At 39.6% G+C, this 103736-nt stretch overlaps 6 protein-coding genes and 1 pseudogene across 14 annotated transcripts; 3 read left to right on the top strand and 4 right to left on the bottom strand.

The window, feature by feature from the left end:
• The first annotated feature begins 9505 nt into the window (after positions 1-9505).
• On the top strand, positions 9506-11077 carry LOC122651048 (F-box/LRR-repeat protein At1g67190-like). The gene has a single exon (XM_043844416.1). It carries the CDS (start codon positions 9675-9677, stop codon positions 10932-10934), a length of 1260 nt encoding a protein of 419 aa, XP_043700351.1. The 5' UTR covers positions 9506-9674; the 3' UTR covers positions 10935-11077.
• Positions 11078-38672: 27595 nt separating this feature from the next.
• LOC122658611 (transcription factor TGA9-like) lies at positions 38673-45085 on the top strand. Of its 4 annotated transcripts, none has more exons than XM_043853663.1 (12): positions 38673-38990; positions 39796-39884; positions 40211-40287; positions 40490-40714; positions 41682-41726; positions 41876-41935; positions 42103-42180; positions 42322-42382; positions 42475-42746; positions 42842-43114; positions 44158-44300; positions 44799-45076. In XM_043853663.1, the coding sequence occupies exons 3-12, from the start codon at positions 40246-40248 to the stop codon at positions 44872-44874; spliced, it is 1275 nt and encodes a 424-aa protein (XP_043709598.1). In that variant the 5' UTR covers positions 38673-38990; positions 39796-39884; positions 40211-40245; the 3' UTR covers positions 44875-45076. The 4 variants fall into 4 exon arrangements, with proteins under 4 accessions (XP_043709598.1, XP_043709589.1, XP_043709574.1 ...); XM_043853654.1 differs by lacking the exon at positions 38673-38990 and adding an exon at positions 39350-39617 and having other exon boundaries at positions 44783-45085; XM_043853639.1 differs by lacking the exon at positions 38673-38990 and adding an exon at positions 39351-39617 and having other exon boundaries at positions 44799-45078.
• Positions 45086-48833: 3748 nt separating this feature from the next.
• LOC122651623 (uncharacterized protein YnbD-like) lies at positions 48834-54290 on the bottom strand. The gene is made up of 3 exons (XM_043845093.1): positions 54286-54290; positions 53181-53732; positions 48834-49165 (listed from the first exon to the last, which is right to left on the bottom strand). Exons 2-3 carry the CDS (start codon positions 53716-53718, stop codon positions 48924-48926), a joined length of 780 nt encoding a protein of 259 aa, XP_043701028.1. The 5' UTR covers positions 53719-53732; positions 54286-54290; the 3' UTR covers positions 48834-48923.
• Positions 54291-55139: 849 nt separating this feature from the next.
• LOC122639253 lies at positions 55140-57470 on the bottom strand (annotated as a pseudogene).
• Positions 57471-67854: 10384 nt separating this feature from the next.
• LOC122661267 lies at positions 67855-79735 on the bottom strand. Of its 6 annotated transcripts, none has more exons than XM_043856631.1 (16): positions 79561-79735; positions 78352-78815; positions 77763-78012; positions 76943-77220; positions 74781-74951; positions 73810-74592; positions 73613-73710; positions 73250-73312; positions 73062-73150; positions 72893-72958; positions 71959-72615; positions 70978-71052; positions 70727-70797; positions 70583-70640; positions 69141-69393; positions 67855-68867 (listed from the first exon to the last, which is right to left on the bottom strand). In XM_043856631.1, exons 2-16 carry the CDS (start codon positions 78759-78761, stop codon positions 68131-68133), a joined length of 4059 nt encoding a protein of 1352 aa, XP_043712566.1. In that variant the 5' UTR covers positions 78762-78815; positions 79561-79735; the 3' UTR covers positions 67855-68130. The 6 variants fall into 6 exon arrangements, with proteins under 6 accessions (XP_043712566.1, XP_043712558.1, XP_043712575.1 ...); XM_043856623.1 differs by having other exon boundaries at positions 78352-78856; XM_043856640.1 differs by having other exon boundaries at positions 73613-73707; positions 78352-78869.
• A 7535-nt stretch (positions 79736-87270) lies between these two features.
• Positions 87271-94976, top strand: LOC122667790 (ACT domain-containing protein ACR12-like). Its single transcript, XM_043864221.1, has 10 exons — positions 87271-87507; positions 87891-87951; positions 89563-89685; positions 90363-90457; positions 91274-91358; positions 91444-91503; positions 93384-93439; positions 93546-93651; positions 93731-93799; positions 94690-94976. The coding sequence occupies exons 1-10, from the start codon at positions 87347-87349 to the stop codon at positions 94750-94752; spliced, it is 879 nt and encodes a 292-aa protein (XP_043720156.1). The 5' UTR covers positions 87271-87346; the 3' UTR covers positions 94753-94976.
• A 2437-nt stretch (positions 94977-97413) lies between these two features.
• Positions 97414-100378, bottom strand: LOC122639347 (protein ABSCISIC ACID-INSENSITIVE 5-like). The gene is made up of 5 exons (XM_043832209.1): positions 100333-100378; positions 99291-100250; positions 97749-97820; positions 97617-97646; positions 97414-97521 (listed from the first exon to the last, which is right to left on the bottom strand). The coding sequence occupies exons 2-5, from the start codon at positions 100236-100238 to the stop codon at positions 97414-97416; spliced, it is 1158 nt and encodes a 385-aa protein (XP_043688144.1). The 5' UTR covers positions 100239-100250; positions 100333-100378.
• Between the last annotated feature and the right edge of the window lie 3358 nt (positions 100379-103736).

Raw genomic sequence — 103736 nt, forward strand, 5'->3', positions numbered from 1 at the left:
CTGCTGCTGATGTTCCCCTAGCCCAAAATGCGGCCCCAGCTTGGGCCGATGCCTCCAAGTTGTTCGAGAAATTTCAGAAGCACCGCCCCCCGACCTTCTATAAGATGCCTCATGACTCCTTATTTCCGGCGACTTGGATCAGGGACCTTGAGAGGATCTTTGAGGTTCTACAATGCAATGACCTAGACAAGATAAGGTGTGCCGTGTTCCAACTCCGAGGCGACGCCGATGCTTGGTGGCGTTCGTCCAAGGAGAACTTTTGGGCCAAATACCCTAATGCTACTTGGGCACAATTTACTGAGGCCTTCTTTGAGAACTACTTCCCTCGGAACTTTCGTGACAAGAAGGAGATGGAGTTCTCGACCTTAAGTCAAGGACCCAAGTCTGTCCTTGATTACCAACATGCGTTCGAGGATCTCTTCTATTTTGCCCCGGAGCACATGAAGGCCGAGGATGTCAAAGCAAGAAAGTTCGAGAGAGGTTTGAGGCACAGTATTAGCACTTCGATGGTGCTACACAAGTACCCCACTTATGCTGAAGTGGTGCAAGCCGCTAAGGTCATCGAAGACCAGCAGAGGGAGAATTACAGGGCTGTACAAGCTGGCAAAAGGCCCATGAGTCCTTCCGGTTTTAAGGGTCCCGGTAAGTTTCAGAGGGGATCCTACTCTACCACCTCTCCGACTCAGTACCGCAAACTTGATGCAGCCCAGGCACCCAAGACAGCTGCAGCCCCTCATTATGGCACTCAGACTCTTACGTGCTATAACTGCAACGAGGTCGGGCATATGATTAGAGACTGCCCCCGTGCCCGTCAGGGCAACTCTTGGCCAACTGTGTCTTCTAAGGCACCTCAAGCAAAGATAACCGTTCGCCCTCCCCTTCCTCCTACAGCCAACAAGACTCAAGGGCGTGTGTACTCAGTCACCAATGAGGAAGCCTATGCGGATCCAGGTGTCATCACAGGTATGATTTCTGTTTGTTCCCAACCAGCGTATGTGTTGTTTGATTCGGGGGCGACGCATTCGTTTGTCTCCCCCTCTTTTGCTAAGAAGTTACCGATCAAACCAAAGCCAATGGCCCAGAATCTGATGGTTAGTACACCAACGGGTAGTAAGATTGAACTCAACACGGTTTATGCTCCTTGCCCAGTACGTGTATGTGATCGCGGGTTAACGGCAAGTTTGATAGTGTTGGATATGAAGGATTTCGACGTGATCTTGGGTATGGATTGGCTGTCCGCTCAGGGTGCCAATCTAATATGCGTAGAGAGGAAGATCCTGTTCAAACCAGAAGAGGGTATAGAATTTACTTTCAAGGGTATTCAACGGGAGAAACCCAAGAAGGCTATCATTTCTGCCCTTCAAGTCCAGAAGTTATTAGATGAAGGATGCCAAGGTTACCTAGCCTCTGTGGTGGATACTCAAGCCAAGATTAAGCCTATGGATGAGATAAGTGTGGTAAGGGACTTTTCGGATGTCTTCCCAGAAGATCTGACACAGTTGCCACCGGACCGTGAGACGGAGTTTATGATAGACCTAGCACCGGGTGCAGCCCCAGTATCTAAGGCTCCCTACAGGATGGCACCAATGGAATTGAAGGAGCTGCAAGAACAGCTTCGAGATCTGTTGAAGAAGGGTTTTATTAGACCTAGTGTATCTCCTTGGGGAGCACCGGTCTTATTTGTGAAGAAGAAGGACGGTAGTATGAGGTTGTGCATCGACTACCGTGAGCTCAACAAGCTTACGATCAAGAACAGATACCCTCTACCTAGGATTGATGACTTATTCGATCAGTTACAAGGTGCCAAGGTGTTTTCAAAGGTTGACCTTCGATCGGGGTACCATCAATTGAAAATCAGGGACAGCGACATCAGCAAGACAGCATTTAGATCCCGCTATGGTCATTATGAATTCTTAGTGATGTCATTCGGGTTGACTAATGCCCCGGCCGCCTTCATGGAGTTGATGAACCGGGTTTTTCATGATGTCCTGGATAAATATGTCATTGTCTTTATTGATGACATCTTGATATACTCCAAGAGTGAAGAAGAGCATGCAGATCACCTCCGCCTAGTACTACAGCGCCTGAGGGAGAAGCAACTATATGCCAAGTTCAGTAAGTGTGACTTTTGGCTAGAGCAGGTGGCATTTCTTGGGCACCTCGTCTCTGCCAAGGGGATTGAAGTGGACCCAGGCAAGGTCAAGTCGGTAGTTGACTGGGAGACTCCCAAGAGTGTGGCAGATATCCGCAGTTTCTTGGGCCTAGCTGGCTACTATAGGAGGTTTATAGAGAACTTCTCAAAAATTTCAGCTCCTATGACTCGACTGACCCGGAAGGGAGTGAAGTTCGAGTGGTCAGATCAGTGTGAGGAGAGTTTTCAAGGACTGAAGCAGAGGTTGGTTTCCGCTCCGGTACTCACCATTCCTAACGGTACTGGGGGAATGGTAGTTTACAGTGATGCATCGAAGATGGGCCTTGGATGCGTTCTGATGCAAGATGGGAAGGTGGTTGCTTATGCTTCTCGACAACTGAAGGATTATGAGAAGAACTACCCAACCCATGACTTGGAGCTTGCAGCTGTGGTCTTTGCTCTGAAGATCTGGAGACACTATCTGTATGGTGAGAAGAGCGAGATCTACAGTGATCACAAGAGTCTCAAGTACTTCTTCACACAAAAGGAGCTTAATATGAGACAGAGGCGATGGTTGGAGCTAATGAAGGATTATGACTGCACCATTCATTATCACCCGGGTAAGGCAAACGTGGTGGCAGATGCGCTAAGCCGGAAATCCCAAGCCCTATCTTTGGCATCTTTGGCTGTCAGCGGGAAACTGATTGAGGAAGCAAGAAAGATGGATTTGGAGTTACTAGTGGAGGGTGTTACTCTATCTTTGGCAGCCATATCAGTCCAATCAACGCTGGTGGAGAGGATACAGTCAGCTCAGACTTCTGATTTAAAATTTCAAGAAATTATTGAGGCGATCCGAGGAGACACACAGCGAGATCTGGACTTTACATTGACAGAGGGTGGTGTCCTCATGTTTAGAGACCGGCTATGTGTTCCTAGTGATGCTCAGTTGAGAAGGGTAGTTCTGGCAGAAGCCCACGACTCCCCTTATTCAATCCACCCAGGTAGCACAAAAATGTATAGGGATTTGAAAGGAAACTATTGGTGGAGCGGAATGAAGAGGGACGTGGCTGAGTTTGTAGCAAGATGTCTCACTTGTCAGCAAGTAAAGGCGGACAGGCAGCGACCCCGGCCTCTTACAGCTATTGCCCGTCCCTAAATGGAAATGGGAGAATATTACTATGGATTTCGTAACTGGGTTACCTCGTACCCCTAGGGGTGCTGATGCCATATGGGTTGTTGTTGATCGATTGACAAAAACAGCCCACTTCATCCCTATGAAAGTCTCCTACAAGATGGATAAGCTGGCCCGTTTATACATTGATAATGTGATTCGCCTGCATGGAGTCCCAGTTAGTATCATCTCCGACCGTGACCCCAGGTTTACATCCAAGTTCTGGGGTGGGTTCCAGAAGGCCATGGGCACATTGCTGAATTTTAGTACGGCCTTCCACCCCCAAACAGACGGGCAATCAGAGAGGACCATACAGACTTTAGAAGATATGCTCCGGGCCTGTGCCATTGACATGCAAGGCAGCTGGGATGAGCATATCTCACTCATCGAGTTTGCTTATAATAATAGTTACCAGGCTACCATTGGTATGGCACCGTTTGAAGCACAATATGGAAAGAAGTGCCGAACACCCTTGTATTGGGATGAGGTAGGTGAACGGCAAATCCTTGGCCCCGAGCTGATCCAGGCGACATGTGAGAAGGTGAACTTAATTCGTGAACGAATCAGGGCAGCCCAATCTAGACAGAAGGGTTATGCTGATTTGAGGCGAAAGGATTTGGAATTTACAGTCGGCGACAAGGTGTTTCTCAAGGTATCACCTGCTAAAGGGGTGATGCGTTTCAGTAAGAAGGGTAAACTGAGTCCGAGGTTTATCGGACCATATGAAATCCTGGCACGAATTGGACCAGTGGCTTATCGGTTAGCGCTCCCTCCATCCTTGGAAGGGGTACATGACGTATTCCATGTGTCAATGTTACGGAAGTACGTTCATGACCCAAGTCATGTTCTATCACAAGAACCACCGGAGCTTGCAGCCGACATGTCTTACAAGGAGCAGCCTGAAAGGATTCTGGACAACAAGATTATTCGCCTTCGCAACCGACCTATCCACTATGTGAAGGTAAAATGGTGCAATCACCCGGAAGAAGAAGCATCTTAGGAAGCTGAAGTCGAGATGCGGGCAAAGTACCCTTCTCTGGGTTACCTACAAGGTATGCAAATTTCGAGGACGAAATTTTTGTAAGGTGGGGAGAATGTTATACCCGCACCCGGTACCCTAATATTTTCTTTCTTTTATCCTTGTGACGTGTAGAGGGTGCTGCCATGTATGCCGGTGAGCTGTTCACAATGGTGGTCAAACCAAGCTACAAGATTGTTGACTTCGACACGGGTTTGCCAGTCGAGGAAAGATTCCTCAATCGGGAGTGGGGAAAATTCATCGACGGTGATTTCATCGACTACCCTCCAAGTACCAGTCCCAAGAGTGAGGAGTATCGGGCAGCACACCCCGTATCGCCCTACTTAGACACTTCACTTGGTGACGAACTTAGCGTCGCGGTGGGAAAACTCTTCGGGATCACAGAGGTTGCACCTTGACGTGACAGGGGTAAGTGGTTGACCAAATTTTTGTTGTGTGTTTACTGCCCCCTCAAAGCCCTCGAAGTGTGGCCCAAAGGCCCTGACCCCTTATGGTGGGAACCACCTTCCTACTCGCATCGGATGCAAGGTTACTGGCTGCCTCCGACCTTGCATCCAATGCTGCTGACAAGGACCCTTGTGAGTGAGACCCTGTGGCTAAGGTGCTATTGGTGCCCTGCCATGTTTGACCCTACCCAAATAGACCCTAGGGTGCACTTATGAGGCCTTATCCTTATAGGCCATTAATAGTGGTTTTCTATAAGAGAGAGGTGGGTAGGACTATTCATTAGTCTTGGCTCATTTCTATCTAACCTAACCTAACCGTGCTTGAGAAGGGAGTTATGAGGAGAGAGGGCTAGCAAGGAGAAGGAAGGGAAGAAGAAGAAGGAAACTGCGAGTTTGGAGCTTAAAGAGGGCACCTCGAGTGTACCTCAAACCAGGTGAGCCAAGTGCCCTTTTCCCCCTTTCTTCTCTCCTCCCCCTTGCTCGTTTGAGCTTGGGTGGTTCGTTGGTTGCAGCCCCAAGTTGGGGTTTTTTTTTTCCTTTTGAAACCCAAAGGGGTAGCTTGAACCATGTTTGGTTTCCCCTTGTAGGATGCTATCCTACTTTCCCTACATCCCTTGGGATCTCCAACTGGGTCTCTCGACCTAAGGTTCCAACCACCTAGGAACCCCAAATCTGGACTCGGAGTTGTTGGCTCCTTTAAACCCCCCTTAGATCTTTAGGTGTTGGGTGTTTCTAAGACCCAAATAGACTCCAAGACACCCCCTCCCTAGTCCCTTGAGGCTTAGAGAACCAAATGGGACAACCCTGGGCTTTTAAGACCTTGAAATCGCACTTGGGTTGCATCGGAGGCAAGTCTGTGTGCCTCCGATGTTGCCTCCGATGTGGTCTGAGCCTGCAGAAAAGGTCGGAGGCAAGGTCGGAGGCAAGCCTGCTGAGTCCGATGTTGCCTCCGACATGGTTTTCAAGGCCTAGAACTTATGCAAACTGCGAGGCTTTTCATTGAGGCCTCTCCTACACTCTCTCATACTCTTATTCACTTCGTAGGCGCCAACACTTGTGCTGGGGGTGATCTCGTGCGAGGAATCGTTACACTTAATCAAATTCCTAATTCAAGTAAACGGTGAGTGGGTTTGGGTATCTGTTTGAGCTTGTTTACTATTGTTTATTCATGCATTTATAAATTATATTATGACATTATCATTCAAGCATGATTGCATATTTGCATTTATTCTTATTTGATGATGATAATTGATTAAGATGATATGGATTTGTGTTGGGTTACGGTGCCAGGAAGTACTGGCACCGGAACCCCCGAATTACGTGGAATTGTATATTGCATCTCATTCTTGTCTGTATGCGCCGTGTTGTGCTGGTAATGGGTGTTAGATGGAATGGGACGTTGACACACCCGGATGTACCTCTCAACACGATAGGATTCATGTAGTATATCTGTGGTTAGGCTCAGTTCCCTATGCTACGACCCTTACCAACAGGGGTTTAGGTGTTGGGTAGCGAGCCTTGCTGTGGAGAGTTAGAGAGGCCAGGCCGGGGTAGTAATGGTTATCGGGTCTGCCTCTGGGTGGTGATGACTACGACCGGCGCGGGCTCCATAGTAATAATTGAGGTTGCATTGTGGTGAGAATGGAAGGATCCACAGTGTCTTCCCGAGTTATTGCAGTAGCATATACCCATTGACTTAGCATTGTGTGTTAGGTGGTAAATGAATTAATAATGGCATGCACCATGGACTATTTGTGATTGTGTGATTGTGTGATTGTGCATCCCCTTTTCTCTCTCACTGGCTCGGTGGAGCTAACCCCTCTTGTGCACACCTTTTTAGGTGAGGCTGCAGGAGATGCTTATTTTGCAGGACTCGAGGTTCAGGCCTCGGAGTACGATGATATCGGTACAGAGGACCCTGAGGCCGTGACCGAGGAGCACGGTGATGGGTGTCCTTGTGACGACTGCGCCTACGGGCCGTATTGATACATGGGACGTGTTCCCTTCTTTTGTCTTTTTGGGGCCGCGTGCCTTGTATAAACATTTATTGCTATACTTGTTTTGGGGTAGTTATGCTATGGTCATTCGGGATATCCATCCAAACTATTTATGTATCTTTTAACCGTATGAACATGAGGTAATTACTACAAACGCTTCCGCTTATTTTATGATCGTTGGAAATGGAATATTCCTTGCCTTTTGTACTCTGAATCTTATGGTATGTTCTTTTAGACTAAGACTGTGCGTTGGGACACTGCAAATCGTGATTCTGGTAGTCTTATGGGACGACACGTATCGTCCTAGTCACCCCTTTATCATTAGTTTATTCCTCAAACGGGATGGGGGCGTGACAGGGCGAAATGACCTCCCTACCCCACAAAAAGCCGAATTTCACCCTCAAGATGCCAGCGTGCGCGTTTTCATTAGTTGCCACATGCATGTGGCCCTTGCGCTCCCCCACATAGAACGATCTCCCCAAAAGAAAATTGAATATGAGGAGAGAGATAGAAACAAATCATTGTATCATCATGATTTTTTTGTTTTGTTATGTTTTTTTTTTTTTTTTTCTTTTCTTGGCATCTAAACATAATCTAAGAGGTAGGGCCATCCTTTGTTCATGTTTCTATTTTGAGCCAAGTGAACTCTTCCATAGTTCCCCACAAATAAAAATCACTTGGATTAAGATGGTCACTAATGATTTTGTGCATAGACAAGTATTGGAAGTTATCGGATGGGGGTCATGTGTTTACTTTGTGATGATAGTTTTGATCATATGACGGGTGTTGTAGGATGTGCATGTGCTTTATTGGTTGATTCTCAATTTGTAGTTGCATATGTAAATCACATTTTTGTTGGGAGACCACAACAGTCAAAGATACGAGGGTAGGGTAACTGTTGGTGGCCACGGCTCTAAATCAAAATTTTCAGATTCAAAGTTACAAATTGAACCTCACGCAGTATAAGGTATTCAAATCAAACATCACAAATAGGGTTTAGGTTTACCTCTTTAGTACCGCAAACGAAGCACCTCCAACGATTTGCAACACTTGAACACTTGTAGAAGTGGGAATCAATCTCCATCCAATGCTTTGACAGAGAAGAATGCAACAGAATCAACCCTTGAACGATAGCAACACCCAACAATTGGAGAGAGATAAGAAGAAGAAGAGGAGAATGTGTGATTTTGGATTGGAAGAGTTTTGGCTCTTTCAAATGGAAATGAACTAATGACAATAACACTTTTTCCGTCATCCTTAGGCTATTAAATAATTTAAATAGATGCCTTTCTTTCTTCAGATTATCGCAGTCTTACTCATAAAGCTAATTAATCATAATTACCTATAAAGATACCTTATTATGTTAATCGTTATAAAATTCATATTGATAGAAAATATTACTTATAGGTCCATTCATTTTATAATATCTCACAATGGATTTCAAAACATGAAATTAAATTAGTGTCACTACCTTAGTCTACTGAACAGTTATCATAGAACATACTGACCACTGGACTGCAAAAAAAAGCGACAAAACATTTATGAAATATGATTATTACATTTACACATAATACTTTTATAAATTCTTTGCAAACACTTAATAATTAAATCTAGATATGGTGATCAAATTTTTGCCGCTGCATAATTTCTTAGGGCCATCCGCCTAAGGCTCGTTAGGGTCTAGAAGCTCCCGGTTTGTACGTGGCACGGAGTCATATATGAGCCCCGGAGGGATTTAATTGGCCTAAAGTCGAATACCCCTCTTATCTCCAAAAAATAAAAAAAAAAAAAAAAAAAAATCTAAATATGGTATCAGCGTATCCGCCTACGGAGTTTGACACAACTCGGTTCAAGTTCAACCCAAACCTGCTACTTGGGTCTTGGGGCCTGTGCTTCGTCTGGAACTGCGAGAGGGAGAAAGCATAGACGGATCCCACCATCTCCTCCTGTTCGGAAAATAAATCATTCTGATTCCAATTCTGCCCTTTTATCTTCAAGGCGTCTAAAATTTTGACTCCTCCTGCTTAGTTTCATCTTTTCTTCGCCATCGTCTTCGTTCGAGGTTGGTTACTAGTGTGGATCGCCGTTTTTCTCTCTTTGTAGTCTTTGGTGTGGCTTCGATCAATTTTGATTTGCTCCGGATTTATTGAACACCCATTGTTTTAAATGCCCGAGATCATTGGAGTTTGAATTATTTGGCAATTCGATCGATTAGTTCTGGGTTTCTGACGATCTTTGACTTATTAGTCTGCTGGTGAGATCTCCCAAAATGCTAGATTTTCACTTTTATTGGAATTTTGTCAGTTAGAGAAGTGTTTGGAGCATCTGCTCTTTCTTCAATATAATGAATTGATTAGAAACGGGGTTGATCAATTGGTTCTAAAGTTCATGAATTCTGGTTCACTCAAATATCATTTCCTTGACGTTCCGACTTCCCTGTGATAAGCGGTTGCTGGGTTTAAGCATCCGCGGCTTTTTGCATTGGGTATTGAATTTCTTTTCTGTGGGGTTGCTTGATTTCTGATGTTTCGATTTTCACCCAAAAATGCCTGGAATATTTGTTAACATATAAATGCAACTGAATTACTTCGGCGAAACCCAGATACTGGGAAATCGATAGGAAAGAGTTGTTTTGAATGCTTAATGGCCTGGGTAATCCTTTGATTTTGAAAACTTGGAGTTAATCTTGCCAATTTCCTTCCCCAAGATCCGCGACTGGAATCAGGTGAATCACAGTCTCAATTTTATCGACCAATCATGAGCCTAAATGGTGGATTTTATCTCTGTTGGTTAAGTGAAATTCTACTAAAGTTTTGAAGCTTCATGGAGTCTGATAGAATCAGTAAGGTTAGTATTTTGCAGAGTTATTATTCGGTTATTTCTGTTGATTATGGAGTGCCTTCCTGTCGAAGTCATTGGAAACATACTTTCCCGGCTTGGAGCTGCAAGGGATGTGGTGATTGCCTCTGCAACTTGCCGGAAGTGGAGAGAAGCCTTCCGGAATCACCTCGATACCCTTTCATTCAACTCCAATGATTGGCCTGTTTATCATGATCTCACTACTGGTCGACTGGAGATCCTAATAACCCAAACAATATTCCAGACCAGGGGTTTGCAGTGCTTGTCTATTTTTATGGACGATGTTGATGAGTTCTCAGCAGCTCCAGTAATTGCTTGGCTTATGTATACGAGAGAAACCTTGCGTCAACTGTTGTATAATGTTGGTACTACCCCAAATGTTAACATTCTTGAAAAGTGTGGTAGGCAGAAGCTGGAAGTGTTAGATTTGGCTCATAATTCCATCACTGGGGTTGAACCCAGTTACCAGAGATTCCCTTGCCTGAAATCCCTGTCTCTGAGTTATGTCAGTATCTCTGCATTGGATCTAAGCCTTCTGCTCACTGCATGCCCCAAGATTGAATTCTTGTCCCTTGTCAATCCAGAAATTGCCATGTCAGATTCTCAGGAGGCAACAATGGAGCTTAGCAGTCCTACATTGAAGAAATTATATGTTGAAGCAATCAGTTTGGACAAGTTTATACTGGAGGCGGACAGTCTCGAGAGTTTGAATCTAAAAGATTGCACCTTAGAGTATTTTGACATCATTGGCAAGGGTACCTTGAAGTATCTCAAGATTGATGATGTCAGTGTGCTCCATCTCGAAATTGAGAGTACTGAGAATCTTGAGGTTATAGATCTCAGCAGCTTCACGATCATATGGCCAAAGTTCTACCAAATGATCTCAAGATCATCAAAATTGAGAAGGCTTCGGCTTTGGGGTGTGGTATTCGATGACGAGGAAGAGATTGTGGATTTGGAAACGATTGCTGTTTGCTTTCCTCAGCTAAGCCATCTATCCATGAGTTATGATTTAAGAGATGGATTGCTTAACTATGGCTTGCAAGGGCCTACACAGCTGGAAAATGTTGCTGTATTGGAACTTGGGTGGACTGTAATTAGTGATCTCTTTTCTCAGTGGGTTGCTGGACTGCTTGAGAGGTGCCCTAATCTTAAGAAGTTGGTCATCCATGGGATTGTTTCAGAGGCCAAGTCACATGAAGAATGCCATATGTTGGCCAATTTTACCTCGTCCATTGTTCGGCTTATGAGGAAATATATGCGTGTTGAGGTGCAGTTTGAGTACGAATAGAAAATCTGTGAAAATGGCTTTGGTGAGTTTTGAATTATATCCAGCACTAGTTATATAAGGCGGTAAACTGTGCTACATGTAGTGTCTTAGCTCTCTTCTCTTTTGTGTATCTGAACTAAATATGTTGCCTGAACAATTGTAAATTAATGTTAATTTTTTGTGAAAGAGACTTGTTTTGAGCTCATTATGCTTGTGATCCAACTCTTTCATCCATTCCATTTACAACAATTCTAATTTTAGTTTTACATATTATTTTTCTCCAAAATCCTTGTGTACATGTATGTTGTTTCTTTTGAGCTTGTTTTGTTTCTGGGGTTGTTAATTAATATTTGACTTATGGTTATTTAGGTGTTAAATATAACGAAGAATCAGTTCGGTTTTATGCCGGGAAGATCCATGGCAGAAGCTATTTACTTACTTAGGAGACTGATGCGGTCCCGGTTCGGTCCTGGCTACAGAATCAGAATCCTTACTAGATAGTATCGTAGGGAAGTGGGAACAGTAAATAAAAACAGGGGTATCGATTGGGAGAACCAGGGAAGAAGATGAGATAGATATTAGATCCTCTCACTCACACCTAGGCCTCTCACATCAAGGTTTCTCACCTCACATTAGGACTCTCTCCTAAATTGTTTCTCACAGCCATTGGCAAACACCAAAACCAAGATTTTTCATTCAAATTCCGTGGCTTGGAGGGTTCTAGACCCTTTTTTGGGTACTCCCTCTTAGACTTTTTGACCAATTATTGAACTTTACGTTTTCAAGGTCTTTCACAACTAACAAGGGAGCTGACCTATTGACTGAAATAATACTTCATTCTTCACTACTTTAGATACTAGTTAAAACTAACTAATTAATGCTTTTCTTTTTCAGCATCTATTATTACTCTTGAAATTTCTTGACCAAGTCTTGGACTGTAAGTAATTGATCTCTTTTTCAGCACCCATGCATTAATTACTCTTGACCCATCTTGATTGGAGTTAACTTAAACTTAGGGCTACAATATTTAGGACTAGAGAGTCTGGCCTGAACCAACTGAACTTAGTTTAGGCCTGGTTTCCTTTCTTCTTGCGATGGTACTGTTTGGAGTAAAATTTATCTGCATCAGAGACGCATGGAAAGATTTAGAGATTTCAAGAAGGATCTCCATATGGTTTTTATTGATCTTAGAAAAAGCTTATGACAAAGTCTCTAGAGAATTTGGCAAGTACTAGAGAAGAGAAGTGTTTCAAGTAAATATGCGGACATAATTAAAGATATGCATAATGGTGTGGTGACTAGTGTAAGAACTATGGGGGAGGGGGTAAAGGTACTAATTCCCAGTTACAATTGGGTCACATCGATGATCAATTTTAAGCCCCTATTTGTTTGTGCTTATCATAGATGATTTAACCAGAGACATTCAAGATCATGTTCCTTGAAGTATGCTTTTTGCTGACGATATTGTTTTGGTGGGTGAGACAAAAGTAGAGATTAACGCCAAGTTGGAGTTATGGAAATCAACCTTGGAATCAAAAGGTTTTAAGATTAGTAGAACAAAAACAGAGTATTTGGTGTGTAACTTTTGTTGCACTAGGACAAGGTGGTCAAAATTGATGAGAGGGGGATTCCGCAAAGTGATTATTCTAGGTATCTATGCTCAATCATAAATAAAGAAGGTGATTTAAAGGATGATGTTTCATAGAGAACTAAAAATAGGATGGATGAAGGGGAGAGTTGCGTTCGAAGTGTTGTGTGATCAACGTATTCCTTCAAAACTTAGGTGAATCTTGTAGGTCTCATACGATTGGCTATGATGTATGGTGCGGAATGTTGGACAGTTAAGAAGCATCATATAGAAAAACTCAGTGTAGCTGAGATGAGGATGTTTAGATGGATGGGTGGCAAAACTAGGAAGGATAAAGTAAGAAATGATCATGTTAAAGCTGATTTAGGAGTAGCTCCGTTATATGATAAGCTATGAGAAAGTTGTTTCAGGTGGCATGGCTATGTTCAACGGAGGCCTTTAGATGCTCCAGTACGGAGGAGTGATTTGATTCAGATTGAAGGAGCTAAAAGAGCTAGGGGCAGACCTAAAATGAATCTTAGAGAAGTGGAGCGAAAAAACATGCATAACTTAGGCCTTTTATCAAGTATGACCTCAAGCTGATTGGAGGGTAAAGATCTATGTAGCCGACCCCATTTAGTTGGGATAAGGCTGAGTTATTGTTGTTGGTTGTTTAGGTGTTAAAGTTTGTCAGTATCTTGGTTTCTTTTAATAGCATTTTAAAATGTGGACTGGGATTGGGCATTTTTGTCGGCTATTACTTTCAAGTGTGAAGGAGGAGGAAGTTAATTAGTTACCTAATCTTGGACCTCTATATCATGAATACAGTTTGTCTAAACTGCTTTATATGGTTCTAGAGGAGAATTTGATCTAGCTTTTCTAATAGGGTTTTGATTCTCCTGACTGGAAGCATGAGAACCTCAATGCAGGTTTCATTTTATTTATGGTGATCAAAAGTGTATCTTTATGTATCCATCTCTTTATTTAATGCGAAAAGTTTAAGAATGTTACCGAGTGGGTAGGTGATAAAGCTCCCAGTCCACATTCTTTCTTTATAGCACTTGAGAAGAAACATTTACACATTTAGTGACGTTGTTATGAAAGCTTTCCATGGTTTGCTTGGGACATAGTATTTATACCATCATTTCATTGATTTCATGTACTAGTGGGGAGAATAACATTGTAATTTTCGGGTCAACTAGTTTGGTCAGAAGTATTGAAAAAAAGCAAAATGGTTTCCAGCATATCCATGCCTAGGTATGAATCCAGCACAGAAAGCCATAACTGCCACCTGGGGCGATGTTTTGGTCATTCTGACTGCATACATTGGGAAGTCATTGGAGCCACATGTCAAATTTGGCAATCCATCTAAATTGTATGGGCCCCCACCTTTGGGGCTTTCATCTTGTTTTCTCAATAGTCCCTTTGTTCGAAAGATTTTCTTTAAAAAAAATTCTCAAAGCATTATATCGACACATGAATCAGATTGATCTCAAAATTAAGCCTTGATTAGAAACGATATAAAAAAAAGCTCATAATGTAGTCCTAGATTGGTAGGAGACCAACTAAGAGCTAATAAACCAGGATCTGTTATGAATAGGTAAATCGGCTAGGCCAAAAATAGGTTTTTTGGTGAAATTTTGGGCTAGGGTTTGGATCGATTATTCCTAGTGTAGGGAATGAAATTCGATTCAGGTATGGTGTATTTTTTGATGGTTGGATTGGTCTGTGAAGAATTTGGCTAATGGGATGATCTCCAGAAATAGGTGGGATGTTGTGGTTTGAATAGGGTAATGGGAAAACAGCTTGGTTCGAGTATTCCAATTGGGCAGGAGAATACTCGATCCAATTGTGTGAAGGTGTTGTTAGTTGAATGGTTTGTTAAGAATTTTGGGAGATGGGTGCGAAAATTAGGGTTTTGGGGTGGTTTGGAGGATTAGGAGAAGAATGGGTATTTATGGGTTGATTCAAACTTATTGTTGTTGCAAGGGCAGCTCAGTTGGTTAGAGGATCTTGAATAATTCTTGAGTTTTGATTTTGAAAATGAAGGAGATCTTCAAAGAACTTGAAGGAGAGCTTCAAAAGAACCACCCGGGCTTCACACCGCAAGGTGTCGATTGGATCAAACACTTATCCCACCAATGAACCATCTAGGGTTCCCACCACAAGGTGTCAATCGGATCAAACACCAATCCCACCAGCCTTGATCAAACACAAGACAAAAATCTCCAATGAAGAAGAAGAGCAGCAAAAGCTTTCATTAATATCAAAATTCGTGTTCAATGTTTGCCCCCCTTACAACCTTATATAAAAGACTAAAAAATAGATTCTTACACCAAAAAGGAAAGGCCTAACCCAATTCTTAACCTATTAGGTAACCTAAACTGACTAGGAAAGTGAAATAACAAAAAAAAATAGACTCAAAACATGGCTGGACTTATAGAGTCACATGATCACTTAAGCGATTACATGACCACTAACCATTAAATCCAGCCAAACTTAAATAACAATTAAATAGTCACATGATCACTTAAGTGATCACATGACCACTAACCATTAAATCCAGCCAAACTTAAATAACAATTAAATAGTCACATGATCACTTAAGTGATCACATGACCACTAACCAAATAAAAAGAAATCTACTAACTAATCCCGTATGTAATCTTATTACCCATATTTTAGGCCCATAAAAGTGGCTTGTTACATAGAAAACTCATGGGATCAGAGGCCCAACATGTATATAACCCAAACCTTAGACTTATTCCTAATAAAATAAACCCATTTGGGTGATGAATCTGCATCAGCTCATTAGTTTGAGCCCCAACTGAAATATATCACATATTGTATGAGGGTGGACCTTGGTGCAACGGTTTGGTTGCTCCATTGTGACCAAGTGGTCACGGGTTCGAGTCTATGGAAACAGCCTCTCTGCAAAGCAGGGTTAAGGTTGCGTACATTATGACCCTCCCCAGACCTTGCAGTGGTGGGAGCCTCGTGCACTCGGTACGCCCTTTTTTGGTTATGGTTGTATGTGCCAGAAACCCATGCCCATTAAGAAATTGTAGTAAAAGTTTCATTGTAGAAGGTGCCTTTCTTTTTAGCCGACAAATCTTCAATGCTGCTTCCATTGCTATTTAGCGTATGTATTGAATCAAGATTATATGGGGAAACTTTAGATTATTTGTAACTTTTATATAGAAAATCCTATGAATATGTTTGTTGGAAATTCTGGTCTATCTAATGAGTGGAATGTGCTCCAGGATCAAATTGAGGAGCTGGATTGAAGAATGTATGTTTTTCCTTTATGGATGTCTCGCAGCTGTTGCTAGAAGTTTCAAGGGCCTTTCACAAAGCAGCCCTATTTCTCCCTTTGTCTTCACCCTTTTGAAATGGACCAGTGATTTAAGCTCAAATCCTGGTCGAAGGATTCGATCTTAGGGAGATTAATCCTATAAAGTTTGGTCTGATTTTGATTGACATATCCACAGATATTGAGTAATCCTACTGGGAGTAGGATAGTTCAATTTCTGTAGAATCGCAAGACTGATTAGGGTTCTAATCAGAGTTAAGAACTTGAAAAGTTGAACTAATCAGTAACAGCTAGCAGGAACAAAATAGTAATCCAGATTCCAGATTCAGATACTGAAGTTTTTAGAAATCAGACTTGAAATAGGATTGCTGAAATTGATGGCGAAAACTTAATGATTCAGAACAGGATGCACAAACTATTCAGTAATGAAACCAGAAAAGTGTTATGAACTTAGATTTAAGAAATCATAACGAAAGACAGGATTTTTGAAGAGTTTGACTTAGACGAGAAAAAAAAGTTGTTTTGAAACTGAATTGAAATAGAAAGAAGGAAGAAATCTGACCTGTAAATCAATGGAAAAGAAAGGGAAGAAGGGTATGAATCAGGAATCCCACATTCCCACCTGATCCTCAAGACTGGCATCCCACCAAACCCTACCTTGGAATAACCACCAGATTCCTACTGAATCATCACAGAAGAAAAGCTCTGAATCTCACAAAACCAAAGGCAAAAGCTAGTTTCTATTCATCAAATTCGTGTGCAGGGCTGAAGACCCTTACAATCTTATAGAAAAGACTATAAAACAGACTCAAACTGTGCTTAAAATCCCTCCAGGCAATAGCTTACTTGGGAGGTGGGCTTGACTAACTAGGATACTATAAGTGATGCAGATAGGTCACCTAAAGGGCTTATTTTATTGGAAATAAGCCTTAGGTTGTGTTATGTAGGTGTTGGGCCTCCGATCCCAGGGGTTTCTTTATAATGGGCCACTTAATGGGCCTAATATATGGGTCGAAAGTAGGAAATCGAGATTTACGTCATTAGTTTAGTTAGAGTCATGTTTGGAGTTAGTTTCTTTCATTATTTTAGTTTCCTATTCAGTTTATGCTACCTTGTTAGTTAAGGATTGGGTTAGGCCTTTCCTTTTTAGTGTTTGAGTCTATTTTTGAGTCTTTTGTATAAGTTTGTAAGGGGCTACAACCTTGTACACGAATTTGATTAATGAGATAATTGCTTGGGCCTTTTCTTTTATTTTGTGAGACTCAGATGGCTGTGAAAGGCAGTGCTATATGGTGAGAGGCCATGGGTGAGAGACCTGAGTTTGAGAGAGACTACCCTATTATCTTCCCTTTTTCGATTTCTTTTTTATTTTATTTTTTATTCTAAAATTTCCTGCAAATCTGAGAACTGATCAAAGTATTTACTGTTGCTAGACCTGAAGTTTGCGATCCTCTTGTGGACTGGTTATCACTTGTGACTGGTCTAGATTAATAAGATAATGAACAAAACAACTTGAAGCAATGATGGACTCATAGAGATCTAATTCAGCCCGAGTAAAACACTTCAATAACAATTAAAAATAAAAGAATTATACTCTAACTAGACCCCACAACTTCAGTCAATTAATGAATTCCGTATTTATTCCTCCTTCCCATATTTTTGTCCCATTAAAGTTGCTTGTCACAATATAAAGCCATTGGACCAAAAGACTAACACATATGTAAGCCAGCCCAAGGTTTATTTCCACTAAAATGTGTCCACTTTTTTGATTTATCTACATTAATACAACTTTGAAGGTGGTAGTGAGGCATGAGCATCAAGGACCCCTACTCCTTCTGTGCCACCACATTGGAGGTACAAGATTACTTCAGTTAGATAAAAGATTTGTGGTGTGGAACTCATAATCAGAGTGCTAAAATGATAGAACGTGACTGAGGACTGAGGAGCAAGGTAATTAATTAGGACATCTTATACATTATAATTCCTTTTGATTTGTTACTTAGGCTGGGTTTTATTTTGTAAATAGGCATTTGATTATGCTTAAGGGTTAGTTAGTAGTTGTTTAGCTTAATTAGGTTACTGTAAGATGTAGTTTCAGATTTCATGTCTTGAAGACTCCACTTTTGTTTACTCAATATAGTTAAGATAGAATGGGAAAGTAAGCTCCATTTTTTATTTCTTATGGCAAAAGCTTTTCTCGACCGGCCCGCTTGGAGAGGTTTTGTAAATGGGCTACCTCTGTCTGCCGCGTGCTGGTGTGATCTGGCATTTCCAACAATTGGATATTGAGGACATGGTCTGGATTGGCTGTGTCAAATCCAGACGTAAATTCAATTAAATACCCCCACATATGTCCATGCATCCCTCTATTTCAACCATCCATTGTTTGGCATGGACCCTTTCTATACTCCTTAATTTTTCAATACTTGATTTTGTAACTTGGCCAACTCTGATTGGAAACTTGACATGTGAGCATGGAACCTTGGGTTCACCTATCCACAAAGTTACAGCCTCATCTGACCTGCCATGTGGCAAAACCAAGGCCCGCCTGGATAACCCTCTACAGACCAGCCTGCCTAGAAGCACTACTCCAATGTCTTATATCTATTAACTTCTATAAAAGGCATTAAAGCCTGATCATGTGAATCAAATTGACAGTTTTTCAATTTGAAAACCTGTGGGTGCTTCTAAAAAGGGTTAGCGGGGCCACATTCTTTTGATTGTGGTCAATATCATTTTATATTACTGATATGATCCTGTTTCTGCTACTTCATCTTTCATTAGTATCTGCTATTGCTTCTGTTCATGGGAGTTCAAGAGATCTGAGTGCTCTTCTCACAGGAATGGATTTTCAGATCAGTTCTTGAAATCTGGGTTCCTGTTTCTTGCATTCCACCAAGTCTTGATCTGTTTTTTACTTTCGTAGTAATCAGCAACTTCTGTTTTCATGTTCCAATACCCTACTCAGGAATTTGAAGTTCTGTTTGCCTATTTTATTTGGTCTCTGATCGGGTTCTTTAAGTTACAACTAGTGTCCAAACACTGATCAATTTTGACCTATTCTTGATTTGTTTCAAGAAATCCACGCCTTTGAATTCTGATTTCAGTTTTTCCCAAGTCTAATCATCGGATGTTGTTTTTTGTTGTTACCCTTTGAATTCCTCTACTTTCTGGTTGATACATATCACCAAGAATAAGTTTCCCTTCTGAGAAGTCCAATTTCCCGTAGCTGTAGTTCATAATAATAGTGAGAACTGAGAAGACATTCTTACCACAACCGCATGGTTTGCCATGTTCTCCTAAACATTTGTTTTGTTCAGTGCAAATTGGTTTTTTGGTATAGACATGATATAATCCTTTGGACCTAAATTTCACTCCCTATTTTATCTGCATCGTGAGCTTCGTTTATATTCATTGCGTTGCTGAAGGCTTTGATCAAATTGACACTCACAGTGTGAGTGTCATATTGGGATTGGATACAATAACATAGGGCTTCAGCTATATCAATCTCAAACTTACATCGGGTGGTCATGGCTGTCTTTGTTTTTTTTGGGGGGGGGGGGGGTGGGGTTTAGAATCAGATTTTGTGAAGATGCCTTTGTGGTTCATTATATGTATGTCAAGATTTCCCACTTCTGTGTGGTGGCTGGCATCTAGGGGATTTTGGTCCATGAATACTCTTGTTTTGTGCCAATATGGTGGTATAGGCTGTATGGCCTGATAATTGAAAGGTTCATGCTATATCCTGGTCCAGCTTGAAGGAATAGGGGTGGGCATCAGGCGGTGTGAGACCAACCTGAAGTCTAGGAAGGGAAGCCCAGCCTGAGCCCAAGCTTGCTTTGAGTCTGGAATCCCATAACCAAACCCAAGGCCAAACAATCAGAATATGTCACAGGCATATAGTCATATATTTGGCTAACCTAATAAAGAGGATTTATCACTTGATAGAATACATTTGGGCAATGCAGAAGGAAATAAATAATTTCTACCCCTACATAAGGTTAATGCCTTAATGGGTGGATATTTTATGACTTCTTTTTATATCTCCATAGCCTATTAAGAAGGTTATCTTGCCACCTAAAACTTTCTATGGGAATAAACGTGTAAATGTATAGTAGATGTTTATTTGTATTTTTCAGTGGTGCGGGGAAGGAAAACAAATGGAGATTCTGGGATGTTGTACCAAATTGTGGGGTCCAACACTTATCTGATGTGGATATTTCATCATCTGTCTACAAGAGGCCAGGCAACATGAACAAGTTAATTATGAACGATGGAAGAAGAGAGGATCCGGAATTCAGTTACCCTCATTAGACCAGGTAGGTTTATTGGAATCTTGATTTAGGTTGTAGCTGAGAAAGGTTTTATCATTCCACTGGACAATCCATATGGAGATGGTGGTGTTGAAGGTTCTTTAGGTGGGAAGAAAGGCTTGGATATTTTTTGAGTGGGGGAGAATACAACCAGAAAGTTATTTCTTATAGAAAAACTCAGAGATAGGCTGTTATTTAGATGAATGCAAGTCTGTCCAATCAGGGTGTCAAGGCAAAAAAAGGAGGTGAGAAGTTCTGCAAACTATTAAATAGTGTCAAGAAAACACATGAGAGATTAATGCTTAAGTGAATCAATGTGATTCCTTAAGCCCTTTATTTATAATACTAAAACATAAGTACATGGACAAATATGCCCCTACAGAATATAAACAAAGGAAAAGAAAGAATAAACATAAGAGCAACATAAGAGAATAAAACAATGAGAGGAAAGGACCAGAATACCCCTACGGTATTCTGGCTATATATCTAACACTCCCCCTCAAGTTGGTGCAAAAATGTCACACATGCCCAACTTGGCTAGAATAGGAGGAAACACTTTGCCACTCAGCCCCTTTGTGAACACATCAGCCAGCTGATCAGTAGACTTCACATAGGGAACACAGATTAGTCCAGTTTCAAGTTTCTCCTTGATGAAATGTCTGTCCACTTCCACATGTTTAGTACGGTCATGTTGGACAGGATTATGAGCGATGCTTATGGCAGCCTTATTGTCACAATATAACATCATTGGAAGTTGGACAGCAACCCCAATATCTTGCAACAGCCCCTTAAGTCACAACAATTCACATATACCATGAGCCATCACATGGAATTCAGCCTCAGCACTGGACCGTGCCACCACATTCTGTTTTTTACTACGCCAGGTGACAAGGTTCCCACCTACAAAAGAGCAATATCTAGAGATGGATTTCCTATCACTTGAACCTGCCCAATCTGCATCAGTGTATGCCTCAACCTTCAGATGACCATTGGGAGATAAAAGTATCCCTTGTCCCGGAGAAGACTTCAAGTATCGTAAGATGTGAAGAACTACCTCCATATGAGAAGAATAAGGATCATGCATAAACTGGCTAACCATACTAACTGCAATGGCAATGTCGGGTCGAGTGTGAGACAGGTAGATAAGTTTGCCCACCAACCGCTGATAACGACTTTTGTCAACCGGTGTGCCTTCTTTCTCCTTGAGTCTTGATGTAGCTTCTATGGGAGTGTCCGAAGGATTACACCCTAGCAGCCCCGTTTCAGACAGTAGATCCAGAACATACTTTCTTTGAGACAGAAATATGCCCTTTGAAGAGCGAGCAACCTCTATCCCTAAAAAATATTTCAGAGTCCCCAGATCCTTGAATTCAAACTCACGGCCAAGAAACAGCTTCAACTTTTTGATCTCATCACCATCATTGCCAGTCACGACAATATCATCAACATAGACTATGAGGAGAGTAACCCTATCACCCACACGTTTGATGAACAAGGTATGATCAGCATTGCTTTGCTGGTAGTCCACTGAAAGCATAGCCTTGTGAAACCTACCGAACCAAGCTCTAGGTGACTGCTTCAAGCCATAGAGTACACGCTTTAGTTGACACACCTTACCCTTAGTAGCAAGACTTGAAAAACCTGGAGGGATGTCCATATATACTTCTTCCTTTAGTTCACCATGGAGGAAGGCATTCTTCACATCCAACTGCTGAAGATCCCATCCAAGGTTCACGGCACAGGATGGCAATACCCTTAAAGTATTGAGTTTTGCTACTGGTGCGAAGGTCTCCTGGTAGTCAATGCCATAAGTCTGAGTGAAGCCTTTAGCAACTAGACGTGCCTTGAACCGATCCACTGTACCATCTGCCTTCTGCTTGACCACAAACACCCATTTACAACCCACTGGTTTTTTTCCTGTAGGAAGAGCTACAAAATCCCACGTATTGTTTTTGTTCAATGCTCTCATTTCTTCCAACATTGCTGCCTTCCATTTCCCATCTGTAGATGCTTCCTGCCAATTTTTAGGAATGGAAACAAAAGAACGGGAGGAAACAAAAGTACGAAAAGAAGGAGAAAGAGAACTATAAGAAACAAAACGGGAAATGGGATGTAAAGTGCAGGTCCTAGTACGTTTGCGATGAGCAATGGGTAGATCAGAAGAGGAAGGCTCACCAGGAGAAGGAGGATCCGGATCCTGAGTCGGCAACTGGATGGGTATCGGTGCTGTAGTGGACTGATTCTGCCCTCTGTTAGAACATCTTCGGTTATAAGTGAGAATGGCGGAATTGTCAATGGTCCTCTGAAAGTTACGAATGGTCCTCTGTACTGGAGTCAGCTCCCCCTGAATAGGAATATTACCACCACTTGTTTCCATGATCTCCCCCTGTATTGGATTCCCCTTAGGTGAAGGGATAGCAGCCACGAGAGGCTGGGTAGCAGCCACGGGAGGCTGGACAGCAGCCATGGGAGGCTAGACAACAGCCACGGGAGGCTGAACAGCAGCCACTGGAGGCTGAACAGGAGCCGGGGAGGGTTGGTCAGTAATTATAGGTGATGAAGTAAGGGGAAACCCAAGAGTATGAACCACATCTTCACTAGAACTCTCCCCCTGAAGAAGTGGGGAAGAATAATAGGAAAGGGTCTCATGAAAAACCACATCCATACTGACCATAGTACGACGGGAAGGAGGGTGGTAACACTTGTAACCTTTCTGGGTTGGAGAATAACCCAAAAAAATACACCGTAACCCACGGGGTTCAAGTTTGCCAGGGGACTTAGTATCCCTAGCATAACAGACACAGCCAAACACCTTTGGAGGCACCACAAAGGGGGAATCTCCAAGTAAAACCTCAGATGGGCTACGGGAATCCAGAACCCGTGAAGGTAACCTATTAATAAGGTAAGCTGTAGTGAGAACAGCATCACCCAATATTGGGATGGAACATGTCGAGCAAACATTAGTGCTCTTGCCACTTCTAATAAGTGGCGATTCTTTCGTTTAACCACACCATTTTGGGCCGGGGTATCAACACAACTAGTCTGATGTATAATCCCATTATCAGCAAGGTACTTTTGAAAATGGGATTCCTTATACTCCGTTCCATTATTACTCCGTAAAACCTTGAGAGTGGCCTGGAACTGGGTCTGGATCATTTTATGAAAATGTTGAAAGCAAGAAAAAACCTGATTTTTAGTGTGAAGAAGATAAATCCAAGTATTTTGAGAATGACAATCAATAAATGAGACAAACCAACGATGTCCAAAAATAGAGGGTTTACGACTAGGTCCCCAAACATCAGAATGCACCAAATGAAAACAAGTAGAACTCCTTTTATTTGATAAAGAGTAAGAGGTACGTGTCTGTTTGGCCAGAACACAAGCCTCACAAAAAAAATTATCCTTATTACATTTGGTGACCAAAGATGGAAATAAATGGGCTAAAATTCCTAATGGAGGGTGACCTAATCTAGAGTGCCATTGGTAAAGTTCAGAAAAGACCAAGGAGTTCTGATGTAGTGGAGAAGGTACTGGTGGAGAGAGACGGCCATCATCAAGCAAATACAGACCACCGTGTACTTTACCCAATCCAATCGTCTTCCCAGATGCCAGATCCTGAAAAACACAATGGGAAGGGAAAAAAGTTACCTTGCAGTGAAGATCACGAGTAATACTACTAATGGAAAGCAGGTTAGTAGTAAAATTAGGAATATGTAAAACAGAAGACAAAGGAAGGGCGGAAGTGCAGTTGATGATTCCTTTTCCAGAAATAGAGGAAAGGGAACCATCAGCCACTTTGACCTTGTCTTTCCTAGAAGTGGGAGAATATCTATGAAATAAGCTAGATGAACCAGTCATGTGATCTGTAGCCCCGGAATCAATGATCCAGGGATGAGAAGCCACAGAAGCACAATGACCACCAAACGGGATACCTGACTGGGCAAAATTTGAACCTGAAGGAGCAGAGGAATGGGCAGTAGCAGCGGAAGTAGTAGAGGCAGCAGCAGCGGAAGACCTTAGCACACGTAGGAAGGCCTGTAGATCGTCCTGGGATAGACCAATGTCTGTAACTGGAGCTGTAGGAACAGATTCAGATTGATTTGCCTTGCCTTTTGGTTTCTTCTTGGCAACGCGCTTGGCTTCAAAGTCAGCTGGTTTCCCATGAAGCTTCCAACACTTGTCCTTGGTGTGATAAGGCCTGTGACAATGGTCACAAGTAACAGAGCCTGGAGTAGAACCACCAACAGATAAAGGACCAACAGGGGCAGCAAGAGCTGGGGCAGCAGTTTGAAGAGCCAATCTGTCAGAAACAGGAGGATGTAACATAGCAGCCCGGCGGTTTTCCTCTGAAGAGACCAGGGCATAAGACTGCTCAAGTGTGGGAAAAGGAGAATGGCCCAACACCTGAACCCGAATCTGGTCATACTCAACATTCAACCCGGCCAAGAAGTCATAAACCCTGATCTTGTCAACATGTTTCTTATATGCAGCTATGTTGGCAGGTGAGTCAGGGTGATAATCCGAAAAATGGTCCAATTGCTGCCAAAGGCTGCGGAGAGTGGCATAATACTTAGAGACAGTTAATTCCCCTTGAGTAGTATGAAGGACTTTCTGCCGTTTCTGGCGAAGTTCATAAACCTGAGCATCATTACCAAGCTGCCCATATGTCTCCTTACAAGCAGACCAAATCTGAGAAGCTGTATCAAGGAGGAGAAATCCTTGTGCAAGGTCTGAATTCATAGAGCCAACCAAATAGGACATAAGAAGACCATTGTTGGAAAGCCATTTAGTCAGGGCAGCACCAAGAGCCGTCGGCATAGGCATAGAGCCATCAATATGGCCAGTGAGGCCACGGCCAGCAATAGCAAAAGAAGCAGATCTAGACCACAATAGATAGTTGCTGCCATCGAACTTAATAGGATTAGGATGGAGATCATGATAATCTGACTTATCATGACTAACTTGATCAGAGTTGGCAGTCGAAGTAGTAGTAGAGTCACCCATAGTGCCGAGAAGGGCTGTTGTGTAGAGAAGTCCCAAAAAATTGCCAAGGCAAGGGCTAAGAGCAGAGCCGAGTGCCCCTCTGGGATGGGAAACACACCTCCAAAAAAAGGCAGCAGCAATAGAGGAGCCCCCCCAAGATCGATGGTGTTAGGGTTTTTGGAAAAAACCCAAAAAAAAGATAATCGATGTGGGGAGGGAAGCCCAAAAACTTTGCTGCAGATGTAGCCTTTGTGAAACTGTCCAAAAGCCTGCAGAGAATAGCCTTGTTGAAGAAGAAAAAATCCAGAAGAAGCAGTAGCCGCAAGCAGCCCTAATCCCAATATCGATAAAGCACAGGGTTTTGTTGGAAGAAAACCCTGAAAGGAAGTGATCGAATGGGAGAAGGGGTCTTCAGTTCCTGTATGAGGCTTTATAGTAGCAGGTCAGTGTCGCAGAAGTGCTCCAATTTAGGGAGAAACAGTCCCAACAAATAGTAGGGCCTGATCTTTAAAAACTTGGAAACTCCAATTCACGCAAGAGAGAACCAGCAGCAGCCATCGAGCAGTATTATTAGGTCATGGAAAAGATTAAAAAGAGGTGGGAATAGGGCAGCAACTAGATCATGGGATCACCTCTGCAGTGCTGCCCTTAGAGAGGGAGAAGAAGCAAGGAGAAGGGGGAGAAAAAAAAATCGAGAGAAGGGAAAGAGAAGAAATAACGATGGGAGGGAGGGAGGGAGGGAGGGAGTTTTTGAAAACAGGTCACAGAAATCGTGTCTCTGATGCCATGTTAAGAAAACACATGAGAGATTAATGCTTAAGTGAATCAATGTGATTCCTTAAGCCCTTTATTTATAATACTAAAACATAAGTACATGGACAAATATGCCCCTACATAATATAAACAAAGGAAAAGAAAGAATAAACATAAGAGAAACATAAGAGAATAAAACAATAAGAGGAAAGGACCAGAATACCCCTACGGTATTCTGGCTATATATCTAACAAATAGACAAAAGCCATTAAATGTCAGATCCTGCTGGCCATGTTCTAGAACAGTGCGAGGAGTGCTGCTGGGGGTTGACTGTGCCTCATAATTGAATCTCTTCCATTATGGGGCAGAGTAGGCATTGCAAATGGTTGAGAGGTAGGATTCCACCCTCACGTGCATGCATCTCTCTCCTTGTATTGCTTATAGATATATATTTTTTCTTCTGATTAACAGAAAGTTTTAACCTGATGTGGCACCTTATGGTGCTATTCAATTTATTAACTTGTAACTTTCTCCACCATTCTGTTGCCAAGCCTTTGGCCTCTTGCTTGTGCTTCTATGGGTGCCTCTTGCAGAAGGTTGATTCAATGGTGCCCAAAGGTCTACACCTACTGACCTACATTCCTCCCCTAATTGAGCCCTCATCTCTTTTGAACATTTATCTACTATCTGATTTTTTTTGAGAGGTAAAGTAAAAATTCAAGTCATAAAATGCAATGGACAACTATAAATTGTTCAGCACAACTAGATGCAAGGGCTTCAATGAGAGCAATTACTTAGAAAAATCATATCATAAAGAATGATAGGTCTGCTAAATTCAAAAAGAATTCAACTCAACTAAGCTCATCCCAAATAATAGGTCAGCTACAAGGATCCTGTTTTGCCATTCAAGTTCATTCAAAGCCATACTTCTTGTAAACCCTGATCCATGCATTTTTTTCTTATCACTCCTCTCAAAGTCATTTCAGGCCTCCACTTGCCCTTTTAGCTCCTCTCATTTTAATCATATTACTCCTCACCTATGCATTCAAGTATCTTCATTGCACAAGGCCATGGCACCTCAAACGGCTTCCTCTCAACTTATGATGTGGTAGAGCTACTCTTAAATTACCTCTAATATGTTCATTTCGTGTTTCTATCTTTTCTAGTTTTACCACTCATCCATCTCAATGTCTTATCTCAGCTTTAGCTATATATTGTTTCTTTACTCCCCAATATTCTGATCCGTATATCATTTTGGTCTTGTAACTGTTTCCTTTGAATTTCAATGGAAGGTGTCGATCACACAACTGATGAGGTAAGCTAGGCTGAAACAAAGCCAACACTTGCAAAACTATGAAAAACCAGAATCACAGTGAACCAGAAAACTGAGAATAATAGGCAGCAAAGTAGACTATAACTCTCCATCCACTCAACAGATGGGGCTGAGATTATAAGTCTAATGGAAGTCTTAACAGGGGGATTATGTGGCCAAAGTATCAAGACAATCGGATGGTTGGATAGGGAGAACGAGGTGTGGACAGAAAATGGAAACTAAGGAAAACCAGAAAATGGCAAGTAAAGAAAGCTTGAATAACTTTCAATCCACCAGCCCGATGACATCAAACCTGGGTCGAGTGGAGCAGGTGAAGTAACGAATAACATAATCAAAACTCAGCCTAATCTGATTGTTTGATACTGAGAAAACACTGACTGAACTTCAGACATATGTGCTGTAAAATACTCCTATCGCAGACCTGAAACAGTCTGTAAAATTAATAGAAAACAAAGGTGTTCATGAGGGTAATGACAAAGGATTATCAAGACGCAAAATAAGTTCAGAGTTCACCCAATAACAGTCCACAATAGAGAGAGAAAAAAGTTGCTGGAATACCTGCAAAACAGTAATGGAAGAAAGGGAAAAGAAAAGAAGATGAGAAGATAGAAGGAAGGGGATATGACCAATAGGCTTCACCACCAGTCCCAAACCAGGGATTCATCACCTTGGGTTGCCACTTGCTTCACCACAAAGGTTGTGACTGATTCACCACAGTACACACACTCACATGGAGCTTTTTTAAAACATCCAAATCTGTGGGCTAGTGTGCCCTTTGTTCTTTATTTATGATAACCAATGAACTGATTACAAGAATAGAAACCCCTCATGCGTGGCATACTACTTTGCTGCCAAGAAAAACTAAAAAGGAATCCTTCTAGAAAGGATTTTTATCTATTTACAAGGAAATGCGCACGCCTTACTCATAATTGGGCTCATGCAGTTGCTTGCTTGTTCTTGTGATCTACGACCACCCTTTGTGTCAGTAGGGCCATTGGTTGTTTGGTTTTATTCGCTCCAGAGTTTGCTGGGAGTTGTTTGCCTCCTGGGCGCTGCTCCACTATAGCAATTCATGGTGCTATAGAAAGCAACTAAAATAGAAACTTCTACTTAACATAGCTAGTTCACTAAGTAGCATATTACATGAAATTAGAAGCTAAATATTTAGTAACTATAACTTCCTTCTAATAGAGCAGAGTGAGCTAAATATTCAGTTCACTAAGTAGCTTATTACATGAAATTAGAAACTACTAACACTGGCTACAATGTATGGTGCGGAATGTTGGGCAGTTAAGAAGCATCATATAGATAAACTCAATGTAACAGAGATCAGGATGTTGAGATAGATGAGTGGCAAAACTAGGAATGATTAAGTAAGAAATGATCTAGAGCTGGTTTGGGAGTAGCTCTAATGCATGATAAGCTACGAGAAAGTCATTTGAGGTGGCATGGCCATGTTCAACGGAGGCCTTTGGATGCTCCAGTACAGAGGACTGATTTGATTCAGATTGAAGGAATTAAAAGAGCCAGGGGCAGACCTAAAATGACCTTAGGAGAAGTGGTGAGGAAATACATGCATAGCTTAGGCCTTGTATCAAGTATGACCTAGAATAGAACTGATTAGAGGGGGTAAGGATCCTTGTAGCCGACCCCATTTAGTTGGAATAAGGCTGAGTTGTTGTTGTAACTTCCATCTAAGAAACTATTACAAAATAAAAAACTAAATCAAAGACGATCTCTAATAGAATATATTCAGCAGCATTCAATCTCCAAGTGGGACCAAGCAAGATCTGATCTCCCCCATCAAGCCCACACATGTAAGATAATAGAGCTGGTTGACAACCAGCCCAGCTGTCAAAGACAAAACCAGAACCAAGGAACTGTGGGCTGGTTCAAGTGGGCTTTTTCCTCCTATGGTAGCTCTGCATCAACAACATTCCAGAAGTACCTCTCCACTGATTTGCTGGTTTAAATTAAAAAAGGATGTAAGACCCAAATCAAGAGTTTTCCAATCTTCTTACAATGCTTTGGAAGCATTCTCATTTTATGCTTGAAGATTCTTTGGTTTCTCCCTTCTAAACTGTCTAACAAATTTCAGAAGGCAATATTTCTAAAAGTCCCACCTCTTTGGTAAAATGATCCCTTTTCCAAGCATGCTCAGCATCACAAGGTGGCAAAGGTTCCATTTCTTGCATTCTCAATGGCTTACATGAAGTTTCTTGCATGGATACGGCTCATAATTATAAGTGTCCAGGTTTTTGTCTTTGTGGATGGTTTTGCTACTTTAATTATTGGAAGAACTTAAGCTTCCATCAGGCTGTGCTGGGTGCATCGACTGAGACCTTGTCCTCTCTCTTTAATTACCACATACCGCTGGGATTTTATGTTGTCTTTCTGCTTGACCTCTATTTTCCCCTGCATGTTACTTATATTTGTTTTGTCACCAATCAAGTCTTCAACCACAATAGGTGTCACACCCCTATCCCGACAAGGGATAAAATACAATATCAGGGTATGATTGGGGTGACACGCGTCATCCCACCTCACTGCCAGGATCTCGATGCAGTGGCCAACTCACAGTCATAAACCAATATTACAATACAATAATATCAGAGTGCGAAAGACAAAGGAATATTACATTCCAAGATAGGTCAGAGTTTGTGAAAGCGTAAAAGAAATAACTATAAGATGTTCATTGGCTAATGATAATGAGTAACATAGTTACAAAATTCCTATGACCATCAAGAAGCTACCAAAAAGGTAAAACATAAAAGTTTATACAAAACACAATGCTCAAAAATAATAAAACGGGAACGATCCCAAGTAACAGTATAGCCCGTAGGCACAATCATCATGGGCAACCATCGCCATGATCCTTAGTCACGGTCTCTGGCTCCACAGTATCATCTGCATCCAAATCTAAAAAGAATGTGTACACGGGGGTTAGCTCCACCGAGCTAGTGAGAGAGAAAAGGGGATGCACACTCACATAATCACAAATAGTCCATGGTGCATGCCATTATTAATTCATTTACCACCTAACACACAATGCTAAGTCAATGGGTATATGCTACGCAATAACTCGGAAGACACCGTGGATCCTTCCATTCTCACCACAATGTAACCTCAATTATTACTATGGAGCCGCGCCGGTCGTAGTCATCACCACCTGAGGCAGACCCGATAACCATTACTACCCCCTGGCCTGGCCTCTCTAACTCTCCACAGCAGTGCTCGCTACCCAACACCTAAACCCCTGTTGGTAAGGGTCGTAGCATAGGAACGAGCCTAACCACGATATACTACATGAATCCTATCGTGTTGAGAGGTACATCCGGTGTGTCAACGTCCCATTCCATCTAACACCTGGTACCAAGACAACACGGCGCATACAGAAGAATGAGATGCAATATACAATTCCACGTACACGGGGTTCCGGTGCAGATTTCCCGGACCGTAACCCAACACAAATCCATATCATCCAAATCATCATCATCGAATAAGAATAAATGCAAATATGCAATCATGCTTGAATGATAATATCACAATATAATTCATAAATGCATGAATAAGCAATAGTAAACAAGCTCAAACAGTCACCCAAACCCACTCACCAATTACTTCAAATGGAATTTGTATAAGCGCAACGATTCCCGCTCAAAATCACTCCATTGCACATATGTTGGCGCCTATGGAAGTGAATAAGAGTGTGAGAGAGTGTAGGGGAGGCCTCATAGAGAAACCCCACAGTTTACATAGGTTATAAGCCTTAAAAACTGCATCGGAGGCAACGTCGGACTCAGCAGGCTTGCCTCCGACCTTGCCTCCGACCTTCCCGCGAGCTTAGGCCACATCGGAGGCAAACATCGGACTCACGCATCTTGCCTCCGACCTTGCCTCCGACCTTCCCTCGAGCTCGGGACACATCGGAGGCAAACATCGGACTCACGCATCTTGCCTCCGATGCAACCCAAGTGTGATTTCAAGATCTTTAAAAGCCCAGGGTTGTCCCATTTGGTTCTCTAAGCCTCAAGGGACAAGGGAGGGGTGTCTTGGAGTCTATTTGGGTCTTAGAAACACCCAACATTCAAAGATTTAAGGGGGGTTTAAAGGATCAAAAGCTCAAAAATCCAGATTTGGGGTTTTCTTTGGTGGTTGAAGCTTTAGAATCAAATAGATTCAGCAAGAGGTCAAAATAGAGGTCTTTATAGGATTGTAATGAAAATAGGAAAGCATCCTACAAGGGGAGACTACACATGACTCGAGCTAACCCTTTGGGTTTCAAAAAAGAAATCCCTATCTTGGGGCTGCAACCAAAGAACCACCCAAGCTCAAACGAGCAAGGGGGAAAGAGAGAAAAAGGGGGGAAAAGGGGCACTTGGCTTACCTAGTCTGAGATACACAAGATGTGCCCTCTTTAAAGCTCCAAACCCAGCAGCCATTTCCTTCTTCTTCTTCCCTTCCTTCTCCTTCTTCTCCTCCTTGCCGCCTCCTCTCTTCAAAGCTCTCCTCCTTTTCACGATTAGGTTAGGAAAGAAAAGAAAAAGAAAGACTAAGGAATAGTCTTGCCCCTCTCTCTCATATAGAAAATCACTTTTAATGGCCTGTTTGGATAAGGCCTCATAAGTGTAACCTAGGGTCTATTTGGGTAGGGTCAAACATGGCAGGACACCCATAGCACCTTAGCCATAGGGTCTCACCCACAAGAGTCCTTGTCAGCAGCATTGGATGCAGGGTCGGAGGCAGCCAGTAACCTTGCATCCGATGCGAGTAGGAAGGTGGTTCCCACCATAAGAGGTCAGGGCCTTTGGACCACACTTCGAGGGCTTTGAGAGGGCAGTAAGCACACAATAAAATTTGGTCAACTACTTACCCCTGACACGTCAAGGGGCAACCTCCATGGTCCCGACTAGTTTCCACAGGCAACCTCGTACTATGGTCAATATAGCTGGGTTTGACCACCAGTGAGAACAACTCACCGGCATATGTGGTAGTGATAACTACACGTCACGGGGAAGAATTAATAATTAATTATACTCCCGGGGTGCGGGTATAACAATAGGTCTTATTCATATCCTTCAAGTGTTTGTCCCTTGAGCAAAAGTTCATCCACAATGGTTGCTTGACATATATTTTGGAAGTTTGGTGATACTGTAATTGTCAATATTTAATTTGAACTAAATGGGTATTGGCATTGGTTTCTTGGAAGTGAGCATTGAAAAAAATTCAGCAAGTTGACTTATTGGTTGGCTTAGTTTTGGCATTTTTCATGACAAGGGAATAAAGGGCTCAATTTAAAAGATATTTCGAGAAAAATCAGGATTGATTTTCGGAGTAAGGTCTGCACTAGGTCCCTAAGTGTTGGATATTTTATAATGAAAAATATTAAGTTTCAAAGGTTATTCAAACTGTGAGCATTTTTTTTGAGTGGGATTCACAAGATCAAACATTTGGTTCATCATGGGTGAATAATTCCCGATAATGGTGTATTGTGAGATGAGATTTGTAGCACTTGACTGTAAATCCTTGTTTGTCATTTTTTGAGGTTGTACTGTAGCTTCTGCACAAAAAACTTGGAAAGAGAGAATATTTTACTCAATTACCTGTAAGAAATACTTGCTATTATTTACAATAGTTATGAATTGTAAGAAGTTTTATTGTAGTAAATTACATGTTCATAAATTTTCTGTTCTTCGCCATCTGATTTGTGGTACTAAAAAGTAGTAAAATGATATTGTTGTGTAAAGTTGTTGATGTAAGTGTTGCCTCTTCATTGTTCCTCCCTATCTCTGATGGGTGGGGGTTGCATATTGTTTATGAAATGATCTCCACAATGCAATAAAGAATAGTATTCAGCCACTTGTTTGACAGTACCAGAAAGGTTATGCTATAAACAGGAAGCAAAAGGTCACATTGTAATCAGCATTGCTATGCTACTATGTTTCCATGGCTCCCTCAATTTATATATATATTAGTTTGTTTAATCATTTTGGATTTAGTGATTTGTTTTTGTTATTATGATTTTTTTTTACACCAAAATACACATATAGTTACCAACATTATCCCTTCTGTACAAGTCATAACAATTCTAGGTCACTTATGAATGACATGTACTGAATGACCAATAATTTTCTAGGGTTTACCTCCATCCCCAACTTGTGCATCATAACTCACACTAAATAAATGTGCCTTACTAAGGGATTGGGCTTCAACATGTACCCTTTCCACCAGGAAATCTCCTGGACTGAAGCTTGACACCATTGACTTATTAGATGACATATGTTCCTGTACTTCCCTGAAATAGGTTACAGAATGGGTGGTTATCACAATCATCCCATTATGGTAAGTCCTGGGTCTATACCAGTATGAACTTGGTGTTGCATGGGTGGTATCAGGAAGGTAACAGAAGTTGTCCTGTTTGTCTTACTTCTAGCCATGTAATATTTTACATGAAAAAGATGTTCTTGTAAAATTTTATAATTTCCAATGTTTGTCTGTTGGAGGGAAAATATTTTTTATGTAATAAAATAATAAAAATAAAAATAGTAAAGAAAAATATGATATACAATTTCACTGTAAGATTTTTTTTAAATGCTTGTTTTCTATTATTTTACATGGTACAATTATTTAATATTGCTATTATTTTACATGGTATAATTATTTAGTAATTACATAAAATTCCATTATAATCAATTTTAAATTATGGGGGCCCTATCATGTGATTGTGAGGAATAAAATTTATGAGTTGTACTATAAAATTTTTGGAGAGTGTAATTGAAACCACAGTTAGAAAACCAAGTTTTGACTTTGGTGAGTCTCCTAGTCAGGAGTCACAAAGACGCACCCAGCTTTAAGAAATGTCTTAAACCAAATCTTTATTGACTCGGTGTTTTTGCTTGAATCTGTTTTTTTTTTTGCGTTGGGCCATATACTATTCATAAATCATAAGTTTAGTCTACAATTAAATACGACCCTTGAATTTTTGTTTGCTGTTTTCAATATTAGCCCATTTTTTTCTAACCTATGAAGCATCCATAACCTCGGTCCCCCTCTTCACTCAGAGAAGATGGAGAAGAAAGATACTAAAAAATAAGAACAAACATGACTCACCATGACCAAGTTTGCCTCACTCAACTCACCAGGGTTTTGGAAACAGCGAGTTGAATTGATTCGAGTCGAGTCGAAAAACTCGATTTTCTAATATAATTGAAACCCACTTGATGAAAAATTTTATAGTTTGGACAAGGAGAATTGTCATAAAAGTTTGTTATTTTTAACAATGTACCAGCTCATGACATTACTGTGCACTCTCCCAACTCTGAGTGGGAATAGACGATTTGGTTTAAAAGAAACATAAAATGGATGGTTAAGATTTGTCTTGTGATTTTTGGAAACATCACCTTCCATTGTTATATGGATACTTGCTTGATAAAAAAATCAATTTGGTTTTATGGCAAGAAGATCAACCACAAAAACTATTTATTTGCTTAAGATATTAAGGGAAAGATTTAGAAAATGTAAGAAGGATCTCCATTTGGTTTTTTATTCATTTAGAAAAAACTTATGATAGAGTCCTTAGAGAATTAATTTCACAATTATTAGAGAAGTAGGAGACATCTTTATTTTTCCCCGGGGATCTTTAGAAAGAGCCAGCTATATCAGAGTTATTATGCTGGAACTAAGTCATATTGCTTCTCATTTGTTAGGACTTGGTCCTTTTATGGTAGATATCGGTGCACATACATCTTTTTTCTATATTGAGAGAGAGAGAGAGAGAGAGAGAGAGAGAGAGAGAGAGAGATTCTCAATTACAATTAGATTACATCAAGGATCATTCTTAAACCTTTGTTTGCGTAAAAAAAAAAACAAGTTGACTAGAGACATTCAAGATCATATTCCTTGGTGTTTGCTTTTTGTTACTGATTGTTTTAGTAGATGAAACAAAATCTTGGAGATCAACATTGGAATCAAATGGTTTTAAGATAAGCAGAACAAATAAAGTAATAGTGTATAGCTTTAATAACAATATGATTGAAAGTGAGATGGTGAAAATTGATGATAGGGAAATACGGTAAAGTGAAAATTTTAGATATCTAAAAAATCATAAATAAAGGAGAAATAGATGATGATGTTGCACAAAGAACCAGAATGGAGTGATGAAGTAGAGGGGTACGTCTTAATTGTTGCATCAATGGGTATTCTTTTAAAATTCAAAAAAGAAAATTTATAAGATAACTATTGGACCAACAATGATGCATGGAGCTGAATATTAGACAATGAAGAAACAACATATAAACAAACTTAGTATAATTGAAATGAGGATGTTGAGATAGGTGAGTGGTAATTACAAGAAGAACTAATATAATGAATCAACAAATTGGAGCTAATTAGAAGTAGCTCCAATACATGATAAGTTATGAGAAAATCGTTCGAGGTAGCATGAAAATGTGCAACAAAGGCCTTTGAATGTTCATGTATGTAAGGATTAATTCATATTGAAGGAGCTAAAAGAGTTAGGTATAAGCCTAAAATTATTTTAAGAGAAGTGAGGAAAGACATGTATAGCTTAAGACTTGTAACAGATATGATTTTGAATAGAGTTGGTTGGAGAAACAAAAAATCAAAGGATTCCTTTGAGATAATATAAATTTTAGTTGGTATCGGGTTAAGTTGAGTATAATGTGATTGTGAGAACCCATGTATAGACATGATACCCAAAAATACGTAAGGCGTCTCTGATCCATCCAAGGCAACAAAGGATTCCCTTGAGATAATGTAAATTTTACAAAGGAATAATTTATAGCCGAAGACTCAAATTGGGCAGAATTTTTTTTCAGAAAAATCCAAAAATTATATGAAAAATTCGATTTTATGATATATATATACATATATTTTCTTTTCCAGCTATTTTCTGAGGAAACAAACGCAACCTTGAGAAAAAAAAATCAAGAGAAAAAGAAAAGATCACATAAAGTTATTAACATCAGATATTTCCTACAAAGGTTGTTTGTTAGTATTTTTTTTTAGTAATCTTATGTAGCTTTTGTTTTATGATTCATCAAATGCATGGAAGGAACACATTCATAACACAACGCATTTTCCATACCTTCTTGGGATCTTTCTCGAGGCAGATGATTAAAGAGTCTTTGAGTCTAAAGTTGGAAAATTCCAATTATTGGAGTTAAATTAGTACCTACACCAATTAGGTGCAGGAAATTAGCATATCTGTATTTTTAATTAGTAGAAGGATCAACACGTACATATTCTTAAAACCATTAATTCTTAGTCAAAGGAAAGTGGGAACAAAGTTATTACTTTGGAGATTTATTATTATTATTTTTTTTGGCTAATGTGGGTGTCCGGACCTTCAGCCTGAGTACTTGACTAGTCTTCCAGACACGCACATACGTCTTGACACGCACATACGTCTTTTCACACATGCATTGGGTTGACACCAAATCCAATGAGAACCATAGAAGCCATGGGGCTGGGCCAAGGGGGATAAGGGGAGTCGAACTCAGTTTGGAGATTTAATCTAAATATAATTTCATAAAAATATTGAATCCATTTCTACACCAAAATTTTGCACCAAAAAACAAAAAAAAATTGCACACCCAAATCAGCCACAAGCATGGGAGAATGGATATTCCGCATGCACTTGTACCTAAATAGGACAGGTGGTTGGCTCTCACATGTACGTTCACCTGTTGGTACATGCAGAGGAACCGAACTCTAAGCATGGTATCAATCCATCCGTAACTGGATCAGCATAATGATCCATAGTAAAGGTAAAACTGTCAAAAAAATCAATTTTTTAAGAAAAATGAGGGAAAAATTGTCTGATAAGGGTTGATATGGCTAATCTGTATCGATATCGGTATAGGCTAAAACCGAGACTGATATCCAAAACCATGATTACAAGGCCCTTTTTTCATGATTGTTTGATCATTTAAATTTTCTCCATGGCTAATGTCAAGAACGACCAAAGATCCATTAATACTGCTTAAGGCCAGGGTTTTAATTAAAACCCGGAATCAATCTCCGAATTGGGTCCAACTGATTCAAAGAATCGGTCTGGAATGTAGTGGCTTGAATCTGGATCAGGCTCGGCTAATTCACTCGATCCGATTCCATTTTAAAAACCCTATTTTTTTGGTAAATTTGGTCACAATTACACAGATTCTAATCATAATTTGAATGTTTAACACTTGTTTACATACTCTAATCCAATATAATACATCTCTCGGATTGAATGTTTTAATTCCCATCTTTTCTTAAGAGACAAGCAAAGATCAATCACAAGGCATAAACAATATATATATATTGGTCCTGCTGACCTTTAACTATGAAAGTTCTAAGTATTTCAGGATCTATAGAATCCTTAATCTAAGAGCTACATCAGATTTCTTCTGAAGCAACCTATAAATTGCATCTGTTTAACTTACTAGTAAGCTTTAATTATGTTAATTAAATATGATCCTGGCCAATCCATGATCTCCTTTCTATTCATGTGTAAGCCTGACCCAAGGGTTTAAAAGATCTACAATTCTATTAAACCTTCAATCTAAGAATCTAATTTAGTAGACCTCTTTAAAGTCATTCATATTAACTATTTGTTGTAAAAGTATCAGACAACATAGTTAGTGATTAAGCTCAAATATTGGGTTTACCTAATCCATAACAGTTCTCTTGTTGCATTAAACCTTTTCTTTTGACCAATCATTGGCATCAAGAAGAATATTTTTTAGGATAGTTGGGAGCATATTAATTACCTACTAATAAGTAGCAGCTGAGTACAACATATATATTTATATCCACTCCTCTTTGAGAGAGAGAAAAAGATAATGGGTCCATGCCCCAAAACTGCCTCTCTCTCTCTCTCTCTCTCTCTCTCTCTCTCTCTCTCTCTCTCTCTCTCTTTCTGTCTCTCTCTGTATGTGTGTGTGGGGACAATATCAATATGCAATTCAACTGATCTGGGTTTTCTGCTGGAAGCCATAATTTTGGATATTCAGAAGACATACCCAATGTGGGAACATGAAGAACCTAATGAAAAACTTGCAATTCCAGGGTACCATGGAAACTAATCAATGAAAATTTCCAGTTAAGGAAAAGAATCATGGCTTGGTAAGGCTTTAAGTGATGACAGAGAAGGGATGTTGACTTATCAACCAAGGGATAATACCAAACAAATCCATCACAGGGCCAGGATTAAAAATACAAGTGGATTTGCTTGTGGTTGATTATTGTAATATTTTGGTTGAGAAAGTACTAGCAGAAACAAAATTAAAATTGTTTTTTAGAAGGCCCTGAGTTGTCAAAGTAAACTCATTCCCCTTACAGGCAATAGCAAGAAGACAACCCCCCCCCCCCCCCCCTTAACTATTTGTTTTTTTCCTTTAAATTTTCTTTGCCCTTCCCCACTTATTTTTTTTTAATATTTAAAAATATATATATATATATATATATATATTTTCTGTGAGAGAAAACCTTGTCTCATTATTCATTTTCCATATAGTTCATTTCTGTAATTTTCTTCTGTGTGACTGTGAGTTCTTAAAATCTCTGAAGAGCCCATCCAAGAGCCAATGGAATAGCACAGTTGATTTAAGAAGAGAGTGGAGTAGGAGTCAGTGATTCTAGTGGTTTCCTGCCAAAGATCATACCTTTCCCTTTTCATTTGTTTATTTTGGTTTTTTTTTCTCGTCTTTTTCTTTTCAAAAACTCCTACCAAATCCCCTGTAAGACAAGTTTGCAAGGACAAGATCTTCTGTACCATTGATGAGTTTCGTATCTGAAAATATTTACTGCAGAGGTGATAAAGCAACCCTGTATAATCACTAATCAGGGGGTTTCCTCTTTTTCTTTTTCAGAGAGAGAGAGAGAGAGAGAGAGAGATGAAGCTGAAGAATTAAGAGGTGCATGCGTGATATCCCGTAAGAGAGAGAGAGAACTGGACCCTTATGTACCCAAAGTCCCAAACTTGAAAAGAAAGCTATGATCTTTTGTTCTTATTTGTCTTCCTTTCTGCTGGGTTTTACTGTAGAAGAGGACTTGCTCTGAGATTTCAAAGTGAACAAAAGTGATGAGAATTTGAAGAAATATTTGAATTCGCACCCTCTGTTTCAACCCACAAAAAACCCATCTTCTTTCTTATTTTCTGGTTTGAAACATAGCATGCTTTGAGGTTTTTATATGGTTTTGGGGTGGAAATAGGTGAACATTCGAATTTTCTATTCTTTTCTGTTCTTCTTCTCCCCTTTCCGCCGCCTCTGCCGCCTCTTAGCTGGTTCTGCAATTTCCTGTAAGATGGTTTGAGGAGAAGTTTTTGCATGGCAAGTCATAGAGTTGGAGAGACCGGTCTATCAGATTCAGGACCCTCAAATCAACATATGTCATATGCAGTCTTCCCTGGGATCGGTCCTTCTGCAACCAATTTCATGTACTGTTTTCAAAAATTTTTATTAGTCCTTTCTAATTAACTTCTCTTTCATAGCACTGCTCAAATATTATCTTCAAGGCCATTAATGTGTTTTCTTCTCTTTTTAATCTCTTTGTTGTTTTGTATCACCTGTTTCCTATGCCAATCAGTTTGATATGAATTATGGGGTTTCTTGCAGTAATCAACAAGGATCTGCGTTTGATTTTGGAGAGTTGGAAGAGGCCATCGTTCTTCAAGGAGTTAAGCTTGGTGATGAATCCAAAAAACGTAGGCTTTTCTATCTTTTTCTCCTATGACGTTTACTTGGGATAACCAACTCCAAAAAGCAGAGAGAAAGAGAGAGACCTGTAACAGAGTTTGAATTTGTCTACGCACACTAGCCTCAAGGTGGCTTGCCTTTTTCGATACAGTAATCATTTTTCGGACAGGAGACCTGAATAGCGTGAGGCATCAAAGATAGAACTACTAAGCATGATTTACTGACTCTCTAACCGCAGAAAAGAGAATAAATTTCTTCCTTTGAAATTAGAAAGAAGGGTCTAGGAGTCTTTATTTGACGATTCTCAGAGATTTTGCTTGTGATTCTCTTGCAGCTTTTTTCATAAACAGGCCCGCTGCTACTCTGGAGATGTTCCCATCATGGCCAATGAGATTCCAGCAAACTTCAAGAGTATTTTCTTCTCCTTTGACCATTTTACTTTTCTTTTTTTTTTTTGATATGGGTTCTTGTTTTCTCGAATCATATTTTCTTCTCCAATGTGCTTCTGAGTGGATTCTTCTCTTGAAGTTTTGAACAGAGAAGTGAGGGCTAGTGTGATTCCTCCTCGACTATTCTGAGATGTTCACTACTTTTTTTTTTCATTTTGATTCAGGGAAGTTCAAAGTCAGGAGGAGAGAGTAGTGATTCAGGGTCTGCTCAGAATACTCTTTCTTATAAAGCAGATGCTCAGTTTGAACCAGAATCTTCTATCACAAACAAGGCAACGGATCAGTCTCTTGATCAGAAGCAGTTCCAGCAACAACAGCAAGTAGAGATGGCAAGTGATAACTCCAGAATAGGACCAATACCAAATCAACAAGCCAAGCCACTGGAAAAGGTTCTTTAACTATTTACTGTTCAAATCTCCAGTTCTCTTGCTAAGTCCCAAAATATTCATGAAAGGTGGCATCTTTTTAGCTATTAAAGGCTACTGTTTTTGGACCTGAACACTGCATTCTCTTTAAACAACTCAAATACATATCCCAAGAACTATCAGAGAATCAATCGAAGCTAGACTTTTCAGAGCTTTCTGAATGATTTTCTCATAAATATAAAAGAAACCTGACGTTAGGAGAAGTAGTGACCAGTAAGAATCTTTACGGAGTCATCACTATTCCATAATCTATTCTTTTGTTTATGATAATAATGTCTATAGCTAATCCCTAGAACTGAAGTAAAATGGGTCTTTTTTATAGTTTCTTGGGGCCATCATATCTCTTTTGAAAGTTATATCTTGAAACCCCAATCACCGAGTCCCAGAAAAGGCCATTATTTTCTACTCTAAGCACCTAATCGTATCATTTCCATGTTCCACGCAGAGGAAACAGAAAAAGCTTTGTTGTTTCTGTGGCTTTACAAACTTGCAAAAATTAGAAATCAACCCCCCAACCCAGTAATGGTAGAAGTTATGTCACCATTTTTTATGAAAAAATTCTGAATTTTTTTAAGAATTAATGACAGTGAAAAATCCATTTTTTTTAATTAATCTTTTTGGGGTTTTGGAGAATTTGGGTAAATATGAAGGTGAAGCATGGTCAATGAAAATTAACTTCAGAAACTAACTGTACCTACTACTGAAACGACTTACTGTACCAACAACTATTGTAGACTTCTCCACATGGGTTTGCCAGTCTTAACTCTGAAAACCTGATTTCTTCTCAGACGAAAAACTGCCTAAGATATTTCCTACAGAAATCTCTTTATTTGGGATGTTTTGACCGTTCAAAGTTCATACAAAATTCATTTCTGGTTTTTTTTTTTTTTCTTGTTTTTCCCCCTTTCTCAATGTTGCACTGCTGCAGAGGAGGAAGGTTGCGGGTTCAACTTCAGAGAAAATCCTTGATGCAAAGGTCATGACTTGTGAAAACGAGGCGTGAAAATTTAATTTAATTTAATTTTTTTAAAATACTGTGTGTCATATTATTTTATGCTGTTTTGGATTGCAACAACCCTCTGTTTCAATCTGTTTTGTTTGAATATTTGGTTTTACTTGTTTCAGACGCTGAGACGTTTAGCCCAGAACAGAGAAGCAGCAAGGAAGAGCCGACTGAGAAAAAAGGTGTGTCAGCTTCTGCTTCCAGTGGCAATTCCTTCATTACCAAAAAAAACAAACACAAATTAATATTCTACTGTACCCATTTCACATTTGTCTTCTTCTTCTTCCTCTTGGTTCTTAACTTTCTAACCCTTCTTTTTCTGTTTATAAAATTAAAATTTTCTGGGCAGGCTTATGTGCAGCAACTAGAATCTAGTAGGATAAAGCTTACTCAACTAGAACAAGATCTTCAAAGAGCCAGAGCTCAGGTTGTTAAAAAATTGATTTTGCTTTTTGGGTAACTCGAATTTTAATAGTATATATATATATATATATATATATAGAGAAATAATACATAAAAAAAATTGATTTTTTCTTTTTGGGTAATTTTTGCTCGGTATTGGTTTTAGGGTCTGTTCTTAGGAGGAGGAGGTGGTAATGGTGTTATTACAGGTGGAAACATCAGCTCCGGTGAGCTTTTGGCGCTTTCTTGATCTCTTTAGTCTATATATTCCAATTCCTGTTCAAATTACTCGAAGTTACTCTTTTCTTACTTTCTACAGCTGCGGCAATGTTCGAAATGGAATATGGGAGATGGTTAGAGGATGACCAGAGGCACATGTCGGAGCTCCGGACAGGTTTGCAGGCTCACCTATCTGACGGCGACCTCAGGTTGATAGTGGATAGATATCTATCTCATTATGACGAGATCTTTGGGCTTAAGGGCATTGCCGCCAAATCCGATGTCTTCCATCTTGTCACCGGAATGTGGACAACTCCGGCGGAACGTTGCTTCCTCTGGATGGGTGGTTTCCGCCCCTCGGAACTCATTAAGGTGATTTGTCGAAAACTATGAAGGCATTTTCTTCTTTTCATAATTGTGATGTTAGGGACTATTGATAATTGTGTGGGTGATGGTGGTGATGGCAGATATTGATGCCACAGTTGGAGACATTGACGGAGCAGCAGGTGGTGGGGATATACGGTTTGCAACACTCGTCGCAGCAAGCAGAGGAGGCGTTGACGCAAGGGATGGAACAGCTCCAGCAATCCCTCGCTGACACTATCGCCTCTGGCCCTCTCTCTCTCGGCGACGGAACCACCACCAACATCAATTCTAACAACAACAACGTGGGCAACTATATGAGCCAAATGGCACTCGCTCTCGCCAAACTCTCCAATCTCGAAGGCTTTGTCCGCCAGGTACGTTATCCTCTCTCTCTCTCTCTCTCTTCTCAGTTGCTACCTTTCCAGGTGGCAACCAAAGCAGCCTTTTCCTCTTCTTCTTCTTAGGGAAAAACCCATTTGACCATTTGAGTGAATCAGTGAGTTAGAGAAAAAAAAAAACCCATTTGACCATTTGAATGAGGTTAAGCTTCAAAGCTTAACGATAGGGGTCATGCCATGCCAGTTCCAGCTCTTAATTTCATGCCGCAAGTGGTAAGCATTTCAGTTTTCATTTTTTAATGGAAACTTGATTCAATTTCCATACGTGCATGAACCATGAAACCAACAGTCAAAAAGCACATTTTTTTTGGCCTTTTTAGAATTTTGTCTTTTTATAATAATCCTAATTTTAAAAAAAAGAAGAAGATTAGTTGGTGTCTCTTTTGTTTTGTCTTTATATTGATCAAAATTTTGGTTAAGAAAATTATTATTATTTTTAAAAAGAAAAAACTTAGCTCAAATTAAGTGCTGGGTCACATCTCATAACCCCTTAAAATATTGAGGGAAAATCTTTTTAAAAGTTGGGAAATTAAAGTCTCAATCAAAAAGTTTATAAGAAAAAGACCCAATCCAATGGTATGATGGTGCCAACTTTTGATTAAAATTTTGATTCTAAAATTAAAAACAAAGGAAAGGAAGGAAGGAAGGAACTTCTAAGAGTAGACCTAACAACAATAGTAAAATATCTAATTAAATAGTATTAACTAGATAATAATATGCCCGTATTTTGGATATATTATTGAAAGAGTCCAAATAATCCCTGAAATAAGACAACTTAATGTGGTTTCAACACTTAGGACCCATTAGAAGTTGATAAGCAACTCCTGTTGGTTGCTAGTTCATGGGTTTTTGATTTATTGAAATTTGAATGCAAACAAACATGTCTCTTTCTATTTGAAATTGTCTGATTCCTTATTCTTAATCTCTTATTTTTAATTTAATTAACCAAAAAATACTAATTAATTCTAATTGGGTTTTTTTTTGTTCTTGTTTTGAAAATGATTGAAACTGTATTATAGGCTGATAATTTGAGACAGCAAACACTTCACCAGATACGTCGAATTCTAACTGTTCGACAGGCGGCACGATGTTTTTTGGCAATCGGCGAGTATTACAACCGGTTACGAGCTCTTAGTTCCCTCTGGGCAACCCGTCCTCGAGAGTAAGCTCTTAATTAATTATCCCTTAATTATCTATCACTGCAAGCTCTTATACAGTCACAAATTATTTTATTGGGCAAGAGGTCTCTACTTGATCGTATGGTCTCTACACAACCATCTGGACCCAGAGGGCAGAAGTGTTATCTCATGGTGTCCTCTGAGAGGGCGTAGGAAACACCACAAAGTAGAGATCTTTTTCCCTTATTATATGTCTCTATAATTCCAAGGCAAGTCGGCAACTACTTCAATATTTTCAAATGGGTAGTTGGAAGTTCTTGGTTTCCATACATCTATCTTCTTCATAAAAAAAATCTGAATCTGAATGGATGTATATATACTTTCAATATTAGAAATTTGAAATTAATTTGAAACAAACCAAATTACCCATTTCAATGTCTATGTTTATTATATAAGCTTTTTAAACATAGTTATTTTTAAGTGAAGAACATATTCCTTTTTTTTCAAATATCTTTTGATGTGGATCGAACATGATCGATCAGGGATGATAGCTCCTGCCAAACAACCACAGAGTTGCAGATGGTCCAACCTACCCACCCTCATTTTTCAAACTACTGATCAAGACCCTAATGAGAAGAAAATTGCCTGTTTGAGCAAGCAAAGCAACCGGGAAGTCTCCTTGTCTACCTCATTGCCATTGGATTTCATCAGAAAAGAGAGAGAGAGAGAGAGAGTTGTTTCTTCTTGTCTTTTTTACGTTCCTCTTGTTCCCCTTTTTTATTTTAATGTTTTTTAGTAATTTCATTATAAAATGTTAGCATGTAAATGTGATTAATATGGAAGCTTCTAATGATTCTATTTTAGTTACAATAGAGGGGAAACAAGAAAAGAATCAGACACGTGCACAAGCTAAGGGGTTCATTTTATTAATATGGAAGCCTAAAGCAAAATTAAAGAGAGAGAGAGAGAAGAATTGAACACTTGTTAATTTATTTAGGACAAAGAATCCTTCACCCATAAGTCACCCACCATTTTAGGATTCACAAACCCCTCTTAGGGTTTTGGTATATTTCAAAATACTCTCCTGATATCCATTTCTGCCCTCTTTCGTCTCTGGGTGAATGAGATCCCATTCAACGTTGGTGGAGGGAAATTTGGTCCATTTATTTATATATGGGTGAGTGTGATAAAAATGCATCAAGATAAGTTTTCGTAAACAATAAAAAAAATTAGGAAAAGAATCCTGTCCCGTAGCGTGACATCTATGTCAGACACAAAGGAAGGCGAAATGATCACCCCGTACATCCCCATGAATGTGATTAACCCCATCACTTTTGATGCTCCTGCATGAACTATGATCACCACATTGCATAGGGGCCACATTGTCCAAGAGAGAACCCTTTCCCATAAAAAATAATGGCACAATTTTAACAAGTGGATATATAGTGGAAACGGTGTGTGGATAGGTCACTTATCATGTATACCCACCCTACACGAATGGGCAAGTAATGATATTTGACTTCTTCACTTTTTTTATGAATCCCCTTCTTCGCACCGAAATGGTGGTCATACATACATGTATGTGTGCAGGTGATTTGAGTTTTGTAGTGACATGCATCCTATGTATGTCCATGCACATCTATGTTATTATGATTATTTTGATTATCATACAAGTTCTACTTATCTTCTCAAAAAATAAAAAAATTATGAGTGTTTAAATCAAACAGTTTGGAAATGAAAAAGTTCTTTATAAGAAATAAATGATCGAAAAACTAGATAATAAAAGAGAACAATGATTCAAAGCAAAAGAAATTAAAGTACTAAAGGAAGCGCATGGCCATAGAGAAAGCCATGAAGGGTTGGCCATGCACCTATCCAAACACTCTTATATTATAGATTCTCCCATAACTCTATATACAGCTAGATGTACGGCTATAACCGACTTCAGTGCACGGGGGAATTCAAATCCTCGACAGTTGTGTAAGTCGGTTCAGTTTGTTTTCATCTGAGTCGTTGTTATAAAGTTCTAATTCATGGAGGCATTCTATTATGGTGGGGAAAGCAAAGCTCTTCTAGCGAAACTTATAGAATACTGAATGCCCCACCACCTAACTAACCACGGACTATCCAATGCCGGCTTCCTCTGGGGGCTGTTCGCCTTTCAACCAACTTAGACTCTATTTTGTCATTTGACAAACTCCATTTGAATTGAAAAGATTAGATAAATTTATCTCATTTAAATCCCATCCGCAAATTGCCCTGTGACAGATTTTTTAAAAAGATTAGATAAGTTTATCTCATTGAGCCCACCAAATATATATATACTTTTGCCCTTATTGTTTTTGCGACCAATAATCTGAGTAAATAAATGAAACGTGAGCTTGAATGAATACCTGATAAGTAATGGTCAATGTTTCTATCAGATCCGTGTGTTTAGTTGTCCTCATCACTCCTCAGAAACCTTTGTCAAGAAACATTATATGCATGGAATTTTAAAATGGACAAAACCAGGAAAAAGGTTGTCTTTCTATTCCAAACTCATATTGGCCCCATTACTTTTCTAGTGTTTTCCCTTGAAAATAAGCTTAGGTGTGTTCCCATAGGATCTAAAATAATTTTTGTAAAAAAACAAAGTCCAACCCAATGTCCCCCTAAGTTGAAGGCGTGATTGATTGCAATACCTTGTGATAACAAACCTTTCCTTACAAATAGTTCAAAATTTATGTTCCTTTATGTTTCTATCAAAAGTTAATTTTTTTTTTAAAATTTTTATTTGGGGTTGGGGAGAAGTCATACTAAAAGCTAAGATTTTTTTTTTATTTTTTATGAGATCAAGAAGATCGTTGTTCGATCGATCACGTGGCTTCTTCATCAGTATAGGGACCAATGAGGGCATTTATCAAGGGGATTTTTCATTTTATCAGGTGGGATGGTCATTTTAGGGGGGAGTGGCTGTGTCGTTAAGTACAACCATATTGAAAAATATTGCTAATGTCTAAGATAACTTGATAACACTCATAGACCACACCACAACATCCTTCTTGGGAATCAGACTTGCCAACTGAAGAGAATCCGTCCATATTTCTATTGATTTACGATTTAGTGGCAGTTATCATTGGATCTCTTGGAGAAGTCCCCTTGCCTCTGCTTCAACCTTACTTATGGTCATACCATTGCCCATACTGATTCGGCGAAGTTTGAAAAGGAAAAGAGTTATGATAAAAAAAAAAAACCACAATTTACAGAGAGAAGCATGAGGCCACAATTGTGACCAAGAAGGGAATGGCAAACATTGATCAAGACATTCTTTGATATCAAAAGCTAAGGTTTACATATCATTTAGCTTTTATATAAAGTATAAAATCCGATTTAACTTTTTTTTTTTTCTTTTTCGAGTAAGGTTTCAAAGTATGGCATTGGCATTGGTCAGGCAGAGACAGAATTTTGATTATCATGCTCCTATAGATGATTACTCAAATCTAAATGCAAGATTTTAACACAACTAATAAATATAAACTATTTTGGCCTTTTCTCTTGCAGGAGAGGATCATTAAAAACAAGATAAAACAAGTTGGCAATAACTAATCCACTTGCTTTAACTATTTTATCATTGCTTTTAGGGGGTTTGGGTATCCTATCCTCCTTAATTATAGTTTTTGTTAGAGATTAATTCCAAAGCTGCTTTCAGATTATTGAAGGGAAGATTTGCTTTTGAAGGATATTTTGATTATTAAAAAGGTTTTAACAAAATAATGTGATGATAGCTAGAGATAGATATGAATCCCTTTTCCTTGAACCATACTGACTCATCCAGATACCCAATGCTTTGGTTATCCTCTATCTCCTTTTCATACATTAAACATGATAAAGGTTGAATGGGCAAATATAAAAAAAAAAAAAAGCTAGAACAGTAAATATTGTAATAGACATACAAATTGGGAAATAGAAAACTCCAAAGCAGACAATCTTTGTTGGATGGAAGAGTAAGAAGTTTAGGTTCTTTAGGTTTTTCTCCTTAAATTCTCTTTGATCTTTGTTGAGCCTTTTGCTTGGAAAACTGAAAAGAGTGACAAAGTAAAAGCAATTCCAATGAAAAGGATTTGAGCACTAAGGACATCGAATAAGTAACAAAATGTTGGTTTCAATGAGACATGGAGAGAGTCATTTTACGTGATGTCAGGGGTCTTAGTGGTCTTGGAGACGTGGGACAAGACAGACCCCTTGGTCACATTATAATTAGTTTTAGGGCAAGGGTTTCAAACAACGCCGGAGTGCAATTGCACCAATAGGATGGGACAGGGTGATGAATCATCGAATAAAGGTGGGCATTTAATGAGAGGATGTAGGACCCATGGGTCGTAAGTGATGCACAAGAATCTGCACACTGACATCGTGCACTTCCTTTTGATTGGGTGGGGGGGGGGGGGGGCAAGTTCAACTAGAATAGCTATAGATCAATGAACAGCGAATATAACAGGCATTTACAGTGTATGAACCAAAGGGTGGCCAGATGATCTCTTGATCCAAACCAGCATATCCATACATTTCCTGAGCCACAAGGCAACTTGATCATTATCAACACATAAAACAAAAGTTATTAAGCAAATCCAGAAGATTTTGGTTCCCAAAGGGCCCTTTTTTCCTAAGAATGTCAGTTAGCATTTGTCTTATGACTTGAATTGTGAGCTTCCTGAAGCACCAGACAGAATTACAGAACTGACATCAGATCCTATGTTCCTTTTAGGAAGGAGGCGGTGTTTTGACCATTCTTCTAGGCTTTTGCGGTGGAGAGCATTCATGGAAATGTAAGGCCTTCGTTCTCGGATGATCTTCTCAGCATTTTTCCAGTCTTCAGCCACACCTATTGCAACTAGGAGAGCGCACATCACTGCAACACTTCTCCCATGACCTAGATATATAACATTTGGAGAGAATTAACCTAAAATAAATGATAGAGATTCCAGACCTGTGAGTAGTTAATGAACAGAGAAGCAACTAGGCAGGCACAATGAAATGTAACTTAAAATATAAAGTTACAATAACTTTGACTAGTTAATGAAGATTAAAGAAAATTTCTTCCCTACAAGTAGTATTTGATATCCCATGCAGCATTCTAGAGTTTGATGGGTACAGATAGTTTATCCAAATAACTGGATGTCGGATATGAATTCAGATAGTTTTACGTCTTCCTCAGTAATATCTGCTCCAACTATATTTCAAAATTATATGCAACTATATGTATTTTTTATACTTATTTAACATAACAGAGAACTCAGATGCAAGGTGCAAGTAGGGAAGCTACATAAGGACAAGGGGAAAGCGCAAAAGAAAGTAGGTCGAAGTTGTCAGGAAAAGCATGAGCAACTAGAAAACAAAGGTAGGTAGTCTATTATAATAATAAATAAATAAAAACTACCATACAAAGGTCAGATCTAGACGTAGATAGAATGGAATGGCAGAACACTGTTTCTGTAGCTGATGTAGTCGGGATATGGCCTTTATGTGTACATTTCTGTAATTGCCATTTCTCACTTGAACAGTTCAGGGTGTTTTAGTCCCTTTGGGTCTCAGGCTAAGCTGCAGCAAGATGTGAAACTAGGCCAATATTACCTCCTTGTTGACAAAATCAATTTCCTCTCCCTCTGTCCCCCCAAGTGACATCATGCTTTCGCCATAAGTACATGGTCAAAGCAATCAGTTTCTGCGTTGCATGTGCTAAAGCTGATAGGATGATCTTGGCAATCATCTCATCTCACAAAGGTGGTTCCACTTTCGTATGGCAAGCTTCCTTTCAAATCTAATCTCCTCAACATGGATTTTTATTTATTTATTTATTTTTTGGTAGAAAAGAGCCCTCAACATGGATACAGACTCTAGAAATGTTTCATATGGCAAGCTTCCTTTCAAATCTAATCTCCTCAACATGGATACAGACTCTAGAAATGTGATTTAAACCCCCATATTTCCAACTCCCCAACCAAAAAAACGAGAAAGAAAAACCACCCATTTGGTAGGGTTCTAATGTCCAGTGGTAAATGAAGTGGAAAAAGATGACAGAGCGGGTGAAAGAATGGCAGAGATGCTTCTTCTCCATCTTTTCTCATAATTCATTCTTAAAGAAACATAGTTTTACTATGAGGAACACATTCCAGCTAACCTCACCCCTACCGAACTCAACTCAATTCAAGCTAATCCAACCACTGTGTGTTAGTTCCATGAATGCTGTTAACAAAGGCCATATTTTTCGCTGAATCATAAGCGCTAACGACAATTTATCTCAAGTCATTTTTACCTTCCACATAATCCAAATGCCTTCAACCTGCAGCATATCGCTCCTCATTGTAACGACCATTGCTCCTTATTTCACATGACCAACCCAGCTCATCGATTTTCCCCCTTCTGGTAACCTGTTGATGCTACCCAAAAATCCTGCAAAGAATTCGTTTCTGTTTCTATCCTTTCCAGTCTTCAGCTCACCCATATACACATCCACAACTCAGCTACACTCATTCTATGTATGTGTTGTTTCTTTTTTTTTAACAATCTGCTCCATAAGGCCTGGCTGTTTTTGTCGGCATCTTATAAAAATATCCTCCAATTTTATGAGTAATTTTCAGATCACTTAGCTAAGCACACCAAACTAGAAAAACCTCCTTCAGGCTATGGAACAGTGGCACCAAAAGCACACGATGAAATTTCAGCACCACTCACCACAAGTCCAAATATCCGGCTAACCAAATCTCCGACTAACAAACAATAACAACAACAACTCACCTTTATCCCAACTAAATGGGGTCAGCTCCTTGCCCTCCAATCAGCTCTATTCAAGGTCATACTTGATACAAGGCCTAAGCTATGCATGTATTTCGTCACCACTTCTCCTAAGGTCATTTTAGGTCAGCTCCTTGCCCTCCAATCAGTTCTATTCAAGGTCATACTTGATACAAGGCCTAAGCTATGCATGTATTTCGTCACCACTTCTCCTAAGGTCATTTTAGGTCTGCCCCTGACTCTTTTAATTCCTTCAATCTGAATCAAATCACTCCTCCGTACTGGAGCATCCAAAGGCCTCTGTTGAACATGGCCATGCCACCTCAAACGAATTTCTTGTAGCTTATCATTCATCGGAGCTACTCCCAAATCAGCTCTAATATGATCATTCCTTAGTTTATCCATCTCAACATCCTCATCTCCGCTACACTGAGTTTATCTATACGATGCTTCTTAACTGCCAAACATTCTGCACCATACATCATAGCCGATCTTATGGCTGTCCTATAGAATGTTCCTTTAAGTTTTAAAGGAATACGTCGATCACACAACACTCCGGATGCAATACTCCACTTCATCCATCCTATTTTAACTCTTTGTGAAACCTCATCCTCTATATCACCTTCTTTATTTATGATTGAGCCCCAATATCTAAAATAACCACTTTGCGGAATCTCCCTCTCATCAATTTTCATCATCTCATTATCCGTCCTAGTGTAACCAAAGTTACACACCATATACTCCGTCTTCGTTCTACTTATCTTAAAATCTTTTGATTCCAAGTTAATCTCCATAACTCCAACTTGATGTTAATCCCTGCTTTTGTCTCATCCACCAAAACAATATCATTAGCAAAAAACATACACAAAGAAACCTCATCTTGAATGTCTCTGGTTAAATCATCCATGATAAGCGCAAACAAATAAGGGCTTAAAGCTGATCCTTGACGTAACACAATTGTAAAGTTGATCCTGCTTTTGTCTATTTAACACAAACCCTTCGAAATATAGAAATTGTCTAAAGACTTCAGTGCTAATTTTTAATAATAATAATAACTTAGCGACAGGGGACAATACTTTTGAAGATTAACTTATACCTACCACTTGTCGCCTAAAGTATTTGAGCTACTCTGATAGACATGAATGTATCATTTTCCTAATTAATGACTCAAAAGAATGTATTGAAATGGGCAAACCTGTGAATGGACCTCAATAGCCACCTCCATATGATGCTCCTTTAACACGATCCAGACAATGTTAAACAAATCCCAGACAATTTATCCTTGAAATGCGTTCTAGGCCAGCCTACATACACCCCTAGATGAAACCATGCGCTAGAGGCAATTATGAATTAGAAGCAAATTTAAGCTATCATGAAACAGAACAAAATCTATCTCACCATGGACAAATGTGAATACAGAATGAAGAAAAAACATCATGAATCAAAACTTCTTCAACATGATGCCCTCTACAAGATTAAAACTTCTAGCAGTGAGGGACACTATGTTTTGGCAAGCTTTGGGGAAAATCAGAAGGATCCAGGCACATGGATATAGATTGGTTATTTGAGCATCTTCGTGCAGTCCAACTGTTGTCAGACTAGCATCAAGATAACATAAGAGATCCAGTAGCATGGATTAAATGTAATAGCTGAATTGGGAAAGCTTTAGTTTTAATTATTAATTTGACTTCCTTTGAACTTTATAGAAATTTACAAACGCAACAAAGGTATAAACAAGATATACAATATCATCAGAACTCCACAAGTAAAGGTGAGATAACCTATTTAAAGTATAAATTAGATATAAAAAATCACTAGAATTTCACAAGCAAAGGTAAGAAAAACCTATCCAAGATTACGCACCAGGCTATAGACGTTAATGTCAACTATGAACCTAATTATATTTAGTACCGTAAAACAACAAAGAACCCAACTATGTAGTGGAAGATTCAAAAAGACATATGCATATGAAACTATCCCATTTTACCAGGTAAATAAAAGATGAGGCCCAAACAGAGTTTGTTTCCGCACCAATACATGTAATGCTGTCCAAGAATGAAGGCATGAAAGAATTAACTAAAACCACATTGATCATGTAAGTGAAATCCACTTGACAATTAGAGAGCGAGAGAGAGAGAGAGAGAGAACCGTACCATAAGCACAGTGAATGAAGATTGGTCTTTTCTGATCTCTCTTTCTACAAGCCCACTGAACAGCAGACTCGATTTCAGCAGGTTGAGGAGCCCTTGTATCCCACGTTGGAACACAAAGATAAGCATTCTTCGAGAGAGCTGTACTTCTTGGGAGCTCAGAAGTGCAATCAATAATGGCAGGATCACCAGGAGGCAATTTATCCAATGAAAAAGGCCATCCTCCGACGAATAAACCCTCACAAATTTCACTATAGGGCGGTTCCCTACTCCACATTCTCCGCAAGAACGAGAAGAAACGAACAAAATACAAATATGAGCCAAACATAACCATGGACCAAATGGGAAAGCTCCCGTCAGATCTCTTCCCCAAGAGCATGGGAAGATTGATGGCTGGGTGAGAAGCAACGGAAACCAAAAGAGCTACTAAAGAAGCATATAAGAAGGGAAGTGACAAGAAGATGAAGCCCAAAGCTCTCAGATAAGCAAACACCAACAACAGAACAATTGCCTTCAACCCAATCAATACGGAAATACCCATATTCCCCTCTTCTTCTAATCTCTAAATTGTGGTTATCGAATGTATACTGCGTGGGTTTCTGATGAATAATCACAGAGATCTTCTTATAGCAAAGGGACAAAAAAACCACAACGTACCGATCAACGCATCAATCATCGTTCACGCATAGTCTGGAACAATTCAAAGGCAAAAAGTGTCTTTTGGCTAAAAGGTCGCAGTGTGTCGTTGAGCATCATCCACCGGTTTTTGCTGGGTTTAGGAATTTGTAGATTTGGGCAAGGCATGTCTCTCTCTCTCTCTCTCTCGCTGGGTTGTAGCTTCTCACTGATGAGAACGGTAAAGGAGTTTACAAATATTCCCCTAAAGGGAGAGGGGCAAGAGACAAAAATGTAACATTATAACTTTTAATGGTGTCGTAAGATTGACAGTTGTAATTGAGGAGAACTGACTGTCACCATTCTTCATCTCTTCATCTTAGTCTTTCTTCCCGTTCAAGAAGGCTTTGAAGCCATAGCAACCCAGAGACCTTAGATTTGAGTTGTGAGAGAAATGTGGGCGAGGGGGCTTAGGCCATGGGGTACAAAATACCTGGTGATGAGTGTCGCCTACAGAATGGCTTAAATACCTGGTGGTAAGTGTGGACTACAGAATCTAGAATTCATGCCCTGGATTATAAAAAAACCATGACTCGTCTTGGCCGTGTTTGATTCACCCAAACCATAAGATTTTTAAGATTTTGAGGAAACCGAATCAAATCCAAAAGCCTGTAAGGGTAAAAAAAAAAAAGTCCAAAATTCAAGATGACCACTCAGAAAAGCATTTTGCTATTCAGAATTTCAGATCCACAGATTGAAGAACATCATCGATCCAGAAACTTTTTGCCATTCGGATTCATCAATTGAATAAGAGAGAAGAAAATGATTAATTGCTTACTAGCTTATATCTAGGGCTTTGTAATCACAAAACCCTATTTACATAAGTACCAAAAGCCCTCAAGCTTAAGCAAACTGGTGTGGAGACATGCACGTCCAATGATCACCAAGCTTATAATGTGGACTTGAATCACTACACTATTTTGTTTTAAAAAGAAGAAAGTTCCTATATAATTTTCATGTATAAAAATGCGAATCCAAAATTATTTTTCTCCGTAAACAATCTTTTCATTTACGAAATCAAATCCAGACGGAGAGGAACATTTTGTCAAGCGAGTAGCAGGCTTGGTGGTACCTGTTCAATAGAATGACACTATATGAGATCAATAAAATATAGAATAAACAGTACCTTATAAGACTTGCTAAAAATTAGTGGTTTTACAGACACTTTCCAAGACATACTAACAAAACTTGCATTTAGTGTGTTTTACAATTTACACTCAATTTGGACTGCTAAGAACTTTAGCTTATCTGATCCATTTGCTGCTACTTGTACTTTACACGGAGGTACTGTTTCCCACAGCAGATTTTCAGCAGTAGTGTTAGGAGATATTCCTGCAAAATGAATTTCACCCATCCTATTCAGCAGGAAGCTGGGATATTCCTGCGAGATGAGAAGAGTCATGTTAAGTAATTGAAAACAGAGTCAGGTTAAGTAATTGAAAAAACATAGGCCCAGTTTGGTTAGAAGTGAAGAACTGAAGTAAAATTGGAACAAAAGCAAAATATAAAGTCTTGCGAACATTAACAAGAATAAATGTGTAACAAACTCAACAAAAAAAAATTAAAAATGGCTACTGAATTTTGCTTCACTTCCAATCCAAAATAGCACTGAATTTTTTCAATCACATAAAGTTTAGTATGTTATTGAGTGAGTGAGACAACTATTCTTTGTAATGATTGCAAAACTTTATGTTTTTGTTCTAATTTTACATCACTTCACATCTAACGAAATTGGGCCTTCAAGATCCAACTCGTCAGAAAGATGGAAGACATAGTACCTCTTGGGAGGGTCATTCACCACGAAATGCCTCTGTACTTGCTTCACCCTCTCCTGCATTCTCAAATATCGATCCTCGGGAATATCCAGTAATTTGTTCTTATGATTGAGGATTTTACTCTTCGAACCTGGATAGAGAACGAGTCCCCATTAAGAACGTCTCTGAACGGTAACACATAATGCTGTGAAATAAAAAATGGCACACACTCTGCATGATGGCCTCCACGATCTTTGGGCTTGTAACTTCATGCCCACTTGGGCAGATGCAGTACCTGCTCTTGTTCATCACATCATGGTAAGACACTCTTGGCATGGTATCATAGACTCTCACATCTTTATCTTTTTCTTTCCATTGCTGCAGCAGTGCCAGCCTTATACACCCATGGAGATGGCCCACAAGGAATATGCCCAAACTGGAAGGGCATATATGATGGCTGCCTCCAATAAGACTTTCAATCTCCCCGGTCTTCAGATTGATTTCAGGAAACAATGCATCCTTTCTAGGGTTGAATCATTCCGAGGTGTTTGCATTGCAGAGAGCCTTAATCAAATTGAAGTAAAGCCAACAAACATACCATGTTTTTCGTGGCCCGTCACATGCATGAAAACAAAAATCAAAAGAATCAGAATCAAAGGTTCCATTTTGTTGTTTGCAGTTGAAGTTGAAGAAGATGAGTGGGATTTTATTTTTCATTTTTTCTTAACCCAATCGTGGCAAGAAAGCATGAAATGGTCAGCTCCCTTGCTTCAATTCCAGTAAGGGATGTTTTCAGAGACGATCAGGACATAATCCATGTATGTCCAAGGAGAGCCTTATCACGGACGATGGGGTCAAACAGATGTAGGATTATCATAACTGCACTGAAGGGAAGTAAATAGATATGAGCTTCATCAGCGACGTTGGTGCAAAACTTGGTGTTGAGCCCCATCAAGTGAATGAACGCCCCTTCCATGGAGTATATGTCCTTCTAGGGGCAATCTTAGAATATCGAAGATTCACCTTACTCGTACATGTAGATTCTGAAAAGCTTTTTCATTAACAGACAATAGAGGGAGGGGGCTGTGGGAGAGGGGAGAGGGGAGAGGGAGATTTGGGGGGGGGGGGGGTAAGGATGATGCAGATGGCGGGGGAGGGCAGAGATGGGGCTGTGGTGGAGGGGCAGAGAGCAGAGGGCCGGGGGCGAGGGTGGGACCGTGGGGATGGGGGCAGGGCAGAGATGCAGAGGGCTTGGGAGGGGGTTGCCGGAGGGGAGGGACCGGAGTTAATTTAGGATTTTGAACTAATAGGGGAGAGAGGTGGAAGTTTGTTTCTGGGGGAATCAGAAAAGAAGTTTGGGGTAGGGAAGTTTGAGTAAATATAGGGCAAGTATAGGGGAGTGATAGTAATTAGCCCTTTTTTGAGCTCTAATCGATAGAAGCCCATATACAAGAACTGAGTTAAGTTAAATAGAAAGCTACATCAAAGGATATCTTTCAGCCATACTATTCTGGACAACAGAAAGACCACAAAAAGAATCATTTCATAAGTTTGCTTTCACAGCTACCTAGTTGGCAAGTTCATCATAATTTTCAAGAGACTTACGGTTACTTTCTGCCCATATAAGACCCAAGCAATCTTTCCAAATTTCTACCCCTTCCAGCTTGACAACATTTCGACAGATCTAGGTCTGACCCACTTCATTTCAAACAAACAGCCAAACCTTCAAAAAGTGAAGGGACAACTATTAGGAGTCGACAAATCAGATTGATTAAGGGCTGGTTAAGTAAAAGAGATTTGGCAGGCAGAATTCCCTTGATATTAAATGATCAATGGTGAGTGTGTTATCTTTACCTGCAGCCATCGAAAAATAAATGAACTTTGGCTGCTACCTCCACCCTGTAACATCTGGAAGAAATTTAGGACCACCTGGAGGTTCCAAGGCATTGAACATCAATTTCACCAATGAGACTCCAATATCAATTTCAGGAAGAAGATTCCTACATTGGAACCTTCTATCCTTGTTCCCTGCAAAATGGTTCTGCCTTCCAAGATCAGCTACTGATCCAACCAATATGAGCCCCCAATCATAGCAATGAAAGGAACCTGAAATCTAACCATTTCCACTGCACATGATCAACTACAAGAGCCAAGTTGAAGTTATGGAGATCAACCTTGGAACCAAAAGGTTCTAGGATAAGTAGAATGAAGACAGACTATATGGTATGTAACTTTGGTTACACTAGGACGGATAATGAGATGGTGAAAATTGATGAGGGGGAGATTCTGCAAAGTGTAATGTAAGGCTAGAATAGCAAGCTAAATAACCCCAAATACCCATAATATAGAAAACCAGTCAACCAATAACAAACCCTAGCCGCAGGGTACAAACTAGGTCCAAAATCAGAATTAGAAGGTGGTCTGATTCTCAGCAACCAGCCAAGTAATGGGGCTGGAATGAAGGTCGAGTGTAGGCCTTGTTAAGGTCAACTAAGCCTCCAAGTTGGGGCTAATTTAGATGGCCAACAAAAACAGATAGAAGCAGGTCACCGAATTAGAAGGTAGGGTGTAAACAGGTAATTGAGTGTAGGAACCAAACCAGCCAACAGTTGCAACCAAACTTGGATTGAGTGGGGTAGGTTATGGGGAGAACCTGTACTCCAAAACTCAGCCAATTCTGATGGCTAACAACTGAGATATGAGGCAGACTCGAAATTAGAAGGTTATGTGAGATCTTGCAAGCCAGTGGGAATTTGCACTCCAAACATGGATCGATTGGAGCTCTCCTTGACAGGGCTCAGCCTTCCAAATCTCTGCTGAATCTCAGTATTAATTGCAGAGATATTTAAGCTTGAAGTTGCCAGAGAAACAAGGCTGGGAAGCAGATCTACAGGGTCTTCAAGGACTCCTTTTGGTTGATTGTAAAAGCAGCAGTCCTTGGTTTGATTGGAGGATTGAATCAAGTCTTCAAGGTGTTCTCCAGGAGCAGCTTTGCAGTCAATAAGAAGCAGCAAAGGTAGAACTCGATGGAGGGAAGTGAAGATAATGAAGAAAGGACAAAATAGAAGGTAGGAGAAGAGGGGGATAGGGTTTTGGCTCTCTCAGCCAGGCTCTCACCAGCCCTTCATCCTCTCACCAGGATAATATTTGCACAAAGCAATCTCAAATTCAGCTTCATTAATCATGGGGGTGGCTTCTAAAAGCGTTAAATATAAATAGGGAGCAACATCTTGCCCCACAAGTTACAAGAAATTAAAAACTTAAATTAACAATGTTTTAAAATAAGAAACAATGACATAGAATCTAGGATTCATAAAATTAGAAACTAAATAAAGTCTTCTAGAAGCCTTCAAAGTCTTCCAGCTGATTTTTGCCCCTTGAGGACCCCACTTCTTAAATTACTTAAGTGATTTAGGTGTTGCTGCCAGCACTCTTTGCTTGTGGTCCCCACCTTTTAAAATAGCTCCATTGTCCCAGCATGTAGGTTTTAAAAGACTTAAGACAAAAGACAATTATGCCCCCACGATATTGGGTTTGAGAGACCCAACAAACTCCCAGCTCAAGGCTGCTTGGCCCTATGGCCCTTTGGGTTGATTCACCAATTGATTAAGTGAACCAGCCCTCTTCTTAAGCTTGCGGCTAGCATAATGCTTGCCAAACAGCTTGTCTTCTACATCAAAGTGATTATTTTAGGTATATGGGCTCAATCATAAATAAAGAAGGTGATATAGAGGATGATGTGTCACAAGGAATTAAAATAGAACGGCTGAAGTGGAGAGGTGCATCCGGAGTGTAGTGTGATCGACGTACTCCTTTATAACTTAAAAGGAAAAATTTTTAGAACAGTCCGGCTTTGATGTATGGTGCAGAATGTGTTTTGTTTTTTTTTATAGGTATTCTATTCTAATGGGGGAGAGGGAAAGTGAGAACTAGGAGGCTCGAACCTGACACCTCCTAGTAGCGTGGGCTTTTACACACCATACTCTACCAACTGACTAGGCAGTGGTTCTCAGGTGCGGAATGTTGAACAGTTAAGACGGATCATATAGATAAACTCATTGTAGTGGGGATGAGGGTGTTGAGATGGATGACTGGCAAAACTAGGAAGGATAAAGCAAGACATGATAGTATTACAGCTGATTTGGGAGTAGCTCCGATACATAATAAGATACGAGAAAGTCGTTTGAGGTGGCATGGCCATGTTCAACAAAGGCCTTTGGATGCTCCAGTACGGAGGAATGATTTGATTCAGATTGAAGGAACTAAAAGAGCCAGGGGCAGACCTCAAATGACCTCAAGAGAAGTGGTGAGGAAAGACATGCACAGCTTATGCCCTGTATCAAGTATGACCTCGAATAGAGCTGATTAGAGGGCAATGATCCATGTAGCCGACCCTATTTAGTTGGGATAAGGCTGATTTGTCGTTTTGTACAATTAGCCACAGGAGCCAATATATTTGAGGGAAACAATTTCTAATGAAGTATCTAGACACCATCAACTTTTCCGAAACTGAGTATCCATTCCAGCGCAAATGTTGTTTAAAGACATTATGACTACCGGAATGCCTTTTCCATGAGCTAGTACCATAAGAACTGATTCCTCCAGCCCCCAATTTGTTAAGACAGTCCATATTTAGCCACTCTGGGAATCCTCCAAACTCTGTGGTTCAGCAGAGAACCTCCACAGCCATTCAAAACATAGTTCGAGGTCTCGCCAAGATCTTGGTTCCTATCTCGGTATTTCAAGTTACCGAGTTGAAACCAGCCACGAAACAAGAAAAGAACATAGTCTTGACCGAAATTTTGGTCCGAGATTTCGTATCAGGTCGAAATGTAATAATCCACCATATATAAATACCAAAACTCGACTTGTCACGGTCGAAATTTCGACCACCTCTTGGTGGACTCGACTGGTTTCGTTAGTTTTTGCAGAACCCCAATTCCCCCCCCCCCAAAAAAAAAACTCTTCTGTGCTCCAAATCATACCCAAACAAGCTTGGAACAAGAGGATTTGTTGCTCAACAACAACATTTGGAGGGGATTTGCTGCCCAACAACCTTCCTTGAAGAGATTTGAACTTGTAGATAACACATTTGGAGGAGACTTGTGTGGAATATGCCATATTAGTAATTCAATATATATATGGGTAATGGGTTCTTCTATTCGTCACTATGAAGAGTGAAGCAGTTCACTTCACTATTTTTAATTTACCCTTCTGAATTGGTTTAGTGAGTTAAGGTGTAAGGGCAAAATTTCTAAATTGAACACTAATGGAAGCTTGTAGGGAGATAGCATCTTCCCTCATGGCTCTTCCTCCCCTCACTTCTCCGGCTCTGGCTTCTCCTCTTGCCTCCCCTGTCCACCCACCCCCTATGCATCTCCCCTTCTGCTCTCATTCCTAATGGAATCTTACAAATCCCCTCTCTCTCTCCCTCTCTCCCTCCCTCCCTCCCTCCCTCCCTTAACCTGTCTTTTTTTTTTCTCCCTCGATTTTGATTTGGAGTACAGCGATGCAGACTGAAGCACTTCCACTTGTGAACGGATTCTAGCTTGCGAAACATCTCCATTTTCTTCACTTGGACTCTTAACAAAATCTCAAGGGAGAAGAACTATTGTTCCACCGAACTCGAGGCCCATCTCGGCCAAAACCTCCCCGCCACCAAACTTACGGGTAATTCAAGGGGTTTCGGGGTTGCAAGAAGCATGAATGAGTGATGTAAAAACAAGGTAGCAGTCCATCAGAACATGCTAATCCTCACAAAACACCTCTTCAATAAATCCTTCCCTTCTTTGGACATCTCACTCAATGTCTTGGGCAAATTCCCTGCTGGAGCAGATCAGAGAAAGATGCTCACCAACATCCATGTCAGACTCACAACTCCAGCCAGGTTTCCCACTAATCATCTCAGCCACAACACATCCATGAGCTTGCATATGAGAGGTAGCTTACTGTTCCTTGCGTGCAACAGATTCCAGAGACATATAAAGAGGGGTTCCTCTCAAAATCAAAAGGTGGCGTTCTTCCTCTTCCTCTGTTTTTGGGACTGCTGCCATGCTTTTGCATCACCTACTAGGAACCCCTAAATTACCCTCCAAGAATGTGTTCGCCTGCTACTGCTGCTTTGAATGCTCACTTCTGCCGCCATCCGCCATCGTTGTTGCTTGTAGCTACCAGTTGTTGCAGGTGAAGAAAGACGGTAGAGAAAGATAGAATGAGAAAGGAGGAGATAGAGAGAGAATAGGAGGGGGGGGTCTGGCAAGAATCCTTCGAGAAAAGATTGGGAAGAGAGGGAAGGGTGGAAGAAGCCTGTGTATCTGCTCTAAAAGTGAATTTACAAAACTACCCCTCTATTTCAACTCAGTAGAATATTTATTAAGGGTAACTTGAAGAAGAGGTTTACATGGATTTGCCTCCCGGATTTGCTTCATCTTCCACAACTGGTAGAGTTTGCAGGTTACAAAGTCTCTTTATGGCCTCAAACAATCTCCTAGGGCCTGGTTTGGTCGGTTCTTAAAGGCCATGCAGAAATTTGGGTATCATCAAAGCCAAGTTAATCACACTTTATTTGTGAAGCGCAATGGATCCCAAATTACAGCCTTGATTGTTTACGTGGACGATATAGTAATCACTGGAAATAGTGACACTGAGATCTCTCATCTTAAGGATCAGTTAGCCACTAAGTTTGAAACCTAGGATCTTGGACCCCTGCGATATTTTCTTGGGATCGAAGTTGCAAGATCAGACAAGGGAATTTTTATTTCTCAACGGAAATATGTCCATGACCTCCTTAGTGAGACCGGTATGCTTGATTGCAAACCTGTTGATTCCCCTATTGAAGTTAACCATCAGTTATGCAGTGTTGTGGGAGATACTGTTGACAGGGAACAATACCAAAGACTTATTGGTCGGTTAATCTACTTATCTCACACCAGACTGGATATTGCCGATGCTGTGTGCATAGTTAGTCGCTTTCACCATGATCCCAGGACATCTCGTCTTGATGTTGTTTACCAGATTTTAAGGTACTTGAAATCCGCCCCTGGGAAAGGTCTCCTATTTTCAAATAATGGGATCCTAAGGCTTGAGGCTTTCACTGAGGCTGATTGAGCTGGACCGATTGATGATAGATGGTCTACCTCCGGCTATTGTACCTTTCCTAGAGGTAATCTAATCACATGGCATAGTAAGAAACAATCTGTTGTATCACGCCCCAGTGCAGAGGCAGAGTATCGTGCTATGGCTTAGGGCATCTGTGAGTTAATGTGGCTTAAAGGATTGTTGGGAGATATGGGTGTTACTACTGAAGCTCCTATGCACCTCTACTGTGACAACAAGGCTGCCATCAGTATTGCCCATAATCCAGTTCAGCATGATAGGACCAAACACATCGAGATTGATCGTCACTTTATCAAAGAAAAGTTGGAGCAAGGCCTTATTTGTGTCCCATTTCTTAGTTCTTCTGATCAGCTCGCTGATGTGTTCATCAAGGGATTAAACTATAAGATGTTTCACCCACTGGTCTCCAAGTTAGGCATGTATGATATATTTGCACCAACTTGAGGGGGAGTGTTGAGAACCGTGGGATTGGTATTTTGTCCTATTGTATTAGGGTTTTATATTATTTCCCTAACTTTTCCTTTTTTCTTCTTTTGCCCTCTTAGGGTTGTAATCACATTATAAATAAGAGGACCTCTGTCATTAATGACAAGTCAATTCATTCTCTCATCTCTGATTACGAAGTACGAACTGAAACTAAACTCAGAATTAGTGAGTGAATAAAAAACGAAACCAACCGGCAGAACAACCCCAGGATTGGATGTAGTGAAGAGGCTGTGGAAGGGGATTTGTGCTCCAAATATTAGCCAATTCCAATGGCTAGTTGCAGCAGATCTGGGCAGGAAAGATGAACCGCAGGTGTGCAACAGCAGGACTTGGGGGGTGATTAAGAGTTGATTTAGACCTTCACAAGTGTTGCCGGCAGCAATTAGTTGCAGTCTCACAGTAGCAGCAGCAGTGGAGATCGATTGGAGGTTGAAGAAGAAGATAGAAAGGATAGATAGATAGGGGGAGGGGGTCGGCTCTCTCAGCCTCTCATCCTCTCTCAGGACACACAAATTACCAAAGCAAACTTTCATTCATCAACTAAGTCGTGGGGGAGGCTCCGAAGAGCTCATACATATTTATAGGCAGCAATACCTTGCCCCTTAGGAAAACAGGAAATAGAAACTGACTTGAAATTATAAATAATACAAAAGGAAACTAAGGCTGTCTTTGGTATAGTTTTTATTTTTGATTTTTGTCTATTTAACAAAAATCATTAATGAAAACCATTTTTTTATCAAAAACTAAAAATCGTTTGGTAAACATTATACATAATAGAATATAGAATGAAAAATGGTTTGGTATGGTCATGTGTAGAACAGTTTTTGAAGAAATGGTGTGTGAAGATATTCCCTTTTCACCCATCTTCCTTCCTAGAAAACATAAAGGGATGAGAAGAAGCTCAAATTAATCAAATTGATACAGTAAATTCGATTAATAAAAGAAGAGAAAAGAGGGAGAGAGAGAGAGAGAGGGTTAGTGGAAGCCGATAGAGTGAAAGGGAGAGGGAGAACGTGGAACAAAGGGGAAGAACCAGAGGGACAGCAGCTTGGATTCCAAGTCTATGTAAAAAAATGGACTGGGTTTGGATCGAAATTTGAATAAAATCAAAGCAAGAGAGTTGTGATTCTTCAAGAGGTAAGGGTTCTTCAAAAATAAAACTTCGAATTTGTGTATTCCAGGGACTGAGGGGTATCAGGAGATGGGTCAAAAGAGTGGGCTGAGCACCGCGGAGGAGTCTGGCGGGCAGCGTGCGGTCCGGGAGGGGATTGAGATCGATGAGTCCAAGTTTAGGAAAAATACTTAATTAGCTCTTTAGTTCCGTCTTTTTGGCACTTTGCTTCTGTGTTTTGATGGTCAGTTAGAGTAGATTAGGTTAGATTTAGGGTTTTAGTTGCAGTAGTAATGCAACAAAAGGAGTGGTGTTACAGTATGCTTTGTAAGTTTCAGTTCTATGTGTGTGTTTGTATTTTGTTGTTAGTTCGTTAGGTTTATGGAGGCAGCAAAACCCAACGTCTTTTGAGAACTTGTTTTGTTCCAAATCGTTGGGGGCTCTTATGTTTGTTTCTGTAGTATAATGGTTCCTTTCGGACATTAACTAGTAGACTAACGTTTGAGTAACTCTCTCTCTCTCTGGGGTATGTATTGGTGTTTTCATCGTTGAAGCAGAACAGGTAACAGAAAAACCCCAATCTCTCTTCTGATTGAAGAAGAAGGACCATGGGTGCCTCTTTAAAAAAAAAAAAGTAATTTACTATTTTACCCTTCAATTTCAGGGTTTATGAGCACATGTTCATTAAAGTGTCCGCACAAATAGCGGTAAACAGTTCTCAACAAAAAAACATAAACGGCTTTCCATCTATTTTTGGTTTTTGAATTTTTTCAATCTTTTTTAAATAGAAATAGGCTCCATAAACAACACCAAACGCAACCAAAAATGTTTTTAATGGCAAAAATCAAAAACAAGAACTATACCAAAGATGCCCTAAGATCTTAAAAACAAAAAGGAAACTAATTCAGTTCTTTAGTCTTCTAGAGTCTTCTAAAACACCAGCCGATCCATATAAGCTTGTGGGCCTCACTCTTTAAATAAGTCCATTGGCCAGCTAGAGAATCATGAAGAAAAGGACAAAACTGCCCCCTACGATTTGGATTTGAGAGGCCCAAAAACTCCCAGTCCATGTGGGCTGGCCCAGCTAGGCTAGTTGGCCCTATGGCCCATTGGATTGGTCCACCAATTGGTGAGATGGACCAGCCCTCTTGTGGTGCTTGTGACTAGCATAGTGCTTGCCATAGAATCTGTCTACATCACCTGCAGATCAGGTTCCCTGTTCTCAAGTTATTTAAGTTTTTATTTACCGAAGTTACGGTTTCTGTTTTCCAGTTTCCTGCAGAATTAAAACATTAACAGTACTCGTACTCCAACCATCAGATCTGTTTGGATTTTTATATATTATTCTAATATTGTTGGTTGGTATTTGAACTTATTCTTGTTTGCATCTGAGTTCCCTTCAATTCTGAACTGTTAAACGTAGTCTGCGATTCTGGTTTAGTTAGATTTTCTGAAACCTAACATTTAGGTGGATCTAAACCCCATCACATCCCATTCCTATGATGGTGCGGACAAAGCTTGAGGTGATCTTCCAAGTTGATGTAGCTTCATAACACTTCTTCCACTTGCTTTGGTAGAATTCCTGCACACTTGGGAGCTTAAGAGGGTTATAGGTTAAACTAGTTTAATTAAGCTTTTTCACAAACACACACAGGTTTAGAATCATCAAAAACAATTCAGTTTTACAATGTCTCATCACCATAATCGTTAGTGGAAGTAATTAACAAAGCACAATTGAGACCTAACTGAAAAACAGAAGATAGTACAGTAGTACCACTTGCACCTTCCAAGCTTAAGGTGTTGAATTATCCTAAGAGATGGACTTCCCAACTCTCAGACCACATTGTGAAAGCTCAACTGCTGAAACCGAGAACAATGAACAGCCCAAACGAAAAAAGGTTGAAGCAAAGTGAATTGGAGCTTTTTGATATACATAAGTGCAAAAATGAGAGCCTGAAGAGACCATGAAAATACTTACCTTGTGGATAGACAGTACGAAAGGAATACCAACCAACAAACAGCAGTGACATAAGAACACAATAATCAAGAACGTGGCAATTATTCCCTGCAAAACACACAAGAGCAGGTCCACTCAAAAAAAGAAAGAAGTTTGTTAGAAGAATCATATTTATTTTATGAAAAATAAAGAAAATTTAGTTCATAAAATCGGTGAAGGCATGATGCCACAAATAGAAGGAACCCTTGTACAATGCCAGAAAAGAAACACGGGGATGTAGACACAAGCACAGGTGCACACACACACACACAGCTCTTTTCAGAAAACATAAAAGACAGGACTTATCACCCAGAAACAAAATCCCGTCTCAAACTTAAGTCAGTTAACCAAAAACTCGTTAAGTCAGTTTACCAAATGCTAGTTAAGTCTAGTTAAGTCTATGAAACTTGAAACTAAACATGGCATCAATGGCTAGAAGCATACAGCCTAAGTTCTAGGAAACCAAGAGATAGCTCAATACACATAAAGAAGTAAATTTCTAGAAAAAGAAATCAGAATGCAAATTGTTACTGATAACAGCCTAACAAAAATTCAGTGAGTTGAGGCCCTACAGATATAGAACAGTATATTAACATATATGGGCAGAATAAATGCATTAATCGCTATAAATGCAGAAGATGGACCTCCACCATGTTGAAGCTAAGCAGTACATACTAAATACATTCTTATACTTGATAGAGAAGGTAGGCATCTCTTAAGTATTCAACAAAAAGCAGTAAGAGGCAAATGGCAACTCACAGTATCAAGAACATTAAACAATCAGAACAGAACAGTAACCAAAGTACCTAAAGAAGCACACCTTCCAAATCGTTACCATTTACCGAGTATCACAATGGGTGCCAGAAAATAAAAGATCAATGTAGCATAAGAGCAGACTTCAACATTAGTTAAAATTAAAGTGAATTCTCCAAGAATGAGCACCTTGTTGAGCATGCACATTACAATCAGAAAGGCCCAATTCTCCAAGTTAGCTCAATCATGTTTCTAGCAATTAGCAAATACCATCTAAGGGCAACCCTCTCAAACTGCCCAAGTTTCACCATGAAATGCCATCTCCTCTGCTGATCCAAAACACCCAAGTCCACAAACACAGCCTCCATTACCACCAGGACCACCCACTATTACTTCACTTGACACAATAATTGAAGTCTACAAGCTGAGGAAAGAATAAATGAGCAGAGCACCAAATTTATGCGTAGCGAAAACCAGGGAGGACATCAGAAAAAAAGAATCCCAATTAGTGCTTCAATCTCTCAACTAATTTTCCCAGACTTCTACCGATAAGATAACTAGATCGCTGCTCATTCCACAGCTACATCAACAGAAAATGGGGATCCAGGTCTGCAAACTTAATCAATCCAACTTAATTTGAAGTAATGACAAACTTTAAGAACTAATTAATTGCATTTATCAGATAATTAGTTGCAAGCATAAAGTCCTAAGTATTCTTTTGAGATATTGAATGAATGTACAGCTCACACTGAAGTACAGACTGCTATGAGTAAAGTATGTTAAAAATTGAAAAGGCTCAACACTTCTTCAAAACTTAAATCAATGAAAGAGGCGTTTACACGAGTTATATTTTGATACAAGGACAGAACTTTGGGCTTCACATAAACATTCAAGACTCTTGTCAACAACTTCTTCAAAGAAGTATACAAAAGAATGGACTACCATAATTACAACTGCCAACTTAATAAGACTTAATTTAAGAAGTTAGTTGTCTCTCAACAGCAGCTCTAGCACTCTTAAATAAGCTCTTGAATAATGCACAGGATTTACAGTGGGCAGTACTCAGATAAGCATATTTAACTCTGAAAGATCATCCATGGGTATCTCAAGGCCCATTGAATCATGGTCTTGCAAGCCATCTTCATCGAAGTTCAACCACGAACTGAGATCTTGGTTCCCACCAAGGTCATTTGATACACCTAGTCCTTCTATGGGATCTAATCCATTTAGCGGCAAGTTTGTAAAGTCAACAGGTTCCTCAGTCTCCTTAGACCGAGCGTTACCAGGGGACACCAACCCCATTTCTCCACATACTTTAATGCTGCCACGAGTCACTGTTTCACTGGAACCACCCCCAGATGGGTACACAGGATGATTTGTTTCTGCAAGCCTTCCAAGAAGTCCATTTCCTGAAGTTGATAATTGAGCTGTCTTTTGCTTGGGTTTTGTTTTTGTTTTGCGTACACCCCTAAAATTGCCCAATGATGGACGGCCACCTTTGGCTGAAGAATTTCTTGATAAAGTATCCTTGTTCTGATCCCTCTCTCTCTCACTTCTCTTTCCTTTTGCTCCACCCAAGAGTGTATTTCCAAGAGCTGATGCGACTCTTGAGGCAGCACTGCCAACAACATCATCAAGCAGCACTTCCCTCTTCTTCCCTCTGTTTAATATAGGTTCATGTTTGGCAAAAGTTGGATCGGATGAATGAGCATGAACTTGAAATGTGCCTGATGAACCCCTCTCAAGCTTATCACTGTGAGGACCATTTCTCTCAACCGTACTGGAAAAGGCACCTGCGGCTGTAGATGAACCCATACAATAAATAAAGTTAAGCGGAGAACAGTAGACAGGCTATGAGCAGGCATCCATGCAATGCAGGACCAAGAAAATAAACAGAAACTAATATTTTTCTGCCTGCTCTGTGCCATCAAACACCCAGTATGAGTGACAGAATAGATCACTTGCTCTTCCAAAAAATCATAAGGTAGAATGCAAAAGAAAAGCACAATTAAATTCGAGCAATATTAATTCACATAGTATTAAACACTACATAAGCATTAGAATTAGCATACCCGATGCCCTGGCCTCAGGTTGAAAGCTATTACCCGCTGCATACATATTTGTGGCAGCCCCATCGACAGAGTCAACAGTTTTAGCAACATTGCTGGAGAAAAGGGCATCCCGCAATGCAGGCTCACTAAAGCAACTTATTCCAGTGTCCTCAAACTTTTGACACCTTGCAAGAGTTCGCTTCACAAAGGCCATAGCAACTTGCCTTGAAACCTTGTTGACCCCACTCTTTGAAGCATGACTTCCCCGGCAAGCCTGCAAAGTACATTTCAAGTTATACACAAATAGAAGCAAGTAGTTCCCATCGTCCCTCAAACAAAAGAAAAATGAATAAATGGTATTTCTGTTATTGGTGATGTGACTCATCACACTCGAATCAGTTCAGCACACCTCTACCTCATTCTCCACAATGAAGGCTTCTAAAATCATGGCAAAATGAACTATTGGGAAAGTTACAGTTAAATTTTTTTGTTTTTTTTAACACTATGAATTCTGTCCATAGAACACTATTTTACATGGTACATGCATATGACTCTCAAAACAACAGGATATATAATACAGACTGAAGATACCTCCACAATTCAGCAGTACCATCCACACTTCCCCATCCCCCCCAAAAAAAAGAACCTCCATCATTCACAAAGAAATAGAGCATAACTATCATAAAGATCATTTCATGATAAAATATCTTTGTATAAAAAAAGAGAATATATATTTTCCCAAATACAAATAAAATAAAAATCAAAGTATATATTTTCTTTCTTGAATAAAATCCACAATCTTTGCGTACCATGGTCGTCCATCAGTTGTCAAAGCATTTCTCTAGAGAGGGGGGGAGAGGAGCAAAGAATGAAATATTGATATCCCCCCCCCCCCGGTAATGACTCATGACAGCCCACCTAGGAAGAAGTGGGATAGAATATGGTGTTTTGACTGTGATGAATGATATCAAATATTTAAAGAGGGGTAGGGGGAGCGGGGAGGTCACCGGGTGACTGGGACGATGGAGCTCAAGGGGCTTGTGTAGCCGTCGTTGGTGCACGTGGAGAGCACGGGTTTTTGTCTCTTTCTGGGGGAGTTGGCTTTGGCTTTTGTATGACATCAACAAAGATATTTCCATTGAAGAATGAAATCCAAAACGACCATTGTAGTCAAATAATGTTATCTTAACTTTTTTCCCTTTTAGTGTAACACATTTTTTTCCATGAAGGTAAATTTTGTAATTTCACACTTGAACTCGAAAAAAAATGTGCAAAGCCAATGAAAATTTTGATAATGACAAATTGATAAGCCACTTTCAAATTATTTTGAAAATCCATTTTTACCCTTGGCTTAAAGAACTTTTAGGAATAAGACAAGGGCCAATCAAACTAAGGTTACAAATTCTAAATACAACTATATATATATGTATGTATGTATGTATTAAAAAGGTAATAATAATCACCATTTGCTTCTTGTATGCCATCTCCACAAGCTTATTCATGGCAACCTGCTCAAGATCCCTGCAAATTAAATAACAATTGTCAATCACAATAATTTTCAAAAAAATCAAATATGAGAAACATGTACAAATAATAGAAATCCCTACCGCACTTCAATCTCCCTTCCATTTTGAACAGCTTTATCCATTTCGAATAAGTAATCTTTCTTTTTTCCCACCTATTAAATGAGTTAGAAATCACAATACAAATTAGTTTTTGAAAGATCACACACATGGAGATTAGCTCAAATGTATTGCAAGAAGATACAGAGTAACTAAGGAAAAACTGAGGAGATCACACCTTCATTCCAAAAATGCCAATAAACTACAGAAAAGAAGAATTAATTATGCAATGCAACCTGTTGGTAAAGCCCCTTCTTGAGTTCCACAATGTCCTTGTTGATCTCCTCCTCTTCTCCCTCTGCTAGATCAGGCTGGAATAAAGGATAAAATTTTATAAAAAAAGAGGCAACACTAACAAAGATTGACAAAAATGAAGTAAAAGACAGATTGGAAGAACATAATTTCCAGCCACCATAATATAATTAAGAAAGAATACACGATAAGATTTCTAATCTCTTAATAATAAAAAAAAAAGAGCACTCCGGAAAGCAGTCAAAAGCAGGTTGGTTATGCTTTTGTGAGGACCATTAGGTGTCATCTGGTCCCAAAAGCAATTGAAAGCCCAGGAAACACACAGTGGTTTATCAATTTCAACTGTTTCTTGTCAAACAAAATTTATGAAAACAGAAAAACAATTCTGCTTCTTTAGGCTACATTTGGTTGTTTTCCACGGGCGTGGAAAATTTTAGTTGAGAGACAAACATTCCCAACAAGGGCTTGATTGCATCGATAAAGAGAAGCAGAATTTTTAAAAATTCATGAGGCAACCAAATCCCCACATCTGTCTCAACCACTTATATGAGAAAAACTGAGGAAAGAGAAAATCAACGGAGAGGTTGGGAGAAGTAGAGGCATAGAGCAACATGATTATGGGGAAACTGCCACGTCACTTTCTTTTCTTTGCCTGAGACAACCAAATACAAAAAAATAGAAAATGTTTTTTTTTTGTTTCCACCTTCTTTTTTCTTTTCATTTGCTGTGGGTAAGCAACCAATGCATCCATAAAGAGCACTTCTTATAGTGCCTGTTTTGTTTTTCCAAAAAGAGCTGTTGGTATCTTTAAGCTTCTTCTGAATTTTCTAAAACAATTCAGAAGTAAGCCAAAGCAATTAAAGTTCTATAAATAATTTGAAAAGATATGCAGAAAAGAAAATGTTAATGAAAGAACAAAGATCAAGATTGACAAATGGTATTGGGTTAGATGAAATGGAACCTACCACCGTTTCAGGATACAGGCCAATGCTCTGCAGCTCCAGCAAAAGTTTGTCATCCAAACTCATCTGTTGATATTCGCAATCAATGGAAGAAATACCAGAAACATTTGTTTGGACATCTTGGGACCCTTCCACAACTCCAGCCTCTGAATGCACTAAACCATCATCTGCTTGCCACAACTCGTCATTATATGAAGGTTTACAAATGCTTGAGCACCTAAAACTGTTAGAAGCAGTACTACCATTACATGAGTAGAAGTCAAACGAGTGTTTCTGAGTCCTAGTATCGAATTCCGACTCAATGTCGGATTCCATTCTCCCACTATCTTTTGATTCAATGTCAACACGGTTACATGTACCAGGAGGAGAATCTTCATTTGCGTATTGAAAAGAAACATTTCTCCTTTCACTGTTGTGATCAAATTCTTCAGCCACATCTTCTCCAATCAAGGCAGAGAGAACTCGTTGGTACAACGGAGTAACTTTATCAAACCTTCCTTCTACATTTATTCTTCCACATAACATACCAACGCCCTGTGATTGATCTACCAAACCTGCAGCCTTATCAGATTCATTTGATCCAATTCCATTCGGTTGACTTCCTTGCATCTCGCCAAAAGCAAGAGGTTGAGACAATGAAGCTTCTTTGCTAAGTTCACCCTAAAGAAAATCCACACAGCAGCTTATAGTGTTGTATTAAAAAAATTCCCAAATCTTCATATTTTAACTTTCATAGTTCATATGACATGACGTAAACTAACACTTAATATGATGACATGACTAGCAATTACAACAGTGATAAGCAAGTCCAGCATTGAAGGAAAAGGGGGAGATGTTTTATTTTTTATTTTTTGGGTGGGGGGTGGGGTTAGACAGATGTTATGACATAATATTTAAGAGAAGCTGTAGACTAAGCAGATAGGCCAAAAGATGATACCAGAACATTAAAGTCGGCACCAAACATGTGACGCAGACTTTCATCAAGCTCCTTAGCAAAATTTAGCTGATTCAGAAATCAGTGTAAGAAAATAAAAAGCTTCCACAAGTGCAAACTTAAAAAGATAAACAAAGAAGAATAACAAAAAGCACTCCTAGAGTTTTAATACCTGCTTCTTCAAGAAGACTGCATCCTCTGAACTGACTGAAGCAAAAATTGATTCCATTTTCTTCCAGAATGAACCAGTACAGGCATGATCTGCAGGCCGAAAAGAGATATCCCAATGAAAAATAAGCCCATAACCAAAAGATATGCTTCAGTTACCAAAAGCAAAATAAATTTAGGTAAGATACATACAGCTGGCACTATGAGCAGAATTAGCAACTGTTAGTAGTTCTTCATGATCATCATCTGATTCACCTGGAGAATAGTATGTACAAGCACAGTCAAAAATCAAGAATTTTCAGTAACAGTGTAACACAAAAGTCTTGAGAAGCAATTCTTCTTTCCTGTTCTGATAAATAGATATGGAAAATAAAGAAATAACTTTCTTCTAATCAATAACTAAACTCGTACAAAAATTTTGCAAGTATGGAATCCTCCCTCAAAAAGTAATAAAGTTTGCACAAATTCAGAATAAAAACTGACATAACATCCACGAAAGTGTAATGAAAGTCCCAGATAAATGAAGGCCAGATTTCATGCAAAATCTTAACATACCACCCATGAAATCCGAGGAACCACTGTTAAGCACATGCCCAGGCCGAGCAAAAGCTTTGCGTTCTGACAACTTTTTCAAGGGGGGGCGCCCTGACCTACTGAAATAAAGAAACAGGTAGAGATTAATGAAAGATTAGAAATCCAAAAAATGCTACATCCATACATTTTATTCCCTGGCTAAGATAAACATCAAATACCTTTCATTTTTATCACAACCCGGCCTCGTGCTTCGAAGTGGCTTTGTTGTGGCTGTGTTCTCTGATTTTTCCCTCACTGGAGGGACACACACTCTGGACAATGATGAACTCCTTCCACTCCTTCCTTGTCTTCGCACTCCATCCCCAATTTCTTCCTTCATAAATATTTTATTCTTCTTTGTAGGCAATGAAAAGGATTCAACTTTCTGAGCTGCATTTATGCCTCTGTCCTCAAACTCGGCATTATCCATCCCTTTCTCATTAAATTTGTTTTCACCAGCTCCTGATTCCTCACTTTCAGATAATCTAGCAGGAGATGGAGCACTTTCAAGCTTCATTTTAAATTGTTGTGTGCTATTAGATGGACCCCTAGCAAGTAGTGATCCATTGGACTCATTAGAATTTAATCTACCACCAATATCAGGTGGTGGAAAGCCTTCTGATGATATCTGAGTTTCATCAGTGTTTGAAACAGGAGGTACTAGATTTGCTCTCCTTGTACGTGAGTTTTTTGGTGGCCTCTGACCAGCCCATTGAGCCATAGGTGGAGAAGATGATCCTGTAGGCAAAGGACGCTTGCGGTTGTTTGTTCCACCCACAGACTGGGCTTTGTTTATGCTTGATGGCTGCTCCCAAGCATCAAGAACTCCAGATGAGCGAGGGAAGTTAGGAGATGAGGTTGTTGCCACACCAGAACTAGAACCAGTTCTTGGTGCCCTTGAAACCTTTCCTTTTGTCACTGCACTAGGACTGCCTGACTGACTGTCCTCGCGAATAGTTATCCTAGATAACAAGGTTATGAGTGCATCAAAAACATTAATCATTGAATAAAAATGTAAACCTGATTTACAGGCCAAGACATGATCGGGGGAACCAACAAAAACTTCCCGGTCATCCAAAATCCACACTGCATGAAGTCTAAAAGTTGGAAAGTATAACTGGTCCTTGAGATCCAACAAAAAATTACTCACTTATTGTTTGCTTTTGCTACAACTCTCTCCTTCTCCAGCCCAGCTGCACGATCCCGGGGGTGAGAAACACTTTCCGGTTCGTTTCGGGATATTACGCGGGTATTGGGAGTGGTAGGCTGTGAGGCACCGTCCAATTTATTAATTCCAGCAATTCCATTTGAAGGTCCGGATCTGAAGTTCAAGATATTTGAAAAGAGACTTTCCATTATGAACCAAGGGAGAAAACTTTAAAGGAGAGCTAATTAATTAGTTGAAAAATGAAGCAGGAAAAATTGATAAATGCATTGGCATAGACATAAATGACCAGAAATGAAAGAATAAGTATGATGATACTTCTTAATATTATTAGAGTATGTCTAATTAGGATATCAGACGGCCTAGATTTTGGTATTAGGGCAAATTTTCCTGTAGGCCACAAGCAAGAACAAGTGGGTGCAACCAAACTCTCCAGTGTGGAGGCAATATTTATTTTTATTTTTTTTTTGGGGGGGGGGGGGTTCAGGGGTTGGGGGAAGGGCAGCAATCCTTGACAAGTATCTTTTCTTTTTTTATTTTCACTTGTTTTTAGTTGGTACAGATAGCAATGAAGCCCAGTTTGCATCTGGTCCAGTCATAGACCAGTCTTTTGGTCATATTTAGGTTTGGTTAACAGTACAACTATCCAATATCATTACTAAGTTCAATGGTTAATTTTGGCAGTCTGAGCCACAAAAGTCAGAGACTCTTCAAGCCAAATACTGAGCAGGGTATGTCTCCAAAACAAGGGAATACTTAGCATGAACATAGGGGATAAGTTCGCAATGTTCATGCTAAGTATTGTGTTTTATTCTGCAAAATAAGAAAACTTGAATCAAAATCTCCCATCTGCTGCTGATGTATTAGCACGCTTTTATCGTGTTTTATTCTGCAAAATCAATATGCTCATAGGGGAATTCACAAGATGTTTGAACAGTCAACTAAAAAGAAAGAGTTTAATTTCTACAGAACCATTTCCTCTATTCATATTCTCTGTTGCTGTACTGTGGCCGTTTTAACCCAAAACTTCTTAACTCCATAATCCATACTTCTCTTCTACTCTCGAACACTAAAGCCATAACAATCAAATCCTAGACCTAATCTTAAATTCAAAGCCATACTCTCAAACTTATTTTCAACTGCACAGGAGAGAATTTTTGGGATGCCTCAAAGATCCATTGGAATCTCAATTTCATTCAAAATAGGCCTTTCCCCACAACCTATCTGGGCCCTTCTGTTAAACACAAATTATATCCTAGTCAATTTTCATTCTCAAGGATTAAAACTTCGGGTTCCAGTGAGCTTTTCAACCCTTACCGAAACTGAAATATTGTCAAATTTTGGTGAATTCCGGCAGTCATTTTGTTTCGAACCTTGTTGAAACCGAAATATTTTGTCAAATTTTGACAAGATCAGTCGAAATTTCAAATCATGTATCTTTCTAACCTAATAGCTTAGCTAATTTATAGACCTCAGATACCCTCATTATATCAATCAACCAGCCAATTAAGCCCCATCTGACAAGTTACTTCCGGCTGAATGTCTCGGGGCACACTCCACTTACGTGGTGTTTGACCTAATTCTCTGTTACGCTTCACACGAATACTTGCCATATTACAAATATGCAGTGGATTTAAAGAATTTACTTTTTTCTCAAACAACTAATAAACATTACCAACTTTTATACACATAAGATTATGGAACCATGGGTTGATTCAATCCTCTCTCTGTTAAGTATTATATCATTTGGTATATTCGCAGTAGCTCTTATTTGAATTAAAATAAGATCTATAAATGTAACTACAGGTTCTGCATGCATTTAAGTGCGTCAAGGTAACTTAATTTTCAACGTATCTGGATGTATGAATATATGATGTATCCACAATATGTCTTAAAGCTGATTACATTACACTCTTTGATACTGCTATTTTGAATTCCTGGATACCAGTATTTAGAAAAAATAAGACAGTTAATGAAGAAATTTTCAAAGAAATTCAGAAACATACAGATCACTCAGACATCAACACAATATATTTCAGTCAACTATTCAAGGAACATTATCTGGATCTCCACAAACCACCACTAGAACAAAAGAGGAAATCAAAGAAAAAAGAATGACGTGTGAACAGAACCACAGAAGAAGATACCTGAAACCATGGGCATCACAAGATCGAGACCTAGGATCATTATTAAGCTTCTGATGCATTGCTCGTTTTACCTCTCTATCACCATCCATACCTCTAGTAACAACTGCACCAACAGAGCGTTTCCTCTTCATTTTTTTGTCCCACCCTTCCCCCCCAGCAGGAAGTCCACGGATCTTTTCTTCAACCAGAACAGAACCCCCATTACCAGCCTTGAGCACATCCCTTTCCTTTTCAATTGGCCCAGGTTGCCTTGTAAGATTAGAATTTCGACCTTCTCCCTGAGATGAATAAAAAGAAACATCTCAGAATAATAAAGGAAAGGCCAGAGGTTTTGTGTATGGCTGTGTACGTACACGACCATCGCTTCAACCGTTGGATGAGGGAGAGAGGAAGTGTGTGTAATACCACTTCTGCCCCCCTTACTGGACGAAGGGCTGAAGCACCAGCCATGTACATACACGACTGTGCACAAAAACCGGATCCTAAAGAAAATTTATGAGAAATACTTGGACAGAAATCCATCAACCAATAACATATAAAACTGTAAAATAAAACAGGTCCAGCTAAAAATAAATTGTAATAGTTTGAATTTCTAAGCTTAAAACCAAGTTGGGAGTCCATGCAGCCATTTTATTGACTAATGCATCATATAGTCCCAGAATCAACTGATTGAATTAACCAACACTAAGTTGTGTAAGAACCACCACCACCCAAAAAAAAAGTTCTAAACAAAGTAAAGGAGATTTTGCAAAATAGGAGATAAAGCCTAAGTGAAGGTGCCAGTAAAGATCACACCACCACAATTTTTTTAAATACATACCCGTACTTCCGCAACTGCAACTGATGTACGAACTCTCCTATTCGGAACAGCATTCTTAGTCCTCTCCTCCAGCCTTTGAGTTACAAGACTGGGACGGTTTTGATGAATCTGACCCCCCATCTTCAACAAATTTGTCCCACCTGACCGTTCGCTTGATAAGAGTTCACTCCGTTGTTTCTTCCTTGAGTCAAGGGCTTCACAATACTTGTCCAATTTTATAATGGACTCATTCAAAGTTTTCACTCTCTCCCTGGTCAAAGGACATTAGATCTTCAGTAGGTAACCACTACCTAACATTATGCGAGTGCTTCAGTGATAGTGAGACCACAAGTAACTACATCCTATGATTCTCAATCCAAACCTAGAGGTTTGTTCAACATTACTAAGCCCTGGTAAATTTAATATGGGAATTCAGAGGTATAATCAGCTTCAAATTCCCCATGCTACCTCTACAAACAAAAGATGGAGCTGGAGAAAAGGCTCAGCAAATATACATGATGAGATGTTATATAGAAATGGAATGGAACCAAATCCTGGAACAAACACAATCTGCTAATCTATAATCATCTGGTGAAAGTAGATGAGTTACCTTGCCTTAGTACAGGCATCAAAAATAGATACTCTGACACGTTTTAGTTCCTCTATTGCTACTGGAGGAGCAGCCTTGGAGTGGGCAGCTCCAACAGAATGGTCCTCAGAGGTGTTTCCAATATTAACACCCAGAGCCCTCCTTAGCTCTCCTGCACGAGTAAATTTCTGATCGCTGAGCGCAATTGGCTCCAACATCAAGGGAGGCATGTTTGCTGACAAGGTATTACTCCCTCTGGACGACCCCGGGCCAGAACTTAGCATCCGGTTCTCTATTCCCTCACGGAAGCTCCTCGACCTATCCAAATTGGCAGCGGAATAGTTGCCCCGTTGTCCATTTGGATAGGTGCCAGCAAAGGCCGATCCCTCCGGACTACCTGAAGTCAACTCAAATCTCGTACTGCCGGCCATAACTCACAACCAACCATAACAACTAATATTCGGAGCTCACTCCTACTTCACAACCCGTCCAAGTGGCTCAAGCAATGAGCATTGGCATGGTGGCCCTGCATTAAAAACGTGAATGGATGTAATTAAACATGGAACAATAAGAAGAGACACTAACTGAAACAACATCATATAGAAGAATTCATCGGAAACTCTCATTGAACTGTTCCAATCCTAGTAAAGATACTTGCAACCAAATTTCTGGAAGTAACAAAGAAAGGAGACGGGGGAGCGGGGATACATGCCAGCGACTTTCAAAGCTAAAAAAAAAAATGGAGCTATCATCTACAAAAGCAGCAACTTAAGTATGTTTTTTTTTAGGTCGAATAAAATACTACGCGGAGTCAGCACAGACATCAAACTCTAGTTGCAGAGACTCGAAAAAGCAACATCGCGACGACATCAAAGGATCTCACTTTCCCAAATGATAAAAGGAATAGAAATAGATTGAGCTCGATATGGACACAATTCAGAAGAAAATCAGACAGAACTAACCAAAATTCGCTGCGGCATCCAACACGATGGATACAGAAAGAACAGAAACCCTAACAGAGACCAAATTCAATAATTCAACGAACAAATGCGAAATTCTCACTAAGAAGAAAACAGCTTAGCTGCAGGAACAAGCTCGATGAATTCCGAAACCCTAGCTGCACCGAAAATCTAGGGTTTCTCGACGATGAACTCGCCTATAAATCCTACCGGAAGAACAGCGAAGACCATCGAAATCGGGTGGTGAGAGTAGAGAAGAACGTAAACTTACCAGCATTCACTGATCAACCAAGTGATATCAGAAGATCGAACGATAAAATCTACAGAGAAACAATCAAACAACCAAACCCATAAGCCAAAAGGGGAAAAAATAAAAAATAAACACGATGAACTCCCCTCTTTTAATTTCCTTTTCTTTGACCTTTTTCTTCTTTTTCGAGCCGTCGTCGAGGTGATTCCTTCCCGTTATTAAAGGGTCGGTCCAAAATTATAAATTGTCCTAAACTGATAAAAGAAAGCATAGGAGGGGCGAGAATGAAAAAAACAGCCCCAAGGTGGGGCACTTACCGTATTTTAAAGGGCCGTTTGGTCTCTTCTGTAATTTTTCGGGATTGGAGCCTTCTCTTTGGCGCTATATCTTAAGCTCTTGTTTGATCTTCAGACGCACTTGTACACTAGGTGTCGTTCCCTAGCTTCTTTCCGAATTCTTGTATTGTAAGGCTCAGGAAGTCAATTGGAGAAAGTTTTGTCCACCGTGGAAAAAATATATCCATCAAGTGGTACAAATATTTTATTCCCTACTCATCATCAGACGACCCATGGGAATCCCTTTCACTATGGCCGAAGGGAAACTCGGTCCTAGACCATGTATTTTGGTTTGTTATCAAAATTGAAATATTTCGGATTTTGGTTGAAGTTTAATCAAAATCAAGTACATTTATGATAATCATAATTAGTTGGTCAATTTGATGGTCAAACGATTTTATTAAAAACACAACATTCAACAAAAGTAATTGAAATATGTATTAAGAATGGAATGAAGAAAAATTACCGCTTAAGAATACATCAATGCCAAAAAGTGTCACTGTATATTATTATTAGGGATTGTCTATATGATCGTGTTTACATATGTTTGAAGCATTAGATTGGAAAAAAGAACATCTAAAGTAGTAGTTTGTCTTTAAAACCTATGATTTATGTGGCTATGTCATCATTTGTCTGAAGAATCTAGCAAAGTTCATTACTTTTTTTTTTTGGTAGGTCTCAAAGTCCATCAACAGTACAATTAGTGAAATATTTAAAAATTGACAAAATGAGGTTTCAAATCCACCCAAATGTTGAAGTGGATGCTCCATAGTTGATCACCAAGTCATGATTCAATAGCAAAGTGAAAGACTTTGCAAAAAAATTGAGGATTCTTACCAAGTGGTCACGGGTTGGAGTTTGGAAACAGCCTCTATGCAAAAGTAGGGGTAAGACTGCGTACATTATGATCCTCCCTAGGCCTCGTAATGGTGGGAGCCTAGAACACTAGGTACACCCCTTTTAGTAATTATGGAATTCTCAAGCGAAAACTCAAAACTTGTCAAAATTAATCGAAATTTCATCAAAATCTCGCCAAAATGAATTGAAATTTTATCAAAATGATTGAAATCTTGCATGCTTGCAAGTCGACCCCTATTTCACTTCGAGACTTACTCGAAATCAAAATTTGTCATGGAAGATGAAAGGGGGACATATTTAAAGACCATATATGCCACCAAGACAAGAAGATGGTTGACTTGTGATATTCATTCCTCATATTTCGGTTTGATTGGTTAAAGTTCAGAACCCACAAAGTTGTTGTTTTATTCCTCTTATCCAGAATTTTGTCCAGATGTGAGAGAAGAAAATCTCAGATATTATGATGTTCCAACACCCCCCCCCCCCAAAAAAAAAAATTCACCTCTAAAAGTTGGAAGGGCCAGGATTGTGGTGGATCCAGATCGTCTACGGTGCAGCTGCCCATCCTGCCTGTGCTGCACAGACATAGGGCCGGGTGCAAAGGCTGCCTTACCTCCACTCGGGCAAGACGCTCGGGTAGGGGTAAGGCGGTCTTTGCACGTGGCCCTGTATCTGCGTTGCACAGGCAGGACGGGCAGCTGCACCGTAGACGATCCAAATTGAATCATTAGGAGGTAAAGTGTATACTTTTTTCTCTTGCCATCCATATAGGAAGCCTGGAAACTCAAGTGACTTGAGTGAACAAATGGGCAATGGTTGTATGGAATCTTGATCTTGATTCCAGAGTATATATATGGGCCATTCTTATTAAGTCCAATATCTAACTTGAGAGTCTAGGGCTCATTATTCATTACCAGCAATTTGAAGAAAAAAAAATACACTAATTACAGTTTTGGAAGTGCTTAGAACTTGATCCATCAATGCCTCTGCCCATGGCTGCCATCTTTTAACTTTAGAGGTCAAGTTTTAAGGATAACCACTTCTGTAGAAGGTTACAAATCTTGCTTATCTGAAACCACCTGTACAAATATTTGGAAGAGTACTCTGAGAGATGTCCAAAAGAGAGGTTGCCCTCCTGCAGATTCTCACCTCTAGAAGGAATGGCAGCTGGTTGTTTAAAAGTTAAAACTGAGCAAGGTGAAGATATATATACATACAGAGCGGAAAGTATGCTCTACTTGATGCCTCCGCACGTTCTCCCATTGGACCTGTGCATGCACGAAAGCCACGCTCTCGAACAGATAACACTTCAATTCCCTTGGCTTAATTAGAGGCTACGAACTATGAGGACATAGACCATGAGTTTTAAGGTAAGCATAGCTTACTACTCTCCCTGAAAGATTACCAAGTGTAAAGGGGGCCTCAAAATAGGCAAAAAGTTGGTCATTTAGGTAGAGCCTTAATGGGTTTCCTGTGTGGACACTTTGGACTTCATTGACCTAGCCTCCATGCAGCAACTCTCTTCTTCTTGTAGAAAGATAACCAAAATGAAAAGAAGGTCTTTAATAGGAAACAAGCAAATATTGCAGCAAAGACTTCAAAAGAAAGGAACTTTATCTCAAGAAAGAGCAAATGTCAATGATGTGATAGTGAATAGTGATAGTGGATAACAAGATAGTGAGTCAATAATTTAATAAAAAAAGATGGGAGTCATAAAACCATAGGTTGGTTGAAGTGCTTGCCCCCCCCCTCCCCCGCGTAGGAGGTCATGGGTTCAATTCTCCTGGTCACATTTGTGTCATATTAATTAAGGCATCATTGCTCCTCACCTCCCCCTTGGTAGTTGTAGATCATCATAACCCTCACGCAATTACAATATAATCTTGTCCTAATCTATTATATTATATTGATATACACCTATTACAATAATCCACCTTTTTATCTCTGATATAACTATTTATTGCATCAGTCACTTGGTTATTATGGATTGGGATGGTAGATGGTAGCTATAGGTATAAGCTTCTAAGAAAAAGCCTTATCGAAGAAATAGCTTCTCAGTCATTTTATGATTATTGTTGAAAATAATTTCAATTTTTCATAAATAAGGTGTAAAAATCATATCACAGCTTCCGAAATTGAAAGCACCCCCCTAAAATAATTTTGAAAATCATACCAAAGAGGGTGTTGTTGTTCTAGGACGGATGATGGCATATGAGGCTGTACATCTCTCCATTCCTCTGAGGTTCCATTTGTTGCAAGAGAAATTAAGGAAAGGAAACAAAATTAATGTAAAACTAACAGTAAATTTCTTATAAGGAACAGTCTATTGGTTACATTGAGCTCAAATCCGATAAAAATTAAGGGAAAATGAACGTGGTCTGGTCGCATGGATCTTGTCTCCTGTGCCCAGACACGAAATTACTGTCTTAGTCCCCCCCCCATGAAATTTTAAAAAAAAACTTATTTAAGCAGATGCCCCTACGCACATTCTCATTGAAATCTTCTCATGGATGCCTACCTATGCATATTCGCAACCATTTTCTTGGCCCCTTTTGATTTTTCATCGAAAGGTTCCCTGTTAATTCCTTCCTTTATTGCTTATGATGGAATGATTAATCTCTTCTACAAGTTCTTGTATGTGGAAATAGCAGACTAAAGTTAACATTGAATATGGATCGTCACCTTCCAAGTATTTCTATGTGGCTTATTTGGGTAAGTCATTCTTCTCATCTTCTCAATACAAATAAGAACAACTCGTCATGGACAAAATTAACATCTAAAGCACTCCACTCCCCACATTCTGCACAAATTAGCCACAAAATACATTAGCAATCCCCCAATTACACTGTATCTGTGGGAAAAAAATTTGCTGCTATCTGTGGTGGAAGACAAGGAAATGGAATAATTCACTTCCTTTTTAGGTTCATAAATACACTTTAAGATCTCATTTCCTTGGCTAGCAGCATTTTTTTTATTTTTGGACAAAGTTTTCCAAAACTCGTAGAGGACGAGTCACCCACCATCTTAGGGTTCACAAACCTTCCTAGGGTTTTTGTATGTTCCAAAATATCCTCCCAATACCCTTTCTCCATCCTCTCCGGTCGCCCCTCGATAAATGGGATCCCATTCATCGTGGGTGGAGGGAAACTTGGTCTTTTTTTCTTTTCTTGTCTTTGTGTTCTTTAAAATTGTAAGAGTAAGGCCTGAACACAAAGAAACAGAAGAAGATCACAAGATATGAGATCAGATATACCTTCAGGATCATCACCAGTTTCAAGAAGAATGACTTATCTAAATAAGCCACAACAAAATGCTTCGAAGGTAACCACCTAAGTCAACTTTGGGATCTGCAAGCAAAAGCATGTCGAAGAAGAGATTAACCTTTTTATTTAAAATAAGTGAAAATCTCTACAAGGAAATAATAGAATTAGCAGAAAACCTTTCCATAGAGAAAGCAAGGAGAGCCAAGAAAATGGTAGCAGTAAGCAACCAAGATTCGCAGGATCATCCAGGAAAATTATCTCCTCCAATTCCCTACCCGGCCGAGTTCCCCAATGCCTTTAATAAGGGTTAACTGCCAGATTAAATAATATATTGAGCCTGCAAATATTATCTGAACTAGCCCATCACAAGCCCTAGTTTCAAACCATGAACAGTGTTAGAGAGATCACGAGCCACACATATATGTGTTCTGCACATATAGTTGAAAAAAATAGAAGAACTTCACTCTCTTAGCTAAGACACGATAGATGGAGAAGATAAGAGAAAGGAGGCTAAGAGGGTAGGAGGAAACAAGCAATAATCCAGTGAGCAGTGATATTTGTAAGGGAAATTTTCTATCAGAGAGAGAGATCGAGGATTTGCTGGCAGATTCGCAGAGCTAGAAACCTTATAATAGCATGGTTGCCTGTCTCTTTTGGTAGAAAGGGGGTTTGTTAGTTGCTAGAGAGAGACATTTTAGAAACAAGGGGTGGGCGCTAGGGGGAGACCTTATAGCATGGTCCTCAGAGGCACATACAATTCAGTTACCTGTCGCTTTTGCTGAAAGGTAGATAACCAGTAGGTGCAAAACAGTTTGTGTGTGTGTGTGTGAGAGAGAGGCATTATTGAGGACTTGGCTCAGGTTCACATACTAGAATGTTCTAGTCCGCCCGCAAGCCGTCTAGGTGGAATCCACTTTCCACCGAATCGACATCCTCTACTTCTGCCTACCCCTACTTCCGTGTGCTCCCTACACACAACGAGGCGTGCAAAGACCGATTACCTTCGGTTGGGTAAGGCACTTAGGTAGGGGTAAGGCGGTCTTTGCGCATCCCGTTGTGTGTAGGGCGCACACGAAAATAGGGGCAGGCAGAAGTAGAGGATCCAGACTCATTCCCATCTGGATGGCTTTCAAGTGTACGAGAATCTTATCTTACGTGAAATTGAGCCAGACTCGATTATTGAATGGCGTTCTTTGCATGACCCATGTAACTACGGCCCACCTAATTTGGAATTTTTTTTTTGGGTAAGATAATTTGAAAATTTAATGGGAATGTATGAATGACACCACTATAGGTGTATTTAGATTTTGAAACCTTATTTTAAGGGATTTTTTAATTGATACTCTTCAAAATGTCAAATAATTTGTAAATTTACTTTTATACCCTGTTAGTATAACATAATTTTATTTTCAATAAGAGTAATAGTGTCATTTCACATTACTATCGTTTTTTATAATGTCATAAAGATATCACACTTTCAAATTATTTTAAAAACCTTTTATACTCTTATCTTAAGCAGTTTTGGGGAATAAGACAAAAGGCAATTAAAAAAAGGGAGTGTCTGAATGACATTTCTATAGGTGTACTTTGTACTTTGTACCTTTTTATTGTGCCTTGTCTTATTCCCAGAAGTTGTTTAAATTAAAGGTATAATAGGATTTTCAAAAATAATTTGAAAGTGATATTATCAATATGACACTATCAAAAGAATGGAGGAAATGGAGGGGCAGATAAATGGAGGCGATAATTTTCCTCAAAAGATATCAGTATCATGCACAATTGTTGATTACACGTACCAATTGACACTATTACCATCATTAGAAAAAAAAATTGGGTTCCATACTTAAAAGGACAAAAATAAAGTAAGGTTACAATTTAGGGAAAAATAACGTTGATTTGTCACGTGGTTATTGCACCCAAACACAAAAGAGTGTGTGGAAAGATCACTCAACCCCAGCAAAATCGAAAATCCCATCCAAACCGGTGCTTCTAGGTGCACCCTCATTCATCCCCATGCTAGCGCATGAAACATGGCTCAAAATAATAATAGATTAAAGTTCATAAACCAGATACTAGGTCAAATTTAAATTTCTATTAAAATAATGACAATTACTTTTTTTTTAAGCATTGAAGTGAAAACACGATAGTACCTACCTTGACACCGAGGAAGATATACATCACACTAATAATAGAATACTAACATATGAGTCATGCTAAGAAGCAATGGGGAGGGTAACTGAGGATAGATTGAAACATGAGAGCAGATTAAAAAAAAGAGAGAACATTGCTTGGTTGTGTGCAGAGCACGATCCCTGCGTCCAAACATAGGGCCGTGTGAAATGACCATTGCACCCTCACGATTGCTACCTTTCCATGAGGGAGTAACCATCATTTCACACAACCCTGTGTCTAAGCACAAGTGCCACGCGCTGCACACGACCAGGTAGCATTCTTTCTCCCTTAAACAGATTATTTGGCCTTATACTAGAAAATAGACAATACTATTATTTATTTATTAATTATGCCTTGTATATACCCATTTGTGATTCTTTGTTTCCTAGTTTTTCCAGACATCAATTCCTTAACCGCGCCATATTTTCATTTAAACTTTGTTTATTCAAAAGTCACGATTCAACATCCCCAACATTATTAGTAGTCTTGTTGTCGCGCAAGCCCACATCCTGGGTGAATTGAGCTCCTCTCCAGGGAGTGTCCAAGGGGCATCCAGCCATTGGGTTCTGCCGCACATATCTCGATGGTTGATTGGGTGCATCGGTATATGTGTGGGCCACCTAGCCCTTGGATGCCCCCTTGGGCACTCCTTGGGCGCTGGGCTCTCTAGAGAGGAACCGGATCCATCTCTGGTAGCTCAGCATTGTTTGGATGCCTCCCTGGTCACTCCCTTGGCATTGGGGTCGCAGGAGAGGAGCCCAATCCACAGAGAGATAGATACAACTCTCCAAGGAGGTAGGGTACATTCCAATAAAAAAAACATTATCCCTTATTTTATGGAAAAAAGAACACCGTCTTGTACGGCCAAAATGCACACAAATTATCGTCATGTTTTTCGTGAAATGAAAAATCTCATTCATAATGCCTTCCGTGCAATCTCATTGGCCCTTGTGCTAGTGCAGGCAACGCGACCAGCACAGCAAGGTGTTGCCCGTTATCTATTTTACAAAAGCCCACGAGTTGCGATCCGACGTGGAGTCCAAAGGTCTGAAGCACTACTGATGTTTATGGAAAGTGACGCATAAAATTCCGATATTATAAGATAACGGAGCCTTCGACTTGCAGACTGGCAGTGGAACGAAACACATTTCTGCAGACGAGAAGAGGAAATCCCCAATAATGGCAGCAGCCGACGTTCTCCTCTCGTCTTCCACTCTCCGTCGATATAAAGTTTCTGATTTTCGTTTTAGTTCTCAAATCTCACAGTTGGATCTCTCTAAGATCCCTCTAATTCGATATGCATCTGTTGAATCCGCTGCAATCGGTTTCTCAAGGAGAAAGTAAGAACGATATTTGATTTCTCCGCTGATTCTTCCGTTACTTTCACCATTGTTCACTTTTTTGTGCTTGTCTTCCTGTCGACTTCTGTATGGTTTTTTGAATTACTGTTTTTGGTTTAATTGATCAAACTACTGATTGTTCCTGAGATGCAAATGGAATCTCGGTTCGTATATCTCGAAGTTTGTTTTTTTCCCGGTCCATATTTGGCTGATCCATTGCAGTTCTAGTTTGAGCTTTTTTAAAAAAATCAAGTACTGCATGTGGATTGTTTCATTTCATCCCATTCAAGTTTATAAATACATGTTAGTCTGCGACTTAGTAGGACTTTGGACAACTTATTCGTAGAATCTTATTGCTGAAGATGGGTTTAATCGCTTCGTAGGCACATTCTGCAACTGCAAGCTTCTGTTAACTCTACAAGTACAGTGGTATTAGCCTCTTCGGTGAGTGATGCCTTTGCTTCCTAGCGATTTTCCATAGCTTTACTTGTGAGAAACCATTCCTTCACAAAATCACTTTTATATGTTTAGCTGTTAGTTTTAATTCTTGTAGTTACTTTATCGCATGCTGTTGAAAAAAAATGCGATGTAGAATTGCGCTTTAGTTTATATGACAAACAGAGAATGAACAGTCGGGTAGCAAATTAGGTTTAAGGTCTTCTTGTATTCGTAGCATTTCATTTTCTTGATATCTGTGAACATCTTGATTCAATCTTTGTTAATTTCAAATATAGGTTTGTTAGTTTTTCATTTATATCTACCATTCCCTATTTTCTGTTACTGCCTTCTCCTACAGGATACATCAACTCAATTATAGTGTGAAAATATGGGAGTTAAACATTGTCCCTACTTGTTTGATCTGCCTGCAAAACTTCTGTTTCCAATTTTCATGATCCATGTTAAAAATTTTTGCTTACGGTTTTCAAATGCTGGCTGGCAAGTGGCAACCCGATGCATCTACCACTTCTCTCACGTGGACATGGGACTACAAGCGCAAAAACACTGGCATAGTTATTCTAGGAATAAAAAAAGGACAATCACTCGCGAGGCTCTGGTTGGAGTTAAACTTAGCTTTTGTGAGAAAAGCAAGAAATCACTTTAGTTGTTAGGGCTTGAAACAAGTCAGATCTAAATTCGATCCATGTAGGTCCCAATCCTGATCCAACTATCTATTATTGCAGAACCACATCCCGCAAGAAACTCAAATGGAAAATGTTGATTGGCTCTGAACTCCTATTCCCAGACCCAAATAAGACCAGCCTTAATCTGGCTCTGAAGTCTCGACTGATTTTAACTGATATGGCTTTAAAAATGGATAAAACAGATATGGAATGGGTTAACGCACATATATTCTCTTTATTTTCCATGGATTAGTTGTTTGAAGACTCTCATGTTGCTCATATGATTACCTCCAAGGATGACTTTATTGAATCATATCTGTTTACACCCTCTCTGTGTTTTAGATATAAATTAGGCTGGGAACAAAATTGTTGGTTTGTAAATAATCTTTATGTTCAGGATTATTGACATTCCTCACAGAACTTCACTCTTGATTAATCGGTGATATTACTTAATGGCCTATCTAGATAAACTTGTCTTGATGGTCCAAACATCTACCCCGTGGCAGCTTTGTTGGTACTCCAATTTTGTGGACATGTTGTCATTAGGATCATTTATCTATCCACCAAGTTTTCAGCCCAAGCACATTTGTCTGCTTGGCAATATAAAGCTTTAGAAACTGGTTGGAAGTTCAATTTTGGCTAACGCAGTTCAGCAGTTGAAAATACAAGGTTTAAATTGAGATGGGGAAACTGTGCTGTTTTAGCCCTAGGAGCCCTCCATATGGTTTCAAAATTGGACCATCAAGATAAGCTTATCCCTGCAGATTTTAGAGATTTTCCCATGTATGTAGATAGGTAGGGTCAATCATGATGAATCATTACTGTTATCTGCATGGAAATTGTATCCATAACTTGTCAAACTCTGCAGTCTGCAAACATGTTTTACTATTGCTATATCATTTCCAACTACTTTGACAAGTTATTTCATTTGCAGAAGTCAGATCAGGATGCTGATACTGTTCCTATGCCTATGGTTTTGATTGGTCAAGATTTAGATTCTGATGCAACAATTGTACAACTTAGTTTTGGAGATCGCCTTGGAGCTCTTATTGACACGGTGAAGTTGCTTTACTGACTCTGTTGTATTTCTTGATGAAACATTACATTGCTTGTTAAACAAGAAATATTTCCCATTGTATAATCTTCGTTGTCTATGTTTGTTAATTTGCCAACCATGCAAATTTTCAATAAAGTTTTTCAGCAGTATGTCTGACTTCTGCCCTTAGGAAGTGATTGATCTGTAGAAATACTATTGATGCTCTGGCCTTTTCATTTATTTTGTATATTTCCAGATATTTTCCAATCTTTGATTACTTATTATCATACTAAATTTGGGGGAAGGACACAAACAATGGGGAAATTCCTCTTCTATTTTTCTCCCCTGATTGGTAGAGTTTATAAAGAATTATTTGATTGTCACTGATATTATGGGTCTCCCCATCTCATTCTCTCTTAATCTGGCTAAGGCTTCCAAATCTATCCTACTCCCATTATGGATGCAGCTAAAGCTAAAGTTTTCTGATTGGTATTGGATTATAAATGTCAAAAAATGAGGGCATTGTAAACTATGGTTGTCGTAGCACACTCCAGGTCAGTGATGGTATACTGAAGATATTGCCATAATCAAGACTTTAATGCTTAGTTTCCCTTAACTTGATTCATTTTGGATTATTTGGTCCATATCTAGATATGGAGTTCTTGTCTCTTGATGTGTCTAGGTTTACGTTGTGACAGATGAAGGCCCTTAAAGATTTGGGCTTGGATGTGGCAAAAGGAACTGTTACAACTGAGGGATCAATTAAGCAAACAAAGTTTTTCATTACACGTTTGTAAGTTCTATTTTATTGTTTAGTATCTGTATTATTTGGTAGTAATTTTTCGTGAACTTGTCAGAATCCACGGAGCTTACAGAAGAATAGAGGTGGATGCTATCTGCTGCAAACCTCATGGTTGTGGCTTGGATTTGCAATCTTGCAGATCTAACACCAATGTTCTTTAAGGGTCTATTTTGCTTCTCTTTGTGATGCTTCTCTTCAGTATGATCAATTACTCGCAAAGAATTCTTTCTTTTTTACGATTCCAATACATGCAAGCAACTCAAATAAAAGCATGACATTTACACTTCTGTGTTCCATACACAACTTGGTGGAATCTTTCTTTTGGTTTATGAAGGAAATGCACCAATTAGGTGTTGGGCGTTATGTATTAATTTGAATGAGAAATAGATTGAGGGGCACCCAACCAGGGGTGGATGCACCTGAGGCAGATTCTCTGAATGAAACGGTCGGGGAATAGATTATGGTCAACCGCATCTCATTTCACTGTAGAAAGTAGAAGTTTTCTGACTGACAAAAAAGAGCTAGAGAGGTTGATTAATACTTTCATACAATAAATGTGACTTCTCATGTCTTTTTGGCATGTGTTGGATGTGGACATGTGGCAATTTAAAAGGATGGTTGCTTTCCCTGTATCTTTTTTTTGAATGGATGCATATTATCGTGCTTGCTATGTAAATGTTATTTTGGTTAAATATATAATGGCTGTGTAATTGTTGATAGATGTTGCTGGTTAGCATATCATTTTCTGAAATTGTTAGTAGTGTTTCTCAGTGTAGCTGTTTTTGAATCTTTTGATTAACATGCTAGGGGCTCTGGCCGCAAAGTTGAAGATCCTGGTATGATAGAGAGAATTAGGCTTACCATCATCAACAACCTTTTGAAGTATCATCCGGTACATTGAAATTTGGCCTGCTAACTTTGTTATTCTGTACATATCTCCATATTTTTCTTGAGTTATGCTTTTGTTTTCTTGATAGGAATCTAGTGAACGACTTGCAATGGGTGAGGCTTTTGGAATTAAAGCACCAGAGAGGAAGGTATTGATTTTAGTAACACATTTAATATTTCATCTTTTTTGCTTGCTTGTTTGCCCTCTCATTTATTCCATACGATGTTTTTGTTTTCTCCGGCATTAAACTGCTAAGATTCCTCATGTTTATATCTGGACTTTTATAGCCAGCTGCCTTTTCCAGTATGATATTAACTGGAAAAATGCAGGTTTTTCAAAGCTTAGAGAGCTAACCTGATATTAAAGGCCCAATTCAGCGATTCTCTAAGGCCCCGTTTGTTTGACGGAAAGGATGGGCTGGGAATGTTGTGGGAGTGGGTCCCACAGTGTAGTGGGTTGGGGAACAGGGGTGGGATTTTTTTACTTTTTCCATGAACAGTAACCAAAGTCCTTGTTTTTTGTGGGACTTTGGATAGCATAGGGGTGGGATTTTCAAGTGCCACATCAGCAGACAAAGCATTGAATTCTGTTCCCTATGCTTTTGTAAGTTCACCACCCCAGGTTAAACAAACAAGGTTGGGGTGGGATTTTGAAGTGCCACATCAGCACTTTCCCACCCCACCTAAGTCCCCATCAAACAATGGGGCCTAAAGAAAACCATTTTGAGATGTACAGGCCCCTAGATTTAGCCATTTTGAGGATTAACTTGTTTACTGAGATAGGACTTTAGTTCCTATTTCCTGATGTTAGTGAAGCCTCTTAAATTTGAAAATGGGGAAGAGAAAAAACAAGCAAAATGCCCTGCTTTATTGAAACAATGCGTGGACCATTGAGAGTTACCAACCAATTTGAAGAGTGACTCTTATTTAGGGAAAGGGGCTTTGGTTCCATTTATGCCAGACCCCATTGGGTTTAAGAGAAGAATCTGAAGTACCAGATTTTTTAGAAATTTAATTTGGGATTGATGATAAACGATAAAGATGGTTAATCAAGGTGGCTCAGCCTGTTGATGGTGTTCAACCTACTAAATGGACTTTTATTTAGATGGAACCTGATGTTATTTGAGCATCTTCCATGTTGTTTGACAACTAACATCTATTCAAGTATGAAACAATGAAGGAAGACTGTGTCCTCTATTCTGACAGGAATGTCCACCTCTCAACCAATGAATGTTGGTGCCACTTGGCTTGTTTGAACTGCATCCAGTATGCATATGCATGTGCATTAATTTTGCTGGTTAAATTGTAATTTCTCACATTGCTTGCTTGGAAGTTAAGGGATGATCTCCAATGAACCTGGAAGCTGCATTTAATTGATCTGCTTATCTGATTGTAGCATGACATCAAACATATTCTGCGAATGGAATTCATGCTTGAAATGAGAAATATCTAGTTGTCTTGAAGTAATTTACTTATTGATGTTTCTCAACCTCCCCCCTCCTTTCGTGTCTACTGACGGCGAGACATAAGCTCCCCTCTGTATCCCAAGAAGCGGTCCCACCAAGACAATTCCCTGCCCAATAATGAGAAGCATCTGCCTCTTAGCATGAGTATCCGTGGTCATGTCTTTTGCCGAGACAACTTGTTGTGACTAGGTGGTTTGTTTGTCGTGTTGTGGTTAGGCCTTTGCTTGCTTTGGCCTCCTCCCAGTGTGCTGCCTCCCTATAATTTGTTTGTTGTGATTCCTTGGGGTACTCCCCTTCCCTTTTCAGGCCCTTGCCTCCTCCTTTGTAAAGGCAGGATCTTGTAATTTGTTTGCCCTCCCCCCCCCCCTCTTTTCCTTTGGTATTGAATTATTTATTTATCCAAAAAAGAAAATCAGTTATTGATTGTTTAAATGCGTGGTTCAACAGAATTATGACAGTGGAAGTTCTTATTCAATGGTTGATACATGTTTTGCAAAGAACTTATTTATTTCTGAGATGTCTCTACGACAACTGGATCTTGATAGTTATTTTGTCATCGACAGCTTGATGTTGATATTGCAACTCACATACATGTTAAGGATGATGGACCGAAGAGAAGGTTTGCTTTTTTCAAGATAGTGATTACAGTTATTTATAAGATAGGAGACCTTTACCGTCCTTTGTGGGAATGGTTGAAGTATTAATCTTTTGCACCTTTCTGCCAGCGTACTTAGTATAGAGACAGCAGATCGACCAGGCCTGATACTAGAAATCATCAAGATTATGGCTGATATCAATATCAATGTGGAATCAGCAGAGATTGATACTGAAGTATGATCACAATTGTATCTCCTCTTCTTTCTTCATTCTATTGTTTGCATTAATTATAGCACCTTCTCTCATCTAACAGGGATTGATTGGCAAAGACAAATTTCATGTCAGCTACAGAGGGGCAGCACTAAACAGTTCCTTGTCTCAGGTAAATCATCAGGATCTAAGGCTATGGCCCCCTCCAACAATTTTTGTACATGAATTGTGACCACAGTGGCCAAGATAAAAAAAAAAATTGTAAATTTGGAGAAAGTAATTAAGTTGGAGAGAAAAATCATTCTAAAGTACTGGAATCTTTTGAGTGGCATTTCTTGTAAGATGCTCATAAAAATCTTGAAATCATGCTGGAATTTTCTATATGTTTTATGTTCACTTGATAGGCTTTACAAATTGTTACTACTACCCTGCTACGTTTTGATTTTAGCCAAAAATTGGATTATGACATTTCTTGATTGCTTTCATACCCTATTGGTTCTGCAAAATATATTACAGAAATATTAATCAATTAAGATCAAGCGAATTAACTTGAAAAATCTTAAGTAAGTCAATTATAAAATTCTTTTCATTTGATTGATACTTCTTGCTTCATTTCATTAACTTAACTAAAGCACTGTGCTCAATAAAGGCTTCAGTTTGGAAATTTGGTTTGTTTTTGCCATTTTTATCTGAAATTTGACTGGCCAGGAGGAAAAGTAAAGTTGTTCTGCGCTTGATCAAATATCCTATTTCATAAACAACGATGGAGAGCCAATACCACGAATTGGCAACTGTTTTAAGATTTAAGAAAATTTTAGAACCGGGCAAGCACAACTGAAGCTGAGCCTGGTAATCCTTTGATGGAATACCTGAGCACTTGCATACTCCTTTGAATTGATAGTGATAAAAGCACTTGCATACTCCTTTGAATTGATAGTGATTTTCTACTGGGTGAAATTGATTCTAGTTCGAGTTTTCTGATTAATCATGAAGCTTTCAAATTCAGCCTAGAAATTTCCCGTCTCTTCTCACGAACACTTTTTTTTTTAAATGAACATGCAGGTCTTGATAAACTGTCTGCGTTACTACCTTCGAAGGCCAGAAACTGATGAAGATAGTTACTGATACCTGTAGAAGGAACTCATGGCTGGACATCAAGTGTACCATCTCCCGCTGAAACATATGCCATGGGTTGGGCCACCCACCTGTTGAGGTTTTCTTTGAGGATGAACAGAAAAATAGGATAACTGCATTCCAAGATTCTCAGTATGGGTTGATTACAGGAGTTGAATATTTCTTGGGAACTTGTTCTGATAAAAATAAGACGCTCACATTGTTGTTATCCATTAGATCTGTATATACTGGGAGTATACTGTTAATGAAAGTTCTAGAACTGCTTCTTCAATAGACTTTGTTTCAGTTTTACAGCTTGTGTTAGTCCGCACCACCAAAAAAAATGGAATTCTTTAACTGACCAAGTCTTAGATCTCTCTCACTCTCTAGAGCTCTACAACTCATGTGGATAAGCTCCTAACCTCCACCGGCCGACTTGTTGAATGCTGGCGACCGCTTGTCGGAGGAGATTCCTCTCCAAACTTTGGAACAACCCTTCTTAACAATTAAATCCAGGGTGTTTTGCCTTCTCTGGTACTCTTTGCCTTAACCAGTGGTGGCTGTTCCTTCAAACCAAACCTCTCATTTAGATCTTGTACTCTGCTTCTAGTGGCGTTTTCAATTAAAACTTGCCTCAGCCAAGGCTCTGACCTCGCTCAAACAAACGATGGGTGGATTATGAAACAAACGATGGGTGGATTATGAGATCAACAACAATAATTGTGTCATTATTATTGGTTCTACTTGAAAAGTTTCGATTATGTCTTACATAACATCCTCCCCTCCCTCCCTCTCCCCCCCCCCCCCCAACCCCCCAAAAAAAAGTAAAAAAATAAAAAAAGAGGTATAAGTATTTCAGGTATTGCTTAAGGAACTCGTGTAGTAGAAAATAAAAAAGAGTAGGATAGAATAGAACCTTATGTTTTATTTTTTATACAAACGTTAATAAGTTTGGTTGAATGGTTGGATAGAATTATTTATCTAATACAACAAACAATGGAGATTCATGAGTATACAAACCCATATGGAGATGGATGTAGGCATACTTGGATCCATGATCAATGAACAATGCCTACACAAACGATGATGTTTCGTTTTAATGGTCGTCAATCTTCTCTACCATCTTCTCTACTCACTCTAGGGTTTCTAATGTCTACACTCAATGGGAGAGTGTCGATAATATATAGAGTGAAAGTAGGTACCAACCATGCAAAAAAGAAAACATAATTTCCTTTCCCATTAAAGAACATATTTTAGTTAGGTCTACACTGCACAATATTTTCATACCAATTAAAGTGTGTCAAAATAAGTCCAATATTCCTGTATATGATCACTTACCACTACTGGACTTGAGAGATTCACTCCATCAATATCAACACTTACCAATCCAATTTTATAAAATCAAATAAGTCACTATGCTTGCCCACCCAAAAAGGAAACATTACAAGGTTGAGTTGTTATGCTTAACAAAGAAACTCAGTCCAAGGAGAGAGTTTTTTCTTCACCAACAAGGAAGAAGATTGAGGGTCATAATCTGAAACTTCCCTTTAGAGTGTTCAAAGAGTCCCATCCAACCGTAATAAAACTGGTCGCTTTTCTTCACAAGTGAAGAGAAATTTGATCCAACAAAATATATTTGAATTAGTCAAAAAAAACCTAGCCATCCCGACCTGGCCCTTACCCACCCTGAACCTGGACAGGGCTGGACTGGGCCTATGTTCCTACCAGGGTCGGGCTGGGTTTAGTATTTTCCTGGCCTTGGCAAGGTCAGGCCGGGTCTGGTTTGAGGTCTTGGCCTTCGCACGCCCAGTCTGACCCTGTATGCACTTAATAACCCACTAGTGCATTTTAAGGCTAATGCACTTAATAAATATAGCCTTTGTTAAGTGGACTGTTCACTATTCAGGGCCAATCAGGGCCAGGCCAGGCTTGGGAAAACCCTGCCAGGATCGGTCTAGGTTGAAGTTATGCTTGGCCGTGGCAGGGTTGGGTTGGGCTAGGGTTAAGGCAAACCCGTCCCGTTGACACCCGTATTAAGCTCATATTACTGGTGCTTATTTACTACATGAAGCAACAAATTTGAGTTCAAATGCTGCATTCATCCTCAATCACTCCATCCCAATTGACTTGCTGATCCCCCTCAAAGCACAGGTGGAACAGGTTTGACTACCCAAGTTGGATTAACAATAACGACTGATCACACGTCCAAGCCCTAAATCCTTGCAAATCAATTTATTTTTAACCTAGACATCAGTCACCAATAACTTAGCTATTGTTTGTTAAGAAAATTTCAGTAGCAGCTAGATTCTGGTTCCCTTCTGATGCCAACCTCAAAGTTCAAATTAGAACACCATCACCTAAAAATTTATGCAAATTTGATCCATCTTTTAATTAGTCGTTTATCACTTACTCTTAGTTATTAATTCTATCTCCTTAAAAATGAAAACCAGATTTGAAAGTGATCGTCTGAAACAGATCACTAATGACCCATCTTCATTACAAATTTCCTTCCTGGGCTCTACAGACTCCAAAATATTTACATTCAGTATAGCTGTAATAGCTAACCAGTTCATACTAAACCATAAGTAAAAAAGCTTAATTATAACAGTAATAATAATAATAATAAGCCTCATATAAAAATATAAATCAGATATTCTAAATTCCAATTTGATCTCAGCAGAGTCCATTAGGAAAGCTGAAGCTTCTCCTCATCATTCTCAACTTCTCCTCTGCCATTTGCGCTTTTGTTGAAGGCTTTATTTCCTTCATCTCATCCTGCATCTGTGTTTGCATAAGAACCAAATAGTTAATGTTTTCAAGAGAGAGAGAGAGAGAGAGAGAGAAGAGTATATAATACGTTATAGATCACAACTTACCTCCTGCCTCTTCTTCTCCTCAGTTTCCGCCTGTTATAATTGATTTCAAATACAAAGATTTAGTAAAAGAAATATGGAAACTGAAAAAGAAAGGGAATTAATTATATAGTATGTGTTGTTCTTGTTAATTACCAGAATTCGCTTGAGGTGAGCATTCTCCTCCTTCAGTTGGTTCAGCTCTGCTTCCAGCTCCACCGTGTATGCCTGTATTGTATATATATAGTAAAAATAGAAATTAATTAATTCATGTAAAACAATACCATTTCCCCATACTTTTCTACAGTTCTTTCTCTAACTATAAATTTAAATGTATATTGAGAACCAACTTTGATATATTTTCCACTACCCAACCCCGTTAGGTTCCTTCTCGAGTTTCTTTGTCTAATGTTGGGTCTGCATAGTCTTCACGACCCAGACGAAATTTTGTTACTACCCTTGTAGGAACTTTCCTGCTACGGCTTGCAACCAAAATAATGAAATCTTGAAGATTATTTTGGAAAATATCAAAACCTAAGAGGTACGGGTGTAAATTTGGCTCGAACCTGTTCTGAGCTCGAACAGGACCTGGGCTGGATTTTTCAACTTGAGAGCGGGTTAGGGTTGAAATTTTTAGGCCTTGGGTTAGGGTTGAACTGGGCCAGGGTTGAGGCCTTAGGTTAAACCCAACTCGGCCAGACCCGGTGTCAAAGGTTAGGCTTTACAATTTATAATTTTTTTAATATCTAATTATCTATTGATTTACTAAAAAAATGCTAATAAAAAATATTTACAATTTTAAGATTGGACTAAATTTTTTAACCCAAAGAAAAGTCTAATAGTCAATTGAGTATGAAACAAACCAATACAATTTAACCCCCAAAAAAAAAACCCAATACCCAATCACATGTGTCTCATTTTTTGAATGCATAGAGCATAGGATAACGTAAATGGCAAATAAGCAAGGCAAGTCAGGGCCAACCAAATCCTAACAAATTTTAGGGTCAATCAGGGCCAACGCAGCTCTTGGAAACAAAAAACCAAGGTCAATTAGGGCCAACCTGGCCCGATCAGGGTCAATCAGGGCCGGGCTGGGTTGAGTCTGACAGGATTGGGCCTGGATTGAGATATCTCAGCCCGACCTAAAACCGGGTTGTGCTTGGGTTAAGCTAAGAGGACTTAAGATTGGGCTAAGGTTTTAGAAACCCCAACCCAACTCGTCCCTGTTTCACCCCTATTAGGAAGTATTTGTGAACCAAAAAAGAAAGTGAATTATTTCATGGCTATGAGCCTAGGTAAAAAGAAAGTTCTTACAAGTTGGGTTAGGTTCAGCTCCCCATATAGGGTACGACCCAACATGCATTTCTTTTTTTTCTGTTTTTTGGATAAACCCAACATGCATTTTAGTGTGGGTGAGTCTTTTTACTCATGAATGGTGAAATTCATGTGAAGTGGTTTCTTGTCGGTTTGTCATAAATTTTTTTTTCCTGAAATAATTTGTCATCATCCATTGAGTTCCAATTAGGTACTCTGGGTCAACGGTGAATGGTAACGTTGGTGAGACTTGGGAGCCATGATCAATCATCGAAACCGATTGTGACCAAAGTCTCTCTCTAGCTAATCCTCATTTCTCTCTCTATCTCATGCAAGTAGATGGAAATGCAGAGCGCAATAGAACAGTGAAAGGGGGAAATTTACCTGTTTTCTGGCACGGGATCTGGCGGCCGATTCTCGGTTCTTGATCATCCTTCGTTGTCTCCTCTCCACCACCACCTCCACAGGACCATCTATCATCCTCTTCCTCCCTCTTATCCCTCCAATCTCCGCTCCCACGTATCGATTCTCCATTGGACCAGAATTCTCTCCACATATGCCATCAGAAGACCCTGAACTTGCCGGCGAAACCGTCACTCCGTATGCACCACCACCGTTTCCCGCTCTCCCTCCAAAACAGACACCCCCAATCGCCGGATAATTAGACATCTCCCCCATAACCCCACCACTAGGTGGAGGAAATGTTTGGTAGTTCGAAGGAACACCCATGACATCTATCCCGAAATTGTGTTTTTCCAAGGCAGTCGCATTATTATTATTCAGGTAAAGTCCGTACGGTTGTGCCACATGTGCCGGTGCACCTCCTTGTAGCGGCGCCACCAGATTAAGCTGAGCAGAAGAAGGCCTACATGCTTCCCTAACCACTCCAGCTTTTACTAAAAAATCTTCCAGAGTCATTTCCCCGATGGTGGGTTGGCGATGGGTATTGTCAGCCTGTTCTTCCTCTTCCTCTTCTTCTTCTTGCTCTCCTCGGATTTCGGCCCACACCTCCTCTACTGTCTTCCTGTAAAGAGGAGATTGAAGAGTAAGAGAAACTTGCCGGGGTAAGAAGCTGCTTTGCTGGTGTTTGATGAAATGGTTAGCTTGGTTTTCCTCCGCAGTCCAAATGTTGTTAAGGAACTCGTCCATGTTCATCGACCCAAAGTTCTTCCCGTTCTTACAATGGCTGTTCTGAAATTCGTCGAGGGTGAGGGAGAAGATGGAGGATTGCATTCCCAATGAGTGTGTCTTCGAAGAATTTATCTCCTCCGCTGCCTGCCTTCCCAACCCTACCTTGTCATGGATCACTGCTTCCGATCCCGAAACCACCATCTTACTAATTAACTGGTTTCAATTTTCAAACAACACCGAGAAAGAGAAAGAAAGAGAGACAGACAAAGATACCAAGAGAGAAGCTGAGCTTGTGGCCTTTAGATTCTCAATTAGGGTTTTGACGTCCACAGTCTGCATAAACGCACACAGAGAGAGATGTTAGTCTGGTTTTATGAAGTGTTCGGAAATACATATATGAGAAGCAGTTTTCTGTACGGGAGTGTGGTCTACACCAGCACTCCCATGTGTTTATCTCTCTTTTTTAAAACAAAAGGGTAAAAATGTTTTTTCACATAGAAAAGAGAGAGATAGACTCATAAGAGTGCTGGCCTAGGCCACACTCCCATGCAGAAATCTTTTTCCCTACATTATATATAAAGAATGATTCAAGAAGAAGAAGAAGGGCTTTCCTCGTGTGGCTGACCTGGCACTCCTACTGTGAATAACCACCTTTTTTTTATTCTTTTTAGCTTTTTATAATATAAAATTTAGGAAATACAGTAACGGTGACGAAACCAATTTAATATATTCCTCATATACCACGAGAAAACCAAGTATGACAAAAGTCTGCAAAAAACCAAAAAATTTACCTACCACGCATGGGATGGACATTCCCAATTTCAGAAGCGAAACAGAAGATTATATTGTATTGGGGATCTCTTCATTATATTCCTCTTATACTTCTCGATCTATTCCCATTCTCACCTTTATATGTGTATGGGTGATCCATGTAAGCTATCTACTTGTAACATACCAAAGAAACAAGGGTACTCGGAGATCAGCTCACTAATCTATTACTAAGATACATTAGCATGCTTTGATGTAGGAGTGTGCTTATATATAGATTGCACGTGCCTTACTTAAATAGAGACCCTTGATTATTGGTTTCGCCATATCTTGCTAGATTAGAAATTCATTCCATGGGCTGCTTTGCTTCTATGTGATGCAAGGAATTTTAGCAGGATCTGCTCATAAGTCGAGTAATTCAACTATCAATAACGGAGGAAAAGTCCTCTTATCTTACCATAAGTGACTTTTTTTTCTTGCTCAAAATCATGGTGAGTTGTGGCTTACCTACCACTTTTGTGATTTCACCATTTGGGTTGGTAAAATGATAATTTTGATTATTGGATATACAGAGGATCAAGTGTCCTTACCCGCGATGAATAGAGGATCTCTTACTCCACGAGATCCGACCTTTGATTGGATGGAAAAAAGGTATTTCAAACCTCCGGAACGAGAGTTGATGATGACATTCACTATTCTTGTAGGAGTTCAATCATAGCATCAAACCACCATAACACTATGCCTAGAGAGATTCTCTCTTCACCCTGGTGGTGGAAAACTTTCTCCTATAGAGAATGATATGGATTAGCTACTTACCAAATTCCATACCAACTAGAACTACCAGAGAGAGAGAGAGAGAGGGGTACCTTAAACGTCCACACGAGAAAGCCTGCAGTTCGCTAGCAGGGTTACCAACCAATTCTGCTAATAGTTGTCTTTTCCACGTTCTATACTTATATTCAATTGTATTCCTTCCTATTTATTGTCAAGCACCTCTTGGTCATCTTAGATTTTTTAAAGTATCCACAGGTGCATAAACGTACGTTGAGCAACGTTACTTTTGCAGAAACAGATATTAATGAGACGCGAGATGCTAGATATCAAATCTTTATTTTTTTATTTTCAAGAATGGAATGAATTAATGAATTGGAGGTAGAAAGAGAGACGTTGTAAAGAACTCGAGATAAGATCGAGGGACTGTCAGCTCGAGCTCTTAGCCGTTAATATAACCCACCCTCTGATAGGGAGGCAACCTAAAACGGATTCATGGTCAATGTATCTCCAAATTCTATACAACCCTCTTGGTAATCCTAGATTTTTAAAAGCATCCGCAAGTGCATGAACATACGTTGACCAGCGTTACTTTCGTAAAAGCAAATATTAATAAGACGCGAGATGCTAGATATCAATCTTTATTTTTTATTCCGAGAATTGAATACATTAATGAAATTGAGGGACTTTCGGTTCGAGCCCTTAATCGTTAATATAACCCACCCTCTGATAGGAAGGCAACCTAAAACGGTTTCTTGGTCAATATATCTTCAATTTTATACAACCCTCTTGGTATCCTAGATTTTTTAAAGCATCAACAGGTGCATGAACGTACGTTGAATAGCGTTACTTTTGCAGAAGCAGATATTAATGATACGCAAGATGCTAGATATCAATCTTTATTTTATATTTCCAAGAATGGAATGCATTAATGAAATCGAGGGACTTTTGGCTCGAGTCCTTGGCCGTTGATATTACCCACCCTCTGATAGGGAGGCAACCTAAAATGGTTTCTTGGTTAATGTATCTCCAAATTCTATACAACCCTCTTGGTAATCCTAGAATTTTTAAAGCGTCCATAGGTGCATGAACGTGCGTTGAGTAGCGTTACCTTTGCAGAAGCAGATATTAATGAGACGCGAGATGGTAGATATCAAATCTTTATTTTTTATTTCCAAGAATGAAATGCAATAATGAATTGGACGTAGAAAGAGAAATGTTGTAAAGAACTCGAGATAAGATCGAGGGACTTTCAGCTCGAGCCCTTAGTCATTAATATAACCCACCCACTATGATAGGGAGGCAACCTAAACCGGTTTCTTGGCCAATGTATCTCCAAATTCTATACAACCCTCTTGGTAATCCTAGAATCTTTAAAGCATCCACAGGTGCATGAACGTACGTTGAGCAGTGTTACTTTTGCAGAAGCAGATATTAATGAGACACGAGATGCTAGATATCAATCTTTATTTTTTATTTCCAAGAATGGAATGCATTAATGAATTGGAGGTAGAAAGAGAGATGTTGTAAAGAACTCGAGATAAGATCGAGGGACTTTCAGCTTGAGCCCTTAGTCGTTAATATAACCCACCCTCTCTGATAGGGAGGCAACCTAAACCGGTTTCTCGTTCCTGAAAATCACTAGGGGTGCGACCGTCATTTTGCATGCCCCTGTGTCAGGGCGCAAGGGTGGCATCTCTGGCGTGACCGATTGGCATTCTTTCTTCCTATAAATATTTATTAGCTTTTGAATTTGAATTTGAATTGTTTAGATGAGTGATGTGTTGGATTATTGGATGGGATCATGGAATTCTGTATGTAGTTTTGATTTGGATCACTAGGGGGCCTTTGTTTGGTGCAATGGTAGAAGCTTGGGTTGCCAGCATGAAGATGCAGGTTCTAGTCTGAGGGTGGCCATTTCGTGCAAAAAATGTTGAAAGTTAGGACCAGCTCGTGTCCACGCCTCCTGGAATCCTATGAAAGTGGAACATGCACTGGGTTATGGCTGTTATTGGTGAAGCCTGACCTCAATCTAAAAAGTGTTGTGGGGAATCTTCGGAGGGCCATTTCGGCTTCGAAATGTTCCAGAAAGGCCTAAAAGTGCATACATTAGCGTCGTAGGCTCTATCCCCTGTAGAGCTCGTCGAGACCTTCAAATCG

The sequence above is a fragment of the Telopea speciosissima genome, chromosome 1, assembly GCF_018873765.1.
Source record: "Telopea speciosissima isolate NSW1024214 ecotype Mountain lineage chromosome 1, Tspe_v1, whole genome shotgun sequence".
NCBI lineage: Eukaryota > Viridiplantae > Streptophyta > Magnoliopsida > Proteales > Proteaceae > Telopea > Telopea speciosissima.

Bases quoted from the DNA above. Each gene is read 5' to 3' on its own strand.
- LOC122667790 (XM_043864221.1), top strand. From the start codon at position 87,347: ATGGCAGCAGCCGACGTTCTCCTCTCGTCTTCCACTCTCCGTCGATAT. The intron at 87,508-87,890 runs GTAAGAACGATA...ATCGCTTCGTAG, and splicing joins ATCGGTTTCTCAAGGAGAAA to GCACATTCTGCAACTGCAAG. The intron at 93,440-93,545 runs GTTTGCTTTTTT...CCTTTCTGCCAG, and splicing joins GATGATGGACCGAAGAGAAG to CGTACTTAGTATAGAGACAG.
- LOC122658611 (XM_043853639.1), top strand. From the start codon at position 39,508: ATGGCAAGTCATAGAGTTGGAGAGACCGGTCTATCAGATTCAGGACCC. The intron at 39,885-40,210 runs GTAGGCTTTTCT...ATTCTCTTGCAG, and splicing joins TGGTGATGAATCCAAAAAAC to CTTTTTTCATAAACAGGCCC. The intron at 42,383-42,474 runs GTGAGCTTTTGG...TACTTTCTACAG, and splicing joins AGGTGGAAACATCAGCTCCG to CTGCGGCAATGTTCGAAATG.
- LOC122661267 (XM_043856631.1), bottom strand. From the start codon at position 78,761: ATGGCCGGCAGTACGAGATTTGAGTTGACTTCAGGTAGTCCGGAGGGA. The intron at 72,959-73,061 runs GTATTAAAACTC...TTTCTGAATCAG, and splicing joins CAGTCTTCTTGAAGAAGCAG to CTAAATTTTGCTAAGGAGCT. The intron at 70,798-70,977 runs GTTGCATTGCAT...CTCATTTAATAG, and splicing joins AGAAGGGGCTTTACCAACAG to GTGGGAAAAAAGAAAGATTA.
- LOC122639347 (XM_043832209.1), bottom strand. From the start codon at position 100,238: ATGGTGGTTTCGGGATCGGAAGCAGTGATCCATGACAAGGTAGGGTTG. The intron at 97,821-99,290 runs GTAAATTTCCCC...TATACAATACAG, and splicing joins GATCCCGTGCCAGAAAACAG to GCATACACGGTGGAGCTGGA. The intron at 97,522-97,616 runs GTAAGTTGTGAT...ATGCAAACACAG, and splicing joins AGGAGAAGAAGAGGCAGGAG to ATGCAGGATGAGATGAAGGA.
- LOC122651623 (XM_043845093.1), bottom strand. From the start codon at position 53,718: ATGGGTATTTCCGTATTGATTGGGTTGAAGGCAATTGTTCTGTTGTTG. The intron at 49,166-53,180 runs GTACGGTTCTCT...TTATATATCTAG, and splicing joins CTTCATTCACTGTGCTTATG to GTCATGGGAGAAGTGTTGCA.
- LOC122651048 (XM_043844416.1), top strand. From the start codon at position 9,675: ATGGAGTGCCTTCCTGTCGAAGTCATTGGAAACATACTTTCCCGGCTT.